The sequence below is a fragment of the Cnephaeus nilssonii genome (assembly GCF_951640355.1).
Source record: "Cnephaeus nilssonii genome assembly, chromosome: 8".
In the NCBI taxonomy this organism is placed as follows: Eukaryota; Metazoa; Chordata; class Mammalia; order Chiroptera; family Vespertilionidae; genus Cnephaeus; species Cnephaeus nilssonii.
In genome coordinates, this window is record NC_137079.1 from 91,432,777 (window position 1) to 91,576,955 (window position 144,179).

Genomic DNA, 144,179 nt, shown 5'->3' on the forward strand with positions numbered 1-144,179 from the left:
ATTAGGGGTATGTAATAAAGTGACAAGTTTCTCACTAAATGTTCTTTTCCTTGCCCTCCCTGGACGGACTCGGAAGACCATCTGAGGTTCTTGCCCAGAAGAGGTTTCTACACAGGGAATGAGGTCTAGGATTTGCGTGTGAAATAGGGCTGTGCTTGCCAGGCCGAGCCCCTTTCCCCTGATTTCTGGCCGTTTAGGTCAAGAATGGAGTGAGTGCCAAAACCAGTTTGGCTCAGTGGATAGAGCGTTGGCCTGCGGACTCAAGGGTCCCGGGTTCGATTCCGGTCAAGGGCATGTACCTTGGTTGCGGGCACATCCCCAGTAGGGGGTGTGCAAGAGGCAGCTGATCGATGTTTCTCTCTCATCGATGTTTCTAGCTCTCTATCCCTCTCTCTTCCTCTCTGTAAAAAATCAATAAAATATATTTAAAAAAATTAAAAAAAAAAGAGAAAGAATGGAGTGAGTGAACATGGCTGGTGGCTGCTGGGCTGGACCACTGCCCCGACTAGACCGAGCCGCAGAGGCTCCGCTAACGGGTGCGGACAGGTGTGTTGCGGGGCGGAGGCGGCGGAGGGTGCCGGGCGCGCCTGCTCGGCAGTCAGAACCCCGGCGCCGGGGGGCGTGCGCGGCCCACCCGGTCGGAGGACTTGACAGATCGCGGAGAAAGAAAACAAAAACCCAAACCAAAGCCCACCAGCTGCCTCACGTTTCTCTGCAAAGAAATCGTGGGTGGAGCTCCGAGCTGGATGGTGGAGTGGAATTCCGCGAGGCCGCCTCCGCCCACGGGGCGCCCCCGGACCGCGGCGCCTCCCCCCCGGCCCCCTTCACCCCGCTTTGGGCCCGGAGAGGAGGTCGAAGCAAAGCGAGCGGCTCGTCCTCCTGGTACCTCCCGGCTTCGCTCCTCAGGAGTAAACAAAGTATTGCCGCCGCCCCCACGCGGGTTTGCCTCCTAGCAATCAAACACCGCGAGGGCCGGAGGCTCAGAAACACTCCAGAATTACCAGAAAATAACATTCAGAGAGAGAAAAGAGAGAAGAGAAGAGAAGAGAAGAGGGAGGAAGGGGGGAGAGAGAGAGAGAAGAGGGAGAGGAAAGGGAGGAGAAAAAAAGGGGGGTAGAGAGCGAGGGGGGAGAGAGAGAGAGAAAGAGCGAGAGAGAGACACCTCATTACCCCCTACCAACCCACTGCCGCCTCTCGGAGGAAAACCGGCCCCTCCCAAGAGAGAGAGAAAAAGAGAGAGAGAGAGAGAGAGAGAAACACCCCATTACCCCCTACCAACCCACTGCCGGCTCCCGGAGGAAAGCCGGCCCCGCCCAGGACGGCGTCCACTGGCTGCCCCGGTGGCGGTGCCGCGCGCTCATTGGCCGCTCTAGTTGTCAGTCATGGGCGGGCCGGCGCGCGCGCCGCAGCGGGAGGGGGTGGCGGCAGATCCCGTAAGTCGGGCGGCCGCGTAGTAGCTGCAGCCTCCGCTGCCGCAGCCACATTCAACAGGCAGCAGCGCCGCGGTCGCGCCGCCGAGGACAGCGAGCAACCCGCGGTGTCCGTCAGTTGTCCGGACCGCGGGCTTTGTCAGCAGGAGCGCGGCGCCGGTGCTGCCCGAGCCCGGCGACTCTGGCCTGCCGTCCCGTCGGTGCAGCGGACCCGGAGGAGTCTAGTTGTTGATGGACTCGTGAAGTTAAGTTCTGGGCTCGCGCTTCCACTTCGCTGCGCCTTCCTCGCGGTTTCCGTCCGCTCGCGGCTCCGATCTCGCCCCCAATCTCGGACCAGCTCTTCGCGCCCCTCCCCCTGGGCCCCCGGTCCTGCGCTCTACCCCTTCTCGGTTCTCCCGGGCTGGGGGAGGGGCGGGGGTCACCATGGCCGAAGCGCCCCAGGTGGTGGAGATTGATCCGGACTTCGAGCCGCTGCCGCGGCCACGTTCGTGCACCTGGCCGCTGCCCAGGCCGGAGTTTAGCCAGTCCAGCTCGGCCACCTCCAGCCCGGCGCCGTCGGGCAGCGCGGCCGCCAACTCCGACGCCGCCGCGGGCCTGCCCTCGGCGGCCGCTGTCAACGCCGACTTCATGAGCAACCTGAGCCTGCTGGAGGAGAGCGGGGACTTCCAGCAGGCGCCTGGCTCCGTGGCGGCGGCCGCGGCGGCGGCGGCGGTGGCGGCGGCGGCCGCCGCAGCTGCTGCCACCGGGGGGCTGTGCGGGGACTTCCAGGGCCCCGAGGCGGGCTGCCTACACCCGGCGCCGCCGCAGCCCCCGCCTCCCGGGCCGCTGTCGCAGCACCCGCCTGTGCCCCCCGCCGCCGCCGCCGGGCCGCTGGCTGGGCAGCCGCGCAAGAGCAGCTCGTCCCGGCGCAACGCATGGGGCAACTTGTCCTACGCCGACCTCATCACCAAGGCCATCGAGAGCTCGGCCGAGAAGCGGCTCACGCTGTCGCAGATCTACGAGTGGATGGTCAAGAGCGTGCCCTACTTCAAGGATAAGGGCGACAGCAACAGCTCGGCGGGCTGGAAGGTGAGTGGCCTTAGGACGCACTGCAGGACCCGGAGAGGGGGCACGAAGCCCTCTCCCTGCGCCTGAGGTCGCGGTGGGCAGATAGGGCAGTTGTGCAAGTTTGCTTGTCCTGAAAGTGCAGGGCGCGGGTGCTGGGAGCGGACGGAAATCGGCCGATGCGGGTGGTGGGCTTGCTCGGGACCAGTGGGGGGACAGGTATGCGTTCGCGCGCTCCAGTGAGGGTGGGATGGAATGGGGAGCGGGCTGGTTTAAGGGAGTGAGAAGAGGACGCCAAGAAGTGGACATCAGAGCAGGGATAAAAGTTTGCCAGTGAAAGGAGGAGGGGGTTCACTGGGAGCTGCTCCCTCACCCACAGCCCGCGCGGGCTTTTGGGGCTGCTCTTTCACCTCCAGAATCTCGGGGGGCGAGGAAGGCTCCTTACGGACCCGGGGCGCGCGACCGCTCAGCCTTGGGCCGCGCTGGGAGCCGTTTCCGCTGCGCCGGGCGGGTCTGGGCGCGGCGAGGGGCTTCGGAGCCCCGCCAGCAGGTGGAAGGGGGATAGGCTGGGCGCGAGCCTGTGTGTGGGGGTTGGCCCCACAGTTTTTGGAGGATGGTGTGCATTTTGCTTTGTTTTGATTTTACCCGAAGTGGCCTTGAGTACAGGGAACCGGGCGTGTCGAGCTCGAGGTAGCGCATCCGACGTGTGCAATGTGTTGGCCACCGCCTGCGGAGCCGTGGAGCCGGGCTGCACGAGGCGAGTTAAAGTTCAAGTGTGACCCTCGGCGGGGGCGGAGGCGGGAGCAGGCGACAGCCAGGGAGGGGCCGAGAGTGCAGGAAGCGAGAACCTTTAAAGGGCCAGCGCGGCGTTTGGCCCGGCCGCGGAATAGCGGGGCCCGCACTTCTCTATGCGAGGAAGTGCCCGGGGGTCCCAGGTCTTTAAATAGCAGGAAGAGGCTCCCCCGGGTGACCTGGGCTGGGGACGTGCGGACCTTTTCTCTCGCTCTGCCACCTCAGTGTTACCACCAAGCACGGAGGTACAGTTCCGCGGGCCTCATCCTGACTGTGCAGGCACCATAATAAAGATAATCAGAATTTTTATATACAGCATAATCCTTGCTGCGCAGTAGTTACACCAAGGTTGTTTTATATGCACTGTCACCCCCGTCGTTACCGTGTGTCGTGTTGAAGTTCCTGGAGAAGGAAACAGGATTTTATTTTTTTCCAGTGTGTTTTAGAGTAAAATTATCACTTACAACTTTATTATTAGGCACCCATGCAACTTACCAAGTGTTTCAAAAGGTAAAGTGTGCCTCCTTAGGAGGTTTACATTGTGAGTACGTGAAACACAGAGTTTACTCTTGTATAATTACTTATTATTTATTGTATTACTTTCCATATGGACCACTGTAAGCCTACTTTTAAACCCCCCACCCCCATTCTTTGAAGTCAGGATTGTCTGCCAAGTCCAATTTTACTTAATATTTGAATTTAACTACTTATCTTACTTGCTCATCTATCCATACTACTTGAGCTATGATAAAGCATTTGCCATTAAATTTTTAATTTTATTTTTTGCCATTTAGAGTACAGAGTATACTTACACCATTCTTTTACTGGTATGTCCTTGGAAATGGGTACAACCTATTTAAACTTGCTGGAGTGCCTTTCTTTAAAGGTAGAGAAAGCCAAAGTTTTAGGATTATTTTTAGTTTTGTTTCTCAAATGGCCTTAAGTCAGGGTATTATTCTTAAACTAGGAATATAACTTAAAGTTTTAAGATTTAGTGCTTAGTAAAAAAATATAGATAATAAAGCCAAATCATCTCTCAACCATTTTTATTAGATTCTTACTTGATCTAATTTTTTTCTCAAATGCAATTATAATTTCATTATTTTTAAGAATTTACTGACCCGAGGTAGTAAGTCTGTTAATATTAAGTATTAGTTAGGATTATCTGTCTAGACTTGGAGGCCCAGTGGTAGGACCTAGTAGAAACCTAGTGGGGCTTTGGAATGAAGCAGGCTGCCATTCTCCAGTAAATGCTTCAGGTGTAATCAAGAGTCAGTTGGTGCAAGCCAGATTACAGCAAGTGCATTTTCACTTTGAGTAAATGGGTATTTTAAGAAGAAAAGAAACAACATGAGGTGTTCTAACTCATAACTAAGTCTTCTGGTTAGTTTTCATAAAAATGAGCTACTTGTTAAAACCAAGTTTCACTCAGATCTGAAAGATTTTCCTGTTTTAAAGAATCATAAAAGGAAGAAATTCAGTTGTAAAATGCAAATCAACCCAAACTTAACTGCTTTAGAACTGAAGAGAGGTTGCTTAGGAACACTTAAGTATTTACTGTGATGTACTATTATAAATTAGACTGAATGTTTAGTTAAGTATAGTTTCTTGTGTATTTCTTCTTACGGCCTGCCTGAGAATTTGAAAGTCATTTGCATGGACAAAGTACTTGGCTGTTAAAGGGTTCAAAAACTTCTAGTTCCTTACATACTGGTTATGTGTTTGGGACATGCATTTTGTATTTGTAGGGATGGTACTTTAAATCTACTTTACACTTGTTTAACATTTACTAGAACTGTCATAAGTTTACACACAAAGTAGAAGCTAAAATTTTTGGAAAACTCAATATCTTTTAAACCATGTACAGTATTTATAAATAGTAAAACTTCATTCCCATGACCTGTTCCCCCCCCCCCCCCCCCCCAATACAAAGCTTTCTAGAGTTTGGGAAGTAGTATTGTGAGTTCTGACTCTTTTTTTTGTAATGGTAATTTTGAGTTGGCTCTTGTTTTTTGTTTTGGTATTATTTGCAACACTTAATTTAGGTGAAAAGAACGCTTCAACAAGACTCAACACATACCAAAAATTTAAATTGTTTTATTACTAAGTAGCTCAGGTACTCTTTATTTTGGAATGAAGTTTCTTTAGTTTGGTCTGTGAACTGAGAGTACATTTTCTTGCATTTTGAAATGAATATCTATTCTGTAATTTGGGTTTTTAAACTGTAGGTGAGTAATTTAATTAGCCATAGAGATCCCTTGGCAGAAGATGGCAGCTTTTTTGCTGCCCAGTTACATTTGACTTAAGTAATCCTGGTGAAGCCAACTTCTAGTTTGTTTGTTACTGAAATTACCTTAAGGAAAACCCTTTTTTACAGTTGGGTGAAAATTGCAATATATGTATTTGAAGAGAGCATGAGGAAAGAGAATTAAAAGTGGATAATTATGCAGTCAAACATATCTTATTTGCTAAAGATTGAAATTGTGTGAGACTGATGTAAACATGAACATGTCTTATGATAACTATTTTGTTCAGAAATTCTAAAATAGATGCCAAGTATACTAGTAAGTATCTTGATTGAGACTCATAAGAACTTTATTTTTATTTTACCTATGTTTTTGTGGCAAAAAGGGGAGTTGTGGCGGGAGGGGCTTTTATTTTTGAATGATACTGAGCTTTTAAAAATCTTTTTTTTTAAGTGGCAAACATTTGAATATTGGAAAGGTTTAAAAGTTCTCATGTAAATTTTAAAAAAGGTTAAAGTTTGTGGAGACCTTCCCATAATTACTGAAAGTCTATCACATTGGCAGTGAACACAAATATTGCTAGATAACATGCACTACACAGGGAATCTGAGTGTACAATTGAAGTGAAAATAAGGGGAATAATGCTCAGTGGTTAGTTAGAATCCCTAAGAGGCTGGAAAAGTTTTGTCTGTCCGTGCGCTCTTCATCCAGACTCCTAAACTGCAATTCTGCATGACTTACATTCTGTCTGTCTATCTGTCTATCTATCTATCTATCTATCTATCTATCTATCTATCTATCTATCTATATCATGTTGAGAGAGAGAAACATTGATTTATCATTCCACTTATTTCATGCATTCATTAGTTGCTTCTTGTATGTATCCTGACCTGGGATACACCACAACCATGGTGTATTGGGGCTGTGCTTTAACCTGGCCAAGGCCTGCATGACTTTCTGAGAGAGCAGCTGTCTGTATTTGTCTGGAATTTCTTTGGGAAGTCTGAACTATTTGTATGTTTCTGGAACACTCTGCCCTTGGAAACTACCCAGTACCCTGGCATCATGGGAATTTACTCGGCTGTTTTTTTTAAAGCATGTGTGTGCTGTAACTTTGGTGCTTCCTGGAATCCTCTTGGAAAGGCAGTACAAACCCATGGTGACTGGAGAGAGCAAAGGAGTTTGCAAATATAGGGAGCATCAGCGAGCACTGTGGTTTTAGTCCTGCTTCTCTGCAGTTTAAAATTTGCCTTGGCCCTCATAGGAACAACTTGCAGAGACTTGCCCAAACCCCCTGGGGCCTTTCTTGGGTCAGATAACTATTTTTTTTTTTTTTCTGTGCATACAAAATTCTGAAGTTGGTGTGGTTCTCATTTGTGAAATAGAGGACCAGATGAACTTGAAAAATGTTTATTTTGGTGTTGAAGGGATGCAGGCTTGTATTTCAGTGGATATACTGTATACAAATGTATTAAAAGGTTGGAAGAAATCTCCCTTTTTGCTAATTCCTCGTAAAAGTTTGTTAAAAACTTGTCAGTGGCACAGAATTTTTTTGCAGAGAATTACTCCTTGTTATTTGTGGTCTTCTAAGGAACATCTGAAACAAGATAATACATTTTTGTATATTGGTGATTTCATATGATTCAACCTTTTTCCACTGGCACTTACTTTACTCCATGCAATCTACTTATGGCTTATCAATCTACCTATGGGTTAAAGCACTCTAAATACTGAGTCTTGGGTTGAGTTATCTTTGCCACCTGGAAGGTATTTGGCTGCCTTCCTTTTTAACATTTCTTTTTCATCTGTTATGTAGCTTTAGTATAGGCTAAAGAAAATTTAAAAAAGTAGTTTTGATGTTAAGCTAAATAAAATTAGGATGCCATATCTGCAACAACATTTCAGTTTATTATTTAGTGAATTTTCACCATAATGCATTACTGAAGGACATATATTCAACATGTGTCCTTTACTAGGTGTACCTGTTAATATGGATTTTTTCAATAGATGGAGTTACACATATGTTGATATATATGTGATTTGATATGTATGCTATTTTGTTGTATTGACAACAAGCTTCAAAACTTCATATGTCAACTTTGCTGAAGGTGTTAACATTATAGATATTTTTATGCTTAAAAATGTCGAATTTCGTGCCAAAAAAAGAACATTTGTGGGAAGTTTTATTTCATTACTTTATTTTGAAGAAAAAGTTATTGTATACTTTGGGAAGCTTATGGTGAACATCTCAAGATACTTGTGAACACTGGTTTAAATGCTTTAAAAGTGATGATTTCGATGTGAAAGACAAAGACATCCAGGTCAACCGGAAAAGTTTGAAGACCAACAATTACAAGTGTTATTGGATAAAGATGTGTGTCAAACTCAAAAACAGCTTGCAGGAAAACTAAACGTTGGTCAGCAAACAATTTCAAATAGTTTACAAGCAATGGGAAAGATTTTAAAGGAAGGAAAATGGGTGCCACATCAACTGAACGAAAGACAAAGGGAAAACCAAAAAGTCATCAGTAAAATGTTGCTTCAACGGCACGAAAGAAAGTCTTTTTTTGCATCCAATTGTGACTGGTGATGAAAAGTGGATTTATTTTGAGAATCCCAAATGCACAAAATCATGGGTTGATCCAGGTCAACCCTCAACATCGACTGCAAGGCCAAATCGCTTCGGAAAGAAGACAATGCTCTGCGTTTGGTGGGATCAGGAAGGTGTGGTGTATTATGAGCTTCTAAAACCAGGTGAAACCATTAATACTGATTGCTACCGACAACAAATAATCCATTTGAACCACACTTTGATCGTGAAACGACCAGAATGTGCCAGAAGACACAGCAAAGTAATTTTGCTTCATGATAACGCACCATCACACACTTCAAAACCAGTTAAAGACATGTTAAAGATCTTGCCTGGGAAGTATTAACCCACCCTCCGTATTCACCAGACCTTGCTCCTTCAGATTGCCACTTGTTCCAATTCATGGCACATGCACTTTCTGAGCAGCATTTCAAAACGTACGAATAAGTGGTCTGTGAATGGTTTGCCTCAAAACAAGAAAAGTTCTATTGGGATGGTATCCACAAATTACCTGGAAGATGGGGAAATGTGTAGCTTTGAATAAAGCACTTTTGATGTTTCTCTTGAAATTATCGTGTTTTCTTTGATTACAAAATCCGCCATTATTAACCAGTACACCTAGTATTTCAGGCTGTATCCATTACTGGAAAAAAAAAATACACACACACACACACACACACACACACAGTGGGACAGAGCTGCGTGATAAGCTTCTGCAGTCTCAAATTCTGTGTTTCAATGATTGTTGAAGCTGCATTCTTCTTTTAAAAAAATATATTTTATTGATTTTTTTACAGAGAGGAAAGGAGAGGGATAGAGAGTTAGAAACATCGATGAGAGAGAAACACCCATTAGCTGCCTCCTGCACACTCCCTACTGGGTCCTGCAACCAAAGTACATGCCCTTGACTGGAATCGAACCTGGGACCCTTGAGTCCGCAGGCCGACGCTGTAGCCACTGAGCTAAACTGGTCAGGGCGAAGCTATACTCTTTATGGTCAGTAAATAAAAAAGGCTGTCAGTGGAGTGTTTGAGTCTTCCTTTCTCATTTTCTGTTGACCACCCTCTTTGTAAAAATATTTTCTTGTCTTGGACTCTATTACATTGTATTATACTGACCCTCACCCTTCATTCTGACTTCTCCAATTGGTTTACTCATGATTTTTCCTTCTCCTATGCTTAGTCATGAGTATATGTTGGGACTAGTTGTGATCTTTTTCTCTGGTTGTGATCTTTTTTCTTTGATCTTTTTCTAGATGACTTACCCCTCTATTGTTCTATGTCTTCAGGTACTAAAGGCCATAAATGTCCTACTTTCACCTCAAATTCAACATGACATTATTTCCTCTTTCTCTCAGATGAGGTTCCTGTCTTGAGTTCTCCGATTTGGTTCTTGGTCTACTTAGTTCTTTCCCTAGTTTTCAAACCTGTATGTCCTCTTCACTCTTCCTATGGGTTCAGTACTCTTTGTTCTTAAAGTTTTTTTAAGACTTTCCTGTACTAGCTTCTAATCATTCCCCTCGGTTAGTTCTAAATTCATGCCTAGACCATTTTGTCCCTAGGATTTGGATCATATGTGCTTCTATTGGAAATTCCACAAATTTTGCTTATAGTCTTCAAGGCTCAAGTGAGTTCCACCAACTTTTCTTGGCTTGTGCTGGAAGGCATTTTTGCTTTGCTTGAGTTTGAACTGAGCTGCACCAGCCAGGGCAAGTCCATCTTCATTTTTAAATTTGTTTTTGGAATGATGGACTGGCATTCATAAAGACATGAAAATAGGGGAAATATTAGAGTGATGGGTAAATGAAATACAGAAAGTTTGAAAAGTATAGGTAGGTTCTGGCTGGTGTGGCTCAGTGGTTCTATTCTTGGTCAGGAAGGTCACCTTTCTAGTCCTGGTCCAGGGGCATGCCCTGGTTTTGGGCTTGATCCCCCATGGGGGTGTGTGTGCAGGAGGTAGCCAATCAATGATTCTCTCTCATCATTGGTGTTTCTAGCTCTATCTCCCTCTCCCTTCCTCTCTGAAATATACATACATACACACACACACACACACACACACACACACATGTATATATGTAGCGAAGTTTTGTCAGACTGAACTTGGACTTTATTATGAAAGTAATATTGTATTATAAGACCAAATTTTTCTATGAAATGGTATCTTTGTTTTTGTAATATAAGAATTTATAAAAAGTGGGATTACATTTTTAGTTTTTTTTAAGTGCAACTTAGAAACTCATGTGTAAATATAGACCCACAGAATGCAATTTAAAGCCAGTAGTATACTGCATTTAAAAAAAATTTACATTCAATATTATTTGGTAGTATACTGCATTTGATTTAAAACTGACATAGAATTTGGTAATACATGGAACAGATTACATAATTGACTTAATGTGAATAGTAGGCATTTACAAAATATTTAGGTTTTTGCTTGGTCTGTTTTTGAAAATTAACTTTCATGTTCTAGGAGCAGAGTGATTCACACACAAAAATATCACTATTGAACATAATTCTTGTTTTTTTGAAAAATGAGAATTTCTGAAGTTAAAGTTAGAAATCTCAAAATATACTCAGGGTAACTGAAAATTATACTGACTTAAAAAGATGTTTTAAAATTTAAATATCAGTTTAAAAATATATATTTTATTGATTTCAGAGAGGAAGGGAGAGGGAGGGAGAGATAGAAACATCAATGATGAGAGAAAATCATTGATCAGCTGCCTCCTGCATGTCCCTTACTGGGGATCAAGCCTGCATCTCAGGTATGTGCCCTTGATAGGAATCGAACCCAGGGCCCTTCAGCCCGCAGGCCAATTCTCTATCCACGGAGCCAAACCAGCTAGGGCTAAATACAGTTTTAATATTGTATTAGCTGAATATTGGATATCCTGGATATACTAGATCTTTATCTGCTACCCCAAATACAGGAATAAAGGAGATTATGAGATGCTTTAATGGATCCAGAGGAGGTTAAATTTGGCTAAACCCAAAATTGATGCCAAGCAGACAGACATTAACTGAATGTGTTCAGAATACTTGAGTCTGACTAGTTTATAGTGAACTGTTTTACTGTTATGTTTGTACCTATAGTAGCAGACTACATTTTATTAAAAAGATACTCTGCCTGTGGTCTGGGGACAGTGAAACAAAAGTAGACTGAATGGCTCCCTACTGTAGGGTTTTATTAAATGTGTAAGTTACCTTCCACACAGACAAAATTGCTTTCTAAGTACACTTGCATGATTACTAATGATGTCAGGGTAAACTAGCCAAACCAACTAGGAAACAGTATGGACTTGGTCAATCTAATTTTCCCTCTTATTGCTTGTAGATCGAGTGAATTTCAAAAAATAGCAGCTCATCTTTTCATTCCGTAAGCAGAGAGAAATATAAAACATCATCTTGCAACTTATGTCTCATCTTGGTTCTAATATTGAAGAGAAGTGTGGGATCATATCTCCCTCTGGAAGGAGAGGCAGAAGTCAATTTGTATATCTCTGGGAAGATAGGTTATATCTACCAAAGTAGTGTGTCCCTACTGCTATTAAGTCACATGAGTTCTTTCATTCTTAGGGATAGTGGATGGTGTATTTGTCTTCTCAGAAGAGAATGCTACCTCTAAAGTGTGTGGCTCATTTGTCTGCACTGCAACATCGGTGACCTGGGATGTGCTGTTACCTCCAGCACGCCTCATGTGTGGAAATCTTGAGGCTGCTACCTTTTTGAGTGTGACTTGGTTTCATCATCTGTGTATGTTGAGACCTAAAATGAAAATACTTTTCTGCAGTGATTAATTTTCCCTCCAGATGATATTTGTCTTAATTACAGTGTCGTGTTTTTTTGTGTGGCTTAAGTTACAGAACTGCTGCCCAGTTCATCTGATTAAAACAAAGCTGTGATGAATGAGGAGGGGGGAAATTGATTAATCATCAGGATTGAGGAAAAAAAAAAAAGAGTTTTCTTTACAACCGTCATCCTAAAGTTGTTACACAGTTGCCTTTGCACTGCTGGTGAGAAGCCTCCTTATTGGTTTGCTGACTTAAACATTTTGAAAGTAGCTAAGTGAACCTGGCATCAGGAAGCGGAGGGGACCTCAGTGGTGGCATTTTTGTAACAGCAGTAAAAAGTTTAAAGTTTCTAGGAGCACGATGGAAGATAAAGATCTTGTCAGTAGCTTGTTATTTCTCCAATAGTTATCTGAGGCCTGGAGGCACTTAATTATGCTTGCTCAGTCCCCCTCCCTCCCAATAGTTTTCCTTTTTTTAATCTAGAAAATTAGTGCCTTTCCTCCACCAGTACCGTGCCCCAAAAGCCTGTGTGACGTGACGTGGATTGAGGGAAATTCTATCTTGTCTGAGTGAGAAATCCCTGCAGACATAATGGGAGGGAAGGTCTTTTATCTTCCCAGTGATGATGAGGGTAAGAGTGAAAAGAAAGGGCTTACCCTTCATTTTGCTTCTGAAAAGAAATGCATTTGGATTTTAAATTCACTTTGGAGAGATAAATTATAATTGGATTACATAATCTCTATGCTTGTAAATATTGTGCCCTTCAAAGCTGGAAAACATAACCACATAAATATTTGGAAATGGTCTATACAAGTAAATATCAAATACCTCAGACTGTTAGGTTGCTTGGAAGCAAGGTCAAAGGAAATGATTTACATACGGTTTAGCTAGAGACTTATTTTGGCAGATTCTTGAGGTAGTGAGCATCAAATGTGGGTTTTATTGTACTATTTTGAAAAGAAAGGAATATTTTTCAGCTATTCTCATATAACCTTAAGTGTAGGATTGCATTAAGATAAATGCATCAAGATGGGTGTATTCACTCACCACAATTTATACATAGATGATGTATCTTTTTGTCTCTGTGAGGCTTAATTTGCAGAATCACTAATTTGTCGCAGCAGTGAGGGTTCGGTGTCAGGTTTCAGCCAGTGGTTCAGTAGTTTGAATAGAGGAGAAACCCAAGTATTACTTCACCTGTCTGTAGCAGGGTACCTCCCCCTCTGAAGGGGGTTGAGGAAGAGGTAGCCGAGGGGAACTTGTAACTATCAACTGAAGTTGTTTATGTGCTTAGCACCAAGCTGGGAGCATTTCTCTAAACTTTTTCTAAGCCTTTTCTGGATGGGTAGATATGCATGCCGTCATATATTTGCATACAGTGAATGTGAAAGCTTCCTTCGAACAAGCCTACTTTTATGTAATCTGACCTAATTGATCTTTCTCCTTCAATCTTTTTCCAATTTAACTTTCTCTTTAGTGGCTCATTATGACATTTGCATACATTGAATATACTCTCATTCTCTTCTGTTACCTGTGCAACTGAAGTTTCTTGAGCCCTGTTAGAAGTCATGAAATAGAATTATGTAGTGCCTAGATATCTAGTTACTTATATGTGTGTGTACATATGTATTTTATATATAAGATTTTAATGTACAGGGTGGGGCAAAAGGTTTACAGTTATTCATATAGAAAATAATACAAAAATTCAAAAACTATAAGAAAACTATTTTGTGTACTCAAAACTGTAAATCTACTTTTGCCCTACCCAATTTATGTGCATTTGCAATAACATGAAGGCTTTGAGATTATGATGTAATACTGATTTTAAACACAATACTTGGTGGCTTTACATTTTAGAAGAGGCCACCAAAATGGTTTTGATTGCTATTTTTGTTTTCTTCTGAAGTACTTGATAATTTAAAAATTAATGCTAAGGAAATTTATTAGGGTTAAAAATTTCTGTAATTCTGCATGTCTTGATGCTATTTACACCTTTTTTTTTTTTTTGTAATGGATACTTCCCCAGTTACTCCGTAGTAGTTTTGTAATATTATATTCCGGTATTGTTGGGATATTTCTTCAAGGTGCTTCATATTTCTTGAAATGCTATTTTAACACTTTTCCTAACTACTGAGGACATACTAAAGAAAAAAAGTAAAAGGAAAGCAGAATTAAGATTATTAAAAAAAGTTAAAAAACAATGTTGTCACAAACTTCAAGAATTACCCTGCCCTCAATAGTCCCCCACCTTCTGTCACTGCCCTTCAGAGATGGTCCTTGTTCATGATCTGAATTTCCACTGTGGTGGCTAACAGGAGTATTTTTAAAGCAATCTGTTCAGTTTAGTTGAGTTTCAAACCATTTAATAAGTAGTTTGGATATTAAAGTTTGTGCCATTGTATTGCTTAGTGTGATTGCTTTAAGCTATACATGTGAGAGATATAGAATAAAATGGAATTTTATATTGATGTAGCCCGTATTTATGCTGAGTGCTTTTTCTCTACAACCTATGGGCTGGTGAATGTTTGAAGTTAATTTCAGAATTCATTACCTTTTGATTGTATACCTTATACAGTGTATTTTTCAGAAAAAAATTAAAAATAATTATTGTGCCATGTGATCCCATTGAACAATGTAAATGATCTTGGGTAATATCAGATGTTGAATATATTCATAAAAAGACCCTACTTAATTTCTTTTGTGATGAAATTGTGGAGTCATTTTAAAGACAAGCTGTTTTTTGATGGCTATGATTTTTAGCCTAACCATGACTTTCACCTGTGCTTATATAAAACGCAAGAAGAGAAAAGGAAAATATTAAATAAAGGAAGTCATGAGCTGAGATATATTCTACTGCGATTGACAACTCAGGCCTCCAATTAAGCCTCATTTACTGTCCCCACCCTCATTTGTGTTTCAAATAACTTTTAAAACTGGGAGGAAAAAGTAATGAAGTCTGAGGGATAAAATGAAAACTTAAAACAGTTCAGATTCTAAGGTAATGAATGCATCTTCTAAAGGATTCCTTTCATGACTAAATTCTTTGTGATCCTTAACTGTGAATACACCCCTGGGATTTGAAATGGAGACTCCCTCACCTCCTTTAGTTACCTTCTTTATTAAGCTTACTTCTGCCAGTTTTAGGAACTCACTTAAAAATATGATGTTGAATTTTATTAAGCAAACTGCCTGACCTGCCTTTAAAACAAAAGCTCACAACTTTTGGTGAGATGTGCTTGCTCTCTCAGGCTGCTGTCTTGTTGCTGTGGCCTGAAACAAGTTAGCAGCCACCTTCCTGAAGGACCTGAACTGGGCACACAGCATCTTGATCTCACTGATAAGAACATAATGACTTGTTAGATCACATTTATTGTGCAAATTAACTTGAATGTCACCGGGACAGCATACCTGTGTAGAATTAAAAGACTTAATTTTTTTTGGACTTAATGCCCCTTCCATGTTTTTTTATTAGGTTATAGCTTTTGGATTTATCGCTACTTATTCTGGCTATAAATATGTCATTATTATTATTATTTTTTTGGTCAAATATAGGGCATGACCTTTGACATCTTGCTTGGCTATGCCTGAGCATTTGACAGCCTTCCATTTAAGTGGAATTCCCTTGCTTTGTTTCCTGTGGTAGTGTGGGAAGTACACTTTTGGCTGTTTCAAACAGAGGTAGAGGAAGACAGGAAATAAGTAAAATTGAAACACACAAAGAGGGTATTAATTATTCCTGCGGGGTGTGGTTTAACAGGCATACTTTTTTATAGGAGTCTGAACCTACAAAAGTAGTTAGTGCAGAATACTGAGAAAATGCTATAATATTTAGTTTTGTTTTCTTTGATCGGGACTTGACTAGCTTGACATTTTAGTGCCTTTGAAACTGTTTTGCATTTCAGTACACATGGTAGAAAGAACTAAACTCCCTGTCATGTCTTTTTATGATGCTTTTACCAGTCCTAAGTGTGCCAGTAGCAGCACAACAATGTGCAAAAGGAACCACATTTGCACTTCTCCCATGAGGGAGGAGAGGATTTTGCTGCTACTTACTAAAAGTTTACATGTGTGATTCTGTTTCCTGAATCTAATCAGAACCACCATAAAAAATTATCCCTTTTATCTTGTATGCATATATGCATAACCCCTAGACACAGATAATACTGTTGAAGGCCTGAGGTGCGGTAGGTGGTTGGGGGCCGAGGGTGCAGGCTAGAAGGGGTCAGTGGGAAGAAAAAGGGGACATCCGTAATACTTTGAACAAAAAGATTTAAAAAAAATTATCCCTTTTGAATTGTCATGAAATTAAAATATGTAAAATTTGATGTAGAACGAAATCTTGAAGCCAGAGCTTTACAATATTTCTCTTTTAAAAGTCACAAGTCAACTTTTGCTTTAACTTCTTTAAACGGAAGATCATGATTCCCCTGCTCCCTTTTCCTCAATCTTCTAACAGACTTGCGTTTTGTTCACTAGTTGTTTTTTTTTTTTTTTTTTTAATTTTACTTCCCATCTAAGGCCAACACCCAGGGTACATTAGTTAAAAATGTAGGTTGCATTCTTATCTGTTCTGTTCTCGGTTATCCACTAATTGAAGAATGCCACATGTAGCCTTCTGAACTTTTGAGGATACACATCTAAATGGCTCCTGTTATAAGGGCACTTATTTTTTTATCATCTCCTACATCCTTCCCTACTTTTTCAACTCCTCTTTTGCTTTTTCCTCCTAATTTTTAGCCCCCTCATTCAAATATTTGATTTTAATAAATTTCTCCCATGTGCTAATGTAAATTAAGTGAAAAGTTCCTTTAAAGGTCATTGTTGGTTACTGGTGTGTTCTACTTTATTGCAACAACCTTGTTGTGTTTACTACTGCCATTGGGAATGGTCACTGAATTATTAATAGATCTAATCCCATTCAGAAGTATTTACAAGTAGAAGATTTACTGTCTGACAAGTTGTCTGTATAGGAGTTATCTTAAAGTGCTGGCGTTCCCCTTTATTTCTTAGTGCTTGGGTTTTGGCTCAAGGGCTAAGTTTATTTGTGTAATAGAAGGTATGAAGAATCGTGGAGCCTTTGAACAAATTTAAAACTACCACCTGATACAGGAACCATTTGGAGGTTTTGAGAATCCATTACCTCTCACACTGCTAAAAGTTTATTTCTGTATTGAACCTATCTTTGAAGTATGGTAGCAATCATCTCAGGTAGAAACTGCCGTTTTTAACCTTAATTTTAACCCTGTTGTTTGGCTTCTGTACTTATTTGCTTGCTAAAACAATAGAAAACTTATTTTGATTTTCTGAACTTATGTATGCTATCCCAATCGATTGAATACTCCATTGATGGTGGTTTGAATATCCCATTGATTGTGACCTCACTGGTTATCGAAGCACATTCTTCTGGGAACCAGGACAGCTCAATTACCCTAAATTGTCTCAGTAGCTACAGATAATGAGTTTCGGTTGACTCAGTGGTCCCGGAATCTGGACAGCACAATTATTCTAAATTGCCTCGGTGGCCCCAGATGATGTGTTTTTGTTGATTTAGTGATCCGTAGACCCAAAACTATAGGTAACTAACTTGCTCAGTTTCTCTTCTGTAACTGCTTTGTGCAAACCAGGTTCCTCATTCCAGACCCAAAGATGTAATCGATACCTTTGTGATATTCTGCCAATATAAGCCAGATGTGGCGAACCTTTCGGGGCTGCGAGATCTGGAGCACTTTTGCCCCTCGTATGCCGCCGGCCTTTAATAAATGACTCCATAATTCGACTTCTTGAGGCGTCCTTTGTGAGATTTGGGGTACAATACAACATCTTCACCTATTGTTACTTCTGGCCCACATTCCCAGCTCAGCTTGCTTCTCTTTCTGGGTTTGGGAGCTACATTGAATTAGTTTATTTCCCATTCAGGTACCTGAAGCCAGTTCCCATCATTATTCTTTCCCCAGGTAACCAGTCCTAACTCCTTAATGAGCGCTCCAGGGGACTTAGTTTTTCTATATGTTATCAAAACCCAGAACCCCCAAGCAAGTTTGTTGTGGCTGGGAAATGGATGAAGTACACAGTGGGGTGGTAGTGTCCTGTCCAGGCACAGCATGCTTCTGGTAGGGTGGCTTGAAAAAGCCTGTGCTAGTGTTGGGACTCAGTCCCTTCATCCTGCTCCACTACACCAACTGTTGGGTCCGAGCCCCTCTGCCAGGGACTGGATCTTTCTGGATGCCGGGTATTCAGCAGAGAAGCCATGAGAAGTTGTGAGTATATAAGAGAGTCTTCATTATAGGAGCCATTGCTAACAAGGAGCCACTAGACAAAACAGTTCTTCAAAGCGAAGTCCCATACAGTAGCTGCACACACGGTAGGTAACAGTACATCTTTCCCACACAACAGCAGCAGCCTCTGTACCCACAGCAGCAGCCTGCTGCTCAGTTACATCTTCCCCATAATACAGCCCGTACTGGCTGGTAAATAACAGCTTTATACTACTTAGTTAAAAGAAACTTCTTTCCAAATAGCAGCCTCACTATTTGGGTTATAGAAGGGCATGCTTGCATAGTGTACATCTTGCTGCATTCTTGCTTTGCACCTGCATATAGCAACTCAACCTTGAATACTTCTGGTTAAGATTCCCATGCTCAGAGTGGCCTTGAACATCCAGTGTACTCTGAAGCAGGTGTCTACACTCCAACTGGCCTTGGGCATCCAGCGTACTCTGAATAGGGTCCCCATAGCTAGTTTTGATGTGGAAGAGAGGTAAAAGAATTCGGGGCCAGCAAGGTCGATTGTAACCAGTGTTTGGAGGATGGTAGTACTGTTCTTCTCACTGGGTATGAACAAGCTACAAGTCCCACATTAAGGAAGGCCCATAAAGAGGAAATCTATGAGGAGGAGAGTGACTGAGGGGAATAAGCTAAATGGAAGCAACTCTGTGGATTCTAGCCTTGTAAGCTAAAATCTGTAAGTATGTGTTTGCCTGTTTTGAAAGATATTTTTGCTAACTTCGGTTTGTACTGGCAGAGGTGTGAAGGAAATACCTTTTCCAGGGTCAGGTCATTTAGATGTAAATTTTCATTGCATTTGCACTCACAAATCCATCCCATTTTGTGACATGTAGTTAACCTATATTTGACTTTTGGGAGGAGAGAATCACACCGAGGTGCAAGATGAGTAATCATAGCCATATCAGTATAATGTCATCAACTGTTTTCATTGAGCTAAAAAAGTGTCTTTGTACTTTGCAATGGTGAATTTTGAACGGTCTCTAGCCATAGTCTAGTTTAGCAAATGCTGTAACCTTCCTGCTCCATCTGTGTTAAATGTGGAAATTATTAACTTTGAGAGTGGTGGTGTTGGCTGAGTTCACATTTTGAAGTTTTAAATGTTAATTTCTGGCCTGAGAATATGAGACTGTGGACTAGAGTAGTCTCTTCATTAATAACAGGAGTTAAAACCAAAGGGTTGTATGAGTTTGTCTTTAATAAGGATGAAAGAGCATGCTGCCCATGTATTTTGGGTGAATAATTTCATAGGTAGACATTTTATCTGTTGATTACATAGATTTGACTCAGTTAAACCAGACTTGCTGGAGTTGAGATCGCCAATACGAAGGGCTATACGCTCCTATAAACCACTTGGGAAGCACCTGAGCTAATGCTGAATGTGTAGCTTGGTACATCCCTTGGGACTCTGTGGATCTTATATCATGAATGTTTCTCCCACTCTATTGGATTTGGCTCTCACTCTGTGTTTGGCTTCTAATTGGTTGTCCTTTCATCCTCCCATCTCATTTCTCCCTCCCAGTAACTTTTTCCTAGGCAGCAAAGTTCCTACTCTCCTTGTCAGTCCACATAAAAGCTTTATCTACTTGGCACCCCCTGGGGTGAGCTGAGATGGAAGAGGATGAGTGTCCTGTCTTAATCACAGATTGATGGGGATATGTTTCAGTTTCCTCTGTCTCAATTTCCCCACCTGTAATTTTGGTCAGTGATAATTGGCCAGCCAGTGCCAGTGTCTACAACACATTAGAGATCCTTGGTAGATGTATATTCTCTCACACCCCTGGGAAGATGCCCCTTAGATCATTAGTGTGACCCAGAACTGATGTTGGGGTCATTTCAGAACTGTCAGACTTGCCTGTAGCATTTGCTTTTTATAATAACCTTATGAGCTAGCCCAGACCTGTAATTTTGCAGTAAATATTAGGAGTGCTGGATTCTGTTTCTAGATTGGTAACCCAATAATTCATGTTTAGAGAAGTCACATCACTGCTGTACTAGCTTCTTCATCTGTAAAATGGGGTTAATGATACCACTGGGAAGTACTTGTAGGGCAAGTTGAGGTGCTCAGAGCAGGAAGCTGTATAATTATGCCATAATATACATTTTAGCATTAGCCAATGCTAAATACTTGGACTTAAATACTTGGACTTAAAATTCAGAGTTGTTGGGCCCTGGCCAGTGTAGCTCAGTTGGTTGGAGCGTTGTCCTGTACACCAGAAGATGGCTGGTTCAATTCCTGGTCAGGGCACATGCCCAGATTATGGGTTTGATCCTTGGTCAGGCACATGTGGGAGACAACTGATCGATGTCTCTGTCTCTGTCTCTGTCTCTGTCTCTGTCTCTCTCTCTCTCTCTCGTGAATAATAAAAAAGTAACAGAGTACTTTGGAATCTGGGGCTTTCATTTTTTGTTTATGGACTTCTTGATTATATGGAATACTTTTAGATAAAAAACACGAATGAAAACTAAAGAAAGCCAAAACACCAAGCTAGACGTAACTTTTCTATTGATTCTGCAGCAGGTTTGATAGGGCATTCTGGAATACTTACCTTATGTTTTGGAATAACTTTTCATGATTTAGAAAAATACCTGGCAATATGAAAAAGCAGAATACAGAATTGTATGTGTACTGATCCAGTTGTATGAAATCTCTTTCAATTTCCAATTGTGTAAAATATCTGGAAGGAAATATCCGTAAGTGTTAGTGGTGGATTGTTTTTGGATTGTATAAATATGAGTAATTTATTTGTTCTTTATAGTTTGCCTTTTTAATGTTTTCAAGTAACAAATACTTTTATTAGAAGAAGCACTAAGGTTTTTGAAATGATAATGAAGTTTGTGGTTTTTCATCTTTCCTTGAGAGAATATTGGATTCAAGCAAGTGTTGATTTGTTATACTATTAAAGGGAAGAGAAGAGGACTGGAACTTTATATTTATTATCTCATTGCATAAACGTATAAGGTTAATATCATTACTATACCTATTTCTTACATGAGAAATAGGCACAAAGTTAAATAATTTGCCCAATGCCATACAGTAAGTGATGGAATCAAGATGCCAGTGGTTTTTATTGTAGATACTAGGCTCTTAACCACTTTGCTACACAGGAGAGATGATTGTCTTTGGAATCTTGGAGAAAAAAATAGGACTTTAAATTTAAGTTGGAAATACAAAGGTAAAATAAAATGAATAGGTAGATGATCAGTTAACAGAATCTAAACAATCAGTGCATCCTGACAATCTTAAGACAGAAGTTTTGCTGGCTTGTCCAGCTAGTTAACTAGACTCTTAAAGATGAAAAACGAATTTGATAGAGAGTCCTTGGGTTAGTGAATTTGCTTATCTTCTGAGAAAGAATATGTTTGTGATGATGATTAATGAGCAGTTGGGAAGAGTTGACTCAAGTGACCCAGTCATGGCTCACAGTGTGGCAAAAAGGAGTTGCCCCATGTTTTCCTCACCAGGTAGGCTCTATTTTGTGTCACTCTGGGCTCTGTCACCCCTGCACATACTGCTTAGAAGGAGGAAAAAGTACTTGGTTTCACAGGGAGATGGACTCATCCTGATGATGCTCTAGGGGTTGGCAAATAGAAAGAACAAATACTGGCCTCATTTGGACAGAAAAGACTTTGTTCTTGGTGAGCTTAAGCTTCAGGAAGGCTACTAAGCCCTTACTTAAGGGACAAGAATGAGGTAATGTTCTTAAGCTGTCGTCCAAAGTTTATGAAGTACTGTTCAGTCTTCTTGCCATTTGGAAGTATCTCCAGTGTATGAATAGGAAACGGAGGCCAAGGGAGACTGTGTGACTTGCTCAGGCTGCCCTCCTGGAATTGGTGGGAGTTGTGGGATGCCAAAGCTGCCCTTCTTGCTAGAGGATCAGTTGGCCTGGATAACTCCCAGGATACGCCTTGCCAAGAGAAAGGCTTTGGCTTTGCTTTGAAAGAAGCACAAAGAGGAGAGTAGTGTGGTTTAGAGGCAATGACAACCCTGGCTTCAGAGGGAGGTGTTGCGTGGCTTTGGATCTTGCTTCCAAATATTATTTATCCTCTCTGTCTCCCCATTTAGCCTTTAAGAAATCACGTCAGCCTATAATTTTATTATTAATTAATGTCATTTCAATAAATTTAAAAAAAAGGTCATGTCAGCCCACAGTGATTCTTTCAACTGCTTTTGCATATGTTGCCTGTATGAAGTGGTGGCACGTTAGATTTTTCCTGAACAAGTAGTTCCTAATGGAGGGGATTTGTGCCATTTTAGCATGGGATTATGTACAGGGTTATTAATATTTGTTTTATTAAGTAATGGACTTTCTGTTTACCTAAGGGCTCCTTGGTGCGGTAGTAGTGTTTAGAACCTAGAGTATTGTCACCAAATCTATTCAAGCTTGTTGAACTTAGCAGAACTTTGGGCAAGTTAACATTAACTATAGGTTTTATCACCTGTAAAATGAGAATAATCCTTCTGGGATTGTTGTGAGGGCTAAGAGGTTGGGGTTTGACACATAAGAAGACAAAGCTTACTGTCTTCCCTGTCTTCAGTCCATTTTATCTGCAGAAGTTTTTCAGATAGAAGGGAGAAAGGAAAAAATTCTAAGTATTTCTACATTCTTCCTGTGCAAAAGACTAGACTAGTGGTTCTCAGCTGCTGGTGGTGGTGGGGGTGAGTGTTTGCCCCCCTTTGCAATTTGGGAAACATTTTTGGTTGTCAAAATTGGGGGGGAGAGATGCTACTGGCATCTAGAGGGGAAGACCAGGATTGCTGGTAAACATCCAGGAATGCGCAAGACAGACCCCCTAACAGAGGTCATTACCTGGCCTCAAATGTCAGCACTGCTGAGGTTGAAAAACCTTGCTCTATTCACAATTATTCTGTATTTTTTTCCTTTAAAAAAGGGAAAAAATTTAATTAAAATTAAAATCCCTGGATTTATTATCTACTAAATGACTTCAAAACTTACAGAGACTTCTTACACCATCTGGCCTCAGCTTTCTTTCCATGAATATAGAGTTTGATTCAGTTCTTCTCATCACTGTCATAAGAGGGCATGAGTTTGCTGCCTTCTGAAATCCCACCTCCCTGGCACTCAGCTCAAGCCCAACCCAGTCCCACCCCTGATTCCTTCATGGAGCTGCCATTGGTCACACCCTACTCTTTTTTTTTTTTTATATTTTATTGATTTTTTACAGAGAGGAAGGAGGGATAGAGAGTTAGAAACATCGATGAGAGAGAAACATCGATCAGCTGCCTCCTGCACACTCCCCACTGGGTATGTGCCCGCAACCAAGGTACATGCCCTTGATCAGAATCGAACCTGGGACCCTTGAGTCTGTAGGCCGATGCTCTACCCACTGAGCCACACCAGTTAGGGCACACCCGACTCTTGCTGTGATTCCTTTCTCCTGCCACATGACCTCTTGCCATCTCCTTTGTGAAGCTTTTTTTGATTTCCTCCCAGTTGAATGGGATCTCTGCCTTTTCCCTGATTCCTTATAAAGGCTCCACCTTCTTGTGGAACTTCTTCTGGAGTTGTCTCTTGCTTCCTGTATCTCCCTGGACTGCTAATTGTCTTTAAAAAGTTTTTTTTAATTGATTTTTTTTTTAGAGAGACTGGAAAGGAGAGGGAGAGAGAGAGGTAGAGAGAGAGAGAACATCCAGGTGAGAACAAAACATCGATTGTCTGCCTCCTGAATACCCCCTACCAGGGATTGAGCCTGCAGCCTGGGCATGTGCCCTGACGGAACTGAACCGGCAGCCTTTTGGTGCATGGGATGATGCTCAACCAAGTGAGCCACACCAGCCAGGGTAGACTGCTAGCTCTCAGGGGAGAATTCTTCCCTTCCCTTTCCCGGTCCCCAGAAACTGCTGAATGTGGTACCTCAGACAACGGGCAGGCAACAGGCATTTAGGGAATAACGCATGACATTTTTCTTGATGAGGATGTAAAAACAACTTATTTCATATTATGTCTTTCTTACATTCCTTTAATATTGCTCTGTAAATGATGGTGATCATATTCATCTTCTCATCTAGCTTGGTATGTTTTTCTAGAGCAACCTTTTAAGTTACTGGGTTCTTAAATGACCTGCTTCACTGTTATGGTACTAACCTAAGCTAAACCAGTCCAAGATGATCCTGAAATTAGAAAGGAAGAGAATCCTACACTGTATTCCACTATTCTCTACCACTGAACCATGCTGACAGAAAAACCAATTTCAAGAATTAAAACATAGTTAAAGTGGGCAGACATATCATTGTTAAATAATGGAATGTGGGTAAAAATGTGTATTGAAACTTGGAAATGACCCTAATGTGCGGTGTTTCAAAATATTTGCTCTCATCTGTAGTTAATCTATACTAATAAAAGGGTAATATGCTAATTAGACTGGGAGACCTTCTGGACAAAGCCATGGTGAAGGGGCCAAGGCAGAGGCGGTTAGGGGTGATCAGGCTGGCAGGGGAGAGGGCAGTTGGGGGTGATCAGGCCGGTGGGAGGGGCAGTTGGGGGGTCAGGGGTGGGCGAGCAGGCTGGCAGGGAGGGGCAGGTGGGGGCGAGCTGGCCGGTGGGGGATGATGGCAGTTAGGGACAAGCAGGCCAGCAGGGGGGCCAGTTGGGGGTGATCAGGCCGGCAGGCAGGTGAGCATTTAGGAGCCAGCGGTCCCGGATTGCGAAAGGGATGTCCGACTGCCGGTTTAGGCTTGATCCCACAGGGATGGGGCCTAAACCGGCAGTCGGACATCCCCCGAGGGTCCCAGATTGGAGAGGGTGCAGGCTGGGCTGAGGGACACCCCCCCACCCCACCCCTCGTGCATGAATTTTGTGCACTGGGCCAATAGTCCTATCTAATAATAGACAAATATGCAAATTGACCATACCTCTGACACGCACACAAGCCACGCCCACAAGCCACGCCCACCATCCAATCAGAGCGAGTATGCAAATTAACCCAAACCAAGATGGCTACAGCCACAGAGAGCAAGGTTTCCTAGGTAACAGAGGAAGCCAAGCTTTCTGCCAGCCGTTGCAGGCCTAAGCCTCCACTCAAGCTACAAAGTTTCAATTATAGAAGGTAAACAAATTCAAACAAATGGCGGCAGAATGGAGCTTGAGAGAGCAGGCCAGGGTTGCCGCTGGCAACAGGGGAAGCAAAGCTTTCCACAAACCCTGGCCGGGCCCACCCGCTTAAGGCAACAAAGTTTCAATTATAACCCCAACACAAATGGCTGTGGGCCTCGGAGGGAGCCCCAGGCTTGGCTCTGCTCCAGGCTACAAAGTTTCAATTGTAGAAGGAAAATAAATTCCAGATACCAGGGCCTCCGCTTGCGTTGCCAGGGGGCGTGGCCGGCCTGCAAACCACCACAGGCCCCTCACTCAGGCCGCCCCACGCCCCAAGGGAACCCCACCCTGATCAGGGACACCCTTCAGGGCAAACCAGCTGGCCCCCACCCCTGTACCAGGCCTCTATCCTATCTAATAAAAGAGTACTATGCAGATTGATCATCACTGCAACACACAATATAGCTGCCCCCATGTGGTCAAAGATCCTGCCCCCATGTGGACACAAGATGGCCACCACAAGATGGCCAGCAGGAGAGGGCAGTTGGGAGGCACTCAGCCTACAAGGGAGGGCAGTTGGAGGTGATCAACCCTGCAGGAGAGGGCAGTTACGGGTAACCAGGCCGGCAGAGGAGGGAAGTTGTGGGCAAACAGGCTGGCAGCAGAGTGGTTAGGGGGTGATCAGGCTGGCAGGCAGAAGCGGTTAGGGGCAATCAGGAAGGCAGGCAGGCAGGCAGTTGGGAGCCAGCAGTCCTGGATTGTGAGAGGGATGTCCGACTGCCCGTTTAGGCCCGATCCCTGGGATCGGGCCTAAACGGGCAGTCGGACATCCCTTGAGGGGTCCCAGATTGGAGAGGTTACAGGCTGGGTTGAGGGACAACCCCCCTCCGTGCATGAATTTCGTGCACCGGGCCTCTAGTCTATATATAAAAGGCTAATATGCAAAGTGTCCCCTCGGGAGTTAGACTGGGAGACCGGAAGTTTGATCGCTCGCTGTGACATGCGCTGACCACTGGGGGTGGCGCGGAACAAAGGAAGGCCCCGGCCGGCAGCCAGCAGCTGGGGAAGGAAAGCCCTGGCCAGCAGCCGGAAGGCCCCAATGGGCCCTGATCGCTGGGCCAGGCCTAGGGACCCTACCCGTGCACGAATTTCATGCACCGGGCCTCTAGTTATTTATATTCAGCTTGTACTTGGTGCTAGATACTGTGCTAGGCTTGTTTTAAATGTTATTTTATTCTCACAGCAACCTTTAAAGGTAAATATCATCAGGAGACCCAGAGTTAGAAGGACTTGCCCAGGAACGTATAGCTTGTTGTGGCAGTTGAATTGGCAGGGGTTTAACTGATTCCCTTGCTTTTTCCAAAGCTGTGAGCTCCAGGGAGGAGGCAGCAGTTAGAGGACAGTGCCTCTGAATGGCCAGCACCACTCTCAGATCCTTGATAGTGGGTAGGGTGGGCCCCCAGTGGAGGATGAAGGACTGGTGAAGCCATCACCCTTGTCAGAACTTGAGTCCCTTCCTACAGAAGGGACCAGCCCTGGACAATTGTAGAAGGCACTGATTAGAGGTGAGAAATCCAGACGTGACATCTTCTCGATTTTCATCTATATACAATTGTTGCCAGAATGTTGTACACTTATTTTCATTATAGTCTTCACAGGGTATTTGTTCAGGGATTATAAACCTCAAAAATTTCAGTAGTGTTTGACAAGCAGATTATGAAGCCTGTGTAAAAACAAAACTGACCATGGTGATTTCTTTTTTCTTTTTAAAACATACATATCCATATGTTTATTGCAGTGTTATCTTTTTATTTTTTTATTTATTTTATTTTTTAAATATATTTTATTGATTTTTTACAGAGAGGAAGGGAGAGAGATAGAGAGCTAGAAACATCGATGAGAGAGAAACATCGATCAGCTGCCTTCTGCACACCCCCCACTGGGGATGTGCCCGCAACCAAGGTACATGCCCCCGACCGGAATCGAACCCGGGACCCTTCAGTCCGCAGGCTGACGCTCTATCCACTGAGCCAAACCGGTTTCGGCTGCAGTGTTATCTTTTTAAAAATAGTTTATTGATTTTTTAGAGAGAGGAAGAGAGAGGGAGAGAGAGAGAAATATCAATGTGAGAGCACAACCCAGGCATATGCCCTTGACTGAGAATAAACTGGCAACCTCCTGGTGCATGGGATGACGCCCAACCAACTGAGTCACGCTGGTCAGGGCCCATTTATTTAATGGCCTCAAAGATATATAAAATGCCTCCTTCTCATTCCATAGATTGCAATATTAAACTGTATATTAAGTCTTTAAAAGTTGCCTCATGTGTTAAAAGTACTTTTGATTAGAAACAATTAAAATTTTCCCTACATATTAAAAGAAACTTGTAATGGTTTTGTGAAGCTGTAGATATTTAGTAGCCTATAGAAAAATGTCATCATCTTGAATTCACAATTTATTTATCTTTTTCCTAGGAGGAATTGAGAAAACAGAATTTTTCAAAACCTATATTTTTCTAGATATGTATTACTTCATTTCAGGCAGATAGAAAAATGCCAGGTGCCTCATGTGGTAAGTGGTTTATATACTTAATTGATTATGACTCATAAATATTGTTAGTAGGTATAGAGATTTTAGTGAATGATGCTAAATTGATGATGAATTTGTAGTGTGTATGTGTGTGTGTTTTAAAGAAATTAAGACCAAAGCCACTTTTCTTAATGATATATTTAGAGTGACTTATAAATTGTATGTTTTCCCCTGCAGCTTCTTAGGCTTATATTCAGTTTATTGAACATGAGACTGCTCATTTGTTGATGTGTAAGTATAGCAAGACAATTACATACGCTTGTCTGTGGTTGTATAGACATGAAACAGTTAATTGCTGAGTCTTTTCCTGCAAATTAGTCCAACACAAAGCAAGGCTTTGTGATGTCATTGGGAAAATTCTGAGGGGACTTTGCCATCTGCATTCTTATTAGAAAAGTGAAACAACTTGTAAGTTTCACTGTAAAATCACATATCTATGGAATATCAAGCATTGGTATCCTACCACATACCTATTTATTATGTGGGCAAACACTTTGATGTTCAAGAGCTATTGTCAGGTCCTAGATTGTAAAGGAAACATTTCATAATTACATTTCCAGCCTTAATAATGAGTGTTTTACTTGGTGCAGTACTTTGTAACGTGTTTTTTTTTTTTAACCTCAAGCGCTTTGCATCATATGTACAACAGGCATGTCTACTGATGTGTGCATGGGTTAGTGTTACCAAGGGAGCTGCTGAGGGAAGTTAGTTCCTATAATGGAAATAAGGAGAGTTGTGAGTTCTTTTTGCCATCCTGAGAGTTACTGTGATTAAGATATCCATATTCATATTTCTTCATAATAGCTTTATTGAGTTATACTTTACATACCATTCAATTAACCCATTTAAAGAGTGCAATTCAGTAGTTTTAGTATATCCACAGAATTGTGCAACCATTACCACAATCAATTTTAGAACATTTTCATCACTCCCCCTCACTTTCCCCAAACTATAACAATTGCTGGTCGTTCTTCATTGCTCCCTACCTTCCAGCCCTAGGCCACTAACTCTTAATCTACTTTCTGTGTTTGTGGATTTGCCTATTCTGGGCATTTCATATAAATGGAATCATATAACCTTTTGTGACTGGCTTTCACTTAGTATAACGTTTTTAAGGTCTGTCCATGTTGTAACAGCATGAGACAGTACTTCATTCCTATTTGTTGCCAAATAGTATCCCATTGTATGGATATACTACATTTTATTTATTCATTTGTTAGTTGATAGGCATTTAGGTCTTTTATACTTTTTGACTCTTATGAATAATGTTGCTAAGATCATTCACATACAGTGTTGTTTTTTTTGGGCATGTGTGTGTGTGTGTGTGTGTGTGTGTGTGTGTGTGTACATATTTTCATTTCTCTTGGCTAGGAGTGAAGTTTCTGGGTCATATGGTAACTCCATGATTAATCTTTTGAGGAACTGCTAAACTGTTTTTCACAGTGGTTGTACCATTTTATATTCCTATGAGGAGGGTATGAGGATTCTAATTTCTCCATATCTGTGACGACATTTGTTACTGTCTGTTTTATTTTAGCCATCCAAATGGTTGTGAAGTGGTATCTCATTGTGGTTTTGTTTTCCTTGAGCATCTTTTCATGTGTTTATTGGCCATTTGTATATCTTTGGATAAATATCTTTTAGATCTTTTACCAGTGTTTAATTGCCTTATTTATGTTTTTATTATTGAGATTTAAGATCTCTTTATATATTCTAGAAACAAATCTCTCAAAATTCGTGCACTTGCGGGGGGAGGGGGGGGGTCCATCAGCCCGGCCTGCGCCCTCTTGCAGTCTGGGAGCCATCGGGGGATATCCGACTGATGACGTAGGCCCGCTCCTGTGGGAGAGCGGTGCTCCCCCTGTGGGAGTGCACTGACCACCAGGGGGCAGCTCCTGCATTGAGTGTCTGCCCCCTGGTGGTCAGTGTGCATCATAGCGACCGGTCGTTCCGCCGTTCAGTCAATTTGCATATTAACCTCTTATTATATAGGATGATTTGCAAATAATTTTTCCCATTCTGTGGGTTGTTTTTTTACTTTCTTGGTGATGTTTTCTTTTTCTTTTTTTAAGTTGTGGTAAAATACAGATAAATTTACTATCATAACCATTTAAAAATATATGTTTTTATTTTTAGAGAGGGGGGAAGGAGAGAGAGAGAAAAAGACACAGAAACATCGATGTGTGAGAGAAACATTGATCAGTTGCCTCCTGCATGCACCCTGGTGACCAAATCCTTAACCTGGGTATGTGTCCTGACTGGGAATTAAACCAGGGATCTTTCAGTGTATGGGATGACTCTCAGCCAACTGAGCCACACTGGGCAGGGCATCTTAACCATTTTTAAGTGTATAGTTCAATAGCATTAAGTATTGCCATCATCCATGTCCAGAATTCCTTTCATCTTGTAAAACTGAAACTCTTTACCACTGAATGATAACTCCCCATACCCTCCTATCTCCAGCCCCTGGTAATCACCATTCTACTTTCTGTCTCTGAATTTTACTGTTTTAGGTATATCATGAGACAGTCATACAACATTTGTCCTTTTGTGACTGGTTTATTTCACTTAGCATAATGTCTTCATGTAGATATAGCATATAACAAAATTCTTTTCCTTTTTAAAGCTGAGTAATATTCCATTGTATGTATGTACCGCATTTTGTTTATTTATTCATACATTAATGGATTCATGAGTTGCTTCCAGTTTTTGGCTACTGTGTACTTGCTGGTATGAACATGCATATAGAAATGGTGGTGGTATTCTTTGAATAACAAAAATTTGCAATTTTGATGAAGTCCAATATACTTTTTTTTCTTTTGTTGCTTGTGCTTTTGGTGCAATAGCTAAGACACTATTGCCTAATCCAAGATTACAAAGATTTATGCTTACATTTTCTTCTAAGAGTTTAATGGCATTAGTTCTCACAGTTAGGTCTTTGATCCTTTTGAGTTACTTTTGGCATATAGTGTGAAGTCACATTTGGATTTTGTGGCATGGTTGTTCTAAACTTATCCTTCAGCTGTTAGGTCTGCTTTGGTTATGCTGTGAAGTTGGAGCATAAATCTTATAGCAGTGAGCCCTTTACCACCACAGCCATTATCCACCACAATGCTGCTACCCACCTTCTCTAGGATCCTAAGCCATCCAAATGGTTGTGAAGTGGTATCTCTTGGCCCCACAGGATTAAGAACTCTGGAGCAAAGACTTTGACAGTGGTTATTTTTGCATCTGCTTCATTTCTTTATTCATTATAATGATTTCATTTTTTTTCACTTACCCTAACAATATCATTAAGTCTCTTTGGGAATCGGAAGTCACACCTGTGTGGAGGCATTGTCTCTTCTATTCTCATTCTTAATCACATTCCAGCCTAGTGGTGCCAGGAGGGAATCTTGATGTTGTACTTTAAGGCGTATAGTGTGAGGTCACGTTTAAGAAATTTAAAAGATTTAAACAAAGAAAATAAGTGTGTTGTTGCCAAAGCATGTAGTCTTCACAGTACTTCTAGGGGAAAAAAATAATTAGGCCTTCTCCCCTCTCCTCCTGTCCCTTCCCCTCCCTTTCCCTCCCTTCCCCTCCCTTCCTCTCCCCTCTCTACCCCTCCCTTCCCCTCCCTTCCTCTCCCCTCTCTACCCCTCCCTTCCCCTCTTCAGTTCTGCCCTACTGATTTATTTTTAAACTTTAAATCTTTATTGTTGAAAGTATTACATATCCCCCATTAACCCCTCTAGCCTGCCCCCGCCCCCCACCCCAGGCCTTTACCATCCTATTATCTGTGTCCATGGGTTCTGCATCTATGCATACAAGTTCTTTGGTTAATCTCTCCCCCTCCCCCCCCATGTCCCCCTGCCTTCCCTCTGAGTTTCCACAGCCTGTTCCATGCTACTATGTCTCTGGATCTATATTTTTCTTCAGTTTATTTTGTTCATTAGCTTCCACAGATGAGTGAGATCATGTGATACTTGTCTTTCTCTGACTGGCTTATTTCTCTTAGCTTTAATACTCTCCAGGGTCCTTTTTGTCTTCACCACACCAATCATTAAATGGCAAAACTTCCCTGTTCGTTTATTTTTCTTTTTTTTTTTTATTGAGGTATTATATGTGTACATATCTTACCATTACCCCCCCACCCCACACCCATACATGCCCTCACCCCCCATATTTTTATTTTTTTCAGTGCTGACAAATAACTTTTGTTTTTTAGTAGGAACAAAAGCAAAAATAAATATTGAGCTTAGACTGTTTTTAAAAAATATATATTTCTTTATTGATTTCAGAGAGGAAGAAAGAGGGAGAGATAGAAACATCAGTGATGAGAGAGAATCATTGATTGGCTGCCTCCTGCACGCCCCCCACTGGGGATCAAGCCCGAAACCCAGGCATGTGCCCTTGGCCAGAATCGAACCTGGGATCCCTCAGTCCGCAGGCCTACGCTCTATCCACTGGGCCAAACTGGCCAGGGCTAGACTGTTTTTAAAGAATTCCCTCTGGCATGCGTGTGTATAAACTGTATGCAGATTTTCTATATAATCAGAGATTCTCAGGGTTTCACTTCCCTTTTATGTTTAAATTAACAGTACTTGAATTCCTAGAACAAAATGCCTAGCATTTGGCAGCTCTGGGGTTCCTGGTTTAGCTCATTATATATTAAACTTTTCTCCTTATTTTTTGGAGGTAAAGGTAGAAGATATTATCATGTTTTTAAAAAGTGGTGAGCATTATTTAGAATATTAAAAATACTAAATATGATGTAACTAAAAGTTCTTGTCACACTTTATGTTAATGGATTTGAGTGCTGAGCATGAGAATAGCATAAACTCAGCTACTTGTTCTCTCCAGAGCCTTCTTGACTCCTAGTTCCTGGGTCTGCTGGTCTCAGAATGATGTACTCTCACTCCCCTGGCACTCCTTTAATCACCCCGAACCCTATCTCTGTTACTTCCTCTTCAGGAACCCAGTGCTTGAGAAGGGGCACGTGGACCCAAACGCCCCTCAGCAAAACTGGACCTCCCTGTGGTCTCCTCGTAGGTTTCAGCTAAGACCCACAACCAAGCATGTGAAAGGAGGGCCATCATATATTCATAGGCTGTGGATGAAGTCATAGGCAGTTCCAAACCTATTGTTTCAAGGCCTCTTCAAGGATTCCAGTCTAATTGTAGTTCAGTACACTGTTGAATTCAATTATTGAACTTTTATTGTGTGCAAAGCTGGCATCCTATATAATAAAAGGCTAATATGCAAATTGTCCCCTCAGGAGTTTGACTGACTGGGAGTTCGACTGCTCGCTATGACATACATGTGCTGACTACCAGGGAGCAGCGTGGAACTGAGGAAGGCCCGGCCTGCAGCCGGGGGAAGGAAGGCCCCAATCGGCCCTGATTGCTGGCCAGGCCTAGGGACCCTCATGCACCGGGCCTCTAGTATCTTTATATGCCTCATCTTTATGAGGTTGTTACACTTGGGGACGTAGTATAACATAGGTGATTTTATTAACAAGGTACACTTGTGATGAACATTGTAAACCATAGGTGGCCTCACAAAGAACCTATGATTAGCCCTGGCAGTTTTCTCAGTGCTTAGAGTGGGACCAGGGGTCACAGGTTGGATTTCTGCTCAGGAATATGCACATCAGTTTCAGGTTCAATCCCTGGCCCTGGTTGGGGTGAGAGTGGGAAGTGACCAATTCATGTGTCTCTCTCACGTTGATGGTTGTTTTTTTTCCCCTCTCTCTCCTCCTCCCCTCTCCCTTTCACTCTCTAAAAATCAATGGAAAAAATATCCTCACTCCTGGGGTGAGGATTGAAAAAAAAAGAAAAGAATCTAAAATTAGTCCCCTGAATTCAGAGGAGAGGTGATTCTGTTTTCAAGAAGGCAGCTAGGGTCAACTTGGGGAAGAAGGTTGAGCCTGTAGGGCTTTAGATATGTGGAGGTAATGACACTGAACACTGTTTTGTATTATTTCAGTTTACAAAACACTTACATACTTTCCATCTCACTTAGCTTGAACTTCATTTACCCTGCTGGTTCCCGTGACCATCTTGTCAGTAGGTGGCCAAAATCCCCATTTCACAGATGAGGAACTGAACTTTTAAGTGAGTGGTGACTTCATATAGCTATAATTTGAATCTAAATTTCATTTATCCCTTTTCCAGGAAGTTGTAGTAGAATGAACAAAAAAGCAGAAGAAAGACAAGCTCATATAATACTAGAAGCCCAGTGTGCGAAATCGCCCACCCACGCCCGCCTCGCCGCGCCCGCCGCGCTGCGCCCTGTGCACCCGCTGCCAGCCTTGCTGCGATCGGAGCCTGTGGGCTGCGCAGCATGAGCTGAAATTACGCGAGACCCCAAACCCTCCGCGTGAGGCGGGACCCCAGACCCTAGACCCCAGACCCGCTGCGCGAGGCGGGACCCATCAGTGCACCTCCGGGTGACCGGTCGTGTGATTGTACGGTGTTACGGCGTTAGGGCCACAGGCCTTTTATAATATAGACTAGAGGCCCAGTGCACGAAATTCGTGCATAGTTAGGGTCCCTGAGTCTGGCCGGCGATCGGGCTAATCAGGCCTTCCGGCTGCCAGCTGGGGCCTCCCTTGCCCACTGCTGGCTGCTGGCCGAGGCCTCCCTGCCCCTGCTGCCTGCTGCCAGCCAGGGCCTTCCTTCATTCCACATCGCTCCCCTGGTGGTCAGCGCACACCATAGCGAGTGATCAGTCTCCCAGTCGAACTCCTGTGGGGACAATTTGCATATTAGGCTTTTATATAGAGAGATGAGTTCTTTAGGATTGTGGGAAGCAACGGTGAAGAATGTAGAACAGGGACCAGAGGGCCACACAGTTACAAGATGTGTTGAGATAAGTGGTGAGAGAGATCACAAAGACTAAAACTCTCAAAGGGCTTTGAATGTATGTGTTTTTAAGAAATTACTTTATTGAGGTCTGACATATATAAACTATACATATTTAAAGTACACAATTTGATGTTTTGTTTTTTAAAATAATATGTTTTTATTGATTTCAGAGAGATGAAAGGGGAGGGAGAGAGAGATAGAAACACCTGCTTCTACTGGCATGCTCCCTCCTGGGGATTGAGCCCACATCCCAGGCATGCGCCATGACTGGGAATCAAACTGTAACCTCCTAGTTCATGGGTTGATGCTCAACGACTGAGGCACACTGGCAGGGCATAATTTGATGTTTTGAGTCATGTATGTATTTGTGAAACATTGCCACAATCAAGATAATGAACATCTATCACCATGAAAAGTTTACTAATGCTCCCTCAAAGAGCTTCTTTTTGGGAAAAAAATGAAAGAAAAACATTCTTAAAATATTTTCAGCAGATAAGTTTAAAGAATAATAGGAAGAACTTCTATCATCCTTTATCCAGATTCACTAGTTTTTACTTTTATTTTTTAACTTAAATCTTTATTGTTGAAAGTATTACATATGTCCCCCTTTTCCCCTTATTGACTCCTTCTAGCCCACCCCTGTCCTTTACCCCAGGCCTTCACCACACTACTGTCTGTGTCCATGGGTTATGCATCTATGCATACAAATTCTTTGGTTAATCTCTCCCCAACCACACAACCACCTCCGCTTTCTCTCTTGAGTTTCCACTGTCTGTTCCATACTTCTATGTCTCTGGATCTATTTTGTACATCACTTTATTTTGTTCATTAGATTCCACATATGAGTGTGATACTTGTCTTTCTCTGACTAACTTATTTTTCTTAGGATAATACTTTCCAGGTCCATTTATGCTGTCTCAAAGGGTAAGAGATCCTTCTTTTATACACTCGCATAATAGTCCATGGTTTAAATGTACCACAGCTTTTTTATCCACTCATCTACTGATGGGCATTTGGGCTGTTTCCATATCTTAGCTATTGTAAATTGCACTGCTATGAACATAGGGATGCATACATTTTTTTCTGATTGGTGTTTTGGGTCTCTCAGGATATATTCCTAGAAGTGGGATCACTGGGTCAAATGAAAGTTATAGATTTAATTTTTTGAGGAAACTCCATATTGTTTTTCATAATGGCTATACCATTCTGCTTTCCCACCAGCAGTATACTAGGGTTCCCTTTTCTCCACATCTTCCCCAGCACTTGTCATTTGTTGGTTTGGTGATGGTAGCCATTCTGACAGGTATGAGGTGATAACTCATTGTCGTTTTAATTTGCATCTCTCTGATGATCAATGACTTTGAGCATTTTTCATGTCTCTTGGCCATCCGTATGTCTACTTTGGAGAAGTGTCTGTTTAGGACCTTTGCCCATTTTTTAATTGGATACTTTGTCTTCCTTTTGTTAAGTTGTATGAGTTCCTTATATATTTTGAATATCAACCCTTTATCAGATATACTAGTATCATTGGCAAATAAGTTCTGCAATACAGTGGGCTCCCTTTTCATTTTGTTGATGGTTTCTTTTGCTGTGCAGAAGCTTTTTATTTTGATGTCCCATTTCTTTACTTTCTTCTTAGTATCCTTTGCCCTAGGACAGCGGTTGCCAACTGGTGGTCCACGGACCATTGGTGGTCTGTGAGGTCCGAAAGGTTGGCGACCGCTGCCCTAGGAGATGTATCCATAAACATATTGCTACAAGAGATATCTGAGATTTTGCTGTCTATGGTTTCTTCTAGGATTTTTATGGTTTTCCAACTTACATTTGTCTTTTATCCATTTTGAGTTTATTCTTGTGTATGGTGTAAGTTGGTGGTCTAGTTTCATTTTTTTGCACGTATCTGTCCAATATTCCCAACACCATTTATTGAAGAGACAATCTAGACTCCATTGTATGTCTGGCTTCCTTTGTCAATTATTGAGTGTAATGGCTAGCTTATTTTGCTTAGGATAATATTTTCCAGGTTCATCTATGCTGTTCCATTGATCGACATGCCTGTTCTTGTGCCAGTACCAGGCAATTTTTTTTGAAAAAATATTTTTATTCATCTCAGAGAGGAAGGGAGAGAGAAAGATAGAAACATCAATGATGAGAGAGATTCATCGATCTGCCTCTTGCACACCCACACTGGGGAAGGATCCCACAACCTGGGCATATACCCTGACTGGGAATCAAATCGCGACCTCCTGGATTTTTGTCTTTCAGTTTGTTTATGCGATGTATCACATTTCTTGATCTTCGAATATTCTACCAGCCTTGCATCCCTGAAATAAATCCTACTTGGTCATCATTTATGATCTTTTTAATATATTGTTGGATCCCATTTGTTAATATTTTGTTGAGGATTTTAGCATCTGTGTTCATTAGGGATATCGACCTGTATTTTTCTTTCTTTGTAGTGTCTATCTGGTTTTGGAATTATGATAATATTGGCTTCAAAAAAGAGCTTGGAAGTATTCTTTCCTTTTGGAATAGTTTGAGGAGGATAGTTGTTAGTTGATTTTACTGTAGTTGCTTTCTAACTTCATTCCATTGTGACCTTTTATATGGCAGTGCTGGTTGACCTTTTTTTTTGTCTGGGAAGCTCCTTATTTCACCATTGTTTTGAATGATAGCCTTGCTGGTTATAGTAATATTGGTTTCAGATCCTTGCTTTTCATTACCCTGAATACTTCATAACATTCTCTTCTGGCCTGTAGAGTTTCTGATGAGAAATCAGCTGACAGCCTTATGAGAGCTCCTTTGTAGGTAACAAACTGCTTTTCTCTTGCTGCCTTTAAGATTCTCTCTTTGGCTGAAGCCGGTTTGGCTCAGTGGATGGAGCATTGGTCTGCGGACTGGAAGGTCCCAGGTTCGATTCCGGTCAAGGGCATGTACATTGGTTGCGGGCACATTCCCCGATGAGGGGTGTGCAGAGGAGGCAGCTGGTCGATGTCTCTCTCTCATCAATGTTTCTAGCTCTCTATCCCTCTTCCTTCCTCTCTGTGAAAAATAAATAAAATATATTTTTTTAAAAAAGATTCTCTCTTTGTCTTTACTTTTTGGCATTTTAATTATGATGTGTCTGGGAGTGGGCCTGTTTGGGTTCTTCTTGCTTGGAACTCTCTGTGCCTCCTGGCCTTTGTGACTTTTTCCTTTACCAGGTTAGGGAAGTTTTTTGCCATTATTTCTTCAAACATGTTCTCTATCCCTCGTTCACTTTTTTCACCTTCTGGTACACCTATTATGTGAATATTGTTACATTTCAGGTTATCCCATAGCTCACTTAAGCTGTCCTGCTTTTTTCTTTTTGGTTCTCTGATTGAGTGATTTTTTTCTACCCTGTCTTCTAATTTACTGATCTAATCCTTGGCTTCCCCTAATCGGCTGTGTATTTCTTCCACAGTGTTCTTTATTAGTGTTATATCATGCTTTTAAAACATATTTTTATTTATTTCAGAGAGGAAGGGAGAAGGAGAGATAGAAACACCAATGATGAGAGAGAATCATAGGTTGGCTGCCTCCTGCATGCCCCACACTGCAGATCAAGCCTGAAACCTGGGCATGGGCCCTGACTGGGAATCGAACTGGGACCTCCTGGTCATAGGTTGAGGCTCAACCATTGAGCCATGCTGCTGGCCTTGTGCTATGTCATTCTTCATAATTACTATGTCTTTTCTCATGCTGTTGAGCATCTTTGCCATCATTATTCTGAACTCAATGTCTGATAAGTTTCTTATCTCCTTTTCATTTAGCTCTTCTTGAGAATTCTCTTATTTACTCATCTGGGGCTTGTTTTTTTTATCTTCTCATTTTGGCTTTCTGTTTGGGTTTGTGTCTGTGTATTAGGTAGATCTGCTACGCCTCCTAATCTCTAGTGCAGGACAGTGTTAGATGCTGTTTGTGATGGGCCCTGAGTGCCCTGCTTGAAGCTAGCAGCAATCCACAGGTTGTGGCACCCTCTGCTGGGGCTGGGTGACTTTAGAAAGGACCAAGGTGTGCACTAGAGTCTAGTTTTCCTGGCCCCCGGACTGGGATTAGAACAAGCAAGGACTCAAAACCTCCAGAGACCTGCCTCTGCTTGCAGTCTCATTGACCCCAGACTTGATTAGTCTCAGGCTGTCGACTACAGGGTGGGCGAGAGTTCTTCCAATGGTGGGGCAATTGCCTTCCCCCAGGCAAAAATGGCCTGGATAGCAAAGTTCCACAGGAGAAACTTTTCCTCCATAGTGTGAAGAATTTGGGATGGCTGTCGTAGAGCTCCAACCCTAGGGCCCCCAATCCTGACTTCTGCTCACACAGCTTCAGTCCACTCTGCCCTCCCTCTGCCAAAGCCCAAGGTGGGTGGCTGCACACAAAAATTTGTGTCTTGGCCCTTTAAGAGGGTGCCTGGATTTCTATCTGTCTCTGGCTGGCAGACTGCAACTCTGCTTTTTTCACAGCAAGATGTTATGTGAGAACCTTTCTCAGTTCTGGTGTTCTTGGCTGGGGAGCCCTGCTTGGGGTTTAAGATCCCAGAATTCTCAGTAGGAACCCCCCACAGCTGAGATATCCCTCCGGAACTTCAGCTGCTGTCTGTGGGAGCCCAGCCAGCTGCTGCACTTTCTTCTATTCTCTATGCGGTCTCCACTTTCTGTCCTTGGTTATCAGGGTTCTCTCCAGCTAGTCTTCAGTTGATTTTTTAGGTTGGTTCTTCTATATTTCATTTTTATTTCCAGTTGGGTCATGGTAGAGTGTTAGTGTAGCTTGTATTTACTTTGCCACAATTTTGTAATCTAAATTCACCAGTTTTTAATAATGTCACATTTGTTTGCAATCTTATGTATATACTAGAGGCCCGATGCACGATGATTCGTGCAAGAATAGGTCTTCCTTCCCCTGGCTTCATTCCCAGCTGCCCGGGAGCTGACAAGTCCCCGCTCCCGGCCTGTGTGGGAGCTGGCAAGTCCTCGCTTCTGTCCGGAGCACTGCTCCTGTAGCTCCCTCTGCTGCCCCCCCTTCCCCTCATAGCAGGCGTCACGCCCCTTCCGACCGCTCCACACCTGCTTATGCAAATTAACCTCCATCTGTGTTGGGTCAATTTGCATACTCACCCTGATTGGCTGTGGGCGTAGCGGATTGATGGTTAATTTGCATGTTTCTCTTTTATTAGGTAAGATGCATGTGTATGTGTAAATTTATATAGGTATACATTCATATACAAATTTTCCCCCCAACCTGTTCAAGAGTAGCTGATATAATTGTGTTGCTTTATTCTTTAATGTTTTCAGTGTATATTTCCAGAAAACAATGTTTTGTATCCATATTATAGCTATCACATTCAGGAAATTTATCATTCATACAGCATTTTTCATTGCATGTTACAATTTTGTTAGTTTCCTAATAATGTCCTTAATAGCTGTGTTCTTTTTCTTTTGGTACAGGATCCATTGCATTGTTATACAATGCGTTTAAGCTTTACCTTTAGTATTTTTTTATTTGAATAGTTCCTCAGTTTTCATCTTTCATGCAGTTGACAATTTTAAATAATTTACACATCAGCTATTTTATAATGTCATAAGGTTTTTGAGCAGGTCAGTCAATATGTTCCATCTAGGCTTGGGGAAGATCAAAAGGTGTGAGGCAGTTGGGGGTTTTGGGCAGAGTCTGAGGCAGTGGCCTTGTTACTCTGATTATGAGAGGCCTAGGTGTGTGGAGAAAGTACTGACAAAATTGCTTGGCTGTGGATAGAACTGGAAAAGAGCAGAGGTGATTGCAGAGATCTAATGCTCCAAATCTGGAAAAGTAAATAAAAAAGAGAGAGGAGTAAAGAAAAATTGGAAAGGGCAATTTTATGTTCCTGAGTCATCCTATCTAATAAAAGAGAAACATGCAAATTGACCATACCTCTGCTATGCCTACAAGCCACGCCCACCAGCCAATCAGGAGCGAGTATGCAAATTAACCCAACAAATATGGCGGTGGCCACAGAGCTGGAGCCAGCAGAGGCTTGGGTTGCCCCTGGCGATGGAGGAAGCCAAGCTTCCCGCCCACCCTGGCCTGCCCTGGCCTCCGCTCAAGGCTACAAAGTTTCAATTATAGAAGATAAATAAATCCCAGATACCAGGGCCTCTGCTTGGGTCGCTGGGGGGCATGGCCGGCCTGCAAACCACCACAGGCCCCTCGCCCAGGCTGCCCCATGTCCCAAGGGAACCCCCACCCTGATCCGGGACACCCTTCAGGGCAAACCAGCCAGCCCCCACCCATGCACCAGGCCTCTATCCTATCTAATCCTATCTAATCAAAGAGTAATATGAAAATTGACCGTCACTCCAACACACAAGATGGCTGCTCCGGTCAAAGATGGCTGCCCCATGTGGACACAAGATGGCTGCCATAAGATGGCCAGCAGGGGAGGGCAGTTGGGAGGGACCAGGCCTGCAGGGGAGGGCAGTTAGGGGCAATCAAGCTGGCAGGGGAGCACTTAGGCATCAATCAGGCTGGCAGGGGAGTGGTTAGAGGGTGATCAGGCTGGCAGGCAGAAGTGGTTAGGGGCAATCAGGAAGACAGGCAGGTGAGCAGTTGGGAGCCAGCAGTCCTGGATTGTGAGAGGGCAGTCGGACATCCCTTGAGGGGTCCCATATTGTAGAGGGTGCAGACTGGGCTGAGGGACACCCCCCCTCCCCCCATGCACGAATTTTGTGCACCGGGCCTCTAGTCCTATATAATAAAAGGCTAATATACAAATTGTCCCCTTGACTGGGAGTTTGACCGGGAATTCGACCAGGGGACGGGGACGGCTGGGCCAACTGCCCACAGCCCTTCCCCCTGGCTGGTCCGGCCCGATCGGGCCAGGCTGGCTGGACTCCACCCATGCACAAATTCATGCACGGGGCCTCTAGTATATATATTTCTTAATTTTTTCTGGACATCACCCAACCTCTAATGGTAACTGTTTAGAAAGAGGTTGTGAAATTTTAGAAGTTTTGGATCTATGGCCAGATGAAGCTCATTGCACTGCACATATTGAAGTCATACTTGAGCACATATTGATAACTGGGATCCTCCAATTTTAGATGGAGGAAAGTTTGTTCTCTGTTTGTTTGTTTTTTACTTCTTTATATTTATTTATTTTTATTTTTTTAAAGAAAGGTAGGGAACTGAAGAGAGAGATAGAAACATCAGTTGGTTGCCTCCTGGTTCATAGGTTGATGCTCATCCACTGAACCATACTGGCTGGGCTAAACTCTTTTTTCAGTGTCAGCATCTATACAATAGAGATGATAATCTGCACTGTTGTGGATTGCTTTTGACAGTGTGCATGCTAATGCATGTCTTCAAATGGTAATAGGAAAGTTATCTCTGTAATGTACCTATCACGAGTCATGTTTTCCTTTAATTCGCACCTAAGCTATTTTATAGAGGCAGTTGCCTTATGTACAATTACCACAAAATCATATAAATACTTTCACCCTTTTTGTGAAAATTTAACTATCTTTTTAATTGAGACAAAGCTAATGGAGAGTTAAGTATTATAAACTCTGTTTATAGAATTTTCTGTTGGGGCACACATGTAATTTTTGCTCTTATATGGATACTTACTGAACTATATTCAGAATTTGCTGGATTTCTTAGAAAAGTAATCTATTAGCTTTGGAGACTACAAGCAGTATAAATTGTTGATAATCATATTTATTTTATTTAGTGGAAGGAGATCCCTTGAGTTAAGAATTTTTGGATGACACATTTATACTTAGATTAACATAGTATACTTTGTATTTCTTTTAATCCTGTATGGTAATTTCATTGCAGTTAAGCAGTTTTGTCTTTAACAATCCACTTTATCACAATAAATAGTACATTCATGATTTCTACTCAAATCTATCCAATTAAAACTTTATAACTAGACTTTTTGCTGCTTTCAAATAACGTTTGAAACCATGTTTTGTAATTGGTTGGCAAAAGGCTTTAGAATATTAACACAAATCTTCAATACTGAAACTGATATTAAATTTTCTACTTAATGGATTGGCAGAAGTATTCTTTTTTCTATGTATAAAAAAATTGTATGCATCACTCTCAGTGAGATATTTCCATTACTGAAACATTATCATTGAGAGTTATAATCATATGTTCCTTTACATGTTTACAAAAACGATATTAGATTGGGATAGTGGATAATTCCACACATTTTGAAAACTTCAAATAAATAATTTTGGAGTGGCATTGATAAACTTTAAAAAGTGTTAAACTCATAAACAGTGTCCCCCTGCCGTGTGCCTGGCTAACCACAGTTTAATTTATGGTGTGATGGTTACTCTGGCTCTGTGATCCCAGCCTCCCCCACCCCTCCATCCCCTTGAATCTTAGTACCATTCTCATAACAATATGAATCAGTACTAGGATTTTATAAGTGATAGGATAAGGTGGGCAATACATAGTAAATGATATTATGGTACAATTTTTAGATGTTCTAAAGCAAAGCATTAGTATAGGTTCTGATAAATTTTTATGAAACTCCTGTAGTACAGTATTTCTGTATGGTCTTAGGAAGTTCATTAGTGATATATTTTTGCAGTAGTAGTATTTGCTAACAGCTTTGCTCACACTACTGACCTGTTTTTGTTGTTGTTAATGGCACTATTATGCTATGACATAGCAACAATTCTCAGGTATACAAAATCTTAGAATTGAGACTAAGTCCACACCCCATTTCAGCATCTTCTGCAGGGGGTCACCTAGTCCTAGTTTGTCTCCATTGATGGGGAACTTCTTTGTAGTTTGCAGACTAGCCATTCTCTTTATGGGATGCACTCTCATTTATCAGTGTTCTTAAAGTGTGCTAATAAATAACTTACCTAGTCCTCTAGCTGTGATGTGGCCAGTTTTAAGCACAGTGGGACTTTTATTTCCTGTGCCCTGGGAGTTATTCTTTGGCGAATGCAGCCTAGGATCCTAACAGCTTGTTCAGTACCTTTTTACCCTGATGGTTCATATAAAACTTGCAATCAGCAAACATTTTTTTCACTACTTCCAAGCATATTTTCCTCAGTTTCCCACACCTTTTTTTTAAAAGTAACTGTTGAACTTTCAATTTTATCTTGAGTTTTAACAGCATTCTAACTTATCAGGGTAATTTAACTCTATTTTTTATTTTCTTTTTTCACAAGTTTTCTAGTCTGCCTTCTGGCTATTCATGTGCTACATAGAGATATACATACAGAATAAAAACGGTTTGTTAATAACAGCAACAGTAAGAACTAATGCCCCCTGTGATTCCCACTGTCACTTAAAAACACGTGTTCATGGAGTAGCCTACCAGTGGATTAATGTCTTTATGGTTGTATTTTTGATAGTTGAAGAAATGTATTTCAGTATAATGGTTGTGTTATTTTTTTTTCAGAACTCAGTTTCCCCTTTACCTGAGTTTTATTGTTTTTGTTTTCTTTTTACTTTTCCATTGGAATATCAGAGGAAAGGTGAATAAACGCAAACGAGGTTGTTTTGATTTAGTAGTACTCTTGATTAAAGGTATTCTTTCAGCTGAGAATTTAACTGTATCACTGGTTAACCATTAGCACACTTAAAGCCGTATGAAATGATTGGCATAGCCTTAAATCTTGAATGTAACTCTGGACGCAGATAATGCCCTGGGGAGTTGCCGCCTATCTGGAGAAGTTTTTAATGAGCACCCTTCCTCCTTCATGTGTACTTACAGCTCTTGTAATTCTTCAGGAATGAGAAAAATAGGAGCACATTAGAAAATGAAAAAATAATTTTTAAAGGCCTGAAGTTTATCAGTAACAATAATAACAAAGAGCTATTTTTTTTAAAATCACCTTGTATGCTAGGCACAGAGCTGTATACTTTTTGTGAACTATCTTATTTAATCATCACAACAATCCTGAAGTAACTACCTGCTATTAACTCTATTTTACAGTAGTGGGAGTGGGCTCAGGAAATAGTGGAATTGGCAGAAGGCGTGGCTACCTTTGTTTGGATAGATATCTTTGATTTGGGAAAGGCAGATTCGCCTTCGCCAGAAAAGAAGGAAACTGCCTAGGTGAACTGGCACTGGAGGAAGTGATATATGTTGAGGTTCTGGGTAATTCAATGAATGTTTTTTTCTCTTTCTTTAAAAAATGTTTTTTTATTAAAAAATATATTTTATTGATTTTTTACAGAGAGGAAGGGAGAGGGATAGAGAGTTAGAAACATCGATGAGAGAGAAACATCGATCAGCTGCCTCCTGCACACCTCCTACTAGGGATGTGCCTGCAACCAAGGTACATGCCCTTGACCTGAATCGAATCTGACCTTTCAGTCCGCAGGCCGACACTCTATCCACTGAGCCAGACTGGTTAGGGCTAAAAAATAATGTTTTCATTGATTATTTATTTATTTATTTACTTTAGAGAGAGAGGAAGGGAAAGGGAAAGAGAGATAGAAACATCAATGAGAGAGAAATATCACATCTATCTGCTGCCTTCTGCATGCTCCCTACTGGGGATCAAGCCCACAACCTAGGCATGTGCCCTGACCAGTTATCGAACCAGCAACCTCTCGGTACTTGGGACAATGCTCAATGCACTTAGCCACACTAGCCGGGCTTCTTTTTCTTTTTAAATAAATACCTCTTCTGTATGCCTAGCTAGCTCTTTCCACGGTTATGAAATTTGATAGTTTTATTTTAGAATAAATGATGTCTTTAATGGAATATAGGCTTTTAAATAAGAGAAATGTCAAGCTTATTAATAAGGAAAAATTATACAAATCTGATATAATACTGTATACAAGTAATTATATAATGCCAAAAATAACATTAATCCATTAAATATCTTTTGAGGACCCTTAAACATTTGCAGACAACCACCAGTCTCACAGAGTGGTTTAGGGTTTTTTAAGGAGCAGAAAGAAACCATTTTTGTACTGCTTTCTGCTGCTGGAATGCCAGTGGATATAAAAAACAAGCTTAAGTTGTAGATGCGCTAATGAGATAACTATCTTTTATTGAGCACTTATTTTGTGTTAAATGGTAAGTGCATATTCGATAATGTTACTGTTCCTCCTCTTCTTTTTTCCTCAGGTTTCTTTTTAAAAAATGTCTTTATTGATTTCAGAGAAAGGAAGGGAAAGGGAGAGAGAGAGAGAGAAACATCAATGATGAGAGAGAATCATCTATGGACTCCCTGCTTGCAGGCCCCCTACTGGGGATCAGGCCCGCAACCCTGGCATATACCCTGACTAGAACTGAACGGTGATCTGGTTCATGGGTCCATGCTCAACTACTGAGCAATACCAGCTGGGCTTTTCCTCTTCTTTGAAGTAGACATTAAGGTTTAGATATTTTAAGTGGATAACATAGTTAATTAAAAATATCATCCACCCTGGCCAGTGTGACTGCTTGGAGCATTGTCCCATGCACTGAAAGGTGGAGGATTCCATTCCTGGTCAGGGCACATACCTGGACTGTGGGTTCAATTCCAGGTCGGGGTAGATCAATGTTACTCACATCAACTTTTTTTTTCCCTCTCCCCTCCTTTATAAAATTAATTTTAAAAAAGCATATCCTTGAGTGAGGAGAAAATTATTAATTTTTTAATTGTCTTTATTGATTTCTTTTTTTTAGGTCTCATTTAATTTTATTTTTTCACATATCAGACATTTTCTATTTTAAATTTATTTTTTAGTCTTTTTTGTTTAAAGTATTACATATGTCTCCTTTTCTCCTCATTGACCTCTCTCTAGCCATTCCCACCTAGTGTTTGTGTCCATTGGTTATGCTAATATGCATGCATAAAAGTCCTTTGGTTGATCTCTTATGCCCCTGGCCCCCACCCTCTCCTGTCTTCCCTCTGAGGTTTGATGGTCTCTGGATCTATTTTTGTTCATCAGTTTATGCTGTTCATTATATTCTACAAATGAGTGAGATCAGGTGATATTTATCTTTCTCCAACTGGCTTATTTAACTTAGCATAATGCTCTCCAGGTACATCCATGCTGCTGCGAATGGTAAGAATTCCTTATTTTTTACAGCAGTGTAGTATTCCATTGTGTAGATGTACCACCATTTTTTAATCCACTCATCTGCTGACGGGCACCTAGGCTGTTTCCAAATCTTAGCTATTGTAAATTGTGCTGCTATGAACATGGGGGTGCATATATCCTTTCTGATTGGTGTTTCTAGTTTCTTTGGATATATTCCCAGGAGTGGGATTACTGGGTCAAATGGGAGTTCCATTTTCAGTTTTTTGAGGAAACTCCATACTGTTCTCCACAGTGGCTGCACCAGTCTGCATTCCCACCAGCAGTGCACGAGGGTTCCTTTTTCTCCACATCCTAGCCAGAAATTGTCGTTTGTTTATTTGTTGATGATAACCATTCTGACAGGTGTGAGATGGTACCGCATTGTTGTTTTGATTTGCATCTCTCAGATGATTAGTGACTTTGAGCATGTTTTCATATGTCTCTTGGCCTTCTGTATGACTACTTTCGAAAAGTATCTATTTAGGTCCTTTGCCCATTTTTTGATTGGATTGTTTATCTTCCGTTTGTTAAATTGTATGGGTTACCTATAAGTTTTGGAGATTAAACCCTTATCAGAGATAACATTGGCTAATGAGTTCTCCCATGCAGTGGGCTTTCTTGTTGTTTTGTTGATGGTTTCTTTCGCTGTGCAGAAGCTTTTTACTTTGATGTAGTCCCATTTGTTTATTTTCTCCTTAGTATCTACTGTCCTAGGAGCTGTATCAGTAAAGATATTGCTACGATATATGTCTGGTATTTTGCTGCCTGTGGATTCTTAAAAGATTTTTATGGTTTCTCATTTTACGTTTAAGTCCTTTTCCATTTTGAGTTTATTTTTGTGTATGGTGTACACGGGTGGTCTAGTTTCATTTTTTTGCATGTATTTGTTCAATTTTCCCAACACCATTTATTTGAAGAGACTGTCTTAACATCATTGTATGCTCTTGCCTACTTTATCAAATTTTAATTGAGTATAATGGCTTGGTTCGATTTCTGGGTTCTCTGTTCTATTCTATTGGTCTATATGTCTGTTCTTGTGCTAGTACCAGGCAGTTTTGAGAACAGTGGCTTTGTAATATAGCTTGATATCTGGTATTGTGATCCCTCCAACTTGGTTCTTCTTTCTCAGGATTGCTGTGGCTTTCGGGGTCTTTTTTTATTCCATATGAATTTTTGGAGAGTTCGTTCTAGGTCTGTGAAATATGCTGTTGGTATTTTAATGGGGATTGCATTGAATCTGTAGATTGCTTTGGGTAGTATGGACACTTTAATGATGTTGATTCCACCAATCCATGAACTGGTATCCATATTTATTTATGTCTTCTTCTATCTCTGTTTTCAACATCCTGTAGTTTTATGAGCACAAGTCTTTTACCTCCTTAGTTAAGTTTATTCCTAGATATCTTAATTTTTTGGTTATAATGGTAAATGGGATTGTTGTTTTAGTTTCTCTTTCTGTGAGTTCATTATTGGTGTATAAAAAAGCCATAGATTTCTGGGTCTTAATTTTGTGTCCTGCTACATTACCAAATTCATTTATGAAGTCTAGTAGTTTTTTGATGGATTCTTTACGGTTTTCTATGTACAATAGCATATCATCTTTGAATAATGAAAGTTTTACTTCTTTTCCAATTTGGATGCCGTTTATTTCTTCTTCTTGTGTGATTGCTATGGCTAGCACTTCCAGTACTATGTGGAACAGGAGTGGTGAAAGTGGGCATCCCTGTCTTTTTGGGGGAAAAAAAAAATTCAACCTGTAATGAAGTCCAGGTCTATATGTTTGTTTTCTTGTTTGTTTTAAATACGTGTTTTTATTGATTTCAGCGAGGAAGGGAGAGGGAGAGAGAGAAACATCAGTGATGAGAGAGAATTATTGATCAGCTGCCTCCTGCACACCCCCTACTGGGGATGAGCCCACAGCCCAGACATGTGCCCTTGACCGGAATTGAACCTGGGACCCTTCAGTCCGCAGGCCAACGCTCTATCCAGTGAGCCAAACCTGCTAGGGCTCTTAGTTTTATCTTTATTGTGCTATTTTCAGATTTACAACCCTGCTATTCAATAAAATGACATTTACTCTTCTCTCTGCCTTCGTCACCCATCAAAACGTTATCCTGTAATATGAAATACAGCTCTTGGGAGTTTGGAAGAATGAAGAGTGTTCATCTTATTATGAATTGGCATTTATACATGTACATTTAAAGTTCTTAAATCTTGCCAAAATCGGTTTGGCTCAGTGGATAGAGTGTCGGCCTGCGGACTGAAAGGTCCCAGGTTTCGAGTCCACAACTTGGGCATGTGCCCTGACCTGGAATCAAACCATCAACCTTTTGGTGCATGTGATGGTGCCCAACCAACTGAGCCACACTGGCCAGTCTGCTTTCTTTGTAGTTATTCTTCAACATTGTTACTTCACACTTTTTTCCCTATTTTCAGACCCTGATCTCTTTCCCCTCTTCCCCCCTCAAATCATTTGATATTTTTTCTTTTGTTCCTTCACCAAGATGTAAGTTAGAATGGAAGTTGTGCTGGCCTGTTGAGGCTTGTCTATGGTGGTTCTGTGTCTCCAGTGGCTGGAACTGAATTTCCTGTCTGGCCTTTGGATACCAGGAACCTTTCATCTTGGTCTTCTCTTTATCTGTCAAAAGAATCTGATCTGTTTCTCTCTCTCTCTCTTTTATTTTATTTTTATTGTTTTAATCCTCACCTGAGGACATGCTTAGAGAATGGAAGGAGGTGGGGGGGGGAGGAGGGGGCGGGGCGGAGGGGAGAGAAACATCAATTGGTTGCCTTCCATACATGCCCCGACCTGGAATTGAACCCAATTTAAAGTGGCTTGGATTCACTAAGGTGGGTGGGGAGGAACGTTTGTGTATGTGTTTGCATGTTAGGGTAAGGGTTCTAGAGCAGAATGGATTTCACTTGAGAAAAATCACAAACCTGAAAATCAGAATTTGTCTAGTGTTTCTTCTAAGAATCTACCACCACCAGTGAATTGAAATTGGCCGTAGGGATTAGTTACTACTTTCTCGGCCTGTTCCTGTTGTCCCTGGCTCTCCATCTAGACTACCATGTAGTGCCAGTTTATTCTTTTCATTATGTGGGTGTCCTTTTTAAGTCTTAACTTGTATTGTGTTTCTGTCCCCTGGCACCCACCCTAACTCAGCACAAACAATAGCTTCACCTTCCCTCTGTATTTCAGTCTGGTTCTGCCCCTGTGCTAGCTTCTAACATTTAACCTTCTGTAATAGCATTCTTCTTCGTAGCCTTTCCGTGCCACCAAGTGACTTCCCTTTAAGTAATGACCTGTTGCTCCTACCTGTGACTGACTTTATTGATAGACCTCTTGTCCTTCCTTGCATCCATTTTTGCCGTCTGCTGAGTCTCTTCATCTGAAATTCTTTTCCCAACCTCTTCATCAGGCCTACCTTATCTTGTCCTCAAGACTCATTTCCTCCATAGAACTTTCTGTAGGTGCCTGTTTTGATTCTTGTCTTTTTATCAATATTTCTGTCTTTTCTCCTTCATACTTCTTCAAACATTTGCCCCTCTCCAGAGACCTCTGACTTTATTTTTGTTGTGTGTCCAGTATTTTTGTCTTAGTGTGGTCTGTTAGAGATATTTGTGTGCCCTTTTTTTAATTTTAGAGAGAGGGAGGGAGAGAGAGAGAGAGAGAGAAAGAGAGAGGAAGAGAGAGACATCGATGTGAGAGAGAAACATCAATGTACCTCCTATACACCAACTGGGGTTGAAACCCGTGACCTAGGTATGTGCCCTGACCAGGAATCAAACCCACCACTTTGTGATGTATGGGATTGACGCTCCAACCAATTGAACCACACCGGCCAGGGCTGGGTTCCATTTAAGTAAATAGCCCAAATAACTTTAAAATCTTTTTAAATTCAGAATGACCTTTTTCCTTTCTCCCCCTCACCCCCCACTATACAACTTAATCTGCAAATTCTGCCATCTGTACCTTCAAAATATATCCAGATTTTCTTTCACTTGTCATCTCCTCTTCTGCTACCCATGGTTGAAGCCATGTATTTCTCACCTGTTGTTTGCCAGGCCTCCTAACTGGTTTCCTGCTTTGGCCTTTTGCTTCCTTTTAGCCTGTTGTCTGAAGGGCCAGAGAAATTCTTTGCTGAAAACCTTCCCCCATTGCTGACCAGCTCCCTCAGTATAAAAGCTGAGGTTCCTCTTATGGCGCATGAGGCTTCCCTGGCCTGACCTCCCAGTTATTCCTCTGACTCCTTTCCCTCTTTTTCATATTTCTCTGGTCACAGTGACCTACTTGCAGGCCAAGTATCCTCCTGCCTTGGGGCTTTGGCTGCATCATTTGCCTCTGTTTGGAATGTTCTTTTCCAGATATGTTAATGGCTGACTTTATCTCACCTCCCTTAAAAACTCTGTTGATAATTGTAGCCTTCACCCTCCCCAGTACATCCCACCCACCCTCCTTTCTGCTTTGTTTTTCTCCATAGCATTTACTGCCACCTGACCATGTGTCCTGCTTGTCATCTCCCCTCTAGAGCATGCGCTCCATGAAGACAAGCATTTTGTCTATTTCTTTGAACCCAGGACATAGTAGATGCTCAGCAAGTGTTTGTTGCATGAATGTACTTTTCCTGAACATCTGAGTTCACCTATGCTTTTTATCTTACTAGTGTGACTGGGAATAGTCATTGGGAACATCCCTTTTCTGTTTTATAATGCCTCTTTGTAACTATGTGTTGATTGGTCTCTAGCTACTTAAAAATGGTCTTCAAGCTAGGATGGAATGAGGTTTTCAGGATAACTGTATAAAATAGTGTGTTAAATAACTGACTTTATCTTATACTAGAGGCCCGGTGCACGAAATTCGTGCATGGGGTGGGGGTGTGTGTCCCTCAGCCCAGCCTGCACCCTCTCCAATATGGGATCCCTCAAGGGATGTCCAACTGCCCAATAGGATCGGACCTAAACGGGCAGTCGGACATCCCTCTCACAATCCAGGACTTGTGGCTCCCAACTGCTCGCCTGCCTACCTTCCTGATTGCCCCTAACCACTTCTGCCTGCCAGCCTGATCACCCCCTAACCACTCCCCTGCCAGCCTGATTGATGCCTAACTGCTCCCTTGACAGCCTGTTTTCCCCTAACTGCCCTCCCCTGCAGGCCTGGTCCCCCCCCTCCCCCAACTTCCCTCCTCTGCCGACCTGGTCACCCCTAACTGCCCTCCCCTGCAGGCTTGATCACCCCCAACTGCCCTCCTTTGCAGGCCTGGTCCCTCCCAACTTCCCACCCCTGCTGGCCATCTTGTGGTGGCCATCTTGTGTCCACATGGGGCAGCCATCTTGTGTGTTGGAGTGATGGTCAGTTTTCATATTACTCTTTTATTAGATAGGATAGAGGCCTGGTGCATGGGTGGGGGCTGGCTGGTTTGCCCTGAAGGGTGTCCTGGATCAGGGTGGGGTTCCCTTGGGCCCGGGGGGGGGCCTGGGCGAGGGGCCTGTGGTGGTTTGCAGGCCGGCCACGCCCCCCAGCGACCCAAGCGGAGGCCCTGGTATCTGGGATTTATTTATCTTCTATAATTGAAACTTTGTAGCCTTGAGCAGAGCCAAGCCTCCTGCTTGCTCCATGGCCGCAGCCATTTCTGTTGGGATTTATTTATCTTCTATAATTGAAACTTTGTAGCCTTGAGCAGAGGCCAAGGCAGGCCGGGGCTGCAGAAGCTTGGCTTCCTCCATCGCCAGGGTCAACTCAAGCCTCCTGCTCTCTCTAGCTCCATGGCTGCCGCCATTTTTGTTGGGATTTATTTATCTTCTATAATTGAAACTTTGTAGCTTTGAGTGGAGTCCAGGGCCGGCCAGGGTATGCGGAAAGCTTGGCTCCCTCCATCGCTGGGGAAACCCAAGCCTCCTGCTTGCTCCGTGGCCACAGCCAGTTTGATTGGGTTAATTTGCAGACTCTCTCCTGATTGGCTGGTGGGCGTGGCTTGTGGGTGTAGCGGAGGTATGGTCAATTTGCATATTGCTCTTTTATTAGATAGGATAATAAAAGCCTAATATACTAAGTGTCCGGTCATCCCATCGGCCGTTCAGCCAATCAAAGCGTAATATGCTAATGATATGTGAAGTACGCTAAACTGCTTGTTATGCTGTGTACTGACCAGCAGGGGGCAGACAGTCGACCAGTTGACCAGTTGCTATGATGTACACTGACCACCAGGGAGCAGATGCTCGGACTGGTAGGTTAGCTTGCTGCTGGGTTCCAGCTGATTGGGACTGAGCGAGACAGGCCAGACATGTCCTGGAGCCCTCCCGCGGTCTCTCTCTGGCTGGCCAACCTCTGGCATTCCTCCCTGGTGGGGTCCCTCAGCCTGGCCTATGCCCTCTTGCAATCCGGGTGATGTCAGAGAGCCAGTTTCGGCCTGATCCTGCAGGCCAGGCCGACGGGCCCCACTGGTGCATGAATTCGTGCACCGGGCCTCTAATTTTATATAAAGTTTAAATCTAGCGGACTCTAGCTTAGGGTCTGAGTGGGGTCTCTGTGCTCTGTGATTAGCACTCTGCTTTTATCATTGTCTTTGACCCTGACTTTCTGGATCACTATTTGTTCAAGCAGTTTAAATGTGTACTCAACAGCCGAGGTTGCTGGAAGGCTGGCCACCAGGTAACGGGTATTGCTAGATGTGTACTTTTTCTCTGCAGGGTCCAGGGCCTTGGTGTCTGTCCCACTGACTGAATTCTTCCAGCATCATTCTCAGTAACAAAACCCTCTACATGAGGATTTGTCCCTCTCTTCTTAGTTTTCCTATATGTAAAATGAAGTGGACTGATTATATTTTCAAGACTTTTATCAACCCAGTGACTTTGAGTCTTGTAGGCTACTTTCTGGGTAGCGTGTTCAGATGACTTCAATATGGATTGTTCTTTGAAACGTAGGGTCGTATTCCCAGTAGTGCTCTTGCCTTTCTGAAGTGGACTTAGCTCATAGTCAGCACACATCCTGGTGGTTATATGTCTCCAGCCTCCATATTTTCAGCCACTGCAGGAGACAGGACAGTGTGGACCAAGCATACATCAAACAGTTTGGCTTTTAGAAGCATCCTGGCAGGGTTGGGTGAACCTGCACATCCCACTGCCGTCAGGTTAGTTCCCTGGGATTTACCAACATTTGTCTCTGTATTGAATTTTGTTCTTATTCCTGAAACAGAGTGGCCACTAAAATCAGGAACTAGAGCTGTTGGAAAACACCTTTGGAAAACACTGTGGTAGAGAAAAGGTTACTGCCACTTGTTCAAATACTGAGTTGCGTGCTGGTTTACTTCTTAACTGCAACTTAAGGGGGAGCTTGGCACACTCTCTCTTCTGCCTGTTAAAGCTCTTCATAAGCTCTTAGAAAAATGAGCCATTTAAGGGTACCAGCCGTGAAGGTCCAACTTGAAATCCTATGAGCTGTCCTGTCAGTCCTGGTTACGGGATCCTGATGGAAGACGATACATCTGGAAAAGCGGGGCTCCTAGGCAGTCACTCAGGTGGTTCTGCAGTGACCCAAATGTGCTTTCTCTTTGGGGACCTGTTTTAAATGTAGATGCCTCACTAAACTCAACCTAGTGAGAGGCAGGAAATTCATAGTGTTTGTGACTTGGCCACACTGCCCACACACTTATCAAGGTCTTAAATCAGAGAGACTACCATATACAGTAATACTCATATTGCAGATGGGAGCCACGTTGCTGTTGGAACTGCAACTTTGAAGTTCTAGACTTTGATGTTATTAAAGTCTCAGACTTAAAGTCCCTCTGTGTGTGGTAACTCTCTTTTTCTTTAAACACCAAACTGAAAATAAGAATTGGTTTAGATTGGGAAGGGTTGGAGAAGCAGATCGTAAAGGAAGGAGGCCTCTTCTAACCACATAGAACTGTGTCACATCTTTCTGTGTCTAAGGAAGAGAGAGATGACAGGCCACTGACCTTTATGCTCTCTACTCTCTGCTCCTCACACAGACCCTGCTACCCCCAAGAGAGGATACTTTTTTACTGATTTCAGAGAGAGAGAGAGAGAGAGAGAGAGAGAGAGAGAGAGAGAGAGAGACAGACAGACAGACAGACACACCCCGGGTGCTTCCTGGGGATTGAGCCCACAACCTGGGCATGTGCCCTGACTGGGAATCGAATCATGGTTCATAGGTTGACATTCAACCATTAAGCCACACCAGCTAGGCTAGAGGACACTTTGACTTTGTTTCATTGACCTAGTGATAATCCTGATGGAGAAATAAGAGTTTATGTGCATTAGGTGTTCTTTTTAACCAAGGTCTCAAAACTTCAAATACTTGGGACATCCAGCAGATTTCTTAAAATTGTGGCTGGTAAAAGTTTAGTTCTTTGCCCTTGTGTTGCTGATGAAAAAGTATGGGGAAAGGGAAAACAAAATTTGTGGGTCATTTCCTCTTTAAAACGTTGCCGTTAAAATTTGAGATCAGTTGATATACTAATAATGGAATTAACTTAAGAAAACAGACAAGAAGTTTTTGTGCCTAGGACTTAAAAATGTCTTGGCCATTGAAATTATAGGGTCATTGTACTTTTTGAAAGAAATCTCCATAGATATGCTTGCACTTGTGTGTGTGTGTATATTTTTGTGTGTGTGTGTGTGTGTGTGTGTGTGTGTGTGTGTGTGTGTCACACACACATATATATCAAGAATCCCTTGCTGTTTTTTTCCCTCAAGGTTGAAAACCTGAAGTGTCATCCTGATATTTAATTTTAAAGATTCATGGAGACTCTAACATCTTTTTCTACATAAATGGCACATTCTTTTGATATTTTAGTGTCTGTGATGTGCTGCATGTCTGCCATATTCTATGCCATTTGATCTTTATAGAACCTTATGGAAGAGGTGGTGAAGTCCAGATTTTGTCCATGAGACTTGAGGTCTCCACTGTGTGGCAATTAATAAATGGATGGTGGCAAATTGGAACTTCTAAGTACAGTGCTTTCTCTGACTGGCTTCTAAGAGCCTAACTAGATGGATCCTGTCCTTGGTAATTCCTGTATTAGGCAGGGTAAAACCTTGCCCCCAGTTTTTCACTTTTTAAACTATTGAAAACACTAGCTGTGATGGCAGGAGGGAGATAGCAGGGCTCTTGAGAGTGTAGTTTCTGCCTTTTAAAACTCATTAGTACTTGAAAATGAAAACACCACCAAATACAACTTCTGTTTGTCTTTATGTGTTCTTTTTTCATTTCTCCATTTATGCTCAGGGGCACAAGTAGAGTCAAGTGAGAAAGGAATGGGCAGTAAGTCAGTGGGAACTTCTAGCAGGTTCCCCCCCCCCCCCCCCTAAGATTTTTTTACTGATTTTTAGAGGAGAGGAAGAGAGAGAGAAACATCGATGTGAGAGTGAAACATCAGTCAACTGCCTCTTGCACTCTCCCAATCAGGGATGAGCCTGAAACCTGGGCATGTGCCCTGACCTAGTATTGAACCCATAACCCTTTGGTGCATGGGATGATGGCCAACCAACTGAGCCACACTGGTCAGGGCTCTAGCAGGTTTTATTACCTCTCAGCACCTTTTCATGGAGATAGGATGTTCATTCTCTCAACATAATAAAGTCAGCAGAGTTATGGATTTTTTTTTGTCTTCAAATGTTCTTATACACTGAGAACCTTATATATAATTCTAAATTCCTTAGTCATACACTGACATATATACTCTGTACTTAATATTGGCTACAGTGATGAAGTCTTGTTCAAACAGCTTTTATTTTTAGCCCTGGCTGGTGTGGTTCAGTGGTTAGAGTGTCAGTCTGGGGGCCAAAGGGTTGGGGTTCGATTCCTAGTCAAAGGTGTGTAACTGGGGTGCAGGTTCGATGCCTAGCCCTCGGAATGCGTGCAGGAGGCAACTAATCCGATGGGTCTCTCTCACATTGATGTTTCCCCCCCCCCCTCCCTCCCTCCCTCCCTAAAAAAAAACACAAAAAACAAAAAACAAAAACTAATGGAAAAAAAATATCCTCAGGTGAGAATTTTAAAAAATGTCATCACTACCAAACATTTTTTATTTTTAAATGTACAGAATCTACTGTTGCACAATTTTGGGTACATTCTGAAGTAGTGTCATCAGTGGTTTTTAGAAGCCATAAGTTCATGTAGAATATGTTTAAATAGCAAGACAGAACAAACTGTTCTCTCTATACTGCTCACTCATTCTAGTTATTTTATCTGCAGACATGATGGGTTTTACAGTCCATATGAAGTACAGATGTCATTCGATAAGCATTCATTTTTGGTGAAGATGTCACTTTCCCCTAACTTCTAGTTGAGAGCTTGTGATAATAAGACATGGGTTTCTGGAATGAATGTGTATATTTCTGTATAAATAAATGTAGTTTTATAAATCCTGGCAACTTTAACAAAAGGTCTGAAAGATTTTGGCTCTCATTAACAGCATTATCATGTGGTTGACAGTTTAAATAAGCAGTACTTTATCTTGATGAAGTGAATGCATTTAATTGGTTATCTTAACCAACCATGTATTTGTTGGTCAAAACTTAATTTCTTTCTGTTTATATTATTTTTCCTTCTAAGTGTTCGTGAGGTATTGTTTTTATAGCTTACATTGAAAACATACTTTTTCTTTTCAAAGTGGGTTGTAGTATAGAGCTTTGTTGATAAAAAATAAAAATAAAAATGGTAAGGCGGGATGACTTAGTTATTTTTATATTTCCCTGTAAAAACAGCCTCAGTTAAGTAAGCCACAAAGAGCCATGATGTATTTCCTCCATCAGGATGGAAAATAAGCCATTTATTATTTCAGGTCTGACTCACAGTGAACCTGCTGACACTGGGATGTTTTAAAATCATAATCATAAGGAACAGGTTAGGGCAGAAACTTGGACGCTAGGCCTAGGATTACCTGCTTATTACAATGTTTAACAACTTGGATGCTTTAGGTTTTCTGGCACAATGTCTTAAACCTCACACACTAAATACCCCCTTGTTGTACAATTATTGCTTGCCAGTTTTAGATGGTGCCAAATAGACAGATGGCTCATCATAATTACCATTTTTTAATTTTGCTCTTATAGACATATATGTTGTTATCTTCTCTCTCTTCCCCCAGTATGCGTGTCTTTCTCCCCACTCTGATAGTTAATAGCTACACATGGGATTGCAAAGAAAACTAGTTATAGTGAAATTTGTCATACAGTAATAGATGTGCTTCTTTATCAATACATTAAAATAATAAGATTTAATAGCAAATCAATGTAATTTTGAGGTAAGTACTCATCACAAGTAAATAATATTTTGAATTTTTGACAGCAACTGTACTGTGAAGGTATCAGATTTCCATTGGTGTGAGAGTCACAGGTACCGCTAATACTGTGTTGCATTACCAGTTTTCATAATTGAAAGAAATGCTAAGTTTCAGCAAGAGATTAGTAAAAATAAAAATGTATGATTTTTTACCCTTAAATTCACTCAATTCTTTGAGTTCTATCCATTGGCTTCTAGGTTAAGAACCCTTGGCCCTAAGGGATTTTTTTTTTTTCCTGAAGACTATCTTCAGATATCAGTTTCAATATTTGCAAATCCAATCTTTCCTGAAAACATGCTATCCTACTGGTTTTTGGTTCAAAAACAGGGAGGATTGTTTAACTTTGTTTTCCTGGTCAAATGCTGGTTAACTAGAGTCCAAAATGGACAAATCAGCCTTTGTTTTCCTAAGAAGATCACCAGCTGTTTGGATATCAAAAGATAGATGCCTTCAAACCTGTATTCATGCATAATTTTGTACACACACCAGGCATATAATACTGTGTATTCTGATATATAAAAACGTGGAAATTGTATACTTTCAAAAATAATGTTATCCTTTTCATTTTATAAGACAGAATAAAGAAAGGAAATAAATTAACCTTGCCACAGAAGGCAGAAAGAAAATAAACAGGTTCTCAGTTTGGTTCTAACCTCCAGATGACTTTATTGAATGTGTTTTGTCATCCAAATGTAATTTATTTCAAGTCTACTGAGCTTCAAAAATTATAGAAGATAATGATAATTAATTAAATTAGAGTAGTTTTAACAACATTGAGCTATATACTGGAATAAGAAAATGGCTAAATTGAAGGACATTTACCTTTAGTGCACCTTTAAAAAGATTTTTAAAAATCTGTATTTTGATATTTATTTCAGTTTAGAGTTTTAACAGAGTCTTTTAAAAATCTTTAGTATCTGCATTAAAAAATACACGTACTTCTCACCTATCTGTAGGATCCATCATATAAGCAGAAAATTAATCTTTAATAAATTAACAGTGATTGTGACAAATCTTACTGCTTTGAAAGGAGAAGGTGAGATTTCATGAGGTGATACCGAAAGGATATATTTTTCTCCCATTTACAAAATACCTACCTTCAGAATCAGGTAAGCACTTGGGTGATATTTTAATTTGGAATCCTATTCTTTTTGGAGGATAATTCAAATAAAAGATGACCTCAAAATTAGTAAAACATAAATAAAAAAGAGTAAGGGGATTGTTATTTTAACAGGGAGCTAATACTCTGAGGGGATGCAACAGTGACAGATAACCAGAAGTATGTATTCTTGATTTGAAGGATAAGACATTCTATCAGTCAGCTTTTGCTACATAACAACCTCAAAATATCAGTGGCTTATACATTTATAAGCATTTATTTTTTGCTCACATGTACTGCACGAAGTTGTCTGGGGCAGCTCGCTGGTTCACTAGCATCCCATTGGCCAAAATAAGTCACATGGCAAAGCCTGAAATCAAGGAGTAGGGAAGTACTTCAGCCAGCCAAAGGCCATGGAAAATAAATACATGGGAACAATTGAGACCATTAATTCTATTTACCACAAATGCTAAAAATATTAGCAGCTGAAGGAAGCATTTGGTTATGAGATTATATGGTACTACCCTATTGCCTTTGGTTTTTGTCATTTCCTCTGCCCCAAGAAACACCAGTTCAGCTTTTCATATGACTTTGGACTTAATTGCACATATCACGGGCACCTTACTATCAAGTAATGGGCAAGAGAGAGGGAAAGAGCATGGAGTTGAGATTTAGGAGATCTGGATTTTAAACTTGTACAGCTGGAAACATGTTGGAAGACCCCAGGCAGTTCACGTAATTTGTCTCTCTGTCTTGGGTCACTCATTCTATAAAATGAAGGAGTTGGGCTAGTCTGTCGCTGTAGTTCCTTCTACCACTAGAATTGAGATTTCATTCCCTATCTGTAAATGCAGGTTGTATTTATTGGCCCTTCCAGCCCACCTTATGTTGCCAAGTGTCAGAATGATGTAAAACACCCAAAGGCAACAGAAATGACTTTAGTAGCCAAAGGAGGTCAAATAGTGGATGAGAATAAAAGCATTGAATGTATAGATTCTTATTATTTAGGTGTTATATAAGGGATACTGACTACTGAATGTTGTATTTGGGGTTATAGACTTCTCCAGTAGGCTCTAAATTCCGAGTGGAGACAATACCTAGCTTTATTTTTCCCTCTGCCTCCTATTCATCCATCCATCCATCCATCCATCCATCCACCCACCCACCCACCCACCCACCCATCCATTGTAACAGTGCCTGATGTGTAGCAGAGCACATTTGGGGTAAATGAAGTAAGATGTCTCACGTGGGAAATTAGCAAGGGAATAGCCTAAAAGCATCTCCAATGAGAATGTGTGTTTTCAAGGGCTCATTTTTTTTTTAAATATATTTTATTGATTTTTCACAGAGAGGAAGGGAGAGGAATAGAGAGATAGAAACATCGATGAGAGAGAAACATCGACCAGCTGCCTCCTGCACGCCCCCTAACGGGGATGTGCCCGCAACCAATGTACATGCCCTCGACCGGAATCGAACCTGGGACCTTCCAGTCCGCAGACCGACGCTCTATCCACTGAGCCAAACCGGTTTCGGCAAGGGCTCATTTTTAATGAGTCGGATGTGTAGTTGGGGATTTGCAGTGTTACAGTAGTCCAAGGATTGCAACATTGATATAGATATCACGTACTCTGACTCCTTGCTGTGTCTCCAGCATTTTGCTAGGCACTCAGGATGTAGGACAAGGAGAAATGGTCCCTGTCCTCCAGTTTTTCATTTCTTGCAGTTGCAGCACCTTGTGTCTCCCTCTGTAACAGAAGTATGGACAAAGCACAAGGGGGGCATGCAGGAGGCAGCAGTGACCTATGGTCAGGAGGGACAGGGAGACCTCATTTATAAGAAATTTGAGGGATTTATGGTGAGCCTGTGGGAAACATGAAATGGCACAGTTTATTTTGGAAGCCTAACTACAAAGTCTGAAGGGTGAGACAAAGCTGCAGAGTCAGGCAGTGTTTAGATCTGAGAGCCTTGCATAAACTTGATCTTTACCTGATGGAAAAAGAAAGCCACAAGGAGTTTTAAGCAGGGTCAGGGATGTAATGAGATATGTTTTTTAGGAAGTGGGGTGAAGGACCCTAATTTGATAGTATGGCTTGGGAAGGATGGAGGGCCAGGGGGACTCTGGCAAGTAGAGAGTCTAGCATGGACAGTCACTTCCACAGCCTTCCTTAGTCTCTTGGTACCGTCTTCTTCCCTGTTCTTCCAAAAAAAAAAAAAAAATAGAGAACATGATATGTGGTCAGTTAAAACTTCCTTTTCATAAGTTGACAGAAGCTGGTGTGCTACTTCTGAAATGTTGCTATTCTTTGAAAGAGTCTGTTTTAGGTTAGATAGCTTCAGGTGACAGGATGGGTGTGGTATTTTTTTTTTTAATATATTTTATTGATTTTTTACAGAGAGGAAGGGAGAGGGACAGAAAGCCAGAAACATCGATGAGAGAGAAACATCGATCAGCTGCCTCCTGCACACCCCCCACTGGGGATGTGCCCGCAACCAAGGCACATACCCTTGACCGGAATCGAACCCGGGACCCTTCAGTCTGAAGGCCGACGCTCTATCCACTAAGCCAAACCGGTTTCAGTAGGATGGGTGTGGTATTAATCTCAGTGTTGAATGGTGATCTAACCTCAATTTGGTAAATAGTCAACTTGCTATGTTTGAAACCAAGAGCACATTTGGAACAAATGAAGTAAGATGCATCACATGGGAAATTAGCAAGGTCATTTTGACCTTCAATTTTTACAGTTTATCTTGCTATCTTAGATTTGGAAAAACTGGTTCCACAGTGTTTTGGTTAAGTAGGCATTGCCTTTCTATAAGTTCCACTGTATTATCATGTCAGAATATTTTTTTCTATTCTCCCAGGTTTTTGGTATTTTTTATTATTCAGCCCATGTACATATTCTAAATTTTTTTTTCTCATGGCACACATAAACTAATTATTGGAATTTGCAGCACAAAATAAACACATTGTATTTTTTGCCAATCTGACAAAAAACAGGTATAATTTTGATTTACAAAAAATAATTATCTACCCTTTTGCTCCATAGTGACTTAAAAAAAGCAGGTGCCTATACTTGTATATAAGGATTTCTGGTACCAAGCTTTAACCAAGCAGACACAACCTTATTATGCAACATGACCAATAAGATGCAACTCAATTATATGACGTATATACTAGCATTTATGGTTCAAGACAGGGCATTCACACCAGATGACTATTGTTGTATTGTCTGTTGTCCTATTTTTATTTGATAATCTAAGGGAAAAGAGGTCAGTGCCCCTGACTAAATAGTCAGGTATTGCATGTTTTAAAAATTCTTGTGGCACACCAGTTGAAAATCACTGTTCTAGATGATTAGGTTCATACCTTCTAGCTATAAGTCACTTACCAGTATATGGAGTGGGGCAAAAGTAGGTTTACAGTTCTGAGTACCCGAAACACAGAGTTTGTTTTTAGTATTACTACTATAGGCCCAATGCACGAAATTCGTGCAAGAGTAGGCCTTCCTTCCCCCAGCTGCTAGCACCGGCTTCTCTCTGGCACCTGGGACCCGGGCTTCCCTCGAAGCCCTGGCTTTGTCCGGAAGGTCGTCTGGAAGGACATCTGGTCTAATTAGCATATTATGCTTTTTTTATTATTATAGATTTGTTGTATTATTTTCCATGTGAACAACTGTAAATTTGCTTTTGCCCCACCCTATATCAAGAGACATCTCTTAGTGGTTAATGTTGGCAGCACTTTTGGTATAACTATTTATGATTATTTTTAACACTATGATTATTTTTGCCAGCCCTGCCACAACACAGCTTCTTCATAAGAGGCTAACAACTGATACTTAAGTATTAAGGGCAAGTGAGTAGAGGGAAATGTAAAGGGGAGTCGTTTGGGTTTCAGTGATTAGAAAGGTCACATTGGGTTTAGAAGCACCAGGAAAAATAGAACCCACACTTAAGATGAGTGCGGGCGTGTAGGTAGACTTTCAACAGGTTGAGGCTGTATTTTGGGCCAGGCAGGGAAGAGATTCAGGGTGGTAGGAGCAGCCTGAACAAAGGGATGGTTGTAGGAGAGGGTGGCTGGTAGAGGCAATTGAGAAGTGGAGTGTAGTTGGAATTGGATTACGGGTAATAATGCCGGAAAAGTGAAGGCCTTGTCCAAGGAACTGTTTATATGTGTATTGCTGACAGTTAATTTTTTTAAATTCTCACCTGAGGATATGGAGAGAGAGAGAGAATGAATCATCAATGTGAGAGGGAAACATAGATCACTTGCCTTCCCTAGGCACCCTGACCAGGGTCAAAGCCAAACCCTCAACCTTTTGGTGTATGGGATGACACTCCAACCAACTGAGCCATCTGGCCAGGGCAATACTCTTAAAGTTGTAAGCAGCAACTATGAACTCTGGACTGCTTAGAATTGTTACTGAGCATCTGCAAAGAAGTTGGAATTATCCTCAAAATATCCTGAAAAATATCTACTTGTTCCTTGATCAGGGAATGAAATTATATGACCAAGCAGTGAATTTTAAGTTTTATTTTTTTATGTAGTTAATTTTCTCCTCTAGACATGTTCTACTGACTTTTAGTATTGACCTTTTCTACCGTGTGTAATTTTGCTGACTAAAAATGAGGACTGGATAATAGTTGATAAAAAAAAAATCATTGGAAATTTTGAGTTGCTAATTTTGTCCACCTAAAAGCATGTTAATAGGTCTTCAATTTAACTGAGCATATTTTTTTCCATGGGGTTGCCTGTTCCTTTACTATTACAAACTCCGAGTGCATTATTTTAGAGTTTTAAAAAATGTTAAATCATATATATATATATATATATATATTTTTTTTTTTTTTGGAGTAAGTGACAAAGAACATTCTACCCAGTTTTGTTATTTGATTTTGAGTAAATCAAGAACTATGTATCAGTTTTTAAATTCTGGAAAACAGACCCCAGGTTTCTAGGGCACTTAATAAATGTGATTATTCATAGCAAATCTGCATTCCTGAAGTAGTTTTAAGAACCAGGAGAAAGAGTTTGTGTCAAATAGGAATCAATTGGATTTTGGGAAGAAGGAGATACTTATAGCTGTTTTGTTGTCTATGATATTGAATAGGTACACTTTTAGTTTCTGTCTGGAAAAAAATAGCATCTTCACATAGTGGTGTGTGGTTTGTTCTACATAGGACTGTTTTTAGGGATGGCAGTAATATTTACAGATATGTGAGCAAATACAGAGCTGTCTGATGTAGAGCCAATATTACCTGTTACGATATTTCCAAAGAAGAAAGCTTCCAGCAGAGAATGGCTACCTTTCAGTCATCTGTAGTCTAGATTATACGTTTCTCTGCCTTCTTATCGATGCTGGGGGCTTGGTGTCCTTGTGTGGTATCAATATAACTTTGTCCTGAAGGCATCTGAATCTATTCTAATGTAAGTATAAAGAACACAAAGGAAGGTAAAGTCTAAGAGAACTACATGTAGCCCAGCTGGTGTGGGTCAGTGGTTGAGCAGTGACCCATGAACCAGGAGGTCATGGTTAAATTCCCCGGTCAGGGCATAGGCCTGTGTTGTGGGCTTGTTCCCTGGTAGGGGCATGTGAGAGGAAGCCAATCAGTGATTCTCTCTCATCATTGATGTTTCTATCTCCTTCTTCCTCCCCCTTGGTCTCTCTGAAACCAATAAAAAAATATTTTTTAAAAGGAGAGAACTACATAGATAGACTATATCATGTATTGTAAAGCCCAGGAGAATTAAAATTATCTGGCATCAAGCTAATTATGAAATACTTGAGTTACTTGAGGTAAGGTAAAACCTTATCATACGTGCACATTAATTAGTGTGTACACACACACCCGCACATCCATACTAATAAAAGGATAATATGCTAATTAGGCCAGACATCTTCTGGACGTCCTTCTGGACAAAGCCACGGTGGCGGGAGCCGAGGCTGAGGATGAGGCAGAGGCGGTTAGGGGCAACCAGGCAGGCAGGCAGAGTGATTAGGGGTGATCAGGCAGGCAGGCAGGCAGGTGAGTGGTTAGGAGCCAGCGGTCCCTGATTACAAGAGGGATGTCCCAGAATGGAGAGGGTGTAGGCTGGGCTGAGGGACCTTCCCCCTTCCCGTGCACGAATTTCATGCACCGGGCCTCTAGTCCTACATAATAAAAGGCTAATATGCAAATTGACGAATGGAGAAACTACCTGTTGCTGTGATGCGCACTGACCATCAGGGGCCAGGCACTCAACGCAGGATCTGCCCCCTAGTGGTCAGTGCGCTCCCACAGAGGGAGCGCCACTCAGCCAGAAGCCAGGCTCATGGCTGGCGAGTGCAGCGGCAGTGGCGGGAACCTCTCCCGCCACCGTGGCAGCGCTAAGGATGTCCGACTGCTGGCTAAGGATGTCCGACAGCGCTAAGGATGTCCGCCACGGCAGTTGGACATCCCCTGATGGCTCCTGGACTGTGAGAAGGCACAGGCTGGGCTGAGGGACTCCCCCTCAGTGTACCGATTTCATGCACTGGGCCTCTAGTACATATATAATATCACTACTCAGATTTTCCAGAAGATGGACCTGTAGGAACAAATAACATTCAACTCTTACACATTTAAAATGTTCCTTGAGTGGCAAGTCTTCATTTTATTTTTTAGTAGAAATTTAAATAATTTAGACTTATTCTACCACATTCAACATAAATCATTTTTAAAAATTGTCCTGTGTGTAGTCTTTCCTTTTGCACACAAATATTTAGGATAATCTTGGTGGTAACACCAACATCTACTCTAGCAGCTCTCTTAGCTGACATTTGCTTCACCATTGCACACCCTTGTCTCTATTCTCTCCATAAAGCACCCTTTGTGGCTCTGACTGCCTAAGCAACCCTCAGTACGTCAGTTTAGTCTGTATTTCTCTTGGAAGTCAGTTGTGTTTTTTCAAACATGTTTGTGCAGTTGTATTTGTTTTCCCGATTAATAAAAATTAAATATTAAGTGAACCCATTAAATAGCAATGAAATAATTATCTATAGGAAAACTAAATCAAACACTTTGGAAAGACTTAAATTGCTGATAAGTTAGGTGTGATCATACCCTATACAAGATGAGGGGAAAGCATGAAGAATTCTGTAGTTGGATTGCTGTGCAGTGGTTAGGGAGATTCCTCCACTCTCAAATAAAAATTATAAATTTTCGGTTACAATGCACTATGGGTTTATAAGAAAGACAAGAAGTCCAGCCACAGGAACTTGCCTAAAATGAAAGGTTTTACCTTATTTCAAGCATGTTTATATGTAAATTTAAAAAAAATTAAACATTGATATATATTTTTTTAGAGACAAAGGGAGAGGGAGAGAGAAATAGAAACATCCATGCGAGAGGAACATCAATTGGCTGCCTCCTGCACCAGTTGAGCCCACAATCCAGGCAGGTGCCCTGACTAGAATCAAACCAGTGACCTCTTGGTGCATGGATTGATGCTCAAAACATTGAGCCACACTGACCGGGGCTATATGTAAAATTTTAAGGTAAATGGTTAAGGCTTGTATCTAATTTAAAAATATTATGTATTTTTAATATTTTTTACTTGAACAATTAGGATTTTGGTCTGTTTTGGATTGGATTGGATTGGATTAGATTGCAAACATGTTTTAACCTAATGGTCAATTGATAGTAAGAACATTGACTGCCAAAAGGCACATCTAACCTACTTTATTTGGGATATAGACTATTTCTCCTCATTGCCTGATATTGAAGTTATAGATTTATCTTAAGCATGTGCTGGGAGAAGTCTAAAATGCAAATAAAAGGCATAGGCATGGTAAGAAGTTGAGAGACTTACAGTGGTGTAGCTATTGAGTGACTGAGGAGGCAGTGAGTGGGTGTTAGTGTGTGTAGTGTGTGTGGTGTTCACATTCATTCTTTACTCATTCCATACAAAGTTCCTCTTGATTGGGACCTTGAACTCTGTACCAATTTCATGGTAGTGTGAATAACATAAAAGGAAATTTTGCTTATCAAATAGATGTAATATGGCTTGGTAATACGGATTTTTTTGTTTTGCATTTAGGACCAACTTTACATGTTTAAGCTATAAAGGATAATATTGTTAATACTAGAGGCCCGGTGCACAAAATTCGTGCACCCTCTCCAATCTGGGACCCCCTGGTTTACTTGGAGGTTGGCTGAGGTAGCACAGTCCAGGACTTCTGGCTCCCAACCGCTCGCCTGCCTGCCTTCCTGATTGCCCCTAATCGTTTCTGCCTGCCAGCCTGATCACCCCCTAACCACTCCCCTGCCAGCCTGATTGATGCTTAACTGCTTCTCCCCTGCCAGCCTGTTTTCCCCTAACTGCCCTCTCCTGCAGGCCTGGTCACCCCTAACTGCCCTCCCCTGCAGGTCTGGTCCCCCCAACTGCTCTCCCCTGCAGGCCTGGGTCCCCCCCCAACTGCCCTTCCCTGCAGGCCCGTTCGCCCCCAACTTCCCTCTTCTGCCGGCCTGGTCACCCCTAACTGCCCTCCCCTGCAGGCTTGATTGCCCCCAACTGCCATCTCTTGCAGGCCTGGTCCCTCCCAACTGCCCTCCCCTGCTGGCCATCTTGTGGTGGCCATCTTTGACCACATGGGGGCAGCCATCTTGTGTGTTGGAGTCAATCTGCATATTACTCTTTTATTAGATAGGATAGAGGCCTGGTGCATGGGTTGGGGCCAGCTGGTTTGCCTTGAAGGGTGTCCCGGATCAGGGTGGGGGTTCCCTTGGGGCGTGGGGCGGCCTGGGCGAGGGGCCTATGGTGGTTTGCAGGCCGGCCATGCCCCCCAGCAACCCAAGTGGAGGCCCTGGTATCTGGGATTTATTTATCTTCTATAATTGAAACTTTGTAGCCTGGAGCGGAGCCAAGCCTTCTGCTCGCTCAGAGGCGGCAGCAATTTCTGTTGGGATTTATTTATCTTCTATAATTGAAACTTTGTAGCCTGGAGTGGAGGCCTAGGCCGGCCAGGGCTGCAGAAGCTTGGCTTCCTCCATTGCTGGGGGAAACCCTAGCCTCCTGCTCTCTCCAGCTCCGTGGCTGCCATCATTTTCGTTGGGATTTATTTATCTTCTATCATTGAAACTTGGTAGTATTGAGTGGAGGCGTAGGCCGGCAAGGGCAGGCGGAAAGCTTGGCTTCCTCCATTGCTGGGGAAACTCAAGCCTCCTGCTCGTTCCATGGCCACAGCCAGTTTGGTTGGGTTTATTTGCATATTCTCTCCTGATTGGCTGGTGTGCGTGGCTTGTGGGTGTAGCTGAGATATGGTCAATTTGCATATTACTCTTTTATTAGATAGGATACTCCCAAATCTCTGGCACAAATCCTGGGAAAGCTTTAAAATGTTTGTCACTCAGTGGCCAAAGGTGGCTGTGTAAATCATACCTACTGATAGAATGCATTGTGTTGGGATGAAATGAAAAGAACATTTTTAAAAAACCCTCACCCAAGGATTTTTTTTTAACCCTTTGCACTCGCTTGCTTTTTTCTCGATTCCTTTATTCTACTCGGGATTTAATTTTTTAAATACCCCAGATTTTACAAAGCACGGCAGTAGAATAAAAAACTGGAGTTTCTTTTCATACAAACTTATTTATTTGGATTTTTTTATCTTTCAAATTATTGATACATTCAAAGAGCTGCTACCGATGCTAACAATGTCGAGTCACACTCGACATCCGAGTGCAAAAGGTTAAGATTAAAAAAAATTGATTTTAGAGAGAAGGGAGAGAGAAAAAGAGTGAGACTGGTTATTCACCTCCCATACACCAACCAAGTATTGAACCCACAACCTGGGTGTATGCCTTGACCTGGAATTGAACCCATAACCTCCTGGTTCAGAGGTCGATGCTCAATGACTAAGCACACAGGCTGGGCTGAAATGATTCTTGGTGTTTGTGATTCTATTGCTTCACATTAGCAGCAGTGCCTGGACCAGAACTGTCATCAGTTTGAAAACGTGTTGACAAAAAAAATATTATTAATTTCTGTGGATTCTTTTAAGTTTTAAAAATAAACTGTATGTTAATAAACACTGACTTTTCAATCAAAGTATATATATATATGTGTGTGTGTGTGCGCGCGCATATATATATATGGGGGACATTGTCATGTACATTGTTTGTGCATCTTTCTCCATCCTCCACATTTAATCCCCAAGGGATCTGTATTAATGAGTTCTATGTTTTGAACTTAAAATTTTTTTTCTTGTCCTCAAAAGTGAGACTGGGGAGAAAGAGAAGGAAAGCTTTTCAAATTTCCTTTGAAAGCTTTTATTTATCTCATATATATTCCTTTTGAAAATTTCTCTGTACAACAGGCTTAGTTATTTTGCAAATGACTAATTTAAATGCTAGAGAATATGTTCAAATTCACTGTCTCTTGGTTGTTCATGTCACTGTTTCTTTTAAGATTCACCTTCAGAAAGTGAGGAGAGGAAGCATAACCTACCTACAGTTAAGGCATAAGTTGGTTATTTAATTTGTAGCTGATAAAAACAAAGTTTTAAAATTTTTATAAAATTTGTTCCTTCCATATGAAACTGAAAATAAATCCAAAAGAAAACCAGAATGCTTATCTTTTTGCTAAGATTTATATATGAATTTTTGGTGTGATTTCAGCCAAACACCTCTCGGCTCTGAAAGCTATCCTCTATAATAAAAGCCTAATATGCAAATTGACCTAATGGCAAAACGACCAATCGCTATGATGAGCACTGACCACCAAGGGGCAGACGCTCAACACAGGAGCTGCCCCCTGGTGGTCAGTGTGCTCCCACAGGGGAAGTGCCACTCAGCCAGAAGCCGGCCTCTGCAGCAGCGCTAAGGAGGAGCGAGCCGAGTGGTAAGGAGCAGCGAGCAGGCGGACGGTAAGGAGCAAGGGGTCCCAGACTGTGAGAGGAATGTCTGACTGCCGGCTTAGGCCCGTTCCCCACAGGGCTCCCTGAGGGCTCCCGGACTGCAAGAGGGTGCAGACCGGGCTGAGGGGACCCCCTCCCTGCAGTACACGAATTTTGTGCACCGGGCATCTAGTGTATATATAATTTCATTATTAACAATAACATACATACCTCCGTAGAGTTCCAATTACCTTGTTTTTACATCTCTAATATTTGACAATGTAGATAGATCTATGGTATAATTTTTTAGAATAGATAACAGGTCTGAACTGAGGATCTTTGGTGATATTTCTATTTCATAGTATTTATCAAATGAAGGTGTTACTCATAAAACTATGCTTACAGAAAGATATACTTAGTTATTGCTCTTTTTCAAAAGAATATCAGAGTAAGAATAACATTTTTGAAACCTTGTACCAAAAGTGCAGTCTGAAAAAAGCCATTTAACCACTGAGAATTTTAATAGGATTTCCAAAATCATATTATAGTGAAGTATCAATGTTTAGTGTGTTGGGCAGTTTGGTAGATTGATTTGTTCAGATTTGCTAGGAGATTTGATGAGAGGAAACTTGACTTTAAATTTGTATTTATATTTATAATAAAAATATGATCCTTAAAGAAAATTTGAAAAATAGGGAAAAGAGTCAGCTATATTTTTCTTTCCTTCCAGTTTTATTGAAAAATAATTGACATCACTGTAAAAGTTTAAAGAGTACAGCGTAAAGATTTGATTTACATATACTATGAAATGGTTATCACAGTAGTTCAGTTAACAGTCATATTTTTAGCCATATTTATTTAATGAAACAAAACTTACTGTTTTATCATTGCTTCCATGCTCTTTTTTTGTACTTAAAAAAAAAAATCACTCCTGAATGCCATGAATAGAACTTGCCAACTTGCTTTTAACACGTTAAGCGTCAATCCTCTTTTGTCTTCCTTTCCGTTTAGCCCTTGATATCCGATTTCACCGATATGCTGGTGGCACCAGTGACTGACCGGTCCGGACGGAAAGTATAGTGTCAGTCACTGGTGACTGACATGATGCTTAATGTGTTAATTAATAGAGTAAGTTCAATCAGGGAATAATATAAAATATGATCATTGACAGCACAACTGGAAGTGACTTAAGCCCATAAAAACTAGCCTCAAGTTAAAGCTAAATTCCTCTTTTAATATTATCTATCGTCCTCATTTAGAGAAAACAATCATGCTTCATCTTAAAGGATTCTCATTTAATATTTCCCCAAAACTTGGTTTTAACAAATTCAATGTCTGTCATGTGGTGAAAGTGATAGTCTGGTGAAGGAGAAAGGTGAATGCAAAGAAGAAAAATGGGGGATTGTGTTATAATCTCAGTCCATGGGATACACAGGTGGAACCCATCTCAGGCTCATGTTTCAAAACACCATTATTGTTCAGACATTGATCTCAGGTTTTCTGTTTTTCTGTCTGTTTTCAGCTTTTGTTTGTAGTGCATTTCTTGAGGATGGACCACTGTGGATTGATTGATAATCACGATGATTAGGAAGGCTAAGTAAAAATCCATTAGATCCAACTGGAACAGAAATTTGAATACCCAAGTAGTGGATTGCCTTTAAATCATTGATGATAGGCAAATTGTATTAGAACCTTGAATAAAAAAAGCCCTTTTTAGGAGTAAATTAGATGGGTTGGAATTTCCATTAACTATTTCAGAGTACTAGGCTACTACTTACTTTACCCAAACAGTAATTTACTAAGTTTAGCCTACCCAGACAGTAATTTGCAAAGTAACACCCTGATGATGCTAGAAAAAGTTAATGAAGCTTCTAAAGTTACCTTGTATTTTCTTAGAGAATCTAATTCAACATTGACAATGGTTGTACTTGGAAAAAGTGTCTTTAAATTGAAACTTATTGCAGGAATTCAGTTTATGCTAGGATCTTCTGGTTTTTATATTAATCTTATTCCTGTCTTCTTTTTTTTTTCATACTCCTTTTTTTTTCTTTTTTTTAAAATTTAATAAACCTTTATTGTTCAGATTATTACAATTGTTCCTCTCCCCCCCCCCATAGCTCTCCTCCACCAGGTTCCTACCCCACTCTCTGCCCTTACCTCCCCCCCACTGTCCTCATCCATAGGTGTACGCTTTTTGTCCAGTCTCTTCCCGCACCCCCCACTCCCCTTTTCCCCCAAGAATTGTCAGTCCACTCCCTTTCTATGCCCCTGATTCTATTATATTCACCAGTTAATACTGTTCATCAGGTTTTTTATTCCCTTAGTTTTTAGATTCACTTGTTGATAGATACATATTTGTTGTTCATAATTTTTATCTTTATCTTTTTCTTCTTCTTCCTCTTCTTAAAGAATACTGTTCAGCATTTCATATAATTCTGGTTTGGTGGTGATGAACTCCTTTAGCTTTTTCTTATCTGTGAAGCTCTTTATCTGACCTTCAATTCTGAATGATAGCTTTGCTGGGTAGAGTAATCTTGGTTGTAGTTTCTTGCTATCCATCAGTTTGAATATTTCTTGCCACTCCCATCTGGCCTGCATAGTTTCTGTTGAGAAATCAGCTGACAATCGTATGGGTACTCCCTTGTAGGTAACTAACTGTTTTTCTCCTGCTGCTTTTAATATTCTCTCTTTGTCTTTTGCTCTTGGCATTTTAATTATGATGTGTCTTGGTGTGGTCCTCTTTGGATTCCTTTTGTTTGGGGTTCTGTGCGCTTCCTGGACTTTGAAGTCTATTTCTTTCACCAGGTGGGGGAAGTTTTTGGTCACTATTTCTTCAAATAGGTTTTCAGTATCTTGCTCTCTCTCTTCTTCTGGCACCCCCATAATTCTGACGTTGGTACGCTTGAAGTTGTCCCAGAGGCTTCTTACACTGTCTTCAACTTTTTGGATTATTTTTTCTTTTTGCTTTTCCAGTTGAGTGTTTTTTGCTTCTTTGTATTCCAAATCTTTGACTTGGTTCTTGCAATCCTCTAGTCTGCTTTTAGGTCTCTGTATAATATTTTTTATTTCAGTCAGTGTATGCTTAATTTCTAGTTGGTCCTTTTTCATATCCTTGAGGGTCTCACTAAATTTATCAGCCTTTTCTAGAAAATTCTTGAAAAACCTTATAACCGTGGTTTTGAACTCTATATCCAGTCGTTTACTTTCCTCCATTTCCTTCATTTGTGACCTGCCTCTTTGTCTCCGCATTTTGGCTGCTTCCCTGAGTTGATGGAGTGGCTTTGTGTGCTAGGTGTCCTAGCAGGGTCCAGTGGCTCAGCCTCCCCACAGTTACCTGAGGTGGACACTCTTGGTGCACCCCTTTGTGGACTGTGTGTGCAGTCTTGTTGTAGTTAAGCCTAGATTGTTGTTAATATCACTGGGGGGAGTTTACCTCCAGGCCAATTGGCTGTGAGGATCAGCTGTGTTTCCGCTGGGAGAGCTTCTATGCTCAGTTTGGATGGGGCGGAGTCTCAGGGTGGAGCAGACAGCCTTGGTTTCCTGTCAGCCCCGCCCTACGAGGCCCCTGTGTCTCAGTGTCCCGCGGCAATGGCTGCACGAACCTCTGAGAGAAGGCTGCCCTCGAGTTTCGCTCGCTGCCAGACAGTCCAGTTTCTCCCCGAATGAGTCTGGGTACCCAGAGTGTCACCCGGAACTGGATTTCAGTGCAGTCGGGAGGTTTTGTTTCCCGAACGTGAAAGCTAGCTGCGCGCTTGCTGGCCGCCCTCTCCGAGCGCCGCGAGTAAGCCAGCCGCGTATTCAGCCACCCGCCGTTTCCGCGTGCGCAGGTCTCCGCACCTCCACAGCTCCTCTGGGTCTCAGTGTCCTTTTATCTTTCCTTCTAGTTGTAGAATTTTCACTCAGCCAGCTTTCTGGTGGTTCTGGACGATGTCCGCTCTGCCTTCCAGTTGCAGTTTTGAAATTGTTGTGCGAGGTAGCAGTATAGGTGTTTACCTATGCCACCATCTTGGTTTCTCTCTCTCTTTTTTCTTTTATGTGAGTATTCAGCAAGGTTCATTCCTGTACTTCATGCTATTTCTTGGTCGTCTCTCTTCTGATTTCAGCCAATTGCTTTGATGCAAACACGTGGTTTCTGGAGTTCCATTTAGCTCTTGCTATCTTCTTAAATTTTTATTGATTGATTTTAGAGAGAGAGGAAAGGAGGGAGAGAGAGAAGCATTGATTTGTTGTTTCACTTATGTATGCATTCATTGGTTGATTCTTGTATATGCCCTGACAGGAGATTGAACCTGCAGCCTTGGCACATTGGGACGATGCTCGAACCAACTGAGCTACCTGGCCAGAGCCAGTTCTTGCTGTCTTGTTCTTTGCTTCCCATATCTACATCTCCACATCTTTTCTTCTGAGCTTTAGTATTAATTTTGTCAACTAGCTATTGACCAAAACGACTATTTCACTGTTGCCTTAAATGTATCTTCCTCCCTAAAACTGGCTTTCCCTCCTGACTTCATTATTTTTTGAATAGCATTACCACCATTCTTTGAGTAGTCTCATCCTGTCAAAAGAACTCATCAACTGTAGCCTCAACAGTGGAGTATCAAGTTGAGGCTCCCTCAGAGTTTTGCCTCTCTCCCCTTTCCTGTGGCCCTTACTATCTCACACCTGGATCACTACCTCACTTTACCTCCAGTTTTTCTTCATTCTACTCTGGGCAAGCTGTGCTGTCGAATTCCTTGACATACCACTTTCATTATATCCTTCATTGCCTCAGACACCTCAGACACACTCTACTGACATTCAAGGCCACCCATCATCTGAAAGGCCTATCTTTCCAACTTCCTTTCCTATAAGTTCTCTACCAGCCTACCTTTAGTGCCCAAGGCACTCTCCTCTCTCCTAGTTATTTTACTCATTCTGTTCCTTCCGCAGGACATTCCCTTTTCTCTGTCCACACTGATCCTCTAACTATTCAATGAAAGAAGCCAGGCTCAAAAAGATACATTCTACATAATTCAATTTGTATGAATTTCAGTAAATAAGCAAAACTAGTATATGTGCTAGAAATCAGAATAATGGTTACCTGTGGGGAACAGGCTGCTGACTGGGTGGGGCATAAGAAAGCCTCCTGCTAGGGTGCTGGAAATGATCTGGGTGGTGGCTGCAGGGATCATGTACAAATGTAAAAATTCATCAAGCTATACATAGAGGATATCAGCGATTGGCTATATGTGAGTTAAACTCCAGTAAAACATAGACTAAAACAGTGTCCACTTACAAGGCTTATGGTAAGGCTTAAATGTGATATATATATATATAAAAGCCTAATATGCAGTGTCCCCTCGGGAATTCGACCTACTGGAAGTTCCATCACTCGCTATGATGTGCGCTGGCCACCAGGGGGCAGCATGGAACGAAGGGAGGCCCCAGCTGGCAGCCGCTAGGGACCCTACCTGTGCATGAATTTCATGCACTGGGCCTCTTGTAATATTTATAAAATGCTGAGCACAGACTCTGGCACATGGGGGAAAATCCCATCTCTTTCAGTTAGATCTGTGGTCGGCAAACTGCGGCTCGCGAGCCACATGCGGCTCTTTGGCCCCTTGAGTGTGGCTCTTCCACAAAATACCATGGCCTGGGCGAGTCTGTTTTGAAGAAGTGGCGTTAGAAGAAGTTTAAGTTTAAAAAATTTGGCTCTCAAAAGAAATTTCAATCCTTGTACTGTTGATATTTGGCTCTGTTGACTAATGAGTTTGCCGACCACTGAGTTAGATGAAAGTAGTCTTTCTCACTCTGATTGTATAGTAGATATTCCCCAGCAAGACGAACTTTGCAAATAATTTGGCCTTAGAGATAATTTTTTGTGTGATATGTTTTTCACTTGAATCTTATTGCCATGCTTATTGTTCAGTTGCTATTGTTGACTTACTGTGGGTACCTGCTTTTATTTTTGTTTGTAGTTACATTTCTATCGATAGAAATAGTGGCAGTGTGGCATGTCGTAGAATGCTGGTAGTGGATTTAAAATTCCCCCAAAATCTTGCACACATAAAAAAAAAAAAAGAACTTTGAGTTTATTTAGAAAGTATTTACACAATAAGCTTAAGATTGGAGTTATTTCTGGGAGTGTTCTAACTACCAGAGAAGCATTTATAAATGGGACTTATGGGACAGCATATTACAATTCAGTGTAAGGAAGACTTTCTTTGTAGAGCTGTTAAAATGGGCTAGATGATTTTTAAATAATAAGACATTTTATGAGGTGGTGGTTAGCAAACTTTAATGTATATATGAGTCATGTGGGGATCTTGTAGAAATGTTGTAAGTTCTGACTCAGTAGGTCTGGGTGAATCCTGAGGTTTTGCATTTGTAACCAGATCTTAGGTGGTGGTGTGCTGGTCCCTGAACCACACTTTGAGTAGCATGGAGTTAGGGGTATATTCAGGTTTAAATATTATAAAGGGCAAGACAAGAACTTTGAGTTTATTTAACAAGTATTTACAAAGGTATTTTAGGGAAGGAACTTTAGAAATAACTCAGAACCATTTGTGAATGCCCCCCTTAAATTTTTTTTTTTTTTTTAAAGACTAAACTAACACCAGCAAGACACAGTCCTTCCCCATTTGTCACTGTATTCGGTGAACAATACTTGCCAGAATAACCACTACTAGGCTGTGTAATTATCATTTGAAGAACCGATTTCACTATTCTTGGTCTCCCACTCACTGCGGGTAGATTTCCATTCCCCTTTTCTGAAACTGCAACCTCTTTTATTCTGCTGTTTCTTTTTACTTGTCATATTCTGGACTCAGAAGAAGATGGTTTTATACCCTGTCAGTCTTTTTTTTTTTTTATGGGGGTCTTGCCTTAATGTTGATGGCTGCTGCCTGACTAGGGTAGTGGTTGCTGAAGGTTGTGATGGCTCTGGCCATTTCTTTCTTTTTTTTAAAATATATTTTATTGAATTTTTACAGAGAGGAAGAGAGAGGGATAGAGAGTTAGAAACATCAATGAGAGAGAAACATCGATCAGCTGCCTCTTGCACACCCCCTACTGGGGATGTGCCCGCAACCAAGGTACATGCCCTTGACCGGAACCGAACTTGGGACCCTTGAGTCCGCAGACCGATGCTCTATCCACTGATCCAAACCGGTTTCAGCCCCTGTCAGTCTTTAACCTCTGTCAGCCTATGACTTGAAACTGAGAAAAATCCAAGTTACAAATTGAAGATGAGATCCTACGATTTGATGTTGGAGAAGCAGTACCCCAGCTACTTCACAGGGTACCAGAAAGAATGTGGCTCTGCCTGCTGGCTCCTTTCTGTTTGGGACTGAAGTACCAGACACACACATCATTAAATTACTTAATGAAGATTTTGTAGCTCACCCCTGATCCCTTTGAAAGGGCCCATTCAGCCTAAGAAGGGCATGTGGGCAGAGACGTCACACTGGTGAACAGGGTCCTCAGATTTTCTGTGGGATGCGTGCTCCAAGACTGGCTGCATCTGGTCTGCCCTGAATCAGCAGAAGAGACATATGCAAGCTCAAGGGAAGGGTCTTCATAGGGCAGGACCGTTCACCAAGAAAAAATGTGGGGTTTCTTCTGCAGCCTTGACTCAGCGTTGCCATTTACATTCCTACACCGGAGACCATTTTAAAGCTGTGATTAAGGGCCTCAAATGTTAGGCTATAGTTTACAGCTCCTAATGACTTAGAGGGGCACAGCCCAAACTGATAAAAATGGGCTATAGTGGTCTCTGTCAGAAACAGTGTGTGTAATTGAGTTATGTAAATGGTTCAAATAACAAAAAGATCCTCCCTCTTATTGGGGGAGATCTCTGCTTTAGAGAATGAGAGAACTTGCACAAAGGCTGAGTGGCCATGAAGTTTTCTCTAATATCAAACCCTGTGAGACTTAATCTGTAATGATAGTAAGAACAGCAATCCTAAATCCTTCAGAGGGTTATTGTTGGGATTGATTGAGATAATATGTATGAGAAGATTATGGACTTCAAGGCATTAATCACACTTACTTATTTGTAAGTAATGGTTTTCCTTCCCCTGTGATCAGTAGGCAGTGCATTCCTACTTACACGGGTACATGCTGGGGGAGATGAATTACTTTTGGCTCAGGAAGAACACAGTGGGGAGATGGAACGAGGGGATAGGCTCTCTTCCTGCTCTTTGAGGTACTGCGCTGGTACTGTGACATCTTTAGATAGAATGAGGGTGAGAGCACATAGGGAAGGCAGGGGAAAGATTAATGATGAGATGGCAGGGGACAGTGAAGAGAATGGCTGTACATTTTATAGTTTTTCTTTCCTGAATACCACAGTGCTTAGATGAGTATGTAGAAATCGAGAATTATCAGTGATCTTTAAAAAGTGGGTATGACTTCACATATGCTGCTGGCTTGAAATGTAAGCTTGCTGAAAGCACAGCCTAGCCAGTGTCACATGTTTAGTACAGTGCAAATTGGGATTGGCTGGCTCAGATGGAGAAAGTGGTCATAATGGTAAAAGTGGTAATTCTGCTCTTGAGCCTTAACCTCAGTAGGTGGCTGTTCTCATTTTATAGTTGAGGAAACAAACTTAGAAGGCTTAATTTGCCCAAGGTCACATAACTAGTAAATGGCAGGGATTTTAATCAAGATCTCCAAAGCCACATCACATCCTAAGGCTAGTTTTAAAAGTTTTAGTCCTCAAATATAGAATTGCCCACAAAGACTGTAAGATAGTGTTCAGAAAACTTCAATTTCTTCACATAAGACCATGAAAAGAAATGGTGTCAGGTATTACTACTAACAATTTTTTGCCTGGGTTAGAGCAACCCTACTTCATGGTCTTGGCCTAGGCTTTTTTATGGGGTATTAGGGAAAAAAAAAATAAAAAAGGCCTCAGGACTCCTGGAAAACAACAATGCAGTGCCCAATTGAGAGAAAATTGGTGTTAATTTCTTTTATATAGAAGGAAAGATTAGTTTTCATGCAAATTAACATTTGGTTCATTTGGCCAGGTTGAAGAGGACTTAAATCAGTTTCCATAACTCTACCAGCCTTTACTGTCCCTTTGTTGTGACAAACGGGTAGGCTGAAATTTTCCTCCCTAAGCTCATAGCAAATTCTGTTGCATTAAATAACCATTATGCCATATAGTGAATGCCTCTTTACTTATTTATTGGACTTGTAACCTTTCCCCCTCCCCCAAAAGAAATTATGTTGACATTTCCACAGAGACTCTCACTCAGCAGAAGGAAAAACATGTCACTGTTTTGTAGCTAGTAGTCCAAGTTGTGAAATAAACATATCTTGAAATGCGGTGTTCCTACCTCATGTCTTCTATGGCCTTGCTACTTAAAGCATAGTCTGTGGACTGGGCTGGCGGCATCAGCATCTCCAGAGGCTTGTTAGAAACGCAGGCCTGATCCCCAGGCACATTGAAGCAGAAGATGAATTTGACCAAACCACGGCAATTCCTGTGTATGTTTAAGTATGAGAAGCACTGGGTTTTTATGGTACACGTTCCTCTCTTAAGTTAAGCTTATTGAGTGGAAGCTTTTTTTTTCTTTTTTTTCTATAAAGCTTGTTTCAAGGGTAAAATCTTATATTTTTAGAGGTGGGCCCTAAAGAACAGAAGTCTCAAGTGTAGCTCTTTAGCATTGAGGGGCATTTTGCCATTTCTAGCAAAGTCTGACTTATTTATTAAACCCTTAATTACTCTATCTCAATTTTCTTTTTGTACTGCGTTTATACTCTATTTGTTATGCAAAGCTAGTAGGGTGTTCATTTATCTGACCTTTTAAGAATACAGAAAGCGTAACCACATTCCAGGTTTATAATATATCTCATGTAGGTGCCATTGAAGAGAGAAGCCCACTAACCATTTGTATTATCCTTTTCCTGCTGTGCACCTTTTCTCCCGCCTTCATCTTGTACTCTTTGATTGACCAGTTCTCTTGGTGCTGCTTTAAGTAGAAGGCACTCCTTTTTAAAATATTACCTCTCCTTTCCTCCCCATTTTTAGGGAGGAAGATTCACTAAACCCTTTCCAGACTCAGAGAAATTAGGAAATCTTGAATCATTTTACTATTGATTAACTGTGGCTGTGTGTGTGTGTGTGTGTGTGTGTGTATTTATCAAGTTAGCCCTTGTCTAAGGGGACCTCATTAGGCAGTGCTCTGTAATGGGGACAGGGCAGCTTAAAATGTCTAATTAAATGTAAATTATCTCAGCGCCAATTGAGTTTCACTTGAAATCCCGTGAATCATCTAATTAAGCGGCAGAGAAGGATCCAAAATACTATTGTTATATTATATTGGATAGATTTTACTGGAAGTCAGAGCATTCTTGATAAAGATTTGAAGATAGCAAACAACGTAAAAACTAAAATTTTCATATTCTTTTTTTAATCATCACCTGGGGAGGGTTGGGGGGGGGAGAAAGAGAGAAACATTGATTGGTTGTCTTCTGCATGTGCCCCAACTGGGGATCGAACCTGAAACCCAGGTATGTGCCCTGACCAGGAATGGAACTGCAACCTTTGGGTGCACAGGACGACACTCCACCACCTGAGCGGCTAGGCAAAAATGTTCCTATTCTTTACCTGTGGTATAAATAGAACCAGCTCTTAGGTTGGGACGTTTAGTAGTTTGTATTATTTCTTCCCAGGGTTCAAATTTAAACTTGAAATTTTAAGCACAGTATATACAGTGGTAATAGCATTTATTTGCAGCATGTATACTTATCTTGCGAAGCTTTTTCACACAAGTAGAAAACAGTAACATCTTTGAATGATTGTAAACTGCCGCTTGAAATGCTGGGAGTTCACTGTGTTCTAATTACTCTGTTATATGGGTGACCCAAGGTTTAGTACCTCTCCTCTTTGAGTCTAAGATTTTAAATGGTCTCATTCAAAAATGTTTCCTTCTATCTCACTGCTTCACTAGTAAGACAGATCAGCCTCCCTTTACTGAAATTTGCTTTCTTTTTTTTTTTTGGAAATATATTTTATTAATTTTTTACAGAGAGGAAGGGAGAGGGATAGAAAGTTAGAAACATCGATGAGAGAGAGAAACATCGATCAGCTGCCTCCTGCACACTCCCTACTGGGGATGTGCCCACAACCAAGGTACATGCCCTTGACTGGAATCGAACCTGGGACCCTTCAATCTGCAGGCTGACGGTCTATCCGCTGAGCCAAACTGGTTAGGGCTGAAATTTGCTTTCTTTATTGAGGTTTAGTTAATCAGGAGGTAGAGTATTCAATGAGGGGGAGAAATACTGAGGATCATCCCAGGAAAGGAGGGGTGGAGATTTCTCAGGAGCTCTGTCGCCATTTTGTGTCCTTCTATGGGCTTTCCATTTCTTGGTGTTCAACATTATGGTGAGTGTAAATGAGGGTACTGGTTAAGGTAGATGGACCACACTGATCTCTGCTGGTTTTAAACCATAAACCTGGTGGGGAGTGGTCATCCTTCTTGACAGTTTCTGTAGCTTTGATCAATTGCAGCTGTTCTGCCACATGCCCTGTCGCAGATTCAATAAAATACTAGTCAAGATAAAAAAATGTTTCCTTTTATTCTTGAGACATAGTTGATATTTTAGCAGTGTTAAATTTTGTGTACATAACTGTTCTGTAGGCTGTGAAATTATTACTTATTAGATTGGTAATACCACAAGCCGTGTACCTTTTTTATTGTTTAATAATGCGAGACCCAGAAATGCTTCCATACACTCTTTCAATATTTCATGCAAGATAATAGGGACCCACCAGAAAATGGGAATTGAGATTATGGAAATTGAAAAAAAAAGGGCATATCTTAGATTCTTTACAGTTATTACAAGTTCAAGTCCTGAATGTGGTAAATATTACAGAAGACAAACGATTAAGACAGAGTTTTAGTTCTTCAGGAGCTTACTTGCAAGGCAGGGGTCACTGATGTTCTAGTTCTAGTTGTAGAATTGGGACTACTCAGAAAACGTTCCTGAGCAATGTAGTAATCAAACAGTAGTAATTCTTCTTCCCTCCTCTCACTGCTATTAAAAAAGCCAGTGTTCTTTGCTCTGGATCTTTGGAATTGATCTGTTGCTTTTAAAAATTAAGGCAACCCCTTGAAAGATACTGTAGGTCTAGTTCACAAAAGAAACAACTTTCTCTGTGTCCTGAGGTTTTTTGTTGTTGTTGTTATTGTTTTTAATTCTCACCCAAGGATATGGACAGAGAGACAGAAAGAAATATCTAACGGTTGCTTCCCGCATGTGACTGACTAGGAATTGAACCGGCCACTCTTTGGTGTATGGGAGGATGCTCCAACCGAGTCACCCGGCCAGGACTATGTCCTGAGTTTTGATGTTTTTTTTCTTTTTTTAATTGTCACTTGAGGATATTTTTTCCATTGATGTTTAGAGAGAGTGGAAGGGAGAGGGAGAGACAGAGAGAGAAACACCAATGTGAGAGAGATGCATTGATTGGTTGCCTCCCGCATACCCCTGACCAGGGCCGGGAGTCTGTAACCGAGATACGTGCTCTTGACCAGAATCAAACCTGGGACCCTTACTCTGCAGGCCGATGCTCTATTCACTGAACCAAACAGGCTAGGGCTGTGTTTTTGTTTTGTTTTTGTTTGTTTTTTAATGGAGGGCAGGTACACAGGTCCTCAAATTAGTTTGTCTGGAGTTTAGTAATCTGAGAGCTGTTGAAGGAAGAGGTGAAAGAAAGTATCATGAGGATTAAATGAGATAGGGATTGCACACTATGGAATACCCAGTTTGGAAGCGTGAAACATGCATAATGTTGAGGGATGAGGATGTCAGTGTGAGAATTCAGCCAGCCTAATAATGACCTTTTTCATTTAATCTACTTTCAAAGCGTTACTTACTGAGCTATAGCAACCAAAAATTTCCAATAGTCTTTGCCATGGTTTTCAGTTACATGCTATCCCTGGGAGATAACACACAACCTGCAGCTCATGGGAATGGTGTAAGGCAGGCGTCCTCAAACTACGGCCTGCGGGCCACATGCGGGTGTTTTTGCCGTTTTGTTTTTTTACTTCAAAGTAAGATATGTGCAGTGTGCATAGGAATTTGTTCATAGTTTTTTTTAAACTATAGTCCGGCCCTCCAGCGGTCTGAGGGACAGTGAATTGGCCCCCTGTTTAAAAAGTTTGAGGACCCCTGGTGTAAGGAGTTGTTACTCCATAGAAGACTTGGTTAAACAAAAAAAGTGATTGGGAAGATGATGCAGTCACACTTAGAAATATCTGTAATGATTTTAACTTAAGGTAAAATATATATAGAAACCTCTTATCAAAAGTAGGATTTCACAAATGTCACTGAATGAAAAGGCCTTCTTTATGAGCTGTTTTCATCCGATGTGCACCAGAGCGAGGTTCAGTGTTTTTGCAGAAAAGTCATCTTTCTTTTGGAGCTCTTAGAGACATCAAATCCTGGATGAAAAGTAATTTACATTTTAAAAAGTATATATGGGTTCTCACAGCAGTAGCCATGTCATGAATAGGCAGAGACTTTTCTCGTTATATCTCCTTTTTATTCACCCAGTCAATATGTACTAAATATTTTGTACATGCTAGGCACCATCCTGGGGTCTAGAGACCCAGAAGAAAAGAACATTCACAAAACGGACACCCACGTAAGTCTACGGTCCCAGCAGGAGGGAGATAGAGTAATTAGATATGTATAATGTGAAGTATTTCATGTTGCTAAGTGCTTTGGAAAAGTTCAGCCAGAAAAGGGGGGATCCTGAGTTCCTGGGTGTTCTTATTGTGGTAACATTTTTGCAAACAACTGAAATTGTTAGTCTTATTTAGAATCTCTTAAATTTTTACCACATAGGTGTATTCCCCTGTCAAATGTAAGTATTAAGGAGAAAGAACACTTGGTGCAAACTCTTGGGTGGCTATGCTATGTCACTGTCTCATGAGCCTAGACCCCAATGACATCTTTGAGCCCAAAGATGGGAGAAGTAGCTGAATATCCAGTTGGATGACTTTGTATTTAAGGAAATACTAGTTTCAGTTGCTTAAATTTTTTATATTGAAGGCATTTATGAAATGGGATATTTTGGTTATCAATTGCTGAATAACAAAGTCTTGCAAAACTTACGTGGTTTAAAATAACACATAGTCCTAATTCATAGTTTCTGTGGGTCAGGAATCCTGGACCCAGATTATTAGCTAGGTGGCTGGAGGGGAGGAGATGATATAGGGCTTGAAAATCAGGAGTTGATCCTAGGGACACTTTAGAGGCTGACTGCTGTGCAGGGTCTTCAATTATTCCATCTCTCTTCAGACTGACCTTGAGACCCAGGAGATAGAAAGAACTACAATTCTTCCTGCCCTCTAAGGAAGGAGAAGAAACTATTTCCTGACCTTTCATCCAGTTTTTCAATTAGAAAACATTTTTTTAACATTTATCCCAAGAAAACAAGTATTGACAAAAATAAGATTACAAAGTGACTGACCTTTAACGGGTTTGTGTTTTCTCAGGTTATAGGTGTTTCTTGTCAGCATCCACTCTGCTCCCTGTCCTTCCCAATGGTCTTGGGTGCTCTACCTGGCTGGCCTGCCGAGTAAGGATAGCACGAGGCACTAGGATTCCTGTTCTGGGCCTCTGGCTGCCTGGAACTAACCTCATAATCACCCCCCTCCCTCCCTCATTGTCTTAGAAGTCTTTGGGGCTTCAGTTGCTCAAAATTATAGTTTCCCTCCAGCTCGTTTGCAGTTCTGCCGAGTTTGGCCGTGGCGCATTGCCAGTGGTAGTTTCTTCTTTTTTGCCTTCTCCATATGAGCTACTGCCTAGACCCGTGGTCGGCAAACTGCGGCGCGCGAGCCACATGCGGCTCTTTGGCCCCTTGAGTGTGGCTCTTCCACAAAATACCACGGCCTGGGCGAGTCTATTTTGAAGAAGTGGCGTTAGAAGAAGTTTAAGTTTAAAAAATTTGGCTCTCAGAAGAAGTTTCAATCGTTGTACTGTTGATATTTGGCTCTGTTGACTAATGAGTTTGCCGACCACTGGCCTAGACCGTGTCTGGACCTGGTCATGGTGCTATATGCCTGGAGGGGGAGCCACTAGGACACGGTCTACGTCACTGCCATCTGTCAGCAGCAAGCTGCCAACACGCCCTCCTCCAAAGTGCGTGTTCCCCTCATGATCTCTCAGTGCTCCTCCTTTCTCCTTTCGGCTTGGGGGCAGAAGGGCCTCTGTTTCTCAGTTGATTTGCAGAGCAGAGATGATGAACTATTGATGAAAGCCTTGAGTGGTCATCTCCTTGCTTGAGACTGCCAGTCCTTTTGGCCTCACTCATCCTACAACCATCAGTCATGTTCTACTCCTCCAGAGGTCTTCCAGAACCTATCGATGGTGCTTTTTGAAATACCTAACTTAAAAACCAGAAGGGAATTAAAAAAAAAAAAAAGCAAGAGGAGAGTTGTCATTAAGTAGAAGAGGATTGTGTTGGCCAACTTGTAAAGTGGAATGTTAAATAAAAAATTGTCAGGTGCCAGGCGAAATGTTCAGTTAGTTAGTTAAATTAAGTCCATACTCCCCCCCCCCCCCCCCACCACCACCAACAATTTGTTTGTTTTTTTAAGGCAAAAAAAAAAGCTTCATAGAAGGCATTAGTACAGTTCTTGGTATGTTATTTAAACTGGAATGTCATTTCAGCATATCTTCATATCCTTGTTTTGCTTCCATTCAGAGCAAATCTGAGCCAATGTAAGTTCTGGGGCTTGTGACTTCTGGGATAACTATGCTGCAGAGATGAAAAACTAAACCTGGTCTGCTGTTTTTGGTTCATTTTTATATTTCATTCGCTTTGGTTTTGCATTTCCATGTTTTAGCTCTTGCTGGGCTACCACTTGGAATAGTTGGTATCTATCCTGTAGAGTATTCTTAGATCCCTCTGTCTCCTCAAACTTGGTTGGATTACTAAAACGGGGTTCTGTTTTCTTGGACTCACAGACTGTTACAGGAAGGAACTCGAGGGTCTTTGAAGGCTATCCGTTTACTAGAGGCCTCTGAGTCACAGGGCAAAGCTGTGCCTGAGGTCACCAGGCCAGTGAGTGATCCCAGGTAGAGCAGGTTTCTTGGCTGCCTACCCAGCGCCCTCTCCTACACATGGTGTCTTCCTTCAAAGCAAACTGAAGGCAGTCTCCGTCTCCATTCTGCGCATGGACAGATGAATGTTTCTCTCATACTTGATTTCCTTTAACTCCAGAAGAAGTGGGCATTTGGATAATGGTCATTTTGGAAAGAAAGTTCTTTCAAGGGACGGGAACTGCCAAGAGTCTCAGCAAGGAGAGGGTTTCCCTATGTGTTCATTTTAGGCCATGATGTAAATTTCTCGTATGGTGTTCTGTTTGCATTATATGGTTTAGATGTATTAGATATAACTAGTCTAATTCAATTCCTTGTTTTGTAAAAATAGATTTTTTTGTTCATTCAAGTGCATTTCTTTTTGTCACTGTGTTGGAATAGTCATTCTTGGACAAAAATGATGGCTTCTGAATCTCTCTGTTACATTTTCAGACTTGCTGTAGAGGTTATAAAATAATACTGTTACTGGGAGGAGTTGAGTAAGAGCCATAAGCAGCAGGGGAGATAAGAGAGAGGCCGCCATAGAAAAAGATCACAGACTTTGAACTTACTTCTTTATTGCCAGTTATGGCAGAAGAGTAAAACCATTGTAATTCTTCAAGATACTTGTATTTGTATTTTCACATCATTGTTTCCAAGTGGCCCTCAAACATCTGTTTTGGTTTCTTGTTCAGTTATGCTCTGGTGACCAGCCCGAGAAGTCTGACAGCTCTTCCTGTCTCAGCTCCTGCCAGTTCAGAACAGCTGAGCTCCCTGCACATAGGAACAATGGGATTCCTGAAAATTGTTTTAGGTTTGACATACAGAAGTACATTTCCTTTTTCTTAAAACTTCAGGCAGAGATACTGTGGTGGCTTTGAAATTTTTTCTGAAACAGAATAAATTCAGAAGATTCTGTTAATCTATTCTGATTTATTAGGAGGCAGCAGTGTTCATTATTTAGGAGGCAGCAGTGTTCATTATTTGACTTAAGTTTATGGTTAATTAACCAAACTGAAAAATGTTTCCTTTTTTTACAAAGAGAGTTGAGAGAGTAACAAAGATCAAGTATTTTACAACACAGATCCTTGAGTTACTCTGAAATACAGTAGGTCCTTGGGTTACTTACGTCGGAGATCCATTCCTACTGAGATCCGCTCTTATGGCGCGACATAACGCGATTTTCGCCGTAAGTCGGAACGCACCTACATAAGCACCTACGTCACTCACATGGAGCACATACAGCAGTAATAAAGTGAAACAGTAAAAAAAAAAAAATTTAAAGAAAGATAACAATTCCTGAACTTTACTTGTGGTAAATAAATAATAAAAAACATAAAGCACATATGTACATACGTCGAAATGACGGACATTTAAAAAAAATAAATAAATGGGAGATGGCAGCGTAACCACGCAACGACGTACGTGGAGTCCAACGTAACCCAAGGACTGCCTGCATATGTGTTTTATTTTACTTCAACTTCCGGCTTTAATGACATTTAAATACTGTTTTTATTATTAGCAAGTTTTGAATATTAAGTAAATTGAAATGGAAATAAAAGTTGTTTCTAAAAATAATACTGATTGTGTGAGATTTTTAAAAAAATTACACGTCATTGTTGGTGAGGCCTTGATTGATGAGAAAGTACAAATTTCATGCCGGTCTTTTTTTGTTTAGAATTGATGAGAATTGAACTGAACTGTTTGAGAGAGTAGATGGGAATGTTTGAAGTTTATTTTAGTGTAGGATACTCTTGCAGTCATTTCTTAATGCTCTACCTTAACTGACTGTCCTATGGGCAGTTTTCAGTCAGTGGTACTTCTAATCACTGTCTTGTGGACTCAGTTTTTATTGCCTTTGTGAGGGACCTGCCCTTTACCCTATCAAGAAAGGCTCCATTCTGAATTTTCTAGAGAAGATTTAGTTGAGGATTGCTCTGGTAGGGTGGTACCTTCTACCATTGTGGGTTGAGGAGATTAGATGGATAACTGAGAAATAAACCTATTGTTTTCCAGCCCCCTTTTAAGTGAGGTCTTCTTAGGATGACTTTTTGGCTTGGAGTACATTTCCCCCAATATCTTATACACACTCTTCAAATATAAAGATGAAGATGTATTCCAAAGCTTAATATTTTTTTCTAGACTTTGGGATTGCTTCTGTTAGTGGAGGGTTTAAAGGCCTCATTTTCACTAAGTTTTTTACTAACTCAATGGAAAATGAAAAGGTAGGCAGGGATTTTATCTCATTTGTTACATCACTGGGCTTATTCAGATTCAGGTGAAAGAAGGCATGGTAATAAAATGAAAGTCGAGGTCCATCCTCCAGATACACCTGACTTTCCTGAGAAGTTTAGATCAGGGAATTTTAACCAGAGCCTGCTAGAACATACTAATCCTTTGGAGAGGAAAGGCAGGAGATTAGCCTTCCCTTAATCCTCCACTGTTAGTTTCTTTAGGGTAAAATTAACGTTTATTTAAATGTAGGATTCTGTTTGCCTGAACCCCTAACCTTTTTTGTTGATCACCTTTTGCACCTTAGGAGATATGGGGATGTGGAGCATAATTCTGTACTCTGCATTATGTAATTTGAAGATTATTTGAAAAATCACTGTTGTATCCGAAATAAGTTTGTACATTGGTTCTCTTTTGTATGGAAGACCCCCTGGTTTACTTGGAGGTTGGCCGAGGTAGCACAAAGCAGAAACCCATTTATTTCTACAATGAAATCCTGGCCGTTTTCAAAGGCGGGAAAGGATACTGTGAATGCCAGAGAGGACTTTAATTGGATGGGTTTCATAATTAATGTCTCCCTAAGTTTAATTTGCCTTTTCAGACCATTCGGTAGAAATTGCAGAGGAACAGAGGAAGAACGGCACATCTCAGTTGGCTGTCAGCAGAGCAGAAGTGGAAGAGCCAAGTCCTTTGTTTAAAGATGGCTATTTTCTTCAAGCATTTGAAGGAGATTTGGTTTTTTGTCTAGTGAGCTGTGCTGTAGGGGCAGGACTGCCTTTGGAACTGTATTAGTAATTATCATGGACATTTCCATCATTTTTGTATTCCTGCCTCTTGTGGATAATTGACCATTTACTACCTGTTGATGCCTGGAGAACTCGCTCTGGTCTGCTCTCCCTCTTTTTCTTCATTGTTCTGAGCCCTTTGTAGGCTGAGGAGGTTCAGGCAGGTACGCGTGCTTTTGGTAAGGAGGTGGTTGAAAAACTATGGAATAATGAGCCCGTGGATTCAGCAGTTTAGCATTGGTGCAGTGGGTGGAGTTATTCTTGGAGCCCCAGTTTGATGATTGCAGTGCAGAAACCCATCTGTGCTGCTGGTTGCCAACATTTCTGGTACAAATATTGTCATTTGCTCTTGAGGCAACCTGCTATTTCAGTCCTAGATGCAGTTTTGTAATATGCTGGGCAAAATAGTAGAGAAAAAATATCTTAAGTGATGGTATAATCTTCAGTTTAAAAACACTTCAGCAATGTTTCCAGTAGAGGATTGTTCAGTGTGTCTTCTTCCCTCCTTTCCTAGGCTGTAAACATAATCTGAATTCATTTTTACGCACTTGCCTGAGCCATGGTTTCCTTGTGCTGACTCTGCACCCACCCAAGGGAAAGATGGAGTAATAATATTTTTAATGTAATAAAAAAATTTTTTATTGATTTCAGCGAGGAAGGGAGAGGGGAGAGAAAGAGAGAGAGAGAGAGAGAGAGAGAGAGAGAGAGAGAGAGAGAGAGAGAGAGAGAGAGAGAGAGAGAGAGAAACATCAATGATAAGATAAAATCATTGATTCTCCTGCACACTTTCTACTGGGATCAAGCCCGAAACCTGGACATGTGCTCTGACCAGGAATTGAATGGTGACCTTCTGGTTCATTGGTTGACATTCAACTACTGAGCCTCACTAGCCGGGCAATAATATATATATATTTTAATATGTTTTTTATTGATTCTAGAGAGAGAGGAAGGAAGCGTGGGGGAGAGAGAGAGAGAGAAGCATCAATGTGAGAGCAACATGGATTGGTTGCCTCCTGTACACACCCCGGCCCCGGGGACTGCACCCGAAACCTGGGCATGTGTCCTTATTGGGGATCGAACTGCTGACCTTTTGGTGCATGGGAGGAAGCTCCAACCAAGTGAGCCACACCGGCCAGAGCAATAATAATATTTCTTTAAAATCGCACTATGTGAAGCCCTGGCTGGTGTGGCTTGGTTGGTTGGAGCGTGGTCCTATGTACTAAGTGGTGGTGGGTTTGATTCCTGGTCAGGGCACATGCCCAGGTTGCAGTTCAGTTCCCAGTCAGGGTGTGTGCGGAGGCAACTGATCAATCTCTCTCTTCCTCACTCTAAAATTCATTTTAAAAAAGAAAAAAATTAGGTTTTTAAAAATTGTACCCTGTGAAAATTTAGTATGCCACATTTCATCTGTTGATAAGACAGTAACTTGTCAGAAATTACTTGGTTTAAAAAAGTTGTTAAATGTGGTACTACGCAACCTTTCTCATTCATTCCACATCCTCCCCTGTTCTAGGTAGTCAGTCATATCTGCCATGCAGTGCACCTCTGTTGCCTGTGCAGGAGTTGGAACCCCATGAAGGTTACGGGATATCTTCAGAAACCCTGGGGATGGAGTGGTGCTACTTTTACTGGGCTTTGTCATGAAGCCTTTCCTAAAGAAGGGGGAGCTTGTTCTTTAGGAAATTGTACATTTCTTTCTGTTTCTGTGGCTTTCTCAGATTTCCTCAGCCTAGTGCATAGGAAGAAATTCATTTTAAGTGTGACTTACGTACTTGTGCACACGATACTGGTTTTACAAAATAGTACTGTACTTTTATGTGAGATATGCTCTATTTTATTTTTTAAAAATGCTGGTCTCAATTCTGTAGATTGACTCATTACTTTATGGATTGTGACCCAGAGTTTTTAGCCTGAGGGCTTTCCCACATTTATTATTTTTAGACCTTCATGTCGTGGCAACAGCCTTGGAGTTAGGAGAGAAGAGGTGGGTGCATCCATGTATAGGAGACAAACCCACAGGCATGAAATAGAGAGGAGGGAATTCACAGGTCACTTGGACACACACTGAAGGATTTGGGCTGAACTAAGAATAAGAAGTAGTCCCCTCTTTGGATTGGTCTCCAACATGGAGCTAGTTAAAAGCTGTGTACTAAATTAAATCTCAAAAGACGTTTAATGTGACGTGAGCCCTGATGTGACAGATCAGCCAGGGTGGTTTTGCACTTATCTGGACATCATTGTCTTTTAGATTTTGCTTTCAACCCTTAAAAAACTTGGCAGCTGCTTGGATCCACTTTGCTGAATGGCGTTTCATGCTCCCTTCTTTCTGCATTAACCTGAGTCAGGCTCACCTGACCTAGGCTCAGCTATCTGCAGAACCTTTGATCCATAAAAAAGTACATTCTGCTGTTCATTTTCTCAGAGCAAGTGTGAAGTCTACCTCTACACCGGAGTCAGATAGGTTGTCAGAAATGTAAAGAAAATTTAGGTGATACCAAGAAATTTCATAAGAAAATTTTCCCCTTTCTTTACAAATCAGGAGCAGTTGAAGCATTTCTGATTAGAGTTCCTCCCACTGAGTCTCTGACTGGCCAGTTGGTATCTGGAGCAATGATCTTGTAAAGACTCCATTGTGAAGTTGGCTGTGTGTTTGTCTAAAGGAAATACTAGTATATATTAATGGGGAACGCGGGGGAGGAAAATTCCAGGAAATTGAAAGGTGAGGTTGACACGTCCTCATTCACTAATGATGCTTTTGTTTTCCTTTGTGAAAAACAATGATGATTTAAAAATTGATCTCAGAACAAACTGTGTTTTATCCATAACTTTATAATTATTTTATTTTTAAAAAATATTTTTCTTGATTTTAAAGAATGAGGGAGATGGGGAGAGAGAGAAACATTGATCAGCCAACTCCCACCCACTGACCTGCCCAGGGACTGTACACTAGTCAAGTGCCCTGACCTGGAATCCAACCGGCAATCCCTTTGTGCAGTGGACGAAACTCAACCAACTGAACAATACCGGCCAGGGCTATAGTTATTTTGAACATCCTTTCTTAACTATCCTATATAATAAAGAGCTAATATGCAAATGGTCGTCACACCATAACGCCTCAGAACACAACACTGGGGAGAGAGGAATGGGGACCAGCCAGGCTGTGGCCTGGGAGAGGGACAAGCCGCCTGCCCCGCGGTCCCGGGCGCCACTGCCTGCAGCCCAGGAGAGGGACAAGCCGCCCAACCCACTGTCCCAGGCACCAGCGCCTGTGGCCCGGGTGAAGCCAGCCTGGGTCCCGGGTGCCTGTGACTGGCCAGAGGAGGGAATCCTGGGTCCCGGGTGCGGGGCGAGGCAGAGGCGGTTCGGGACAATCAGGCCACCAGGGGAGCAGTTAGGGGCCATCAGGCAGGCAGAGGTGGTTAGGGGCAATCAGGCAGACAGGCAGGCAAGACATCCCCCGAGGGGTCCCGGATTAGAGAGGGTGCAGGCTGGGCTGAAGCACTCCCCTCCCCCCCCCCCCCGTGCACGAATTTTGTGCACCGGGCCTCTAGTTTATTAAATAACATCATCCTAGTAAGTTGCCTTTCATTATATGGTGTTAATGACCCAAACTACCATTAACACCGCATTTCTCAAACTTGCCTATCATGTGAGAATATTCTGGGACTTCACACTCCTGTTGAATCAGAATCAACACAAATGAGCTTTTTTCTTAGAATATTAGAACTAAAAGGAATGTTGAACATGAAGCTATTTCAGGTCTTCTGAAACCTGGTGACCCTCAATATCATGACTGTTTTATACAGATCTCTGGGTCCACAACTCCATACCTGTTGAGTACTAATTTCTGAACCAAAGGCTTTAAAGTGTTTCTATTTTCAACAAGCTTCCTTGAAGATTCTGGTCATTAGTCTGGAGCAGTAACCACTCAATTATTCATACTCCTTTAGGAAAGTGAAATTGATTTAATGTGCATAGTTTTTGGGCTAGGTTAGCAGCAGGTCAAGAAATCCTCTTCTGATATCTATTGATTTATTCAAATAATATTTATGTCTCAGGTACTGACTAGGTAGGTGAGCGTGTGAATAGTTACTCAGCCTTTCTCAAAGGGTGAGGGTTTTTTGGGGGGCGGGGGGAGGTTGACATGAGAACCATTTGGCGAGCTTTTTTAACCTGTATACACTGCTACCTCAGCTATGAGATGGGCATGTGCTTGTGTGGTGGAGTTAGAAAGTATAGGGCGCCAACTCACCCCTTGTTGACAGCTGGCCATCCGCCTTTTGTTTTTTTCTTACAACTTTATGAAATATTCCAAACATCTAGAAAATCATAGAGCTTATATAGTTTTTATCCGCAAGCCACCACCCGGTTTTAACAAATATCATCCATCTTGCTGTAATTCCAAAGGTGGTTACTAATTCCAGAGTTGGTGTGTTGGAGAGCTCCTTTTTCCTTCCCGAAGTCTGTCCCTTGGCTGGGCTAATATATTAATTTGGGTTCATAATCTCTACAGAGTAACTTTCCCCTGTAAAATTTATATAACTGTTGTCAATTAATGCAACTCTTTTTTTTTAAGTCAACATTATGTTTTTGAGATTTTTTTACATGATGTGACATGGCCCCATATTTAACAGTAAAATCAGGAAATTGAAGCCAGACAGCTTGAAAACCTTCTAAATGGAAAAAAAAAAAATGCAAGAAGATGTGGGTAGGAGAGAGTTTCTGTTGAATTTTTAATATAGGACACTCATTTTTGGGAAAATAGCTGATTTGAATCACATTATTTTAAAATAGTCCATTATCAGCTTACTGCGAATTAATTGCATGTTGTATGAAAGAAAAGTTATTTGTTTTTATTTACTACTAGAGGCCCAGTGCATTAAAATTCATGCACTGGAGGAGGGGTCCCTCAGCTTGGCCTGCCCCCCTCACAGTCCAGGAGCCCTCAGGGGTGGGAAACGACCTGGCGATCAAGGGAAGGCGACGCCCCATCACACCTCTGCTGCTGCCACTGCTGGCAGCGCAAGCCTTGGCCGGCCCTGGTTACCTGGGCCTTGGGCGGCCCTGGGTGGCTGGGGGACTGAAGGGACTGGGGGACTCCGGAGGCAGGCGTGCGGAGCGGCCAGGCCTGACTGGGGATGGGCCCGGCCTTGCCACGTGCCTGCTGCCCTGTGGGCTGAGGGGACTGGGTGCCACCATCTTGTGGCTGTGGGTGCCACCATCTTTGAGGGTGGGGCAGTCAATTAGCATATTCCCTCCTTATTGGCTGTGGGCGCCACCCTCTTTGAAGGTGTGACAATTAGCATATCCCCTCCTTATTGGCTATGGGCGCCGCCATCTTTGTGTGAGGGTCAGTTAGCATATTCCCTCTTTATTAGATAGGACTAGGGGCCCAATGCACGAATTCGTGCACCTTGAAAGGAACTGTGGGCCGCGAGGCTGCAGGGGGCACAGGGGCGGGTCTCGGCCCATCCTCTGCGCCCCCACCGGGCCCCTCCAGCTGTGGTCCCCAGTCTCCTGTCTGCTGGCAGCCCTGCTCCCACCACCACCACTCCCACACACTGATGGTGTGGAGCTGTTGGGGCCGGCGTTAGCAGCTGGTGTGAGCGTCAGCTGCTGCCCCAATCCCTCCTCAAGAGCAGGGGGAGGTGGAGAAGCGCTGAGGGGCGATCAGGGCCAGCAGCTGCCACTTGCACCCGCTGATAGCGCTGAGTGATCGGGACCAGTGGCAGTGGGTGTGAGCACCGGGCGGGACCGCGGTGCTCAGGAGCAAAGAATTTTCAGTAACTACCAGAGGCTCGCTCCAATAACAGCAACCAGTGCCCCACCTTGGTCTGGCGCTCACCTGCTCCACCATCCCACCGCAGCTGATGCCTGCCATGTTCCGCGGGTGCCCCCTGGTGGTCAGTGCACGTCCTAGTGATTGGTTGTTCCGCTGTTCGGTCTATTTGCATATTAGGGTTTTATATATATAGATGGGTGTAGTTTATTGCAGTTTGGTCCAAACAGGTGAAAGTTAAAATTTGTGGCATAAAACAGGAAACAGATGGGGGCTAATTAAAGTTCTGTTGATGATAAAAGGATGACTGATCAAGGAGCAGGTGGTTTCCCAATTTAAACACAATTTGTACTATGTATGAGGACAGCCCTCTGCAAATTTTTATACTTATCTTTCAAAGGTGAAGGAATGTGTTTTAGCAACAGTGTGAAGGCTGTTGTGCTCTATTTTTGTTCACTTTTTTGCCTTCAAGCAGTGTCTCTTCAGGGTTTATTCAAGATAAGGGGAGGAGGGATCACAAAACCAGCTAAGATTTCCAGTGGTGCTCTATCTACTTTAGACACTTCTTATGCCCAGTAAAAGCCTAAATCTCTTTCTGCATTCTTCAAGAAACATTTGATTTTTTTGGTAACTTTTCTATTTCTCCCAACACTTCCTGATGGATTTAAAAATATTGATGCCCAGGTCATAACCCAGGAAGGCCCATGTCTACCTGATTGAAGTGTTTTTGTATACATGTGGGTAGGTGAGTGCTAAGAGGCACTATGGAAACGACCTGAAATGAAGTGTCTTTGAGCTTCTGGCTGAACAACTTGATTATGCCCTGGATGACTTTCACCTTCAAATGACAGCATCTTTTGTTGCTACTGCAAATAATGGTTGGATAAACATTAAGACTAAGTGCCCTGAATGTGTTTTGCCTAAAGAACACACCAGCACTGGGTTCTTTAGGAATTTGTGTGGGGAGGTGACATGAGGTTTGCCTTGCCTATAGTCAGAGGCAAGACGGGTTTTGTGTGATAATATCTTATTTTATCCTCATAAAAGCCCTTTGAAGTGGCAGCTATTACCCCATTTTGCAGATGAAGCGATTAAAGCATGGGGCAGGTAAGTTACTCAGCCAACGTCACACATTTCCTAAGTGTTAGGGCTGGGTTTGAATTCAGGTTTGTCTGAAAACAAGCCCATGTTCCTTGGCTGCTGGGCTCCACTGTTTTGCATAAAACTGTTTTAAAACTATTGGTATTTTGTTTTTTTTTGCTTCTTGATTAAGAAAAGTGCTATCATTTCCTAGAAAAACAAAAATCTTAGGATATAGTTTGAACTTCATCTTATTTGATTATGCATATATTTGTATGTGTATAAAATTATGTATGTATATGTATCATATAGTACAGGTCCTGGCACTGTAGAAAATCAATTTCATTATTATTTTTAATAAATATATAAAAGAGGAACAAGTGTAGATTTTTTTGTTTGTTTCCCCCAAAGAAAGTACCTTCATTTTGGTTGTAAGAGTTATACATGCTTTTTTTCTCAACAACCACAAAAAGGACAACACTCAAAGATGAACTAGAAACTGAAAATTCCCATTACCTTCACCACTCAAAGACAACATCGTTATATTCATTAGGGTTGTCTTGTAAAAGAAAAAACTGACTATAAAGACCACTTGTAGCTAGCTGGTCATAAAGGGCACCATTTATATTAGTTACAAATAGAATACACTAGAGGTTTTAGGGACATCATAATTTACACTCATTGTCAGATGTTGTATAGAAACTTCCCAATCCCAGATGCTGGTTTTGCCCAACCTGGTTCTATACTAGTTGTATTCTTTATGCTAAGGGGGAGAACCTACCTGTGTGTAGGTTCCTCATCTCCTAGGCTCTATTTCCTTGACCCTAGAACCTGTTCCCCTGCTGCTTACATCGTGGTTCTTACAGTGTGAGGAGGGGTGTCAGCCAAAGCTAGAGTATTTCCCTGACCTAGGAGAAGTCTCAGGATTCTAAGGAATCTTTTTCATTCTGTCGTCTTCTGAGCACATAAACCTACAACGCTCTTCTGTCTTTTCTTCCCATTCTCTACTCCTTCTTGTACCTTGTTTGCCTTCCTCCCTCTCAAAAGCATTTAGGGAGGTGGCCATGGGGAATCCTTGTCATCATGTCATTGTCAGCAATTCAACAGGAGCTTTATGAGGCAGGAATTTTAATCAGGACACAGGAAAGTTCTCAACCAACAGGATACGCATTTAGAACCAGTTGTCAGTGTTGTTAGGTAAATATCCATGAGCTGTAGTCTGAGTGACAGCTGCACTGGTTAGCAAGGATGAACTGAAGAAATTTGGACCCAGAACAGCATGCTTCCCCATTTTTGCAAGTGTTTGACAAGGCACATTCCCTGAGTGAGGCCATCTGCATCAATACCCTTCTTCCCAACTTTTCTTTAATATTAAATATTCAACTTTGCTTGCATTTGTTGTTCTCAGTAGATTGGCTGATGATGGAGTGTGGGGTAGGGAGGTTGGTGGTAAAGGTACAATTGGCAGATTCAGAATTCATCCCACGCCTTACTTTTAACAGAGGCAGAATTTCTTTTTCTTTTATTTGTCTTTATTGTTGAAAGTATTACATATGCCCTCCCCCCTCCACTCCCCCAATTAGCCTCTCTGGCCCTCTCCTGTCTCTCACCCACGCCTCCACTATACCATGGTCTATGTCCATTGGTTATGCATATAAATTCTCTGGTTAATCTCTTCCACCTGCCCCACCCTAGAATTTTTTAAAACTTTTTTTTATTTTGAAGTAAATTGTTCCAACCAGCCAGAAATGATAGATTATATTTTGCATTGAAATCTCAAACCAAGAAAGCACGTCCAACTTTTTAGAATTGAGATTGGACATTATACTTCATGATTTCTGGTTTTCTTTCTTTCCTTCTTCCTCTTTACCTCCTTTCCAAAGCATCTACATGCTTTCCTCCTTACCTAAGCTAAGCTGTTCCAAGAGTTGACTGTGGATCAAAAGTTCACATACAGCATTTTAAAACCCAGAAGATAGAAACTGAGTTAATGGAAATACTTTGGTTTTGTGTGCTTGGGTGGGAGAATACAATTATCCCCATAGGAGAAAGTGCTATGAAATAGATGGGAAAGTTAATGACCTAAGATGTGATTTCTCTTAGCAAGTGTTCCTCAGTTGTCCTCCAGAATAGTGATCAAAATAGTAGACTTTGTGACCTATTATTTACAAAATGTTTAAACCACCTGCTGTTCTTTCTTTATTTGCTAGTAACTTGTGACTTTTAAACTTGGTTGTAAGTTGCATAGCACTAACTTGATTTTGTGACAGAAAGGAAAGAAGGTAGCCAGGGCATCTGGACTGTGGAAAAAGAAAGGTGTAAGAGTAGGGTTTATACCCACAATCATGTGTTTATTTATAATCAAATTCTGGTGGGAAAATCAACCATTAAAAATTAAGTTCCCAAGATTTAGACCTGTTTCTTTGTGTGTGTGTGTATATATTGCCTTTCATGATGGTGTGTGTGTGTGTGTGTGTGTGTGTGTGTGGTGGAGGGAGTGTTGTATGTGGAATTATGGGGGAGCCAAATGTCATCTCAGTTTATCCTCACAGCAATGAAGTTGACCCGTGCGTCAGTCTTGGTCCAGGATCTCATAAACACCTACCGCAGTACTAACTCACGAGTAATTTGTTGTAGCTTTATCCGTGTTTCTGTTGAACAGTGCATGGCTACATTTGCAAGCCATCATTTCCTTTAATTTCCCTTTAGCTGTTTTAAAAGAACAACCTGAAAGATATTAATGGTTGAGCCTAGACAATGACCTCAAGAAACAAAAATAAACCTTTCAAGAAGTAAGAACTGAATTTGTTTGCCAAATGTTGTAAACTATGGATAAAGTATGAAAAAAACACTAGACTGCATGAAGGGAGAATTTTAAAATTCGTTTAGAAACAAATGGTCACTGTTTCAGTATCCTGCCCTCCTCTAACTATGAAAAAAGTCACAGATTATGCCATGAGTTTCAAAACAACCAAGTGGTATTCCAGTCATAAGACAAAAGCAAACAGCTGCTTTAATTGAAAACCCTGTGATTTTCAGAGGGCAGACACACATTTCTCAAGGCTGCCCTAGCCACATCACGCTGTCCACAAAAGCTGCAGCGGCATCCTGTTGAGGGGATGGAACCAAGGGCACCTTTCTGGGTTGGCAAGAACCAGACCAAAAGATAGCACCTCCCTCAGATACTTTTGCTTATCCACAAAAACATATTTGCACAATAATACAGACACCCCCACATTAACGTTTTTGAATAATCAAAAATATCGGCTTTCCAAGGAGAGCACAGACTCTCCTCTCCCATCATCTCATGGGAAGACGGGCAGGCCCTTTCCTCTAGGTTCCAGGTTATAACTTGATTCTGATCTTTCAGGTACTCTCCTGTGGGGGGCATGCAGGATAAAATACATGCTCCGACCTTGCTTTTTCAGATTCCCTCCTACCTTATTCCCCCCTCTTTCTCTGTCTGAATTCAAATACAGTCACATTTACCTCTCCATTCTTCTCTAGACATGTCTTATTAGTGCTTTTAAAACATTGTTTTCACAAATACAACAGCTAATCTTTATTGGGCACTCCACACAGTGAGCATTTATTTAGTTCAGTGATTCAATAAGATAAATATTCTAAAATTGCATACTACTCCAGCTTACTAGTAATTTATAGCTACTTTGAGGACTAAAATGGTTATCCATTATATTCACTATATTGTCTTAATGAATTGTTTGATGAAAATGTGTCATAGACTTTTTAAAAAATGGTTAAAATATAAAACATATTTTTTTTGGGGGGGGGGGGTGGTGGGTAGGATTGCCCTAGAGAATGATTTTTTTCAAATGTTGTTCAGCCACTAACAGTTCTCCATTACAATCTTATCTAGGTTTTCAGAATTCAACTAAATTTCTTTTCTTAGTAATAAAAAATAAAGACAGCAAATTAATATTAAATACTGCTCATAGTTGTTTATGTATCTTCAGTAATGGGGCTAACAACTTCTAGAAAACCTTGCTTTTTTTGTTGTTGTTGTTCCAGAATATCAGGAATTTCTAGAATTCTCTAATATATTTGAAATTGTTAGCATCTTTTACATTTTTAATATGCATGTGCAATTTTCAAACATATTCTCATTTAACCTTCACAATGCTTCTTTGGGTTATGGTGATAAGGCAGACATCGTCTACTTGCTCATTGCAAATTGAATAAATGACCTAACTTGGACAGAATACAAGCCCTTGACTTTTGGGAAGACCCTTAATACTGAAGTGCATTAACAGATGTATAATGTTAATAAATTGGAGAAAAGGCACCTGTGAATATACTAATGCACATATTGTGGTAAAAATTGTAGCTGTGGTTCAGTGGATCCTCGAATGTAGTAGTAGGGAAGAGATACAAAACATTTGTACTGCTTGCAAGAATCCAGCCACAATGGTTGCTGTTCATAGTTCCCTTTTGGAGTGAAGTCAGAGTGATAACACTGAAAACAGTGAGCACGAAAGGACGGGCTTGAGTGAGAATGTCTAACCTGGTCTTGGTTTGAATCCTAAAAAATGGTTTATTTAGTAATTTATTCATCCTTCCTTTGCTAGTTTCCCTCTAAAAATTTAAGATAGAGCTAACTATACAAATTTCTCTGTTGTTTTTTTTTTAAATATATTTTATTGATTTTTTACAGAGAGGAAGAGAGAGGGATAGAGAGTTAGAAACAGAGATGAGAGAGAAACATCGATCAGCTGCCTCTTGCACACCCCGCACTGGGAATGTGCCTGCAACCAAGGTACATGCCCCTGACCGGAATCGAACCTGGGACCCTTGAGTCCGAAGCTCTATCCACTGAGCCAAACCGGTTTCGGCTGTTGTTGTTTTTTTTAACCCAAACCAACAAATGTGTTTGTGTGCAATCAATGCATTTATAATGATATTCATAACTACCAAAAGTAGCTATGAGGTTATTGTCTTTGGAGATTTATAAACATAGTCTTGTACTTTTAATTCTTGGCTACACGATTGTTGATGTTTCCAAAGAAGACATGAATTCAAACTACAGCGTTAGAGTAAAAAGTTTAATACAAAGAAAATATTTCAGATGGCAAGATTTGCTAATCACTCAAGTGAGGATCCTTTTTATTCTGACTTTGTCTCTTCTCTCTGGAATATAGACTAGCCTAGCCCTGGGGCTGAGCTAAAAAAATAATGGAACCCAAAGGATTCGTAGTGGCATATACCCAGGTAATCTAAATCTGGTTTCAAGGCCAATTCCTCCCAACATCCTCTGAGCCCAGGAATGATCTTGGCACGAAGCACATTCTCCCAGGCTGGCTTAGGTCTTGATTAGAGACCTGACTTGTGTTGCAAGTCCTTGTGGGCAACACTGGCATAAATATGCTTCCTTCTGGTAGAGTGTCAGTGACAACAGAGGGGTGAGGAGGCACTTCTCAGGCGCCTTTCCTGTTCAATTGATGCAGTTTTCAAACAGGAGAAAATGCTGCTCACAGTGTTTACTTTGGGGAGGAAACATGGGGTCTTACAAATAAGCACAGCACCATAGTGTTGTGAGAGCCTGTGGACAAATGGTGCCTGTGAACCTAAGTGTAGGCCTCAGATACAGACGGTCTTTGATGGTAGGGAGGTGTGGTTTTAGGGAGGACACATATGGAAGACCTAATGCTATTTTACACTTAATAGTATACGTAAATTTTAACTTTTATGCACTGGGAAGCAAAAACTTGTTGTGACTGACTTTATTGTGATATTTGCTTTATTATGGTGGTTTGAGTTGGCAAGTGAATTTTTCTAGCTATTTGACATGGGGACCAGGTCTTAAGAATTTTTAGGAGGTTGCCCCAAAGCAATGTATACTAACTAATCACAAATCATTGTTTCATTAGGCTCCTTACCCAGAATAAAGGACAAACCAGGATAAACTGGTTTTAAGATTCTGTACAACTAAGAAAACTACATTGCAAATAATATGTCATTTAGAGTGTTGTATTTTCATTGCAATTTGTTGTTCTTTTTGTAATCTGGATTTATTGTACCTGAGTTCCAAAACAGAAAAACACACACATAAACCTAGAATTTGTACTTCTAAATTCTATTTACTAAGAGTAATAGTTCTTGGTAAATAGATTATGCATTTGGTAGATTCATTTTCCTCAGGTTTTCCAGACAGCAAGCATATTTAGGATAAAAAACAATTCTAGATAGTACATCCTATAGGTAGGATATTATTCTAGAAATTTTAATCTACGTTTCAGTATTCTTGCCTTTGAATTTATATTCATGAGAGCTTTTCCTTGACTCATATCTATACTAATAAAGGGTAATATGCTAATTAAACCGGGTTGACTGGTCGTCCAGTCCTCCTTCTGGACAAAGCCACAGTGGCGGGGGCCAAGGCAGAGGCAGTTAGGGGTGATCAGGCCAGCAGGCAGAGGAGTTAGGGGTGATCAGGCAGGCAGGCAGAGGGGTTAGGGGCGGGCAAGCAGGCAGGCAGGTGAGTGGTTAGGAGCTAGCGGTCCCAGATTGCGAGAAGGATGTCCGACTGCTGATTTAAACCAGCAGTCAGACATCCCCCAAGGGTTCCCAGATTGGAGAGGGTGCAGGCCAGGCTGAGGGTGCCCCCCCCTCTACTCCCCCCTGTGCATGAATTTCATGCATCAGGCCTCTAGTATATATTATTGATTTTGGAGAGGGAGAGAAAGTAGAAACATCAATGATGAGAGAGAATCATTCATTGGCTGCCTCCTGCATGCGCCCCCTACTGAGGATCAAGCTCACAACCCAGGCATGTGCCCTGACTGGGAATCAAACCATGACCTTCTGGTTCATAGGTCGATGCTCAAACACTGAGCCACACAGGCTAGGCAACATTAGCAACCTTTATGGAGGTTGTAGAAGGAAAGTGATTAAGATAAATGATTCATGACCTGGAAGAAGGAAAGATGCCTGTATCTAAGGTTTCAACCTCACCTGGTTTGTTTCTGGGTTTTGTCTTTTAGAGTTCCTGATTTCTGATAGATAGTGTATAAAGCACATGGCAATAAATGGTATAGGAAAGACTTCCAGTTTCACATTCTGAAAATTAAAGGATTTGCCTTTCCTTTCATGAAATGGCACCTTTCTTTGAAATGGGGTTTTCCTGTGGAACAGAGCAAGGGAAATCGCTGTTATTTTTAATTATGACCTTCTGAAAAGCAAAAGCTTGAGATAGTTTTAATATCATGAAGAGAATTTTTGGTTCTGTCCTTCAGGATTTTTTTCTTAAATTCTTTATGTATGATGTTACTGGCTGATTTGTGACTCTGAAATATTTAGTCTTTTGGCTAATAATGAGAGCTTATTAAAGGTCAAACTGTGGAGCATTGTCTGTTTTCTCTCTGGCAGGATTTTCTCCTTGCCCCTCGTGTGCTCTGTGTTTTCTAATACTACAGTCCATTCACTTGTAACTAACTCATCTCTTTATCAGTATGTTCTTGGAATCCCCTACCTCTTGGGGTTTGTTCTTTGTGAAGTATAGGGTGGTGGGTAACTAGTGTGTGAGAAGAAATGAGAAAGAGTATCAAGAGTCTCATCCTATATAATAAAAGGCTAATATGCAAATCGACCAAACAGCAGAATGACCGGTTGCTATGACACACACTGACCACCAGGGGGCCAATGCTCAATGCAGGAGCTGTCCCTGGTGTTCAGTGTGCTCCACAGGGGGAGTGCCACTCAGCCAGAAGCCAGGCTCATGGCTGGCTAGCACAGCAGTGGTGGTGGGAGCCTCTCCCGCCTCCGTAGCAGTGCTAAGGATTTCTGACTCAGAGCTTAGGCCCGCTCCCTATGGAATTTCATGCACCGGGCCTCTAGTCTATAATAATAAAAGCGTAATATGCAAATTAGACCGGACGTCCTTCTGGATGAAGCTGCGGCTGTGAGGGCCAAACCCCTTGCACAAATTTCGTGCATTGGGCCTCTAGTTATAATAATTGCCATTCCTGATAAAATCTGTCATCAGTCAGTTGGTGTATGTCCTTCTTGAATAACTTTTTGGACATACATGTATTCTTGCATAGGTCACCCCAAAAGTTAATAGAACACACTAGTTAAATGATCAAATTTTCAAATTTAATATCTTCTTAAGAGGAGAAAACAATTTTTGTGTAAAAGAAAGATTGTAGCTCAGTTAGGAGGACATACAACAAGCCTGAGGAAGGCTAGCTGCCTGTTAAACAGGAAGTTTGTGAGGAACAGTGTTTATTCAAGTTGTAACCATTCATGATGGCTTAAAAATTCCTGTTTATATACCCCTTTACTGTCTGTCAGTAAATAACCAACCTTTATTTCCTCAGCTTTGTGCCAGGTGACGGGGCACTTTCCATGTATATTATGCCTATTTAGTCCCTAGCAATCCTTTGTAACACTCATTTCTGGTTTACAGATGTCAAGACTGAGGCTGAATGAGAACAGGTGATTTACTCAGAGTGACCCTGAAGTCAGTCTGACCTTGGCTTCCACCTCTCTATGCCCATCCCCCAGAGAAAAAGTTTCATGGCAGTTAAGAGTTCTTACATTTGTCTTCTTGTTATTGTTTTACATAGTGCATAATCTCCCACATGATTGTTTGTTTTTATGTTAAGTAGAAGCTACTTTAATGTAGTCATATTTTCCTTCCTTTGGAATGATCTGAGTCAGAGATAAAGCTTTTTAGTGTATCTTTACCCGTTTGAGAACCTATAGCTAAGAATTGGTTTGGTAGGGGGAGGGACATTGCATGTTCTTAATTCTTGTTTTATATTCTTCTAGGAATAAAGCCCCATTCGGTTCTGCTTTTTTTTTTTTTTGTAAATGAACACACATAAGCTTTTCATCTGCATTTTCATCTTTCTGAATTCTGTCTTTCCTAATATAAAATGAGGGTGTTAGGCCAGATGACCTCCAACTCAAAAATGTTATGAGGCTGCAAGATCTGTCTACAGCCCTGGGATTACTGGAGGATCCTGAATCCTCAGTATTAGTAGGGCGTGTGAGCAGCCTTTGGGATCATTAATGTTTAGTCAAGAAGGACAGGTTTCTGGGAAATTAAATCAACCTTAAGAAAGGAAAGCTGAATGTCGGGGCCTAATGTATAAGCTTGTAGGTTACCTATTTACAGCAGATCTTACAACACTTCTTGAAGTTGAATTTATATGTTGTCTATTGATAATGTCCATTGATATCACTTGTAAAAAGAACTATTGGCAAAAGGTCATTTTCTTTGTTTGCAAGCAAAATGGATTATTTTGCAGTTGTTTTATTAGCAACTCTAATGGGAACTGTTGAGTAGAGATTATTCCTACTTTCTCCTTAGTTTGTTTTCACTTGTAGAAGTTCAGGAAGAGATGGTGTGAAAGAAAGGAAGCAGGAGGAGGGAGTAAAAAGTTCATACCAGGAGTACACAAAACAATCACACACATTGACAAAGTTCACAGAAATTAGATAAAATGTTATGGAAAAATCTAGTTTAGCATTTTGAAAGAATTTCTAGAACTTCAAATTCATTTAGTCATGTATCCCAGTGTCTTGGAAATTCTTTTGCTTGTCTTGATGAGTGTTGCTCATATCTACCCCCTCTTAGGGTCATGGGCAGCTCTAGGCTGTGGTGAACTCTGAGGACCTTTCCATTTTCTTTGTGGGTTCCCACAACCTCTTTATACAAACTTTCCCCAGGGCTATGTGCCTATCTGAAATTCACACTTCAGCTGCTGCCCGCAAAGAGTAACCATTGGAATTAAAAGCAAGTTATGTTTTTAAAATTTATTACCCATTGAGGCAGAAAACAAGTTTTGTAAACTAGTATTTGTAAACAGAATTATTTCCCCTCCCATAAGATGCACACATGTAACCTCAGTCTTCTTAATGATGGTGAAGCCAAAGAGCTGCTTTTCCAGCTGGCAGGGGTTACATGCAAGGTCTTAAAACCTTGGTCTGAGTTCTAGCTGGGCAGCTCATTTTTTGAGCCTCAGTTTTCCCTTTCCTGAAACTGGGCCAATAATACCTGCTTTATATGGTACTCCTCAAGGATGGTGTGTTGAAAGCAGTTTGTAAACTCTATAAGGTAATACAAATATAAAGTATGAAGATCAGGGTTTCATGAGCAGGATGTGTTGAGGGTAAGTGCTGATACGTTTTAGTTTGGTTAAACACAGAAACCAGGGAAGTCTTAGTACTGCTAAGAAGAAAGAAAAGTGGAGCGCAACAGTGATGGGAAGACCCATGGCCGAGAGGTGGTGGTCTCCACATACAGCGATGGGCAGGCTAGATGGATCCCTACCTGCAGCTCAAGTCAAAAGATTCGATTCAGGAGGGTCAGCATGTAGGGAAACCCAGGGCAGTATGTGTCAGGGCAGGGGAGGAGAGGAGAGGTGCAGTCCCAGGGCCGGACCAGAACATCTCTACAACCCAGGACTAGGGGGCCGAAGAGTTTGCTAGACTTGACTCTAGGACTAGTTCTGTCCCCTTGGTTTTCTTTGGTGGAGTTTCTAGTCTACTGGAAGTCTCTTCTAATAAGCCTAGGGGTCTTAAATGTGTTTGTAAAAATTGTATACCCTTTTGATACTACATTTACTCATATTATACCAGTATATCGTGTATATTATAGAACACATTTGCAAATATAAATTTTTAAAAATGAGATTAAAAAAAACAAGTAAATGAAAGGTATAAAGATTTCTGTCTAACACCTTAATGGCTGGCTGATGATTGCTTTAGACAGTGATGGTTGCTAAGGGCATGGGGGCCGGGAGGAGGGGCAGTTCCTCTCCTGTTCCTCAGGGTCTCTAGGGGCCAGATTCTCTAGCCAGGCAGGTGGTGGACTAGCAGAGCTCAGTTGTAACCATTCTCCACAGAGAAGCCAGATTGTGACCTGTTCAAGTAGCCCTGCTCTGATAGCAGCCACTTCCCTGTCACACACTGGCTGCATTCAGAGAGCCCACAGCTGTATGTGATGCTCACACACCAGACTAGGCAGCAACACTTTAAAAAGAATTCTGATGACACTGACCAGCAAGTGTGTTTACAGAGGAGCTTTAGTATCGGAAGTACTATCTAGTGAATATCTTAACTCTTAGCTGCAAACTGGTCTATTTTTCTAGTAACTAACATGTAAAAAGCCTCATGTTAGTAGAAAGAATGCAAGATGTGGTTAAAGAAATGAGACTGATGTTTATAATCTAGATAAGTCTCTAAAATGTAGACATGTAATTTTATAGATGCCATCAGCTAATTTTGATTGAGGTAAGCACTTAACGTGTGTTATCTCATTTAATCTTCACAATAGCCCTGTAAATGTAGGACCTGTTAATCCATTCAACAGATACTTGAGTGCCTTCTTGGTGATGGAGCTGTGAGGATACAGTGTTACATGAAGACAGACCCTTAGCTCATGGAGCTTATAGTATAGTGGGGAGCCAGACATGCCTCCAAGGGACCAGGCATAGTAGAATCATGGTGAGTAAGCCAGGTGCTGTGCCAGAGAGCTGCATGGTGGGTGGGGTTATCAGGAAATGCTTCTGGAAAGAAGGGACACTGGGCTGAGACTGAAGTTGGTGGGGGTGGGTGTAGATGGGGGTGACCTCTGATGGGAAAAAGTCGATGCTCCTGAACTGTCCTTTTTGTGCATCAATTTCTGTCTTGAGTGTGTATTTAGGTGGACTTCTTCTTTCCCTAGGTAGATCATAAAACCTAGGGGGGCAGAATCTGTGTCTAATTCCTTCTTTTGTCCTTTGCTGCACGTAGCAGAAAATAGGTCCCAGTAAATGTTAACTGGTATGAATTGGTACATTGATAGATGGATAAAAGGTGTGTTAGGCTACACTTCCTTGGGGATGTAAATAAACAATAACCATTGACTGTATCTTGTGTGTAGGGCATATTAGGGGATTTGAGATTAGGAAATAAAAATAAACTTTAGCCCTGTGCCCTTTAAGGAGCTTGGCATCCAGTCTGTAGAGCACATAAAACCGAACACCCGAGACTTAGAAACAGCCAGCAGAGCAGGTTGAACAAGCAAGAGCATATCTTGTCCACGATAGCCCTTCACCACGTGATCCATGGAGTTTATTTGGTCTGGCTTCCCTGCTTGGAGGGCCAGGCATGCAGATGGCTGGGTAGAGTCAGGGAGCAGGTTGCAGAGGGAGATATTTTCAGAGAAAAGAAAGCTCTGCATTATCAGAAAGCCATGGCTGCAGAGAAATACAGCCAGTGGAGAGGAAATATGCTGACTTGCCTTTTTCTTCAGTGGTGTTATGCAGAAACTCAGGATTTGGGTAAGTGGTTTGCAGGGCATGAGTTTTTTGTCCTCACACCCTGCCTCTTTCCTTACAAAGTAGTTGTCATAGTTCAAGAACTGACTGTCTCAGGGCACTGACAGTGCGTGTGGTTCTGCTTCATGGCTCCGTGGATGAACTACACCTTCCTCTGGCCTTGGCCATGTCCAGCAGACATAACATCATTAAACAGCAACACAGTTTTTACAAGATTTACCTATTCAACACCCCCAACCCTATCCCCCTGGAAATCATAGCTTCTTTAATGTCCTGCTGGCTATGTGAAAAACAGGAATTTATGTAACAAGCCCTGCACAGAAAACCTTTTCCTGTTCGGAAAATTTTTTTTTTAATTGTTGGCAAAGTTAGGAGACAGCTACGTTACTCAAAGAGCGACCTCAAATGTCCTCTTAGAAAAATATGTAGCATAATGTTTTGATAAGTAAGGGATTGCTATGGGACCTTTTTTTTTTTTTTTTTGGTAAGTCTAATTAGTGAGTTAATGTATGTCCCATCTGAATTAGTGAATGCTTCCTGAAAATTGTTTTAAGATTTCATTATCATGTATTCTGCAGTCTTTCTTTAAAAAAAGCCCCCCAATTGCAGTTGCAAATGATCTGATCTAATGTTGTGGAGCTGCAGGGCTACCCACCTCCTCACCCTCCTTGCCAGTCAGCGAAGATAGCCAGGAAGTTACTATTTAGGAAGATCTTCCCCCTTTATCATTAACTAAATGACAAGCTTCCTTTTCTCTAGAGATTTCTTCATTGTAGTTTATGTATGTGACTGTTGTGTTCAAAGAACAAGGTATCATGATGGAATATTGTGCAAATGTCCAGACTTTGAGCATGTAGAACATGTCACAGGGTCAGAGTACGTAACTCCATTCTGGTCTACCCCAGGGACAGGCTTGCTTCTTTAAGGAGGAATTTGGAAGTTGGTTTGCTGGTGTTGGTTAGCCCAGCAGGTGAGGATGTGGCTGTGGGAGCGTGTGTGTATGTGTAAAACCTTCCCATAAGGGAGTGTCATGGGAGTGGGATCGGGGAAACATAGTACTTGGCCTCTTTTAGAAAGTATTGAGTTCGGGGACAGATCCATAGGCGGAAAGGCAGAGGAACGTCTTGGGAACAAAGAACACTCCCTGTCATTCACCTGACACACCTGCCCACCATCCAGGCTGAAGACCCTGTTCGGGGCCATTTCTGACCCACACTCTCTGTGTGCCCTGGCAGAAGGGCTTGTCACATAGCTTCTGTGTTGCAGCCCTTGGGTGGAATGTAGTACAGAGGGTCAGAGGGCATTCTGAGATGTGGATTTCTCAGCCCCGACTGTTGGGCCTCACTGACTTTTTTTTTTTTTTTAATATATTTTTATTTATTTCATAGATGAAGGAAGAGGGCGAGAGAGATAGAACATCAATGATGAGAGAGAATCGTTGATTGGCTGCCTCCTGCACACCTCCTACTGGGGATCGAGCCCACAATCTGGGCATATGCCCTTGACCAGAATCAAACCCGGGACTCTTCGGTCCACAGGCCAGCCGCTCTATCCATTGAGCCAAACCGGCTAAGGCCTCACTCTGACTTTTAAATCTCCTTTAAGAAAGTGAAAAAAAATTTCCCCATTTTGTTGTCTACCTTCTTTCAATGAGAAAAAAGGTTGAGCTTATGGTTTGTGTTGGAGCTCCAGCCTTGTCCTGCCTTTGTTCTGGCGCAGTGATTGGCATGAGGAGGTGGCATTGTGGCTGCATCCTGGGGTGACCACAAATCCAGCCCCAGGGCCTTTTCATGGTCAAGGAGAGGGGTGATGGGTCTAGGGAGCTCAGTCAGCTGGCCATGTGCTCAGCCCTGCTCCCAGGGTTCTGGGATACTTGGAGAATCTCGTCCTGGACTTGGGATTGGGGTCTTGATGACAGACACTGCTTGATGAGCAGGTAGTGAGAGTTTACTGTGTGCCCTGTCCTGTGCTGGGGACAAAAAGATGTAAGTCTAAGTCCTCTGGTTTAGGAGCCCACTTTTCCTTTCCCGTATGTCCCAGGAGCTCTCTGGATGCTGGCAATCTTGCTGTGAGCCCAGTAGGGGAGTCAAATTGGGGCTTCCTTGATAGCAGCCCGGCTTTGCTGCTTTTACTGTAACTTGAGACTGTCTCCAGCTCCCTTCACTGTGTGTTTGGAGTTGTGGATTTGTGTTTGTAATACCTCATACCCACACCCTAGTGAATAGGAGGAAGGAAATAGAGCTTAGCCTGGTGAAAACTTGTGTCTTCAAAGATGGGATCTAATACATTCTTCTTGGTGACTCTCACTGTGTACCAGACACCCCTGAGCATTTTATATACCACTCGGGGCCCAGTGCATGAATTCGTGCACCTTGAAAGAAACTGTGGGCCGTGAGGCTGCGGTGGGCACAGGGGCACATCTTGGCCCATCCTCCACGTCCCCGCCCAGCCCCTCCCACGTGGCTCCCGGTTCCCTGTCTGCCGGCAGCCCACTCCTGCCACTGCTGCTACCACGTGCTGATGGTGCCGCCCCGCTCACACCCGCTGATGGCGCGGAGTGATTGGGGCCGGTGCCAGCAGCAGGTGCGAGCGGCGGCTCCAGCACCCGCAGCGGGTGCAAGTGGGGCCGGTGCCGGCAGCAGGTGCGAGTGCCTGGCGGGACCGCGTGCGCAGGAGCAAAGAATTTTCAGTAACCACCAGAGGCTCGCCCCAATGACAGTGACTGGTACCCTGCTTTGGTCTGGTGCCCCTGCTCACCTGCTCCACCATCCCGCCGCAGCCGATGCCCGCCATGTTCCGCGCACGCCCCCTGGTGGTCAGCACGTTGTTCCCCTGTTTGATCTATTTGCTTATTAGGGTTTTATATGTATAGATAAGGGCCAAGGAATTTCATGCGGTTATGTAGCCAGTAAGTAGCAGAGCCACCTAAATGATCAAAAAAGGTTGATTTCTCTGTACTAATTGTCCTAGTAGTATACTTGGCACAGTTCAGTCGTGGAGCTGTACCTAGCAGGTTGAAACCTCAAGCTATTTGTACTCTCCATGCCATCCTCCTCTCCAAGATTATCTTTTTGGACAGAGAATAACTTCTGATGCAGTGTCCTTGGATTAGTTGGTGCATACTACCGGTTATTTTGGGGAGGAAGGGGTGGCGAGTAACACTTGAATTTAAATTTTTCTTTGGGGGATGGAGGGCAGTTCAACTTTCTAAAATTAAAAAAAAAAAGTGACCCATTTTTTTTCTTATATTCACCTATATTTGCCTAATGGATATTACGAGCTTAAATGAATCTAAGTCTTAGAGTTTTCAGGGTTTTAATTTTTGACTAATAATATATGCTGCTTCATTTATTTCTTTTCCATAATCATGTAGGCCCGGTAATGCAAAACTTCTCACTTTGAGTAAATGACATATGTGCAACCTTATGAAATTGGCAGTAGTTTTAGGGATAATAGAGTGGAAAGAGTTTTTATAGCAATTAGTTAGGAAGTACTATTTGCATAGCACTGACTGTAAACAAAATGTAAGTGGTTTTAAAACCAGTTTTTGTAATTCCCCTATAAAATATACTTATATAAAAGGAGGTATTTATAATAATGAGTATTTAATTTTGTTCCCTCATTAAGGTACAGATTTTATTTTTAAGATAAGATAATATTTTTCTTCTACGGTGTGAACTCTTTTATAGTGGGGTTCAGAACCACTCTGACCGTATGGGTTGAAATCTGTACTTCCATGTAGTTGGAGAAGTACTATATTTCTAACATGATGTTTTTGCTTTACAGAATTCAATTCGTCATAATCTGTCACTGCACAGCAAGTTCATCCGTGTGCAGAATGAAGGAACTGGAAAAAGTTCTTGGTGGATGCTCAACCCAGAAGGAGGCAAGAGTGGAAAATCCCCCAGGAGAAGAGCTGCGTCCATGGACAACAACAGTAAATTTTCTAAGAGCCGAGGCCGAGCCGCCAAGAAAAAAGCATCCCTCCAGTCTGGTCCGGAGGGTGCCGGGGACAGCCCGGGGTCTCAATTCTCTAAGTGGCCTGCCAGCCCTGGTTCTCACAGCAATGACGACTTTGATAACTGGAATACATTTCGCCCTCGAACTAGCTCAAATGCTAGTACTATTAGTGGGAGACTCTCTCCCATTATGACTGAACAGGATGATCTTGGAGATGGTGATGTGCATTCAATGGTGTACCCACCCTCCGCTGCAAAGATGGCTTCTACTCTGCCCAGTCTGTCAGAGATAAGCAATCCTGAAAACATGGAAAACCTTTTGGATAATCTCAACCTCCTGTCATCACCACCGTCATTAACTGTTTCAACCCAGTCTTCACCTGGTGCCATGATGCAACAGACACCATGCTACTCGTTTGCACCGCCAAACACCAGCCTGAATTCACCCAGTCCAAACTACCAAAAATATACCTATGGCCAATCCAGCATGAGCCCCTTGCCCCAGATGTCAATGCAAACACTTCAGGACAATAAATCGAGCTATGGAGGAATGAATCAGTATAATTGTGCACCAGGACTCTTGAAGGAGTTACTTACTTCTGACTCTCCTCCCCATAATGACATTATGGCACCAGTTGATCCTGGGGTGGCTCAACCTAACAGTAGGGTCCTGGGCCAAAATGTGTTGATGGGCCCTAATTCGGTCATGCCAAGCTACGGCAGCCAGGCATCTCATAACAAAATGCTGAATCCCAGCTCCCATTCCCACCCTGGACATGCCCAGCCAACCTCTGTAGTTAATGGGCGTGCCTTGCCCCACGCAGTGAACACCATGCCCCACACCTCGGGTATGAGCCGCCTGGCCCCGGTGAAGACCGCTTTACCAGTGCCTCTGCCTCACCCCGTGCAGATGAACGCCCTTGGGGGCTACTCTTCCCTGAGCAGCTGCAACGGCTACGGCAGGATGGGCATCCTCCACCAGGAGAAGCTCCCGAGTGACTTGGACGGCATGTTTATTGAGCGCCTGGACTGTGACATGGAGTCCATCATTCGGAACGACCTCATGGATGGAGATACTTTGGATTTTAATTTTGACAGTGTGTTGCCCAACCAAAGCTTCCCACATAGTGTCAAGACGACAACACATAGCTGGGTGTCAGGCTGAGAGTGAGTTACTGAGCAGGTAAGATTACCCCACTATCAAAAGACCTGCAAACAGAACTTAAAAGAGAGGAATACTGTAACTTGCCATCTATCTTCCATGGTTAAGACTTTTTAAAGGTCAACCAGCTACCTCTTGCAGAGAGGTATCTTTTATTATTCATTCTTCACCCTTTTTATAGCTTATAAATTTTCCTTTTGAGTTTAAACACAGAACGTTCCTGTAACTGCTGTAAAGATTTTAACAGTTAGTTAAATGCAATCTTTTCAGTCGCTCTTCAATAAATGAATACATTTAATATAAATCAAATGCTGAAGGGCTTTTTAAGTGGAATTTCCCCCATTGAATGATTTCAGAGCTGTTTGAGAAAGCTCTAGCTATTTCCCCTTCCCCCAGTATGTCTGTCACTCCAACATGTTAAGTTGCATTGATTTTAATTTGGATATTTTTTATTTTGTGTGTGTTTGTTTTTTCCTTAGGCTATACTTAAAAGTACTTCAGATTGTCTGACAGCAGGAACTGAGAAGAAGTCCAAAGATGTCCTTCATCCCATCTTTTCATTTTCTTGACTTAAAAAAACACACACCAAAAATCTTTTTTATTTTATTTTTCTTTCGTCAGACTTGGCAGCAAAGACACTTTTCCTGTACAGGATGTTTGCCCAACGTTTGCAGGTTATGTGCTGCTGTAGATAAGGACTGTGCCATTGGAAATTTCATTACAATCAAGTGCCAAACTCACTACACCATATAACTGCAGAAAAGACTTTCAGATCCTGGTGTGCTTTCAAGTTTTGTATATAAGCAGTAGCTACAGAATTGTATTTGTGTGTGTTTTGTTTTTTTAAATATCCATTTGGTCCAAGGAAAGTTTATACTCTTTTTGTAATACTGTGATGGTCTCCTGTCCTTGATAAGTTAAACTTTTGTTTGTACTACCTGTGTTCCGCTGAACTGATGAATCACAGAGAACCAAGCTCTCCATTCTGCACCTTCGTTGAACAGCTTTGAACCTGTTCATTTTGCCACATAATTCACATGAGAACCAGTAATCTGTCATCAATCTGCTGAATTAATGGACTTGTCAAACTTTTTTGGAAAAAAAAAAACATAGAGTAAACACCAGCCTTGTACAGGTCTTTTCTATTTTTTGTTGTCTATTTTGTTATTTGCAAATTTGTACAAACATATAAATGGTTCTAATTTCCAGATAAATGATTTTTGATGTTATTGTTGGGACTTGAGATCATTTTTGGAATAGATATTGAACTGTAATGTTTTCTTAAACCTAGAGTATACTTTGTTACAGTGTACTTGTAAATTTGTAGAATTCCAGATATTTGAGACAGCATCCATAATTTTCATTTTGTATTCTAACTGGATTAGTACTAATTTTGTACGTGCTTAACTGGTTTGTACACTTTGGGATGCTGCTTGGTGATGTTTCTGACTAATCTTAAAATCATTGTAATTAGTACTTGCATACTCAATGTTTCTGGCCCTATTTTGGCAGGAGAGTGATGTACAGTTTAAGGACATTTTACGTTTCATGTTTAGGAGAACTTGATAGGTTTTTATGTATGTATTTTAAAGAAATTATATCTGCTATTACTCTGTGAACTAAGCATACTGCATAGCATTGAGTCTTCTCTAGATCCCTGTCTGCTTGTCGTGGCAGTTACTCCTGGGAGGCCTTGTAATGTTTGTAGGTCAGAAAGGGAGATCTGCATCTAACACAGTACTCCTTTCTCAAACTGGGGCTTTTAATCAACAGCCATTTTAAGTTGAGCTTCAACACATGTTTCCCCTCATAATTCTGTGCTTCTGTGTTGGTCTAGGTGGAGGTTGGTTTGTAGTTCTGCCTTGAAGGGGTATGTTAACACTCACACCTCTGTCTTGCAGATTACATAGCACACTATGGAGAGAGTAAGTCAAAGGCGGGGGAGTTAGAAATGTGACTTCAGTGATTTGTAGAATGCTTTGTGTTCATGAGTACAGATGGCTACCAAATAGGAAAGAGCCTGTTTAAAAACTGGGGCAATTAATTTGAAAATCAACAAACCAGGTATACGTTGTATATTTGAATTCTTTTAAAAGGCCTTTGCATAAGATAAGGATTTCTTTAGCCTTTAGCAACCTAAACTATAATTCTGATCATTAGGTTTTAGTATTTTCCAATTACCTTTAACTGACAACTCAATTGGCTTTGTGTCCCACCTACAGTGTTGGTATTTTCAAGTCGTGTGGATGCCTGAAGTCAGCAAAATAAAATGAACAGCTGAACAATAATGTTCCTCTTGCCTGCCGGAGAAGGTTCTGATTTCTATGTACTTAGCCCAGATCACATTTGCTTTGTCTTGTCTGTGAATTGCATCTCTGTTGGCTTGGTTTTTCCCACATGTTTAACAAGAATATAAGTGTCCCTGATAGATTTCCTATAGGAGGCCATCTCTACCACTGTAACTTCTATTTTGGAAATTCATTGAACAACCACCTCTCTAGCCATCTTCATGGTTGGACACTCCAAAATATGTCTGGTTTTAGATATCCTAGTGCCTCTCAGCAGAGCCTCCTGCATAGGGAACAGAACCTGTTGGTGCAGAGTACTCGTGTTTCTGTTACCACTGCCACCACTTCTCCTCCCATGCCATTACACCGGAGCCTCAGCGACAGCGACCGCTAGCATCACTGTTAGCATCTTACGGCTCCACAGTGTGACTTTAAAAATGATGTTCCTTCCTCCCGCGTCTGTGAAATACCTTTTTTTTTCCTTTCAATTTTTTCTTTATGTTGAAATTCTGACATGAATCCTGGGTAGCTAGCTCTCTGGGGTACAAGGAACTCCAGTGAAAGGCACCTCGTCTATTTTGAAAACATTATGTGACCCTCTGGTGATTCTTTTTCTGTACGAATACTGACTTTCTAGAGTAATTAGTCTATCAGTTATTGTACATGATTGCTTTGTGAAATGTGCAAATGGTATCACCTATGCAGCCTTGTTTGATTTATTTTCCTTGGTTTGTACTGTTATTAAAAGCATATTGTATTATAGAGCTATTCAAATAATTTTAAATATAAAGTATTGTTTCTGTAATATAGGCGTATGCAATATATTTAGGTAATAGACATATTACATGGAAAGTTCTGCTTTGACAAACCGACAGTCTAAATTAATTAGCAAATGTTATATCCCAGCAAGCAGTGAATCAGTGGGACGTCCCAAGAAGAGAAGACACTTGACATGGAAACGGTTCTCCAGAGGTATACATTCACCCTTGCTCAGCTACTGGATACATGCTACCATCCCCCACGAAATTTTTACATTCAGCTCTTAAGAGTTCTTAATTTATAACTGACTTTTAAATGAGAAGTTTCTCTTTTGATTTTAGTTTGGGAGTAATCATTCAGTAGAAAGACGCAATGTGGTTTATGCAAACAGAGCTGCTGGGCGTGACTCTTGGCCTCCTCCTTGAGGGTGGTGCCCAGCCTGGCAGTGTGGCCAGGTGTGGCCATGTGAGTCCTGTCAGGATGTGGTCATGCTCTCCTGCGTTTTGCTACTTGAGTTTAGTAACAGTGCAGATTCCATGGATTCCATGTTCCCGTTCCAATACTCTGAGAAGTGCCTGATGATGCTGATGTACTACAGACACAAGAACAATCTTTGCTATTACTGTATAAAGCCATAAATGTACATACGTTGTGTTTAAATGGTTTGGTGTCTTTCTTTCCTAATTGTGCAGAATAAGCTCTTTATTAGTATTAAAAAATGTTTTGCTATCATTTGAGTTAAATCTTTTAAGCCACAGTGCCATGGTTTATTCAAATCTGGTATTTCCTTTGGAGGGTGGGGAAACAGTCTCTGATCAGACAATAGCCCCCTAGAGTTAAGAATAAGTAAAATCCCTGATAACCCCAGAGCAGTGATGGCGAACCTATGACACGTGTGTCAGCACTGACACGCGTAGCCATTTCTGGTGACACGCGGCCGCTGAGGTGGCCGCATGCCGAGGATGAAACATTTGCTGCTCCTGAGGATGAAACATTTGCGAAATAATGTTTTTTCCTCAAAGTGACACACTACCCGAGTTATGCTCAGTTTTTTGGCAAAGTTTGACACACCAAGCTCAAAAGGTTGCCCATCACTGCCCTAGAGTGTAGGTACTTCATCCTTGGAAAGTCTGAAACCACAATCTGGTACAATAATTACTGGGCAGTTAAGTCTCATGTCAGAACAGACGGTGGTGAAGGTAAAAGCACATAAAGGGCACGTTAGGAGGGTCCTGTCTGGGGGGTCGCCGAGAAGGCACTGGGGGTGTGGAAAGGAATGGCTTTCCAAGGCCACATGTGCTCCCGTCACCACCGCACACCTTTCTGAAGGAGGAGCGTTGCTTTTAAGTGGCTGCAAATGGGAGGTTTTATAAAATTGCTGTTTTCACAAATGTCCTGAGGAATGAGCTAGGATTAGATAAATGATGATTAAAATGCTTTTTTAAACCAGGACGAAGGCCAGTCTCTCAGCTTCTCTCACCAGGCAAGTAAACGTCCAAATGAGTTGGAGTAGCAACAAGGAAATAGGTTATTCTCCTGTTGATCTGTTTAGACACCAGAAGATCAGTTCAGCCTTCAGGTTCTTCCCCACCTTCCAGCAATGTAATCCTTTCTTTAAAAGACATGGTAGAAGCCCAGAGTAGAGTGTAGAACTGATGAAAACCATCAACTCCCAAACCCTGGCTCGTGCACCGATCACTTTGAAAACTGCTGATGTAGTCCAAATGCAGAAAAGCACGATGGTATTGCCAGGGCTCAAACGAGCAGGCTCCTTGCATAGCCCTCTGTGCATGTACAGAAAATCATGCATCCAATGTCCCTTACTGAGATCAGTTTCCACGTTTTACATCACTCGATAAGAGGAAGCAACACAGAAGGAAGGTTTTCCTAGCAGATTCCTCGGGTGGAGCTTACCGGAGAGGGAGAGGATTCCTTCCTTGGACAGCATCTAAGCCCCTGCTGTAAGCAGGATGTGTACCTAGGATTATTTCTTGACCTGTGAACCAGCCACACACAAGGACTTTGCCCTGGCTATTGTTTCTCCATGTTTGAGCTGACCTGACGATGATGATGCTAGTTAAACTTAGACTAGTCGGTGTGGTTAGGTAAGTGGAAGGCTGTTCCGAGATAAAATCACACGAAGTGGCAGTTGAAGTAGTCGGTGTCACATACACATTGAATCTGTATCTGTTACTGCTCCTACTGGGGCTGTGAGCCTGGATCTGGGCTGGGCCTCTAAAATGAGGGTGTGTTCCTGGAAGTTTCCTTATTCTACTAATTTCTTATTTTTGATACTGGTGGTAACTGAAATACATGGACTCAGTTTAAGTAACTGGCAAATGGGTGCAGTTTCTGGGAATGGAAATGGAGGTGCATGCTGGCATGAAGGAAGGAGGAAGGCAGGCAGTGCTGGGTGGTAGTAGGAAATCCGATGTGAAATAGAGATAGCTGAGGTACCTTTTGACTGGAGGAAGCTATACAGAGTGGCCAGGCCATAAAGAAGTTCAAAAGCAAGCTTTAAGTTGTTGCCGGTGGCCGGGAGAGGAGGAACTCTGTGCAGCCAGCCCCCTTGCTTTGGCAATATGGCAGTGAGAGGAGGAAGCTCCATCATGAAAAGATATTCACCTGTTACAGGAAGAAGGGAAAAAGGAGATTGGGGCCAACTTTTCTTTGCTCGACTGGTGGCAGGACACTGTCTTCCCCTCCTCCCCATCCCCCCATGAACTGAAAAGCTAAATGAAATATCTTGGCATTAGTACCTTTATCAAGTTCACGTCTTCCAAAAGTGAAAGTCTTATTTGCACTTGGAGCCACTGGTGTTATGTAGAGATTTACATCCTCTAGGAAGAAAGAATGCAACATTATGAGAGCTTGTTATTCATTATTTACATCTCATTCTTTCCATGATCTCCAATCCTAGACAATCAACTTGCAGAATTCCTATGAAACTTAAAGCTTACCTAGGATGGTAGCCTAGGAGCCATGTGGGATTCTTATATTTGCTAGAGTTTCTGTAAACATTCTTGGGGTTGTAACAGATCTGAAATTATCCCAGGAAGATGATCTGAGATGAGACAACTGCTTAGAATAGAGCTCGCAGTGGGCCACTTTAAACTAGATTTTTTCTCCTCTGTTGAATTGAGATAGAGGTGAGGTCCATTTTGCATTTTAGTGCTTGGTTCCAGAACAAGCCAGAGATGCCCACTGCTTAATCCATGCTGGTGGCATGGACACGGGTTTTAGCAAAGCCATGAGTTGTTCTGATGCTTGGGCCATGATCTCCTCACAAGGGAAGCTGAGGAGAGGATAACTTCTGTTACTTGGTTAGATGTGAGATTAGAGGATGAGGTAATGTCTGCAAATGGCTTCCTGTGTACAGATTAATAGTGTCAGCATAGGTAATAGTAGCCCTTGGAGATTTGTTTCCTTCATGGGGCTTCTGGACAGTCAGCCTTTCCCTGCAGCATACGTGGGAGAGCTGCTTGGTTCACTTTCATCATTTTTCTGCATTCTCATGTGCAGCCTTTAGCTCTTAAGCCTGGGAGTATGTAGACAGTTGACCAGGCCTAAACTCCAAGAGAGATGGTAGACCTCTCTTTTCTTGGTATTCTACAGGTATTTAGCAAGTTGTAAACCTATTATACAGGGTAGGTTTACAGTTGTAATACAAATAAATATACAGCCATCTATATATATAAAAGCCTAAGCGACTGTACGACAGAATGACTGGAACGACCAGTCGCTATGATGCACACTGACCACCAGGGGGCAGACGCTCAACGCGGGAGCGCCGCTCAGCCAGAAGCCAGGCTCACGGCTGGTGAGCACAGCTGCAGTGCTACTGGACGGTTGCAGCAGGCACAGCAGGTCCAGGATGAGCGACAGCGGAGCTGTGCCCAGCCCCTGCCACTTCGGCACTGCTACATTCCTTGGGGGGATGTCGGACTGCCAGGTTTCAACCTGATCCCTGCAGGCCGGGCCTGCGGGAATCGGGCTGAAACCCTGCAGTCTGACATCCCCTGAGGGGTCCTGGATTGTGATAGGGCGCAGGCCAGGCTGAGGGACCCCACCCATGCACAAATCTGTGCACCGGGCCTCTAGTTAATAAATAATACAAGAATAAACGTTTGAGAACTCACAACTGTATACCTGCTTTGCTACCCCTATATGCCTAATACAAATTAGGTGTGATATTTGTTCCCCAAGAAGCTCTTTGTGGACCCATACTAAGAAAATTTAGAGACATTTCAGATGACCTTGACCTCACCCTAGTCATGTTTACTTAGGAGACTGTGGAGGATGCCAACTCCATGTTCCCTTTTTAGGCTGACCTGTAAAATATGGGCAGAGGAGAGGAAAATACTACTAGTAATGTTGAGGCTACAGTGGTGTGTTGGAACCCAATTGGCCGGTTCATAGAAACTGATGGTTAAATTTGAAGGAATTTTATGAGCTGATTTTAAATACCACCATTATTTATATTAAATTAGATAAGCTTACTATTAAATAAGTCATATTTTAAAAACAAAGGTAGCCCCAGCTGATTTGACTAAGTGGATAGTGCATCAGGTTGAGGACTTTAAGGGACCTGGGTTTGATTCCTGTCAAGGGCACATGCCTGGGTTGCAGGCTTAATCCCCAATTAGGGGGCGTGTAGAAGGCAGCTGATCAATGATTCTCTCTCATCCATGTTTCTATCTCTCTCCCTCTCTCTTCCTCTCTGAAATCTATAAAAATATATTTTAAAAAACCAAGAGTAGTAAATACTCAAAACCATAATCTAATGTACTATTACTCTTTTCTGCTCTTGAAGTATTTATGTTGGTTTTATCTCTGGTGGGAGGGCCATACAGTAAGTCCTCACTTAGCATCGTTGATAGGTTCTGCGACTTGAAGCAAAATGGCATATAATATCAATGAGCTGATTTTACCATAAGCTAGTTATATAAGACTTAAGTTCCTACAGCATCTCATCAACATTATAATAAAACGTTATTCGAGGACCTGTTGTATAATGGTGTGCTACTGTTAGTACTGAAGCGAAACAATTTCAGTTTAATGTAGTTTGTACAAGGGTGATGTCAGTTAAATTTGTTGAGAAAATGAATGTATTGAGAAAAAAAAGAAAGTGGGTTGGGATATATAAGTCCATTTGTTAAATCCTGGCAGAATTGCCACCACTACCATATGTTGGCTACAGATAAAAGAGTTTGGCAAAAATCAATGAAAGCATCTATGAGAATCAATTGGCCTGATTGAATTCACAGAATATTGTATATTTTATTATTGTCACATCCCTTATATCAATAAATGTGTAATGAATGTTTGTACATATATACAGGCATGCATTACTTTCCCACAGAGCAGGTAAAACATTTACCAGCACAGCATGGCATTAAAGGACTGGTGGTTTGGGTGATGTAGAGGAACAGGTGGAATGGAGATAAAGGAGTGAGAACAGGAAGTGGCAAGGTCCAGGCTGTGGTCACAGCAGCAGGTGACCGGGAAGTAGTGAGGTTTGGAGAGGAAGTCTCAAATTCAATGTCAAAGCCTTAATTTGGGGAGAACTAGGAGGCAGGTTGCAGGTAGGTGTGACTGGGAATGGTATACAGTGAAGTAGCTGGATGTCCTAAGCAGGATCAGAGGTGTTTTTTTTTAAACATGAGTGTGGAAGAGGAAGATTCTGGAGTTGGAAAAAGAATGCAAAAGGATGCCCGTTCTACTTTCGATACTCATCATGGTTTGTCAAATGGAAATACACTTAGCTAATGGAGTTATTGGGGGAATTAATGACCTGAGTTAAGACCCTATTGCAATGCCTAGTACATAGAAAGGGCTGAAGAAAAGGGGTGACCAAACGTTTTGTTGTGTCCAAGAGAGACTTGGACAAATTGTGTCCAGCATAATTATTAACAGATGCTCTTGTCACTCTGAAGTGTTTGGGTTTGAGCGGCGAATTAATTAGATGTTCACCCTCCCGGCAAATGACCACTTTTCAGTTAGTTACGTCTTAGATCCCTCACCTCAGTGGACATGCCAAGAACCCCAGTGGGTATAGAACTCGAGCCCCTCTGGAAGAAGCTGTCTCTTTCTGGAGGGTTATTCTTCTCAAGAAATGCTAGCCTGGTGTCTAAATAACATAGATTAAAGTTTTATCTGTGGCATACAAGGTCCTTCCCTACCTTCCATTGCATTCTTGTCTCCTCCACCTTACGTCACACGCTTCTATGACTCCAGCCTTTTTATGTGCTGGAAGTTTTATTTGTCTGGAATGCCTTTCTCCTCCTTTCCTTATCAACAAGGTACAGCTCAAAACCTTCCTCTATTCTTCGAACTTGCCCCAGGCCCTGGTATCGGAGTAGTTATTTGCACGTGTGGACAAGATGAGTTTCAGGTCTCCTTTTCCAAATACAGGCATGGAGCCAAATAATAATAATTCTCAATAGTCCTCCCAAGGCAGCCCTATGGCCATCCTACTTGAGAAGTTCAGAGCCAGGCCTGACTAATTTGGGTCATCACCAAACTCCCAGTGAGCATAAAGCAACTGGCCAGTGCCCTTGACCACTGGATACAGCCAAAGCCATTCCTCTTGGGTGAGCCAGTCTGCGCCTGCCAACATTCCAACAAATTAAAAGCACCAAGAAGTCCAAGGTATTTTGACAAGTCTGGAGCTGCTCTTCTGTTTATTCGACCAAGGAAAGTTCAAAGGCAAGAGAGGGGATATGGCCAGTGATGAAATGCCTAAAAGAAATTATTGGCTTTCCTTCTAGCCAGCCATTCCCACAGGCCGCGTAATCCTCCTTCCATATAGCTCCTCTGGGCTCAGAGGCCAGAACCCGCTCCTCTGACCTAGCTCCTACCTCCCAAATTAACAAGACTGAAATGCCAGTTTATTAGCTCACCGGAAGGGTTGCATGCCTATAGAAACAGGGTGTGCCAATCTGTAAACAGTTTAAAAAGGGGGTGGGGAGACAGTTTTTAAGAAAAGGCAGTTGGAACTCTTAGATAGTTGCTGATTTGCTTTCACAGAATATTAATCTGAGAAAGACATAAACTTTGTCATTTGTAACTGCTTTAATGTTGTGTCATTGGGTTGTCTCCAAATGGGATTGGATAAAATATGTGGATTTTGCATTCTGGTTTTTAAACATTATTTTGAAATTAATTTGAAATATTCAAATTTTTTAAATTAAATATTATTTTGAAAGGAAGTAATTATTCTTCTTTACAGGACAAATTTTTTTTTCCCCTAGTTCAAGTCACCAAAACAATGACTTGGTAAAAAGGAGACATTGCCTTAAGTCAGGCAATTTTGTTTAGAAATTCTTGTGAAGTTGTGATAAAATGTACCCTGACTAGAAAATTTTATTTATTCTTGTAAACGTGTCTTATGAGATCTCAAAAGTTCTAAGGTCTATATTTTAAATTAGTATTATCTTTAAGGTTCCAGCTCCCTTACAACTCCCTTTTTCTGTCTTAATTGGTATTTTATTATAAGCATGAATAATTTTCAAAACCCTAGATGGCTGGAAGCATTTAACAGCTGTATGGAATCTCATGTAACCATCATGTGCCTTTTTTGGGGGAGACAACAATTGTCCTTGTCTTTTGAAGAAAATCACATGATTAAAAAAATAGATGACTAGCAGTAATTCTGTTGTCACATGGTTACTGGCAGGAAAGGACTAGGGAGGAAGACATAAGAAAAATGCATTCTTGGATCCCTCAGCCACACCAATCTGCAAGCCTTCCTGGAGTAAATAATTTCCTTTGTCATTTCTGGGTAACTAAAAAAAGGCTTCAGAATATTTCCAGGATTGGGTGTTATATTGTGCAATACTTTTGGAGTTTGAGTTACCTTTCTTTGCTCAAAGAATTGGCTCAAAACCCAGTCATTTTTCCCTTGCTGGATCTGATTGTCAGAGAAACTGATGTGAGTTGAATGAATGAAAATTCAGTCTTTAATATGGACAATAACACTCCCTCTGGGATTAGAATTTCTTAACATACTTAACAGCAGAAAGAAGTTTGAATAAGTGTTGGATCTCAAAGATTTAAGCACCTTGAGATGAAGCTTGCCTCTGTCTCAGATATCCCCACTTGGGAAGATAGCCCAGGCCTGCCATGGAGGATGAGCTTGCTAACGCGGGTGAGAAGGCTTTCTGTCACCTTTTAGAGTCCAGAGAGTAAACGTCCCAAATATGAAAAGTTTGAAAGCAGCAGGCCTGCTCATTGACCAGTACAAAGTGTTGGAAGAGAGTATTTCTCTGTGAAATGAGCCGATGTTTTTTCCAGGGCAGTTCTTAGTAAGACTTGTGGAGGAAAAATCTATGATTAAGAAAAGTGGATGGGTTATTAGGAAAGGCTTTTTATTCAAAAGGTTCTCTGATTATAGTAGTACTGTTAAAGGATACCAAGTATTTGCCAGTGCTAGTTCCTCAGTCTCCCTCGGAATTAAAAAGAGCTGAGCAGACCCACTCTCTAAGGGAAAATGTCCTCTGGGTGGCAGATCACTTCCTGGAGACTCCGAGGAAATGGGACACAGTGTTTCTCAAAGTGTGAGCTACTGATTGTGGGTAACAGAATTATTTGGGAAGATTTGTAAAAATGCCAGTTTTAGGTCTCCTCCCCAGAATTTGGGGTGGGGGTATGACAGCTGAGATATTCACATTTTACCTATCCGAGCTGATTTGTTTTAATTTTAAAATTTTTACTGACTTCAGAGAGGAAGGGAGAGGGAGAGAGAGATAGAAACATCAACGAGGAGACTCACTGATGGGCTGCCTCCTGCACGCCTCCCACTGGGGATCGAGCCTGCAAACAGGGCATGTGCCATTGACTGGAATGGAACCTGGGACTCTTCAGTCCTCAGGCCGATGCTCTATCCTCTGAGTCAAACTAGCTAGGGCCCAGCTGATTTTTATGGCCACAAGTTTGAGAACCACCACCAGTTTGTGGAGATGCTGTAACTTTTGCTGCTATTCGTTCATTCCATCCACCCATTCATTCATTCATTCATTCAACAATTGAGCATCTACTGAGCACTTACTGTGTACCAGGTCCTCTGCAGAGTGCAAGGGCTTCTTGGTGATGACATATTATCCATCCTTCTGAAGCTTTTGGTCTCCTCTCTTCAGACCTGTAGTGAGGTTTACCAGAGAGGTACTGGGGAGTATTCTTAAAAAAATAGCTGCTTGCATCAGAAAAATACTGGGCTGAGAACTGGCTCTGAAACTCCAAAATTTCCATCATTCATCAGAACCTTTACCTGCCTAACCTGCTGTGACTGCTGAGCAAACTGGTTAAACAGACTGTCCTGTCCTCTAGGTTCTTACAAATTGAGGCCTGGTTTGGCCTCTCCAGCACGAGGGGCAATCCCTGAATAACACGTGGGGCGCCACGAGGCAGCTTGAGCCAAGAGACAGACCTGGAACACAGCCGACTTCATCCATAGTGACCAAATGGCTGAGGTAAATGCACCCAGGTCTGAGGAAAATAAGTCAGTCCCTGATGGGTCTGTTTTCCATTGGAAATGAGGCTTTTTTTTTTTTTTTTTTTTAAATAGCTGTGGGAGAGAAGCAGTTCATCTTGTAAGATCTTTGAGGAAACATAAGCTGGACCCAGTATTCCACTGAGATGAGCTTACCATATGCAGAGCTCTATGTCCAGGCTGGGCAGGCGCCGCCTTGCTCCTGGGCCAAACCTGTTGCAGCTCCAGAGTAGGGAGCCTCTTCCAACCCTGCTGAGGAGTGGCAGCTGGTCTGAGCTGCCTGGGGCAGGTCACACACTCCATGATGCCAATGCATTGACACTTCATTTGGGTGGTGTCCTCAGGCTGCGCTCGGTTCCACAATAGGAAACTTTCTGGATCATTGGAAGTCGCTGCTCCTGTGGCTGTCTGGATTTTTTCTATTTTGTTTGATAAGTGACCTCAAAAGTAGGACATTAATATCTGTTGCAAATAAAAACACCCCAAAAAACAAAAAATAACAACAACAATAAGAACATATCCAGTTCCACCTGACCTTTTCTGATGACTCAGGGTCATCACAGGAATATCTGTGGCTGAGCCAAGTTGTTACCCAGAGGTGTCCTCAGGGCTGTATCTCTGCTGCTGAACACTTTGTCCCTTTCTCTTTCCCCCCTTCCCTCCCTCCCTCCCTTTTCTTTCTCACTAGCTCTTTATCATGCAAAATTTTAAACATAAACAAAGTAGGAAGAATAAAAAGTATAATGGGCCTCCATATACTCATCACCCAGGTTAAATAACTATCAACTCATGGTCAAACTCGTTTCATATAGATTTACCCTTAACACTGCGTTATTTAAAGAAAACCCCAGATATCATAACTTCATCTGTTAAAAAATGTTTGTATGTGTGTACATGTAAAATTATATAAATAAGAATCCTTTTAAGTTTAAAATATTTTCAGTGACTCGTAATTTACATACATTCAGATCTTCAGAACTTAAGTGGACCATTCAGTCAGCTTGACCTTTGCAAATCAAGATGCCTCATATTTTTATCATTTCTTCTCTTTGTGCCCCTTCTCAGCCAGTTCCCTACATGGAGAAGTAATCTGCTACTTGTTATTTTTGCCTATTCTAGAATTCATATCAATCCTCTCTAAGAAAATGGTAATATGCAAATTAACCATCACTCTGCTACATAAGCCTCGCCCACCAGCCAAGCCACACCCACCAGCCAATCAGGGCGAGTATGCAAATTAACCCCAATCCAAGATGGCTACAGCCACAGAGAGCAAGGTTTCCCAGGTAACAGAGTAAGCCAAGCTTTCCATAGCCATTGCAGGCCTAAGCCTCCACTCAAGCTACAAAGTTTCAATTATAGAAGGTAAACAAATTCAAACAAATGGCGGCAGAACGGAGCTTGAGAGAGCAGGCCAGGGTTGCCGCCGGCAACAGGGGAAGCAAAGCTTTCTGCACACCCTGGCCGGGCCCACCCGCTTAAGGCTACAAAGTTTCAATTGTAGAAGGTGAATTAACTGCCACAGAAATGGCTGCCGGAGCCCCAGGCTTGGCTCCGCTCCAGGCTACAAAGTTTCAATTGTAGAATGAAAATAAATTCCAGATACCAGGGCCTCCCCTTGGGTTGCCAGGGGGCGTGGCCGGCCTGCAAACCACCACAGGCCCCTCGCTCAGGCCGCCTCACACCCCAAGGGAACCCCCACCTGATCCAGGACGCCCTTCAGGGCAAACCAGCTGGCCCCCACCCCTGTACCAGGCCTCTATCCTATCTAATAAAAGAATAATATACAGATTGATCATCACTGCAACACACAATATAGCTGCCCCCATGTGGTCAAAGATCCTGCCCCCATGTGGACACAAGATGGCCACCACAAGATGGCCAGCAGGAGAGGGCAGTTGGGAGGCACCCGGCCTGCAAGGGAGGGCAGTTGTGAGGGACCAGGCCTGCAAGGGAGGGCAGTTGAGAGGTACCAGGCTTGCAAGGGAGGGCAGTTGGAGGTGATCAACCCTGCAGGAGAGGGCAGTTAGGGGTGACCAGGCTGGCAGAGGAGGGAAGTTGGGGGCAAACAGGCTGGCAGCAGAGTGGTTAGGGGGTGATCAGGCTGGCAGGCAGAAGCGGTTAGGGGCAATCAGGAAGGCAGGCAGGCAAGCAGTTGGGAGTCAGCAGTCCTGGATTGTGAGAGGGATGTCCGACTGCCCGTTTAGGCCCGATCCCAGCCTAAACGGGCAGTCGGACATCCCTCCGGGAGTCCCAGATTGGAGAGGGTACAGGCTGGGCTGAGGGACAACCCCCCGCCGTGCATGAATTTCATGCACCGGGCTTCTAGTGGGGTCATAAACTGTACTTTTTTGCTCCTGGCTTCTTCCACTCAGTATTATTTTTGAAATCCATTTATGTTGTTGTTCATATTGGCAAAAATACTGGTAGTATTTTCATTTTTTGAATAGTATTTTATTTTTGAGTAATATTTTATTGTATGGATTTGCCACTTGGTTAATGGACATCTGGGCTGTTTTCAGTTTTTGACTAGTATGAATAAAGCTGCTGTAAATATTCTTGTATAAGTTTTTTTTTGTGTGTGTGCACATAAACTTTTATTTCTCTTGAGTAAATACCTAGGCATGGAATTATAGGGTATTGGTATATTTAACTTTTTAAAAAATGCCAGATAGTTTTCCAGAAGTGGTTGTTCCATTGCAACACTCCCACCAGCAATGTATGATGCTTCTGGTTGTTCCACATTCTCTCCAAAATTTAGTATTTTTCATCTTTCTTTTTTTAAGAACATAGCTTTTTTTTTTTTTAATTGATTTTATAGAGAGGAAGGGACAGAGGGAGAGAGAGAGAAAAACATTGATCGGAGAGAGAAACACTGATCGGTTGGTTGCCTCCTATATTCGCCACAACTGGGCATCAAAACTGCAATCTGGGTATGTGCTCTGACCTAGAATTGAACCCGCGATCCTTCTGTGCATGGGCCAATGCTCCAACCAACTGAGCCACACCAGCCAGAGCGATTTTATCTTTTTTAAAAATTGGATTGTTTGTCATCATTATTGAGGTGTAGGAAGTCTTTATATATTCCAGATACAAGATATAGGTATTGTCCTATATCTATCTGTTTGTCTATCTATCCATCCCAGATAAAGTTGTTGCACATATTTCTCCCAATCTGCTACTTATTTATTTTCTTGATATTATCTTTTGATGAATAGTACTTTTAGGTTTTGATCAAGTTCAATTTATTTTTCCTTTTATAGTTTGTGCTTTCTGTGCCTTCACCAATAAATCTTTACCTACCGCTGCATTCTCTTATGTTTTCTTTTAATCACTTTGCTATTTATTTATGAGATCAACAACTACACCAAAAATTTAAGTACAATACCATCATCATGCATAAAGAATAAAAAATTCTTAATATCAAATATCCATTCAGCACAATGTTCAAATATTCTCAATTCTTTTGTAATTTTTCTAGTTTGTATATTCAAGTCAGAATCCAAGTAACATTTATATATTGCACCCTCCCCCCCAATATATTTTTATTGATTTCAGAGAGGAAGGGAGAGAGATAGAAAGAAACATCAATGATGAGAGAGAATCATTGATTGGTTGCCTCCTGCATGCTCCCCACTAGGGACTGAGCCCAAAACCTGGGCATGTACCCTGACCGGGAATTGAACCATGACTTCCTGGTTCATAGGTCAGTGCTCAACCAGTGAGCCACATCAGCTTGGCTATTGCAACTTTTAATATGTATCTAAGAATCTTTTTATTTTGTACTCTTTTGAAGAAACTGGGTGATTTGTAGAGTGCCCCACAGTTTGAATTGTGCAAATTGTATTTTCTTTTTTAAAAATTTATCTTTATTGTTAATAGTATTACAGATGTTTCCTTTGTTTTTTCTCTTCCATTGACACCCTCCACCCGGCACCCTCTCCCCCTAGGCCTTCACCACACTAATGTCCGTGTATATGGGCTATGCACATATGCATATATGTTCCCCATTTAATCTCTCCTCTCTACCCTCACACTCCCACCTTCCCTCTGAAATTCATCAGTCTGCTCCATAGTTCTATGTCTCTGGATCTATTTTGTTCATCAGTTTATTTTGCTCATTAGATTCCACCTATGAGTGAGATCATGTGATACTTATTTTTCTCTGACTGGCTTATTTCGCTTAGCATGATACTCTCCAGGTCCATCCATGCTTGCAAATGGTTAAGAGTTCCTGCTTTTGTATTTTCTTTAAAAATCTTTTATTGATTTTAGAGAGAAAGAGAGGAAGAGCGAGAGAGAGTGAGTGAGAAAGAAACATCGATTTGTTGCTCTACCCATCATGCATTCATTGGTTGCTTCCTGCATGTGCCCTGTCCAGGGATTGAACCTGCGATCTTTGTGCATGCGGACGACACTCTAACTAACTGAGCTACCCAGTCAGATTGTATTTTCTTGGTGTCATTTAGTATATTTCCAATCCCTCATACCTCCTGAAAACTAGTAGTTAAATCTAGAGGCATGATCATATTTGGGTTCAATTTTTGTTGAGAATACTTCATAATATTCTGTAAAAACATAGTGAAGAAGTACATGATGTTCCATTGTCTCTCTTTTGTATGATGTTAGCAGACATTGATAATCATTATTGCCATTGTTTTATTAGGGTGATAAAATGGTGATATTCTAATCTTATCATTTCTTCTAAATTCATTAGCTGGAAACTTGTATGAAACATCTTCTCTGAAACAATTATTTGGATACCCTGAGGACTTTATCTTGAATAGTCCCAGAATGCCAATGTTTTTAGAGTTTTTAATCTGCTTTGTATCACTAATTTTAAGTTTTCTCCACAGCATTAGGCTAAAGTGGTTGCTTATTAACATTTACAACACAACAATCATTACATGCTGAATACTTTGGGGGCAGGTCCTAACCTAAGTACGCCATGTATTTCACTAATCAGACACTCTGAGGTACAGATTATTATTCTTAGATCCTCATGGCTTTCACCATAAGGTAACAGATTTATCTAATGATCTCTGATCTACTTCTGTATGGGTTTCTTTCAGGCCACTGTCTCCACTATGGATACGTGGAAGACTTTCCTCCTCCTTTAACTTTCTAGGGTTGACAAGATTAATACTATTAGTCTTTCCCTGTGAGAAAAATATGAACTCAAGATAAACACCTAATAATAGGGCATTGACTGTTACCATTAAAGTTGGGTACAGCATGAGTAATCCCAACTCTGGGTGCTTACTGACTCTAGCCAAAAATTTAAATGAATCTTCTGCTCCTTACAAAGGCTCCCGGTCCTCCTTGGTAGAATGGAAAACAACAATAGTGGATCATGACTTGTTGCCAAAGAGGTATTTCCCACTATAGACCAATTGGAGACAGCTTGGGTAGATGGTAGGAGTGTGTAACGGCTTCCAAATAAATACAGGAGAACACCATCCCAGAGAACACACCCTTTTGGTGAGAGTCCTCATTTTCTCTTCTCCATGGCTTTGTGTCCTTTAACAGGAAATGATCTAAGTGATTGGATGTTTGAAGGAAATTATTAAGCAGGATACTTAAAATTGGCTTTGACTTGAAAGAAGAAAGTGTTTAAGAGTTGAAAGACAATTGAGCACATGCTGCATAACAGTCCTTTCTGCAGGGATACACACCACACAGCTGGCTCATAAGCAGAGAGGTTCGCATTGGCTTTCTCAGTTGGAGGAGGGGGATTATTTCATGTGTATCAGGCTGCTTATGACTCCTTCTGTGTCCTAGCCCTTGATTCCATTTTACAAAAATATGTTCCACATGCCCAGCGGCTTCTATGCCTTTGCCCATATAACTCAGCTGTAAGATGACCTATTTTCTCTCAAAACCTTACTGAGCATTGCTATTGGCTTTCCTAAAGGTACAGATATGTTTAGTAAAAGTTGACCTGTCTACATTGTTTTAAGCTTGGAATTCTGTTTTCCATAGAATAATTATACATCTAAGTTTTCCCAGGATAACCTCAATTTATGCTTGTTGCTCGTTGTAATTATTAATGTTAAATTAATAGTTAATAATTCGCTTTCAAAAGTGCTCTCCTTTGGATGATACCTCACGGGGTCACCCTTTTATACACAGCCCCGGCATGAAGTGGTGGAAGTGTGCTCGAGGGGAGGATGATGAGCGAGTTAGCAGGTTGAACACAGGCCTCCTCGCTCCTCCTGGATACATTCATGACTGTCCCCCTATGATATGTTCAATGAGACTGAGAATGCCACCTTATTACTTTCCAGACTTGTTACTTTTGATAACTAAGAAACATTGTTTTTCATATGAAGTCACTCCAAGTCAATTGTGATACAGCCCGTTGCAAGCTATTTGAGCAAGAATAGCAGCCATCATGTCTCACGTTAGCCTATCCACACGGATCTGCATTGTGGTCCTGCAGAAGGAGGCCAGATGTTCATGGCTGGGCATAATACTCCAAAGCTTTTGTCTGGCAACTGAAAACAATATTAAGAGTGCATGATGGCTGAGGCATAGGTCGATGCTCGACCACTGATCAGCCAGGCTATGTTTTTTTTTATAATAAATACTAGAGGCCCAGTGCATGAAATTCGTGCACGGTAGGGTCCCTAGCGGCTGCCAGCTGCCAGCCACCAGCCAGGGCCTCTCTTCCCTGGCCGGAGCCTTCCTTTGTTCCATGCCACCCCCTGTGGACAGTGCAGGTCATAGCGGTTGGTCAAACTCGCCAGGGGAAACTTTGCATATTAGGCTTTTATATATATAGATATAACTCTATATAATTATACTTAACATTAATTTTTATATAACTTAAATGCCCTTGAGTTCATAATGATAAGTATAAATGATTGAAAATAAATATGGGGCCTGGCCAGTGTGGCTTAGTGGTTGAGTGTCAACCTATGAACCAGGAGGTTACAGTTCAATTCCTGGTCAGAGCACATGCTTGGATCCCAAGGAGCAGGTATGCAGGAGGCAGCTGACCAATGATTCTCTCTCATCATTGATGTTTCTTCTCTCTCTTCCTCTCCCTTTCTCTCTGAAATCAATAAAAAATTTTTTAAAAAAGAAATATCTGAAAAGGGGGAACAACTCTTCTTTATGAAAAAAATTCTTAAAAATTTTTTTTCAATTATGGTTGACATACAATATATTAGTTTCAGGTGTACAACTTAGTGATTAAACATTTAGAAAAAAAATTACTGAATAAATCCAGAAGCAATAAGGGAAATAGAGGTCATCATTAGAATATCATAATAATAATTACTGCAGGAAGATCCACTGATGAATGGTAAATTAGATGGTAAAAATTTAAGGAGAAACAGAATATTTGCATAGGCTCAAACTTCTCTTCCCCCAAATATTTTCTAATTATAAAAGAGAAATAATGAGATTATAGTGGGGATTCCTGGCAGATACCACCTTAGCCAAGTGAGCAAGGTTGACACCACTAGTAATAAGACATATGGACAGCAGGTTCTTGTGGGTTTTTAAAAATATTTTTACTGATTTTGTTTTTCTAGAGAGGAAGGGAGAGGGAGAGAGAGAGAGAATCATCGATGTGAAAGTGCAACATCGAACATTGATCGGCTGCCTCCTGCATGCCCTTACCTGGGGATTGAGCATGCAACCCGGGCATGGGCCCTGAAAGGGAAATGAACCAGCCACCTTTTTGGTGGGTGAGGCAATGTCCAACCCACTAAGCCACACAGCCTGGGCTGACATTATGGACTTGTTGGCATGATGCTCTGAGAAGGGCGCATCCCATCTGTGGTGTTCTTGCTGAAAATTAATAATAACCTCAATCTAAAAGTGTCAAGATCATAAAAGACGAGGAAACACAGAGGAACTGTTGCAGATTGGAGGATACTAAGGAGACATGATGGTTAAATGCAACGAGGGATCCTGGATTGGACGTTAACAGAAGAAAAAAGACATTGGTGGAAGAACTGGTGAAATCCAAATAAAGCCTGTAGTTTAGTTCACAGTGTCATACCAATGTTAATTTCCTGGTTCTGATTATTGTACAATGGTTACATAAGTAGTTAGCATTAGGTGAAGGTGGATGAAGCATTTTCAAAAATGCTGTATTACTTTAACAACTCTTCTGTATACCTAAATTATCTCAAGATTAAAAAAAAAAAAAAAAAGGTTAAAAACTGTAGATGTGCCCAAGAGCTAAGAGTGAAGAATAAATGCCACAAGAAGTTTGAAAGTGAAGTTGATTTATAGTTCAGCCTCACTGGGCTGGTGGGATGGAATGAACGGCTCCCCAGGATGTGAGTTTAGACCTGGAATGGAGGCTGTGGGCTGGGAGTCAGGACTGCCTTCTTGGGCAGGGGAGCGTTTAGCTGGGCCTCAAAGGCCAGGGGGACTTTGATATGCAGGTTGGAGGGTAGGTGAGGTTTTAAGGTGTGTGGACTTGTAAAGATCTGGACCAAAGCACAAGGGCGGGAAAGGAGTGAGAGGTCAGGTCTGGCTGGAGGCCAGCAGCCTGGACGAGGATAATGGAGGGCAGGTTCCTTATCACAGCAGGAGTGTGGGAGCTGGAAACCAGGCCAAGATGGTTGAGAACACTCTTTTTGTTGTTGTTGTTGTTGTTAATCCTTACCTGAGGATATTTTTACATTGATTTTTTTTGTTTTAGAGAGAGTGGAAGGGAGGGGGAGAGACAGAGAAACATCGACGTGACAGACATGTCGATTGGTTGCCTCCCACACATGCCCTGACCAGGGCTGGGGATCAAGACTGCAACGAAGATATGTGCCCTTAACTGGAATCGAACCCGGGACCCTTCAGTCCGCAGGTTGATGCTCTATCCTCTGAGCCAAACCAGTGAAGGTGAGAACACTCTTTGACTGAGCACCCATGTGGGATTTCACTCACTGAAGGAATCAGGGACACAGGGTTTGAACATGCTCCGCTTGCTTCAACAGCAACTAAAGGTGAGTGGGAGCAAATGGTGTATTTTTTAAGGCGTTTGTGGCGGTTGCGGCCTCAGCAAGGGGATGACAAGGAGACCACTAAATACATAGAAGCAGATGAGGATTTCCAACCCACAAGGGGATTTTTTCTGGGAAGCAGGTGTGGCCGCCTTGCCTGCTGTGTGCTCCGTGCCTCTCTCGTGGTACAAGGATTCCTATTGTGACATGGAACCTTACCTGCTCAGAGAGAAAATCACCTTCTCGTCAGACTCTGTCACTTTCTTGGGACCAGCTCCTTAGCCCAACAGGGTCACTGGGCCACAGGTGGTCAGGGAAACTTCTGTGGGTACATTGAACGTCTGGAGTATCCCACACGGATGGAGGGCGCTGTCCTGGCATCTGTAAAGCAGGCTGAGATTTGGGCAAGAAAGCTCCTCTAAAGAAACGTGCTGGATTCCACTGTCATGGCTAGGCAGGCCTCGCTGGGCCTGTTTGCTCTCGCTTTTCCTTTACTCCCAAGTGGTGTCAGGAGATTTGGGGAACTCATCTTAGCAAGTGACTCTGGTCTTTCTACTGAGAAGCCCTGTCTCTGGGGAAGAGGCGAAGGTAGCCAAGTGGGAGCTGGCAGGCCCTGGGATGATAAGCTCAAATGGGACTTGGTGGCTGAGTGTGATGGAAATCAGATTCTGGGTGCAGGGCAGTGCTGGCTCGGAGGGTGTTTGGCTCGGCGTGTGTGAACAGTCTGACAACAGCTATAAAGCTTAGCAGCTGTGAAGTTTAGCAGGTACCGCAGGACTTTTGGACTTAGGTTAACCCTGGGGTCTCAAGACTAGAACTTCAACTTTAAAGAATTCAAGCAATAAGAGCACTTAGAAAAGTAAACATGTAAGCTGTCTGCCCGTTCAGTTCTGGAGACTGCTAGGAGCACTCCTTCCATTCACTCATTTTCTGAAGGAATGGACTTTAGAGGTATTGCCATAGTTCTCTTTCCAGGAGTTAACCCCAAGATGCCAGATAAATATCCCCTTGATCTTCTGAGGCCTAATGTTTTTACTTGGGCCCATTATGCACAATAAAGCTAAATCCTTCATGGAGAGTCGGCAGCGAAACTAAGGAAGCTTAGCCCGGCCTCTGCTCTCCGACTCTTTGTAACTGTGAGAGGAATTCATGAAATCATGGGCATTCGTAGAGATCTTAGAAATCGTGTCCTGACACAAATACAGTCTCAGCCTCTCTGTGTCCGGGTGGGGAGCTGGGAGGCAGCAGGAAGGAGTGGTGGGAGGGCTCAGTGTTCAATCCTGGCCCCGCCTCAGAGCAGTCCTGTAACCTTGGGCAAGTGCCCTCACTGAGCTGAGCCTTTCTTTCCTCTCTGACCAAATGAGATGAGCACACCTCCTCTTCTGGTTGGTTCTAAGGCCTACACAACACGGTGACTGTCAGCTCCCTGCACATGCCGGGCCCAGAGGGCAGCCTCAGCCAGTCTTAGCTTCCCCCATGACTCCTGCTTTCTTTTCACCTTCGCAGTGAGGGAGCTATGACCATCTTCATTTTTAAGGGAGGAGGCCAAGGTGAAGCGGCTTGGTCAAGGATGCAGAGGCGAGGTCTGTCTGACTCCCTATCCAGGCTCTTTCCATTGTGCCAGGCCCGCTCTGGAGGCCCTCAGACGGGGTGCCTGTGTGGGCTCCCAAGAAGCTTCTGCAGACCTTTGAAGATCTTTTCAACGCCTTGCCCACTGCAGCAGCATTGCTGGAGAAATCTGTTCAGCAGACATGTGCCCTGCCACGTCATCCAGCCGTCCAAGTGCTGTATTTTATAATTCAATTTATTTTTATTTTTTTTTTGGCCAGTGAAACAGGCTATAAGTTACATCTCCAGTTCAATGTCCCGCAAGCCTTGTTGGTATTAGAAATAATCATTATGGCTGTTTTTGGTTAAAATGTTTTTGGTTAAAATGTTTGGCAGGGTGCTAAAAGCATCACTTGCATTATCTCATTTAATCCCTGCATCAACCTGAGAGGAAGGTGTTTTTACTCCTACTTCCCTGAAGAGGCGTCGAGGGTTAGAAAAGGTAAGAATGTATTCCAGCTTGGAACAGAACCCGTCTGTCCCCGTCACTTCTTTACCACCATGCTGCTGTAGCCTAATTCAGAGAAATCCAGGGGAAATGTTAGTCGTTTTCTTTAGCTGAGAGTCTAGGGTCACATTCAGATATGGGAAAACACACTACACACCTGCCAGGTGTAACCCAGCACAGGCCACGCCTTATGCAGCTCCTGGGAGGTGAAAATGATTTAATGTGCTAACACTGTTACGGATGGAGCGGCATCCCCCAAACTCTTTTCTGGAATTGATGACTCTGAAACAAATAATCCAGGATTCAAGAAAAGAAGGGGGTTGGAATGGAACAAATTGTTTAAACCAATGAGCAACCATTACACAGAGTTGTGGTGAGACGGTTAGACTTCGCAGGGCTATTTTACCAAATTCTGTGAGAAAAGCTCACTTCCACTGAGAATCTTCTTGCTGTAACATACTCAGGGAAGTGTAAGCTCTGACTTTCCTTAAACAATGTAAAGTATTTTACTTTAAAAGGAAGCCATTTAATGGGTCTGGCCATTTAACCATCTTGATTCTAGGAAATGATATGACGTCTGTATGATACTCGTAAACCATGACTGAAACATGCTCAAATCATTGCTCAGCCGTTCAACTCCCATTTGTGGGGTCAAGTCCATGTAGTGGTGGTTGGTTTCTGGTTTTGTCCCAACATCCCTGGGGTAGGAAGCAACAGTTTCATGCTTTATATAGTTTGAAGACACAGGACCTGAGTTATAGTGTTACTATTCCCACAAGGCATTGGCATTAGTATCAAAAGTGAAAAGATAAGAACCATTTTGAATCCTGAGGTTGAATCTGAATGAGAAAAGCAAGATTAAGGCTTAATACTTTTTGCTTTAGTTACCATTTTTTTTTTTTCCAAAATAATGAGTTGATTCCCCAGCATCCTACAAAGGCAACCATTGACTTTGGTTCTTCTTTTCTTTTTTTTTAGTGTCATTATAAAAGCCAGAGATTTAAACATACTGGAAGTGTTTCAATTTATTGTGGTTATTATTCTCCTTCATTTTCAGTTGTTCCATTTTGGCCAATTGGAATATAATCAACTTGGCACCTCCATTTTTTGGATATGACTTCAGTAGTCATTGGTAGCTTCTTTTCTTTGTGGTGTGACAAAAATTTATCTCGTACATTTTGTGCCACAGATCTGGAAGCAAATCAATCATTTCTTCAAGGAGTACTTGTTCCTACAATGGAAAATTGTATTCAGAGATCCTAGTCTAGACTCTAGGAAACTCACTAGTACTGGATAGGTCATTTTTCACTACAATTTTTAGTGGACAAAGCTACCAAAAAATACGACAAAATACATCATTAATTCATTATTTCCTATTCAAACTCAAGACCATAAGGTTTTTTATTTAACTGAATTGCCTGTACATTTGTATCTTCTTCCTCATTTTCAACTACACAACAAAATCACACATTTGCTTTATAAACATAGCAGTTTTAGAATAAACTATACCAGCACTATTACAAACAACAGGCTTACTGAAAACAATTTAAGCTTTTTAAAAAGTTTTTGTTTTCCTTTTCAGGGTTATTCTACTAAAGGATGATGTTTTATTAATATCACTGAGTTTTAAAGTCACTTGGAAATAATCTGTCTGTGTGGTTATTCCACTACAGCATAGAAATTTATGTGCTTTACTTAAATTTCAATTTTTAGAAAGTACTTTGTTCTTTGTTTAACAGCGTTATTGAGATATAATGTACACATCATGAATTCACCCATTTTAAGTGTGCAATTAAATAATTGTTAGTAAAGTTATAGAATTGTATAACCAACACCAGTTTCCAATTTTGAACATTTCTATCACCCACAAGAGATTGTTTGTACCAGGCCCAGGCAAACACAATTTTGCTTTCTGGTTCTATCAACTTCTTTTACCTGGATATTTCACATAAATGTAACCATCAATATGCAGTCTTTTGCATCTGGCTTTTTTCACTTAGCATAATGTTTTTGAGATTCATCCATTTTGTAGCCATTTATAGTAGTTTGTTCCTTTTTATTGCTAAACAGTATTCCATTGTATGGATATGACACATTTTGTGCATACAAGTGCCAACTGAGAGATATTTGGATTGTTTTCAGCTTTTGCCCATTATGAATAACTAGAGGCCCATTGCACGATATTCATGCAAGAATAGGCCTTCCTTCCCCTGGCTTAACTCCCAGCCGCCTGGGAGCCGGTGGGTCCCCGCTCCCTGGCTGCCCAGGAGCCGGCACCTCCTCACTCCCGGGCCGCCCGGAGCTGGCAAGTCCTCGTTTCTGTCTGGAGCACCACTCCAGTAGCTCCCTCCACCACCCCCCTTCCCCTCATAGCAGGCTTCATTCCGCTCTGCACCTGCATATGCAAATTAACCTCCATCTTTGTTGGGTTAATTTGCATACTTACTCTGATTGGCTGTGGGCTTGGCGGAGTGATGGTTAATTTGAATGTTTCTCTTTTATTAGGTAAGATGCTGCTCTGAACATTCTCATAGAAGTCTCTATAGGGACACGTGTTTTAATTTCTCTTGAGCAGATACCTAGGTGTGGGACTTCTAGGTCATATGGTAAGTTTGCATTGAACTTTTAAATAAACCAGTTTAAGAACCTGTCACACTGTTTTCCAAAATGGCAGAACCATTTTACACTCCCACCAGCAATGTATGCAAATTTCCATTTTTCTACATCTTTGCCAACACTTGCTTTGCCTTGTTCCCAAACTGTCTTTTTGATTATAACCATTTTAGTGGGTTTAAAGTGCTTTCTCATTTTAGTTTTTAAAGAAATCTTTATTGTTGACAGTATTACAGATGTTTCCTTTCCTCTCCCATTGCTCCCTTCCACTCGGTTCCCACCCCACCCCAAGCCTTCACCACCCTATTATCTGTGTCCATGGGTAATGTATATATGCAAATAAATCCCTCAGTCTATTCCATGTTTCCATGCCTCTGGTTCTATTTTATCTATCAGTTTTTGTTCATTAGATTCCTTGTTCATTTATTTTGATTTTTAGATTCAATTGTTGATAGATATGTATTTATTGCCATTTTAATGTTCATATTTTTTAAAATCTTTATTCAGATTATTACAGTTGTTCCTCTTTTTCCCCCCATAGCTTCCCTCCACCCGGTTCCCACCCCACCCTCTGCCCTTACCCGCCTCCCCCACTGTCCTCATCCATAGGTGTATGATTTTTGTCCAGTCTCTTCCACACACCCCCACACCCCTTACCCCTCGAGGATTGTCAGTCCACTCCCTTTCTATGCCCCTGATTCTATTATATTCACCAGATTATTCTGTTCATCAGATTTTTTATTCACTTCATTTTTAGATTCACTTGTTGATAGATATGTATTTGTTGGTCATAATTTTTATCTTTACCTTTTTCTTCTTCTTCCTCTTCTTAAAGAATACCTTTCAGCATTTCATATAATACTGGTTTGGTGGTAGTGAACTCCTTTAGCTTTTCTTACCTGTGAAGCTCTTTATCTGACCTTCAATTCTGAATGATAGCTTTGCTGGGTAGAGTAATCTTGGTTGTAGGTTCTTGCTATTCATCACTTTGAATATTTCTTGCCACTCCCGTCTGGCCTGCATAGTTTCTGTTGAGAAATCAGCTGACAATCATATGGGTGCTCCCTTGTAGGTAACTAACTGTTTTTCTCTTGCTGCTTTTAATATTCTTTCTTTGTCTTTTGCTCTTGGCATTTTAATTATGATGTGTCTTGGTGTTGTCCTCTTTGGATTCCTTTTGTTTGGGGTTCTCTGTGCTTCCTGGAATTTAAGTCTATTTCTTTCACCAGGTGGGGGAAGTTTTCTGTCATTATTTCTTCAAATAGGTTTTCAGTATCTTGCTCTCTCTCTTCTTCTGGCACCCCATAATTCAGATGTTGGTATGCTTGAAGTTGTCCCAGAGGCTCCTTACACTATCTTCATATTTTTGGATTCTTTTTTCTTTTTTCTTTTCCGGTTGGGTGTTTTTTGCTTCTTTGTATTTCAAATCTTTGACTTGATTCTTGTGATCCTCTAGTCCAGTGATGGCGAACCTATGACACGCATGTCAGCACTGACACGCATAGCCATTTCTGATGACACATGGCCGCTGAGGTGGCCGCATGCCGAGGATGAAACATTTGCTGCTCCTGAGGATGAAACATTTGCGACTAGAGTCTTGGAGTTAGAGTCTAACTCCAAGACTCTAGTCGCAAATGTTTCATCCTCCCCTATTAGACTAGTGTCTAACTCCAAGACTCTAGTCGCAAATGTTTCATCCTCCCCTATTAGACACTCTGTGCCGGAGGTATGTAGGCCAAAACAACAGAAGTCCGGCACAAAGCATCTAGTTCTGGGACTTCCGGTTAAGCCGGGATCTTTGCCCTCACTTCCACCAGCAGAGCAGGGAGCAGCGTAACACAGCAGTGGACGCATCTCTGGGGGCCCTGCCATTACCAGTAACCAAATAACAGTTAACCACAGCAACCATTATCTACTGTTCTGGGGTGTCATGGATTTCTAATCCATCATTACTGAGATAAGTGAGGGGGAGGCTGGGAGAGGCGAGGGTTTGTGGCGTGCTATGGGTGCCGTTTCCCGCCATTAGAAATAGCAGCAGCCATTTTAATTCACATAAGGAACACCATCTTGCTCCATAGTGCAGACTCCATTTCACCACTATTACTGTTGTGCATCCTTATTAACCCCTATTTCTGCTTATTAACCCTGCCCTTTCCTAAAAGACAGTTATATGCACCATTTTGTGGTTAGTTAGGCTAGTTAACCCCTAATTGCCTGCAGGCCTAACAAGCTATCTATAATTCTATCTTCTGTCACTGCCCCCCTGATGGAGAACCCAAAAAATAAAAAACCAAGGTTAAGTAAAGGAAGTGGTAGTAGCAGTGGCCGACCCTTTCAAGAGACATGGACTGAGATGTATGGCTTTATAGAAAAAAATGCAGATCATTTTGCGTTCTATGTACTGAAATGGTAGTAAGCAGAACATGGAATATAAATAGACATTTTGAAACTAATCATTCCCAGCTCTTGGAAAAAAGTGAGGATGAAAGGAAGGAATACATTTCCAGGCAGCTACACCTTTATAAGAGCCAATCTAATTCCATCCTTAAATTTATGAAAGGCTCTACAAATTTAACATCTGCAAGTTTGAGCATTGCTCACTCTATAGCTCAGCATGGAAAAGCGCTCAGTGAGGGAGAATTTATTAAAGAAACTCTCCTAAGATGTGCAGAGTAAAGATGCAATTATTAAGAGAATATCTGAATTACCACTCAGTAGAAATATCATAAAAGACTGAATAATGAGACTGAACACAAACGTACAACATCAAGTAAAGAGAGACATAAGGAAGTGTAAATATTTTTCAATCTCTCTTGATGAAACTACTGATGTCACATCACATGCTCAGTTGGCCATTATTGGTCGATATTCTGATGGGCTCACAATGAGAGAAGAGTTAATAAAGTTAGTATCAGTGTCAACAAGTAAATCAGGAAGCGGAATATGTAAGGTTGTTATACAAACATTTCGTGACCTAAGCATTGATATCTCTAAAGTTGTGTCAGTGATGACAGATGGGGCACCAAATATGGTGGGGAAAAAAGTCGTATTTGTCAGATTGTTTACAGAAGCTATTGGACATCCGATTGTGCCTTTTCATTGTATTATCCATCAGGAGGCTTTATGTGCCAAGGCAGGATTCACCGACTTAAACGACTTAATGTCAGTTGTTACAAAAATAGTTAATTTAATAGCTGCTCGCCCCCTTCACAAGCGAGAATTTTCGGCACTTTTACTGGAGGTTGATTCCACCTACAGTGGACTGCTGATGTACAATAATGTAAGATGGCTGAGCCGAGGCAAAGTTCTTGAGCGCTTTGTGGAGTGCTTTGAAGAAATTAAGGTATTTCTTGATGATAAGGATCTGGGAAACTTTCATCAGCTTAATGATGATAAATGGGTCAACACCCTGATGTTTTTTACAGATCTCCCTGTTCATATTAATGAACTGAACTTAAAGTTACAAGGTTTTGGCAAAAGTATTGACGTTATGTTTGGATACATAAAAGCTTTTGAAAGTAAAGTTAAAATTTTCAAGCGAGATGTAGAAACTAAAACTTCTAAGTATTTTCCTCGAGTAACAAAGTATTTTGAGAAGGCCAGTGCAGCTGTACAAAATGAAATGGAACTCTTGCATATGAAGTACCAGCATGTTTTAGACTCATTACTTGACCAGTTTAGTGATATATTTAGTCAATTTAGAAGTCTAGAACAGACCATGAAAATAATTAAGTATCCTGATGTAGTAGTCTACAGCAGTTTGGAATTAAATGGTTTCCAATGGATGCAAATTGATGATTTGGAGATGCAAATTGCAGAATTTCAAGACAGTATCTGGGCTCAGGTGTTTGTCGACTTGAGGTCAAAGCTTGAGAATCTGGAAAGGTGCCGCTTGGAGAATGAAGAGGAGTGCCACTACGAACAGGAAATTTGGAGTGCCTGGAACTAACTACCAGACACATTTAGCACCCTGAAAAATATAGCAATGGCTTTACTCACAATTTTTCCCTCTACATACTTTTGTGAGGCCTTATTCTCAGTGTTAAATAATATCAATACCAACAAAAGAAACAGATTGACAGATGAAGTTAGTAGTGCTTGCTTGGGCCTGAAGTGTACAAAATACCAACCTTCAACTGAAGATTTAGCCAATGAAATTCAGCAACAAAAAAGTCACTAATAGGCAGGTTAGTTAAAGAATTCCCCCTCCCCCTCACTTATCTTAGTTCACGGCACCCCACACAAGCTAAATAATATCAAGACCAACAAAAGAAACCGACTGATGGATGAACAAAGAAGTCACTAAGCAGGTAAGTTAAATATTTAGTTTTTGGTTTATTAAATACAATTATATATAACAATTATACATTTATGTTATTTAAACTATAAATATCGCAAAATAATGTTTTTTCCTCAAAATGACACACTACCCGAGTTATGCTCAGTTTTTTGGCGAAGTTTGACACACCAAGCTCAAAAGGTTGCCCATCACTAGTATAGAATGATGCTCCAATCAACTGAACCACACTGGCCAGGGCTGGAACCAGATGGTAGGCCATAAAACCAGTCTCAATATATTTAAGAAGATTGAAATCATATCAAGCATTTTCTCCAATTAAAATAGTATGACTGTAGAAATCAATTACAAGAAGAAAGCCAAAAAATACACAAACACATG

General features: G+C 41.8%; 1 protein-coding gene across 1 annotated transcript; it reads left to right on the top strand.

The window, feature by feature from the left end:
• The first annotated feature begins 1,324 nt into the window (after window positions 1-1,324).
• FOXO1 (forkhead box O1) lies at window positions 1,325-119,640 on the top strand. The gene is made up of 3 exons (XM_079778524.1): window positions 1,325-2,498; window positions 112,001-113,356; window positions 113,815-119,640. Exons 1-2 carry the CDS (start codon window positions 1,854-1,856, stop codon window positions 113,336-113,338), a joined length of 1,983 nt encoding a protein of 660 aa, XP_079634650.1. The 5' UTR covers window positions 1,325-1,853; the 3' UTR covers window positions 113,339-113,356; window positions 113,815-119,640.
• The last annotated feature ends 24,539 nt before the right edge of the window (window positions 119,641-144,179 follow it).

What these genes read in the sequence shown, in the direction of transcription:
- FOXO1 (XM_079778524.1), top strand. Translation starts at nt 1,854, where the DNA reads ATGGCCGAAGCGCCCCAGGTGGTGGAGATTGATCCGGACTTCGAGCCG. An exon ending in ACAGCTCGGCGGGCTGGAAG is followed by an intron (nt 2,499 to 112,000) that starts GTGAGTGGCCTT and finishes TTTGCTTTACAG; the next exon opens with AATTCAATTCGTCATAATCT.